At 42.5% G+C, this 109,428-nt stretch overlaps 1 protein-coding gene and 2 long non-coding RNA genes across 4 annotated transcripts; 2 read left to right on the forward strand and 1 right to left on the reverse strand.

Annotated features, from left to right (window-relative positions):
• Positions 1-41,260: 41,260 nt before the first annotated feature.
• Positions 41,261-85,304, reverse strand: LOC143782485 (uncharacterized). The gene is made up of 2 exons (XR_013216960.1): positions 82,538-85,304; positions 41,261-41,559 (listed from the first exon to the last, which is right to left on the reverse strand). It is a non-coding gene; the product is annotated as an uncharacterized LOC143782485 (long non-coding RNA).
• LOC143782114 (uncharacterized) lies at positions 67,181-68,687 on the forward strand. The gene is made up of 2 exons (XM_077269233.1): positions 67,181-67,837; positions 68,097-68,687. The coding sequence occupies exons 1-2, from the start codon at positions 67,397-67,399 to the stop codon at positions 68,685-68,687; spliced, it is 1,032 nt and encodes a 343-aa protein (XP_077125348.1). The 5' UTR covers positions 67,181-67,396.
• On the forward strand, positions 78,164-101,839 carry LOC143782486 (uncharacterized). 2 transcript variants are annotated; one of them, XR_013216962.1, is made up of 5 exons: positions 78,164-82,252; positions 87,596-87,692; positions 89,931-90,033; positions 97,904-98,054; positions 101,637-101,839. It is a non-coding gene; the product is annotated as an uncharacterized LOC143782486 (long non-coding RNA). The 2 variants fall into 2 exon arrangements; XR_013216961.1 differs by lacking the exon at positions 101,637-101,839 and adding an exon at positions 98,137-98,483.
• The last annotated feature ends 7,589 nt before the right edge of the window (positions 101,840-109,428 follow it).

Here is a 109,428-nt window from a genome sequence, read left to right on the forward strand (position 1 = left end):
GTAAAGTACGGAGCACGGAAGTCAGACAGGGACCACGTGACAAGAAGCAATAGGAACTGAGTACTGCAGACTCAGTTCCCTTTAGAATCTCAGGTTTGAGTCATCTCCCCCGTCTTATTGTTTGTTTGGTGTTTGTTATCTTGATAGATAGATATATATACTGTATATCTATAGAAAGATGGAGAAATTAATGCAGTTCTGCCGTATAGGCACTAAGCCAAATTCAGATGGCAAGTTAGACTCATGCACATTAGTAGCGACTCGTGAAGGGAAGAGTCACATTAAGCAATGTAAAAAGCTTATGAAGTTGTGTGGAATGCCAGAAGGGGGAAGGTTGCAGCCCCTGGACTGGAAGCTTGTCTTGAAAGAAAGAAAAGGTATCCTAGAAGATAATGGATTGTTGTCTACTGCTAGGGCATGGGAAAGAGTCTCTGAAAGTCTGTATAGAGAAAATTGGGTAGAGGAGGAAAGGAAAAAAAGAGGTAAAGTTTTGACTTATGTGTATTACAAAAATATATCCTGTGAGCGGCCACCACCGTATAATGGTGGCCCAGAGCCATGTGCTAACTGTAATGGCGGCCATTTTGTTGATGGCGAATGTGTTAAATGTAATAGCAGCCAAAATGGTGGCCCAGAGCCATGTGCTAAATGTAATGGCGGCCATTTTGTTGATGGCGAATGTGTTAAATGTAATAGCAGCCAAAATGGTGGCCCAGAGCCATGTGCTAAATGTAATGGCGGGCATTTTGTTGATGGCGAATGTGTTAAATGTAATAGCAGCCAAAATGGTGGCCCAGAGCCATGTGCTAAATGTAATGGCGGCCATTTTGTTGGTGGAAAAAATAATTCTGACGGCGGCCATTTTGTTGGTGGTAAAAATAATTCTGACGGCGGCCATTTTGTTGGTGGTAAAAATAATTCTGACGGCGGCCATTTTGTTGGTGGTAAAAATAATTCTGACGGCGGCCATTTTGTTGGTGGTAAAAATAATTCTGACGGCGGCCATTTTGTTGGTGGTAAAAATAATTCTGACGGCGGCCATTTTGTTGATGGCAAAGGTGTTAATGCTGACGGCGGCCATTTCGTGGATGGCAAATGTAATTCTGACGGCAGCCATGTTGTGGATGGCGAATGTGCTGCTCCTGGTGGTGAACATCTCAGATTAAGGCTACACACCACATCACCAAATCCTTGTTACCCAGTAACGACCACTAACGGCCAATACTATATTCCTTCGGGAAGTAAACAGGCTTTACCCATGTTTCCTATCTCAGTTGTTTCCAATGGGGCACCAACCCTTTCCCCTATCACTCCTGTTGTGAATCCAGCAGTCCTCCCACCTGGATCGTCCCCAGCACCTACCCTTTCTACTGTCACTTCCACTGCCAATTTAGCCGCACACCCACATGAGATGCTCCAAGCAGCGGCCTCTCCTCCCAATGTTTCCACAACAGCACTCTCACGCAGCCTACATAACCCTATGCCCAGTACCTCACAGGCTGTCTTGCAGCCAAGCGCACACCTGTATGGGACAGTGGCGACTGTATCAAGGGGGGGCTCAATGTGGGAGGGGGATACCAATAGCACAGGAAGCACAAAGGGGAGGGAATGTTGGCAACCTATTTTTGAAAAAGAACTTCCTGAGGGACCCTTGTTAGTGGTGGGAAAGGGTGACATAACAACAATGGAGACAGACGCTATTGTTAATGCTGCCAATTCTCGATTAGAGCACAATGGAGGTGTAGCTAGAGCTATAGTGGAAGCGGGAGGGGCGACTATTCAAGCTGACAGTCGAATCATTGTTGAGTCACGTGGTCAGATAGCTGTTGGGGACATAGCGGTGACTAAAGCTGGCAATCTTTCATGTAGAATGATCATACATACTGTGACCCCTACTTATGACCCTATTCATCCAGACGTTAGTGCTCAACAACTTCGTGCAGCAATAACTCGCATTTTAGAGTATGCAAATATTAGTGAGCACATTGAGACCTTGACAATTCCCGCCATTGGTGTTGGCATTTTCGGTTTCCCTGTTCATGCATGTACAAGGGAAATCGTTGAAATTATAATAAACACGTGTAGCCCCCCAAGCATTTGCTGCCTCTCTGAAATCAGGTTAATTAGTAATGAGGACAGGACTGTTAAAGCTTTTAAGACTGCCTGCATCACCTGGACCCCACACCATGATACTGGAGCTGCCCAAATAGAGCCCCTCATTCCAGGACTGTTACCTCCTCCTGCTCCTCATAAACAAGGGATTACATCTGTACTCGCGGTGCCATCTCTACTCCCGCCTCAGGTGCCACCACCAACAGTGCCGATGCTCATGTCTGAAGAGCCCACCCTCTATGTCAAGTTTACACCCCAGCAAGCTGCTACTCTGTTGAACCAGCTTCCAGATCCAGAAAAACAGCCGATGCCTTTCTACAGGAGCATGCTTCAAATACAAAGGAATTACTCAGCCACGTGGCAAGATCTCATTTCCCTGGCAAATCTTAAAGCGGGCGATGCATATTGGCCTGTTATGGAGGCCGCATTCAATGATGCCTCACTTGTCAGTGACACCACATGGGACTCTGGTATTTTGTTCTGCCAACAACTTAAGACATGGGCCTCGGATAAGTTGGCTGATCAGTCAACATCTTTCAAGGATGTCACGCAGGAACCAGGGGAATCGGTGGAGAGATATCATGCTCGCTTAGCCCAAATGTTTAATGACCTTGGCTTCAGTAACCAGATAAAAGTTCAACGGACACTGCTCGTTTCCTCTTTTGTTGAAGGCCTTCGAGAAGCCCTGAGGAAGCAATTTCAAGCAATCAGACCTAAATATGCTACATTGGATCCTAAGGATGTTTTAACAATAGCTAAGGGATTCGAAAAAACACTCCCTGAAAAATCGATAACCTCAAACAAAAAGACCCATATTCTATGGACTGATGTGCAATATCAAAACCAGCGACTTCTATCACCTCGTAGCAAAGACGTCTGCTTCAATTGTGGCAACCCAGGTCACCAAAAACGAGATTGTAGGGTCCCTTTTCCAAGACGCAGATTCAGGAATTACAACGAGGATAATCGCAGATTCAACTATCCTCGTTACAATGACCAATACTACGAACGACCACTACAAGCTCAGATGCATCCCGATGTCAATCACACCGCAGCTCTGATGGATCTAAGCACCCAATAGGACAAGGGCAAGCCCGTGTCCACTACTTTGGCTTCCATGTCTGGTCCTATAGCCAAAGTAACGATCAACGTTCAAGGCAAACCCTTACCGTTTCTTGTGGATACAGGTGCAGCCAGAAGTGTTATCAGATTACAGGACCTGCCTTTTCCCGATCTGATATCCTCTGAAGCCGTGACATGCGTGGGAGTGGATGGCAAGCCTACTTCTAACAAGCTCACCCGTAAGATACAGGTTGAACCATACGAAGATGTGTTTATGCGTCTAGTGGTGTCCCCCACTTGTCCTACCAACCTTCTGGGAGCAGACCTTCTCCAAAAACTTAGAGCAACTATAGCCTATTCATCAGATGGTCTCACCATTACCACCACTGACCCGCTCGATCCGAGCGAAGAGTGTCAACTTCAAGCTGCACCTCTGCTTATGATGATGGATGAAGCTGCTAAAACAGTCTCGAGTGTTCCGCCAGAAGTGATGTCACAAGTTCCATCTACTCTATGGTCTACTGGCCCTGAAGATATTGGACGTTTTGCTGTGCCCCCGGTGCGGGTCATTCTTAAACCTGGAGCTCAGCTTCCAAGGGTGCCCCAATATCCACTCAAATCTGTCCAAGAAGAGTCTTTAACCACTCAAATCAAGACTCTCTTGGAGAACGGGGCACTAGTCAAATGTAACTCTCCCTGTAACACACCTTTGTTTCCAGTAAAGAAGAGGACATTAAAAGTAGAAGCTCCAAAGTATCGTATGGTTCAAGATCTCCGGGCTGTTAACGCAGCAACTGTACTAGAAAGTCCAATTGTGCCCAATCCACATACATTGCTGTCGGAAATACCATCAGATGCAGAACTCTTCACTGTCATAGACCTGGCCAATGCTTTCTTCAGCATACCACTGCATTCAGAAGATTGGTACCTGTTTGCTTTCACTTACAGAGGATCACAATATACCTGGACGGTCTTACCACAAGGAGCACAGAACTCACCAAGTCATTTCTCTCAGGCCCTTGCCACTTGTCTACAGCCATGGAGAGAGATTAACCATCAAGTTGTCCTCCTTCAATATGTGGATGATCTCCTACTATGCTGTCCTAATCAGGCGACCGCTGAAGAGTCAAGTCTCAGTCTTCTTCTTCATCTTGCACAACAAAACTGTAAGGTGTCCCTCAACAAAGTCCAGTGGTGTCAGCCTAAAGTCGTGTTTTTAGGCCACTGTCTCTCTCCGAAATTGAAACACCTAACGGATGAAAGGAAGCTTGCTATTAAGACCGTTCCTCTACCAAAAGGACCTAAGCAGTTACAAGCTTTTTTAGGACTTATCACATATTGTCGCCAATGGATTCCAGACGCCTCCAAGCTGATGCAACCGTTGTACGATGACCTTAAGACGTCAGCATTTCCACTATGTCCCAAATCTGTTGAAGCCTTCTATGCTCTTAAACAGGCCATACAGTCTGCACCAGCTCTTGGAATCCCAAATTATCAACTACCTTTTTACTTGTTTGTCAGTGAAGTAGCAGGACATGCTTCCGGAGTCCTAGCACAAAAACATGGGGGAAGAACAAGACCAATCGGCTACTACTCTGCCCGCCTGGACTCTGTGTCTCAAGCTTCCCCGACTTGCCTCATAGCTGTTCATGCTGCACATATGCTTCTGGACAAAACTTCTGATATCATCTTAGGACATCCGGTTCTCTTAATGGCTCCACACGACATAAAAGCTATTCTAGGCCAGACTCAACCTAAACACCTATCGCTACAGCATCATATGAGACTCCAATGTTCCCTCTTGATTCCGGATAATGTCACTCTTGTCCACTGCACCATCCTCAACCCGTCCACGCTGCTTCCTCTTTCCAGGGGGGATGTGGATGATGATACTGATGCTCTCGGAGAAGATGCCTCTACACACTCAGAGGATCATGACTGTCTTGAACAAATGCAGGAAGAAGCAGCCTCCAAGAAAAACGTGTCTGAAGACCCACTCCCACATGCTGACCTGACGTTCTTCACTGATGGTTCCAGATTTGCAGATGAAACAGGAAGATTCCATACGGGATATGCCGTGGTTACACATGACCAGGTCATCTCAGCTGGATCGCTACCACCGCACATGTCTGCACAAGAAGCGGAACTTAAAGCTTTGACGTTGGCTTGTCAGGAAGCGACGGAGAAGGTGGTCAACATCTACACGGATTCAAGATACGCTTTTGGAGTGGCTCATGACTTCGGCAGTATCTGGGCAGCCAGAGGATACCTAACGTCCAGTGGAACTCCTGTAAAACATGCTGCTATCATACAAGAACTTGTGGCCGCTCTAGATCTACCTTTGGAGGTTGCAGTGATCAAGATCAAAGCTCACGGGAGATTGGATTCTCCAGAAGCAAGGGGGAACTTCTTTGCTGACAAAACAGCAAAAACCTATGCTGTGGATCCATTTGGGAAAGAAAAAGCAGCGGTGTACATGTCACAAGACACTGAAGAAGGGACTAAAGGCTCTCTTATGAGGATCATCCATCTACATCAAGACAAGACATCAGATGATGAAAAGAAGTCATGGCAAGAAGGAGGAGCTAAAAAGGATGAAGATGGAGTCTGGAGGATGAACAAAAAGGTCTGTCTACCCCGTAATCTGTACCCTTCAGTGACAGAATGGGCACACGGTATCACCCACAGAGGCAAGAATCAGATGAATGACCTAATTTGGAAGACTTATATGGCACCTGGAATCTCTACTGTTACCCAAAAATATTGCAAGTCCTGCCTTGTGTGTGCAACATGCAATCCAGCACCGCCTCAGAAAGTTACTCAGAAACATTTGGCTAAACCACTTTATCCCTTTCAGAGGATTCAGATTGATCACATTCAAATGCCAAAAGTAGGGAAGTACGAGTATGTACTGGTAGTGACTGACATGTTCTCAGGATGGCCCGAAGCCTATCCAGTAACAAACATGACTGCCAGAGTGACTGTTAAGAGACTGATGACTGAAGTAGTCTGCAGATATGGGGTCCCAGAGGTAATTGAGAGTGACCAAGGACCTGCGTTCACTGCAGCACTGACTAAGGAACTATGGACATTGGTGGGAGCTGATTTGGGTTTACATACTCCATATCACCCTCAGAGCAGTGGGAAAGTAGAAAGATTGAATGGCACCTTGAAAAATAAAATACTGAAAGCCAGTCAGGAGGTCAGACTTCCTTGGACAGACATTTTGCCCATTGCCTTATACTCAGTCAGAAACACCCCAAGGGGTCCCACTAAACTCACACCATACGAGATTCTTTTTGGGGGGCCTCCAAGGTTGGGTCAATATTTTCCACAACAGCTAGCCTTAGGAAGTGATACTCTGGTAAAATATGTCATTGCCCTTACTAAAGAACTGTCAGTAACACATGCACGAGTTTTATCATCCATTCCAGATCCAGATTCCATTGAAGGTACCCATACTTTCCAACCTGGTGACTACGTGCTGGTTAAGAAGTTCGTCAGAAAGACTTCCCTGGAGTTGAGATTTGAGGGTCCCTACCAAGTGCTCCTGACTACTCCTACTTCGGTCAAACTTGAAGGAAGACCGACGTGGATACACGCCTCTCACTGCAAGAAGTTCGTGCCTCCATCAGAACCCTCTACATAATGTTGCATATCCTTTACTTTGTGTGTTGTGCCATTCTATACTCCTTTGTAGGAGCACAACAGGTCGCAATCACCCAAACTGGTGGGGTGATCACATTCTGGTACAATACTACTGCACACGTTGCTTCTTTTAAATTTGATTATTGTGATGTAGTACAGTGCGACACTAAGTGGGTTTCCTCACCTTCCACAATGAGTCTACCGGCACAGCTGAGATCAGGACAACAATATATATGTGTTACAGGTGATGGATGGGGACGAACATGTAGTTCATGGAGGGCGGTCGGGTGGAACACTGGTGAAGATTGGGGGTATAGACCAAACACAGCCTCGAGAAAACAGGACTCACAGGGCAAATCCCTACTCACTAGGATGACACTCTCCCGTACAAAAGTCCTCAAACCCTGTGATACCATTGGCCAATGCAACCCTTTAGTCCTCAACCTGGAGAACCCTCAACCTGGCGATAATGGCACCTATCTGCTGGGTACATATGTAAATGGTGTGTGTGCCAGTTGTGCCCATCTAGGTCAATTCATATTAGCAGATATAAAAGGAATGTCCCCAAAAGATAAAAATAAGCATTCAAACCCTCTTAACAAGATGACAGCCATTGCAAACCCCACATTTGAAGATATTCTTGCCATTGAAACAGGATACACTGAGACCAACTTATGGTTGAAGTGGATGAAATATACAGCCAATCAATATAGTAAATCTAATTGCTTTGTCTGTGCAGGAGCGAGACCCCACTTGGGATCTGTCCCTCTAGACTTACCCCCAGATGTGGAAAAATGTTTCCTGAGTCTGTTTACTAACAAATCCCTTGATGAAACAAATTGCGAAAATTGGAAAAAGAAGTATTCCATAGTCACAAAAACACCTAATCCAGGTGAAGGCATCACCATATACCCAGGAAAGTACACCTGTTACACGAATACTGAAGGGAGCATATTTTTGGGTAATTTCACAAAGGGATATTGCAGCAGATACAGTAATGCAAGCAGGGGGGACCTGATTAACCAAACCCAGTCTATTTCTGATGTTTTCTGGATATGTGGAGACATGAAGATCAGAACTCATTTAGAAGGAGAGTGGATAGGAGAATGTACACTAGCCAAAGCCATAATGCCTTTCTACATAGCAGCGGAAGCTGAGGAAGCCCTAACTTTAGAAAATCTCCACAGAACAAAACGGGAAACAAATTTAGAACCAAGAGGCAGTTTTGACCCCCACATTTATATCGATGCTATAGGAGTCCCAAGGGGGGTACCAGATGAGTTTAAGGCCAGGGATCAAGTCAAAGCAGGTTTTGAATCATTTATCTTACCCCTAGTGACTATAAATAAAAATGTAGACTGGATCAATTACATCTATTATAATCAACAGAGATTTGTCAATTACACTAGAGAAGCTCTTCAAGGTTTGGCAGACCAACTAGGCCCTACATCAATAATGGCTTTTCAAAACAGAATGGCCCTTGACATGATATTGGCAGAAAAAGGAGGTGTTTGCAAAATGGTGAAATCTGCATGCTGTACCTATATTCCAGATAATACAGGTCCCACAGGAAAGGTTACAGTAGCCATAAAAAGCTGAATTCCCTACAAAAAGAATTAAAGAAAAATTCAGGTGTAGAAGATCCCTGGGACCAATACTTTTCATGGATGAAGGGATGGCAGAGATGGCTAGCTCAGATAGGCGTAGTTATCCTCGTCGTCCTAATCATCGCAGCTATTATTGTTTGTTGTGTTCTTCCCTGTGTAAGGAAAATGATCGAGAGAGGAGTAAAAACATCAGTGCCCATTTTCCTAGCTCGGGAGGTGAGTTATTCTGCAGACATAGAACAGCTAGGCCCTCTACAGTCTTTTACAGTCCACAACTAGGCAGTCAGAGCAGCTGTATGCAAGTTTGTGCCTACTTCGGTCAGGGTTACTGAGCGCCTCCTGGATCCATCACACACATTGTAAACTTCTTAGACAGGTAGGGACAGAGTAGGATCTGACCTGCTTGTCAAAGTCCAGCTACAAAGGGAGGTTTTCCACAAGGGAAAACTTGTCTCAAACTGGTGAAAACTCCAATTCCCCCCCTCCCGGGCAAGACGGTCAGATCTAGGATGTGTACAACAGGGTTAGTCGCACATGTGTATTTTATGTAACCATGGAGATGGAAGACTGGAGAGTAATAGATCCAGCAGGTAGGGAAGTCCCGAGGACACTGGTAACGCGCTCTGATATACCTCTGCAGTATACCCGTAATTAGTCACACATTCTCTGGTGTCTATAGCATCCATATTGTCATGAAGCTTCTGATGTCATAATAACACTTAACATCGATGGGTTAGGGAACCACGGTGGGATCAAGATAAAAGAAAAGGTTAATAAAGTATTTAGGGGGGACTGTTGAGGAGAGCCATAAGATCAAATACTTAATTAACCTCAACACATAAGGTAATTGAGGGAAGCAACCCATAACATGTATTGTTTAACCTTACATAAGTTTTCCTCAGACAAAGTAAGACACTTAAGATGGCTGCCATCTCCTCTACCAGAGCCGTGTGCTCTGGTATCCAAGATGAACAATGAAGACACTGAAGATGGCCGCCATTTCCTGTTTCAGCATGCCGTGTGCTCTGGTATCCAAGATGATGCCCACCCTGATGACCTCATGGATCCACCCACAGTAACGCCCACCCTGATGACCTCACAGACCAACCCACCCTGATGACCTCATGGATCCGCCCATGGACTTGCTCATGCCCAACCCACTAACCAATGAAATACATCCGATCACTCCCATTTTAGAGCTAACCGAGCCCCCTTACAGGAGATATATAACATTGTGTTCTCACTAATAAAGTTCTTCTTGGAGCTGAGCCACACGTTGATCAAGGAGAGTTACAGCTGACTGTGTCTGGTGTATTTCTTTAGTGCACATGATCAATATCCATTAGGCCAGGAGTAGGCAACTAGAGGATTGAACATTATATTAATTGTTCAACCCTAATATTATTACAGCACTACTAGATTCATATCTTTTTTATGTTTGGCTGTTGTCACATACTAGAAAATGCTTTTTTTGCAGAACAAAGTTATTGCATGGCCACATTGGCCATATTTTGAGAGATACAATTTTTCTATACCGTGGCATGTAAAAGTTTGGGCACCCCTGGTCAAAATTACTGTTATTGTGAACAGTTAAGCAAGTTGAAGATGAAATCATCTCCAAAAGGCCTAAAGATAAAGAGGACACATTTCCTTTGTATTTTAGGAAAATATATATATATATTTTCTCATTTTTTACATTTTAAAAATTACCAAAAGGAAATTGGGCTTATGCAAATGTTTGGGCACCCTTGGAGATGTGTATGCTCAGAGATAACTTTGACCAATGTTTCAGACCTCACTTAGCCCGTTAGAGTTATGGCTTGTTCACTATCACCGTTAGGAAAGGCCAGGTAAAACAAATTTCCCAGCTTTATAAAAACTCAGCTTTCTCTAACCTTGTGCCAAAAAAACAGCAGCCATGGGTTCTTCTGAGCATCTGCCTAGCAGTCTGAAAATGAAAATGGTGGAGGCCAACAAAGCAGGAGAAGGCTGTAAGTAGATAGCACAGCGTTTTCAAGTTGCCCTTTCCTAAGTTCAAAATGTAATTAAGAAATGTCAGTTTACAGGAACAGTGGAGGTCAAGATAAGGTCTGGAAGATGAAGCAAAATTTCAGTGAGACCTGCTTGAAATGAAAATCATAACCACTGCTTGACTGCAAGAGACCTTCAGAAAGTTTTAGCAGGCTCTGGAGTTCTGGCACATTGTTCTACTGTTCAGAGACACCTGCACAAATACAACCTTCATGAGAGTCATCAGAAGAAAACCTCTCCTGCATTCTCACCATAAAATTTAGAGTCAAAAGTATGCAAAAAAAAATCTAAACATTCATTGTGGAAACAAGTCCTGTGGACCGATGAAGTTAAAATAGAACTCTTTGGCCACAATGATCAAAGGTATGTGTGGAGAAAAAACGACACAGTATTTCAGAAAAAGAACATCTCGCCAACCATTAAGCATGGGAGTGGATCAATCATGTTTTGGAGTTCTCTTAAAGCCAATGGGATGGGGAATATTTTACAGGTAGAGGGAACAATGGATTCAATGAAATTTCAACAAATTCTTGATGCAAATATGTAAAAAAGCTGAATTTGAAAAGAGCATGGCTTCTACAAATGGATGATAATCCTAAACACATGTCAAAATCCACAATAGACTACTTCAAAAGGCGCAAGCTGAAGGTTTTACAATGGCCCTCACAGTCCCCTGATCTGAACATCGCTGAAAATCTGTCGCTAGACCTCAAAATAGCAGTGCATGTAAGACGATCCAGGAATCACACAGACCTGCAAGAATTTTTCAAGGAAGAATGGAAAAAAATCCCTCAAACAAGAATTGAAAGACCCTTGTATGGCTACAAAAAGCGTTCGCAAGCTATAATAGTTTTAAAAGGGGGTACTAGGTACTAACCATGCCGGATACCTAAACTTTTGCATGAGCCCATTTTCCTTTTTGTAATTTTTAAAATGTAAAGATGAAAAATATATATATATTTTTAACAAAAATACAAAGAAAATGTGTCATCTTAAACTTTAGTCCTTTTAGAGATGATTTAATCTTCAACATGCTTAACTGTTCACAATAACAGTAATTTTCACCAGGGGTGCCCAAACTTTTACATGTCACTGTATTTCTGTAATGGAGCTATATGAGGGCTTGTTTTTTGCGTGACGAGTTGACATTTTTATTGGTAACATTTTAAGGCACATAACATTTTTTATTCACTTTCTATTCTGATTTTTGGGAGGCAGAATGAACAAAAAACAGCAATTCAGGAATTTGTTTTTGTTTTTTTATGCCATTCACAGTGTGATAGTCTTAGGCGAACTGAAGACCGCGCACACGAGGTGGATTTAGGGTGGTTTATTGGCTTCAATAAACCACCCTAAATCCACCTCGTGTGCGCGGTCTTCAGTTCGCCTAAGACTATTACCTCCAGCATCCTTTTGGATTCTTGTGGAGACCTGCTGCTACGATTATGCCTTCTTGGGAGTTGTGACCCAGTTTCACAACTTCAATAGGTGAGCACATTCCCTACAAAGGATTGTATGTGTGTTTTTTAAACAGTGTGACACATTGGGGGCGCCTTGTCTTTTTTCTTTTCACAGTGTGATAAAATTGATAATACAATTTTATTCTTCTGATCTGTACAATTACAGGGATACCACATTTATACTTGTATGTTTTACCACTTTTACACAATAAAAATAATTTTATAAAAAAAATAATTGTTTTTGCATCGCTATTTTCTGAGAGCAATAGCTTTTTTTCCCCATTCACGGAGCAGTATGGCAGCTTGTTTTTTTTCTGAGATAAAATTATATTTTCAGCTATACCATTTTATTCCACTCTTTTTTCGGCAGTATGATGAAAAACAAAGATTTTTGCCACCTTTTTATGTTGCTTACTGTATTTGTTGAATGAGTTAACTAGGGTGACAGTTTTATTGGTCAAGTAATTACGGACACGGCAATACCAAATATGTGTACTTTTTTGTTTCTTTTGTTTTTATATAAATGTACAGTACAGACCAAAAGTTTGGACACACCTCATTTAAAGATTTTTCTGTATTTTCATGACTATGAAAATTGTACATTCACACTGAAGGCATCAAAACTATGAATTAACACATGTGTAATTATAAACTTAACAAAAAAGTGTGAAACAACTGAAATTATGTCTTATATTCTAGGTTCTTTGAAGTAGCCACCTTTTGCTTTGATGACTGCTTTGCACACTCTTGGCATTCTCTTGATGAGCTTCAAGAGGTAGTCACCGGGAATGGTCTTCCTACAATCTTGAAGGAGCTCCCAGAGATGCTTAGCACTTGTAGGCCCTTTTGCATTCACTCTGCGGTCCAGCTCACCCCAAACCATCTCGATTGGGTTCAGGTCTGGTGACTGTGGAGGCCAGGTCATCTGGCGTAGCACCCCATCACTCTCCTTCTTGGTCAAATAGCCCTTACACAGCCTGGAGGTGTGTTTGGGGTCATTGTCCGGTTAAAAAATAAATGATGGTCCTACTAAACGCAAACCAGATGGAATAGCATGCCGCTGCAAGATGCTGTGGTAGCCATGCTGGTTCAGTATGCCTTCAATTTTGAATAAATCACTGACAGTGTCACCAGCAAAGCACCCCCACACCATCACACCTCCTCCTCCATGCTTCACGGTGGGAACCAGGCATGTAGAGTCCATCCGGTGACCTTTTCTGCGTCGCACAAAGACATGGTGGTTGGAACCAAAGATCTCACATTTGGACTCATCAGACCAAAGCACAGATTTCCACTGGTCTAATGTCCATTCCTTGTGTTCTTTAGCCCAAACAAGTCTCTTCTGCTTGTTGCCTGTCCTTAGCAGTGGTTTCCTAGCAGCTATTTTACCATGAAGGCCTGCTGCACAAAGTCTCCTCTTAACAAATGTTATAGAGATGTGTCTGCTGCTAGACCTCTGTGTGGCATTGACCTGGTCTCTAATCTGAGCTGCTGTTAACCTGCGATTTCTGAGGCTGGTGACTCGGATAAACTTATCCTCAGAAGCAGAGGTGACTCTTGGTCTTCCTTTCCTGGGGCGGTCCTCATGTGAGTCAGTTTCTTTGTAGCGCTTGATGGTTTTTGCAACTGCACTTGGGGACCCTTTCAAAGTTTTCCCAATTTTTCAGACTGACTGACCTTCATTTCTTAAAGTAATGATGGCCACTCGTTTTTCTTAGCTGCTTTTTTCTTGCCATAATACAAATTCTAACACTCTATTCAGTAGGACTATCAGCTGTGTGTCCACCAGACTTCTGCTCAACACAACTGATGGTCCCAATCCCATTTATAAGGCAAGAAATCCTACTTATTAAACCTGATAGGTCACACCTGTGAAGTGAAAACTATTCCCGGTGACTACCTATTGAAGCTCATCAAGAGAATGCCAAGAGTGTGCAAAGCAGTCATCAAAGAAAATGGTGGCTACTTTGAAGAAACTAGAATATAAAACATAATTTCGGTTGTTTCACACTTTTTTGTTAAGTATATAATTCCACATGTGTTAATTCATAGTTTTGATGCTTCAGTGTGAATGTACAATTTTCATAGTCATGAAAATACATAAAAATCTTTAAATGAGAAGGTGTGTCCAAACTTTTGGTCTCAAGTGTATGTATTTATTGGATTAATGTTTTCATTTTGTGATTTATTTTTTTTTTAAATATTTTTTACAATTTTTTTTTAAATTGTTTATACTTTGTTATCTTGTCCCAGGATGGGACATCAACTTTCCCTTCCCTGATTGCATTGCAGGTCATTAGATCATGCAATTTCACAGAGGGAGGAGGCATGTCAGCTCCTGCTCTAAGCAGGAAATTATAGACCACTGTACCTGGGTGACCTAGAGACCATCTTTCGGTCAGGAGTGACTATGGAGACTATTGGCACAACACGATCATAATTGAGGTGCCCATCAGAGCTGAGAGGGCTCGACCATAGGAGGGCTCAACAGAGAGCTCCCTTCCTCTGCAACCTGATGTCGCTGTCATTAATGTCAGCGGCAATAGCGCGATTGGTGCGAGTGAAAAGAGGTGGTGGGGACTCTGACATGCCTTCTCTCTCCTGAACACTGAAAACATGTGTCGCGTGTGGCACCCTGAAGTTTTATTAATGCTAATGTAATGTGCGGTTCATTAATGTGTGTCATGTATTCTAATGTGGTGTACTTGATATGTTTAGGATTAGGGATAGAAGTTAGCATAACTTAGAGTAGTGGCAGGGTTAGAATAGAGGGGGGCATATTAGAGAATAGATAGGAGAATTGGTTGGATACAGGCACCATCGGGGTTAAGCAAATGGGAGGGGCCACAGAGTAGAGCAGCACAAAGCAGGGAGGTATAGGACGGGCACTTCCTGATTAGAGGAGAAGCAAAGGCAGCTTTGCCCAGGGCAAGATGTAGCAGTGAGAGTGAAAAGTTGGACAGCCATGAGGATAGAGCTGCTACAGCAGGAAGGGGGCCCAGACTGGAGATTGTTCAGGCGGGCATCAGCTTAGGAAGGCCTGACCCAAAGAGGATCCTGGGTCTACGACTGGGGCAGGAGGAGCTGCTATGGCGATCCTGGCACCTTTCCAAATTGGAACCAGACAAGGGGACAGCAGAGAACTGGTGATGAAGAAACCATGGGCAGGACAGAGTTTCTCTAGAAGTACGGCAGTGAATACCAGGAAGAAGGAGAGAGAGACTACAGAAAGAATAGAGTCTGCCCGGAAGGCAGGAAAAGTGCAGAATGTGCGGTTCTGTGTGAATTGTGCTGCCCGTGTGATGAATATATTGCTGTCTAGTAAAGTTAAGCTGTTAGAAAAAGCCCCCTTTTCTGAAGTGATTTGCTTATGAGTGCAGCGTTGACATGACAGCAGCTGCATATGCAGCACAAAGGACTTTACATTTCATCTGTGGGGTGCCAGGGTGTGGGAACCATACAGTCTGTTGCCACAACAACCACCCTGGCCACCTTACACAAGCACCAATCATGGACATTGCTCCAGGGTGTTAGCGCTCATATAGAGTTGTCACTTGCTTTTGATCGCACCGGGGCTCAGATTACATATGCAGCTCTGTCAAAAATTAAGAGACCACTGCAAAATGTTCAGTTTGTCTGATTTTTCTCTTTATAGGTATATTTTTCATTTCAATAGATTTTTATTTATTTTCCCAAAAAGAAAGAAAAAACAAAACAAATTAAAAAAAAAATAACAAATCTAAGATAAAAACAGGAGTAAATGCTGTATAGTCTATTTTCTCAAAAACAAACAAACAAAAAAACAATAAAATTATTTATCTGTTTAAACAGTTATAACCATACTATTGATTATAACTGTTTATAGGTATATTTTTGAGTAAAATGTAAATTGTTCTTTTAGTCTATAAACTTCTGACAACATGTCTCCAAATTTCCCTGAGGAAGAAGTCCGTTGACTTCGAAACGCGTTGGATAGATCCTTTTTGGTACTGTGTGCAAGTTTCTAGCCGTTCACGTGGAAACACCACGTGCATGTGACGTCACACGAGGTCCTGCAGTCTTCCTGCGCCTCGTCGGCAACAAGCGTGTGGAAGCGCTGGCTCATGCTGAAGACCCAGGCGCACTATTCACGAGGTAAGGGGTGACTGTCACCGGCCGGGACAGATCTTTTTCACCCGCTCCTCATATTTTTAGTAGAAGGAAAGAAAGCTGGAAGCTTTTCTATTGTTCACCTACCTAGAAGACTCTGACTGTGTTACACGCGGCAAACTGTGGTTCCATTCCAGGAGACTTTGACTGCAACCGCCCGGTAAATATTAATATCTATCGTACACAACTCAGAATTAATTTATTAACTAATTTCAATCTGGACAACTCACGCTAGATTATATGTTGGGTGACATATGTAAAATATTATTTTTATTAACAGGTCTCCTTTGTAAACTACAGCGCAGATATATATATATATTCATATTGATTCTTGGTGTTTGTTCACTCCATATCGGACTTTTTTGGTAGTTATGTCCGTTTATCTGCAGCAGTAGGACTATCAGTGTTAATATACTGTGTGCAGCGCCCGCAGTTGCTTTTACATATGTCTCCAAATTTCCATGCAATCAGTTTTGTATTTTTTTTTTTTTTCTGAAAAGGAGAAATGGTCAAAATTAAAAAAACCCAATGCTTTCAGACCTCAAATAATGCAAAGAACACAAATTCATAATCATTTAGAAACAACAATACTAATGTTTTAACTCAGGAAGAGTTATAAGAGATTTATGTTGTGACAGTGCCAACTTAGCATCTTTCACCTACTACAATTGTACCTACTTTTGTTTTGGTGACTAATATGATACTCCTCTGGAGAAAGACACATTGTCACGCTGTGACGGTTTTCGGTAAGAAAGGAGGGACCTCAAACTGTCATTGGAACTGGGACCCTAACTCTCCCTGTCCCAGGGGTACTCTTAAAGGTAAAGAGGCCCAATTCTCTGACCTTACTATGATCATGTTCTAAGCTGTCCCCACCCCCTCCCTCATGAAGCCTGGGACAGAAATGTTAGTGTAAATCACAGATATCAATATTTTGTGGAATAACCATGATTTTTAATCATAGCTTTCATGCATCTTTGCATGCTTTCCACCAGTCTTTCACACGCTTCTGGCTCAAAAAATGTAAGCAGTTCTTCTTTGTTTGATGGCTTGTGACTATCCATCATCCTCTTGATTACATTCCAGAGGTTTTCAATGGGGTTCAGGTCTGGAGATTGTGCTGCCCATGACAGGGTTTTGATGTGGTGGTCTCTTAATTTTTGCCAGAGCTGTATGGTGGTTTGCGGGAAGGCACCTCCTGCAGCGCTGTACATGTACGGTGGATATTGTGAAGGGGTTAACAATAGTAAGGCGATACTAGGAGTTTTTAACATTCATCGTCAGACTACATGAACCAAAGCACTGATGAGACGTAATCAGTATCACAAATAAACATTTATACCCAGGTACCTTAAATTTGGCATGTTCTCTGATTGAAGTCATTCCCGTTCCTTTTGGTTCCATCTCGCACAGATGCCATGATGAAATCTCTTGCCTAGAGCTAATCTCTACAGACTTCCCTCTTCTCCGTTCTTCTGCAGCACTTCCTGACATGATGCCCTTAAAAATAAAAGTATCATTATACTGCCCTCATGCTGTGCCCCTGAATAAATAATTACCATTCACTGTGCTTCCAGCACAAAATATCCCCTGTACAGTGCCCCCTCTGCTAAATATCCCCCTCACTACCCCTCTCCAAAATATTCCCCCACACTGTTCTTCTGCAAAATATCCCCTGCACACTGCCTCTTTGCAGCACTCTGTCCCTCTGTAAAATATCCCCCGCACAGTTTATCAGCAAAATATTCCCAGCACACTGCCCCTCTCCAAATTATCCCCCTGCATTGACCCTCTGCAAAAAATCCCTTCCACACTGCCCCTCTCAAAAATATCCCCTCACACTGCTCTGCTCCACAATATACTCTGTACAATGCCACTCTGTAAAATATACCTGGTACACTCCCCCTTTGCAGAATATCCTCCCAAACTGCCCCTCTTCAAAATACCCTCCGATGCTGAACCTTTTTAAAATATCCCCACACTGCCCCTTTGCAAAACACCCCTCCACTGACCCTCTCCAAAATATCCCCTAACACTGCCCCTCTCCAAAATATCCCCACACACTGCTCTTCTGCAAAATACCCCTCCACTGACCCTCTCCAAAATATCCCCCACATACTGTCCCTCTGCAAAATATTCCCCCACACTGCTCCTCACCAAAATATCCCCCAATGCCCCTCTCCAAATTATATCCTGCAAAGTGCCCCTCTGAAAAAATCCCCTGAACACTGCACCGCTGCAAATTATCTCCATACACTTGACCTCTCCAGAATACCTACATACACTACGCCTTTGCAAAATAATCCCCCACTGAAACTCTCCAAAATATACCCCCATACACACTGACCATCTGCAAGATATCCCCCACTGTGCCTCTCTTTATAAAGTACCCCCTCACACATTGCCTCTCACAAAACTGTATCCCCTTTCACAATTGTCCAACCCATTAGGCACCATCAGTTACATTAACTCATTCCCCACATTGATAAACCATTTAATCTTCAGCTCCTTGATGGAGCAATGACTGTTGCCCACGCTGTCTCCACTCCTCTGCGGTGCTGACAACAGTGTAATGACTTCAGCAGGCAGTTGACCTCATCAACAGCTGCACATCGAAGCAGGGCTGACAGATGCTCCTCTGCTTCAGTCCCAGCACCACAGTGTTCAAATATATTTGTGTCTGAAAGATGTGATACATTTGCATATAAGTAGACGAGAGCAGCGACTCCCGGACAGCTCAGCGGACAGTACAATATCATTCAGCAGCACAGGTCCATGGGCTGTATGTTGTGCAGGCCAGGTCTAGATACTGTCTGGTCACCATGACTGACCAACAAGCTGCAACTTGATGAGGGAGATACACTAAAGGGATCTTGTTCATTAGATTTTGATGGGCATAGAATGTGTTTAGTTAATGAATACTCATTTTATTATTATTTAGGCAAATATCTTCTTCAGAGAGGAAGATGACAAGAACTCTAGTGTCAACTGATGGAGTTAGAAATCTTAAAAGTCAGTATCAAATCTATAAAGGCCCTTACCCCATGATTTAGGATAAAAAGGCAGTCCAAAAACTTTATTTGCAGACAAGTTTTTCAGGTTGCTTGCTCCTCATCAGTGCCCAGTAGGATAATTGGTTTGGCTGCATGAGAGCCTCTGACAGGAGGTCTAAGGGGTAACATTTCTAATTGTAGAGAATGGTAAGTCATATAAGGCGATGTATAGGCCATGCAATGCTCCTTTGGAATTTAAATACGCAAATAGTCTTTTTTAGAAAGGAAAAGGACAGGAACTCTATTGCCACCTATTGGAGGAAGCAGTCCTAAATTTCAATTTTGACCTTTTTTTTACCGATACTTACTTTCAAAAATGGCCAAAAAATAGGACTAACAATTAAGAGTAAGAAAAAAAATTAAAATATAAATATTAAAAAAATATAAAAATTTGATATGGCTACATGCATAAAAGTCTCATCTATCAAAATATAAAATGGATTCACATAACCAGTAAATGCCATAAAGAAAAAAAAATGAATCGTCAGAATTCCAGTTCTTCAAGCTCCACAATTCCTTAAAAAAAGTAAGAGATCAAAACATTCTATCAACCCTAAAATTGTATCAATAAAACCCTCATATCACCACGCCGAAGAAAAGCCCTCAAACAGCTCTATACATTTGGTATGGAAAGTATTTATCCCCTTGAAATTTTTCACTCTTTGTTTCATTGCAGCCATTTGGTAAATTCAAAAAAGTTCATTTTTTCTCATTAATGTACACTCTGCACCCCATCTTGACTGAAAAAAACAACAGAAATGTAGAAACTTTTGCAAATTTAATAAAAAAGAAAAACTGAAATATTACATGGTCATAAGTACTCAGACCCTTTGCTCAGTATTGAGTAGAAGTACAACCAATTCCCCTAAATGTTCAGTTAATACTAGAGATTATAAGCCTTATGGGAGGGTGGTTGTTTCCTTTATGCGTTTTGGGACCATATAAACAATGAAAAATAGAGTGATCCACATTTAAATAGTCTCTTTGTTTTTTGGTGATCACTCCCAAGGAAAAATCTTGAGAAATGAAATCATGTGTCTTTATGGTTAGAGAAGGTAAAGGATTGTGTGAGATTTTTTTATATGTTGGGTCATCCAAAAGCATGTTATATATTTGCATATTATACACTCAGTATCCATCACCACGACTAGGCCTCCTTTATCAGACATTCTGATTGTGATATTATGCATATTCTCAAGTTCTTGTGTAGAGCTTGAAATTCTTTCTTTGTTATATTACATTTTTTCTTATTGTGATTTTCAGAGTGTAATTTTTAAAGCTTCTATATGATTTCTTGAAACTTACTTATCCATTCATTCCGTTCTAACTTGAACTCGATAAAAAAACTGGTTTTTAACTTGAACATTTGAGGCAAAGTTCGTAGTAGAATTATTTTGGGTGTTGTTACACTGCAGATCCTGCAGGTTTAGTGTGGCCATCTGTTCAGGGAAGTTGAGTTGATTATACTCATGGAAGTATTCACTTTCTTGAGTAACTGGAGCCTGTTCCTTGTCCTCACAAAAAAAGGGTTTCTTGATAGTGAGATTTCTGACAAATTTGTTAATATCCAGCAGCAAGATACAGAGGTTAAATTTGTCATCCGGTACAAAGTTCAATCCATATGATAAGACTCTGGTTTGTTCGCATGGAAGTTATATTTTGGAAATGTTAAGAACGTTAAAATTTTTATGTTGTTCTATTGATGTTTCCTGCGGCAGGTGGACATGCTGGGAGTGCTTGCTGTGCTTACATCCGCCGCGTCTGTTATGTTTTTTTTGTGCATTTTTTTGTATTGTGGAAATATGAAAATTCCTGATTGGAATTTGTGGGTTCCATTCTGCTGGTGTTGCTATCCGAAATATTAGGGTCTGAAGAGCTGAAACTAAAGCGAAGATTTTGAGTTTTTTTTTAATAAGTTGTTTAATTTGAGAATTGATTTGGGGGTTATTGGTGACTTTTCCCACCTGCCACACTCATATACTTGATTAAGAGAAATAGTCATTGCTATCCCTTAGACTATGTACACGAGAAGCGTTTTTGATGCGCTTTCGTGGCGTTGTTTTACGTGCATAAATGCTCTAAAAACTAAATGGAATACTAAAGCAAGGTAATTCAATGACAATCCTAAAGTGCTGTGCACATGAACAGTAAAATTCCATCTGTATTTGCAGCTTTTATTTCTGCAGCATGTCAATTCTTTTTGCATCTCTGCAGCGTTTTTGACTCACTGACTTAGTTTAGTCAGTCAATAGCGATAGCGCAGGTGTAAAAAGGTTTGCGTATTTGCTGCAGATTTGCTGCCAAAAATGCTACATATTGTCAGAAGGAAATGACGTCAGAAGTAGGAGGAGTGTGTGGGTGGAGAATGAATGCGTGTCTGTTGGTGGGCAGAGAATGTGTGTGTGTGTCTTTGTGTGTGGGTGGAGAATGTGTGTGTGTCTGTGTGTGTGTACCCATGCGACGAACAGCCTAAAGTGATTGGACATAGGCTTTGTCTGATGGGACTACTACTACCATCTTGCTACGTCTTTTGTCTCATATAACAGAGACAGCATGAGCCGATGATGGGAGAATAGTCTCATCATCCGGCACTTGTGTTCAATTGTAAATCAAAACATTTACATAATTACAATAATATTCACATACACAACACATACTCACCAAACACCTAATCCCTGATACCCGTGTCTCCCGCAAGCAATCAAAAATAATAAAAAATCCTATACTCACCTTTCCACCGTAGTCCATTTAATACCGAGTGTCCCATGTCGATCTCACCTAGCAGCCGGCAATACACTGACAGGAGGTGATCGCTCCCGCAGTGTGTCACTGAGCCACTGTGAGAGTTCACCATTATTAATCAGATGATCAGCTCTGGTGCTCTCACTTATGGCACCGTTGCGTGGGAAAGTTCTCACACAGCAGTAGTGCCATAAGTGAGATCATCGGAACTTATGAACTCCAGTAAACTTGGCAGCTCAGTGAAACACTGTGGGAGCGATTACCTTCTGTCAGTCTATCAGCGGAGGCCAGGTAGAGTGGTCACATCTCCCTATGTTACTCTTCTACATGTGAGATTGCCATGGGACACTCGGGATTAAATGGACTACGTAGGACAGGATAGTATTATATGTTCGTTTATTATTTTTTGATTGTTTGCAGGAGACGAGGGTGTCGGGGATTAGGCGTTCAGTAAGTATGAATTTAGATTCAATAAAGGAATCTGTGTGATTATTTCAAATAAAAGACTTTGTAATGGATAGGTGTCTTATAGACGTCTCTTCATTACTAACATGTGGGCTTAATGTCACCTGACAATACAAAAGTAACATCAACCCCACAAATATGAACCCCACTTGTCACGGCTACATGACAAGTGGGAAGAGCGAGGCTAAGTGCCAGAATTGGCGCAACTATAAGATGCGCTATTTCTGGGGCAGTTGAGAGCTGATGCTTTTACCCTGGGGGTGCCAATATCCAGGCTGGTTTGATTTTATAGGGAAACTCCATGTCAATTTTTTTCTGGGACTCCCCTGTAAACTAGCCAGTAAAGGCTAAGCAAACAGCTGCCAGCTGAAATTAATAGCCTGGGAACCTTTGGCTATTGGCTCTTTCCCTGGTTATAAAAATAATGTGGGAGCCCACAGAATTTTTTTAACATTTTTTTTTTAAATAAATAGATATCAGATAGCAGATTTCTGACTGTTGTTGTTTTGTTACAGCATATGTAGGTTTATTATGTTAATGCTCCTACATAGCCTGGTGACTGTGTGTGTGTGGGTGTGTGTGTCTTTATTTAATATTAATGCAGGTATCTGGCTGAAGAGGTTGAACAAGGAAATGATATCACACTTTTTTTAATAATATATCTTTATTTAGTTCTATGGATTTACAAAAACGCATGAAAAAACGCATGCAAAAACGCATAAAAAACATGAGTATTTTAAGCTGCATTTTTCTGCCAAGAAATGCAGAAACCTTGCAGAAATTTCTGCAAGCAAATACGCAACGTGCACACATAGCCTAAAAAATGTTCCCACGGTCAGTAAATGCTGCAGGTTGGACGCTGCATACATCCGCAGTGCTCAACCCGCAGCGTCCAGATGTTACAGCATAGTGGATGGGATTTCAAGAAATCCCATGCCCACTATGTGTCCAGAAGTAACCAACTCATATATAGTCAAGTAAAAAAGGCAGCACACTGCAGCGCTAAGACATGCAAACATGAAACATGAAAACTGAACTGCAATACTGCACTAGAAATATGAAAAATGAGAGCGTTTAGCGCATAAAAATGGCCAATTTTATGTGTACCTGATAGCCCCTTTACGGCATCTCTCGTATATCAGGTCCTACGCTTGCCTACCTCGCTGAGAATAAACGTCTCCATGTGAATGGGTACCTGTGAAAACCTCTTCCTAGACTCATATTCTCTCTCTCTGTGGAGGGGTACTGGACCTGCTGCGATTAAAACACCTGGGCTAGGAGACGGAGTGCTCAGTCAGAAGGCTAAATAATATATTTGAAAAAACTGACCGTCACATCCATACATAGACTAAGTGTGAACAGGTGCTGAACCTAGAGTAACCAACTCATATATAGTCAAGTAAAAAAGGCAGCACACTGCAGCGCTAAGACATGCAAACATGAAACATGAAAACTGAACTGCAATACTGCACTAGAAATATGAAAAGAGAGAGCGTTTAGCGCATAAAAATGGCCAATTTTATGTGTACCTGATAGCCCCTTTACGGCATCTCTCGTATATCAGGTCCTACGCTTGCCTACCTCGCTGAGAATAAACGTCTCCATGTGAATGGGTACCTGTGAAAACCTCTTCCTAGACTCATATTCTCTCTCTCTGTGGAGGGGTACTGGACCTGCTGCGATTAAAACACCTGGGCTAGGAGACGGAGTGCTCAGTCAGAAGGCTAAATAATATATTTGAAAAAACTGACCGTCACATCCATACATAGACTAAGTGTGAACAGGTGCTGAACCTAGAGTAACCAACTCATATATAGTCAAGTAAAAAAGGCAGCACACTGCAGCGCTAAGACATGCAAACATGAAACATGAAAACTGAACTGCAATACTGCACTAGAAATATGAAAAATGAGAGCGTTTAGCGCATAAAAATGGCCAATTTTATGTGTACCTGATAGCCCCTTTACGGCATCTCTCGTATATCAGGTCCTACGCTTGCCTACCTCGCTGAGAATAAACGTCTCCATGTGAATGGGTACCTGTGAAAACCTCTTCCTAGACTCATATTCTCTCTCTCTGTGGAGGGGTACTGGACCTGCTGCGATTAAAACACCTGGGCTAGGAGACGGAGTGCTCAGTCAGAAGGCTAAATAATATATTTGAAAAAACTGACCGTCACATCCATACATAGACTAAGTGTGAACAGGTGCTGAACCTAGAGTAACCAACTCATATATAGTCAAGTATAAAAGGCAGCACACTGCAGCGCTAAGACATGCAAACATGAAACATGAAAACTGAACTGCAATACTGCACTAGAAATATGAAAAATGAGAGCGTTTAGCGCATAAAAATGGCCAATTTTATGTGTACCTGATAGCCCCTTTACGGCATCTCTCGTATATCAGGTCCTACGCTTGCCTACCTCGCTGAGAATAAACGTCTCCATGTGAATGGGTACCTGTGAAAACCTCTTCCTAGACTCATATTCTCTCTCTTTGTGGAGGGGTACTGGACCTGCTGCGATTAAAACACCTGGGCTAGGAGACGGAGTGCTCAGTCAGAAGGTAGGCAAGCGTAGGACCTGATATACGAGAGATGCCGTAAAGGGGCTATCAGGTACACATAAAATTGGCCATTTTTATGCGCTAAACGCTCTCATTTTTCATATTTCTAGTGCAGTATTGCAGTTCAGTTTTCATGTTTCATGTTTGCATGTCTTAGCGCTGCAGTGTGCTGCCTTTTTTACTTGACTATATATGAGTTGGTTACTCTAGGTTCAGCACCTGTTCACACTTAGTCTATGTATGGATGTGACGGTCAGTTTTTTCAAATATATTATTTAGCCTTCTGACTGAGCACTCCGTCTCCTAGCCCAGGTGTTTTAATCGCAGCAGGTCCAGTACCCCTCCACAGAGAGAGAGAATATGAGTCTAGGAAGAGGTTTTCACAGGTACCCATTCACATGGAGACGTTTATTCTCAGCGAGGTAGGCAAGCGTAGGACCTGATATACGAGAGATGCCGTAAAGGGGCTATCAGGTACACATAAAATTGGCCATTTTTATGCGCTAAACGCTCTCATTTTTCATATTTCTAGTGCAGTATTGCAGTTCAGTTTTCATGTTTCATGTTTGCATGTCTTAGCGCTGCAGTGTGCTGCCTTTTTTACTTGACTATATATGAGTTGGTTACTCTAGGTTCAGCACCTGTTCACACTTAGTCTATGTATGGATGTGACGGTCAGTTTTTTCAAATATATTATTTAGCCTTCTGACTGAGCACTCCGTCTCCTAGCCCAGGTGTTTTAATCGCAGCAGGTCCAGTACCCCTCCACAGAGAGAGAGAATATGAGTCTAGGAAGAGGTTTTCACAGGTACCCATTCACATGGAGACGTTTATTCTCAGCGAGGTAGGCAAGCGTAGGACCTAATATACGAGAGATGCCGTAAAGGGGCTATCAGGTACACATAAAATTGGCCATTTTTATGCGCTAAACGCTCTCATTTTTCATATTTCTAGTGCAGTATTGCAGTTCAGTTTTCATGTTTGCATGTCTTAGCGCTGCAGTGTGCTGCCTTTTTTACTTGACTATATATGAGTTGGTTACTCTAGGTTCAGCACCTGTTCACACTTAGTCTATGTATGGATGTGACGGTCAGTTTTTTCAAATATATTATTTAGCCTTCTGACTGAGCACTCCGTCTCCTAGCCCAGGTGTTTTAATTGCAGCAGGTCCAGTACCCCTCCACAGAGAGAGAGAATATGAGTCTAGGAAGAGGTTTTCACAGGTACCCATTCACATGGAGACGTTTATTCTCAGCGAGGTAGGCAAGCGTAGGACCTGATATACGAGAGATGCCGTAAAGGGGCTATCAGGTACACATAAAATTGGCCATTTTTATGCGCTAAACGCTCTCATTTTTCATATTTCTAGTGCAGTATTGCAGTTCAGTTTTCATGTTTGCATGTCTTAGCGCTGCAGTGTGCTGCCTTTTTTACTTGACTATATATGAGTTGGTTACTCTAGGTTCAGCACCTGTTCACACTTAGTCTATGTATGGATGTGACGGTCAGTTTTTTCAAATATATTATTTAGCCTTCTGACTGAGCACTCCGTCTCCTAGCCCAGGTGTTTTAATCGCAGCAGGTCCAGTACCCCTCCACAGAGAGAGAGAATATGAGTCTAGGAAGAGGTTTTCACAGGTACCCATTCACATGGAGACGTTTATTCTCAGCGAGGTAGGCAAGCGTAGGACCTGATATACGAGAGATGCCGTAAAGGGGCTATCAGGTACACATAAAATTGGCCATTTTTATGCGCTAAACGCTCTCATTTTTCATATTTCTAGTGCAGTATTGCAGTTCAGTTTTCATGTTTCATGTTTGCATGTCTTAGCGCTGCAGTGTGCTGCCTTTTTTACTTCACTATGTGTCCAGAGACTCCCGTGGATCACCTGCGGAGACAGACGTGCAGCACATCTTTCCAGACCGCGACATGTCAATTTATCTTGCGCAGACAAGAGTGTTGGATGCGGTGATTCTGCAGAGTTTAATGAACACATGCGGAATCATCTGCGTTCAAAAGTCGACATCGCTTTGGACACAGTGGACATGTGCTGCATCCAAAGCGCTGCCAAATACTGAACATCTGCGCATTCCCTAATAAATTTAGTCTTTTTTCTGTTGGTGATAATGTCCTCTAATTCAATTACATTATTTTTAATCTGTTACAGCGTTTTGTCATATACTACTATGCTGAATTGTTTTTTAAAAACGTTTTGACTGACTATTTCCTTTTTAAGAGAAATGAGTTTGTTTTCCTCTTCTTTGATGATTAGTTGCATTAGTTTTATGCAGGGCTGGTGTTAGGGGCAGGCAGACCAGGCAGACTCCCCCACCGCCGCCGCATTGAACTATACCGCGTCTGCTGGTACAGTTCAAAGCAATGATGGAGGAGAGCATGTCAGCTGACACTCCCTCTCCCATCATTCCCCGCTCTGCCTGTGACACTGTGGGTGCGTGATTACGTCATTGCGCACTCACTGTGTACCAGGCAGTGCAGCCGCTGAGACAGGAGCAGGGAGCAACGCGGGCATGAGGAGAGGTGAGAAGTGTGCTTTTTTTTTACTATAACAGTGAGTGCTGGACCGTAGGCCCGTTCTTGTGGGGGGGGGAGATGTGGGCTGTGCTATATACTATGCAGGCTGTTTTACATACTATGCGGGCTGTGCTATATACTATGCGGGCTGTGCTATATACTATGTGGGCTGTGCTATATACTATGCGGGCTGTGCTTTATACTATGCGGGCTGTGTTATATACTATGCGGGCTGTGCTATACACTATGCGGGCTGTGCTGTATACTATGTGGGCTGTGTTATATACTATGCGGGCTGTGCTATATACTATGCGGGCTGTGCTATATATTATGCAGGCTGCGTTATATATTATGTGGCTGTGCTATATACTAAGCGGGCTGTGTTATATACTATGCGGGCTGTGTTATATACTATGCGGGCTGTGTTATATACTATGCGGGCTGTGCTATATACTATGCGGGCAGTGCTATATGCTATGCGGGCTGTGCTATATACTATGCGGGCTCTGTTATATACTATGGGGGATACATTATACATTATATTCTAAAGGGAGGCTGTGTTATATACTTTGGGGGGTACATTATATTCTATGGGGAAGGCTGTGTTATACACTATGGGGGGCTGCATTATATTCTATGGGGGGCTGCATTATATTCTATGGGGGGCTACATTATATTCTATGAGGGGCTGTATTAGATTTTGTGAGGGAGGATTGCATCATACTCTATGAGGGGGATACATTATACTATATGATGGGGGCTGCATTATATTCTATGGGGGGTTACATTTTACTATGTGGGATGGTTGCATTATGTTCTATGGGGTGGCTGCATTATACTATATGTGGGCTGCATTATACTGTATCGAGGACTATGGGGAATATGTTATACTATATGAAGAACTATGGGGTGCATTATACTATGGTAAGTGAATTGCACTACATGGATGACTATGGAGGTGCATTATACTATATGAAGCACTGTGAGGAGTGTATTATACTATGTGGAGGTCTGAGCAGTGTATTTTAATATTTGGAGGACTATGAGGAGTGTATTATACTACATGAAGGACTATGGGGCATATTATGTTATAAGGAGGTCTATGGAGTGTGCATTTTACAATATGGAGGACTGTGGTGCACATTATAATATATGGAGGACTATGGGGTGTATTATACTAAACAAGCAAAATGCTGCATATGATGTGTAATATGTTAGCATTTGGGGCCCCATTTTAAACTTTGCCTAGGGCCCCACTTTGCCTAAAACAGGCCCTTGTTTTATGAAGCTGTTAGACAGGATTTGATTCCATTGATTAACAAATGCAGGCAAGTAAATTGTAGTTGGTATTTTTTTTCCAGGGTAAGCCCCTTGGAATATCCTTGCTGATGTAGCTTTCTAGTGTTTTGTGATCCCACCAGACTTTTGCTTCCATAATACTTAATTTTTCCAATCTATCAACGTCAGCATGGGTTTCGCTTGCAACACCATTAACTGTAGTATTTGTGGAAAATACCATGGCAGGTCTCGGAATGTGATGTTTTGAAACCAAATGATTTTTTTTTACTACTTGAATAAAAAGAAATTTGTGCAAGTTTGATGTTTTCATAGTTGTGCTGACCTGAGAATCAAGTTTCCAGGTCATTTTTTATTGTGTGATGTACACCCTAAAGACAAGAACCTCAAAACAATGGGAGAACTGCACTTTTTTTGTCATTTCATACCATTTGGATTTTTTTCCCATTTTTCAATACAATGTATGGTAATATGAAGATTGCATTTAAAACTACAACTTGTCCCGTAAAAAACATGCCCTCATATGCTTGTCGACAGAAAAATAAAACGGATACTGCTGAATGCCTGCGGCCACCTGGCCCCTTCCTCTGGCTGCAGGCATTCAGCACAGTCTCAGCCGGGGCGCAGACACACAGGGGAGCAGTGTCAGTCACTGTGACACCACTCACCCCTCTCTCTGCCTACGCCCTGGTCATGCCTTACTACTTGCACTCAATTGCATTCACGTTTATCAGACACCAATACAATTGCTGTGAGTGCAGCCTGGGACAGAACCAGAGGAGCTGTAATCAGCTCCCTGCTCCACTAGGAACTCCATTAGAACACAGGCCACTTCCAGCCTTCGCCCTGTTGGAGATGGCACAAGTAGGGGACGTCCGATGGTGCAATGCAATTGTGCTGTCCAGTGCCCACTGCTTTATAGATTTTACGTTTGCTAATAAATGGGGCTATAACCATAGGAGCTGGCTGTGGGGACATTATAAGGTACCTTTATGTGGGGACAATATGAGGTGCTGGATGTAAGGACAATTGGAGATTGGAGACAGCAAAACCATGAAGGAACACATATGGAAACAAAGAGTAAAGAAACATATGTGAAACAAACCAGTCATCTGGAATGGCTTTCCAACAGTCTTAGAGAAGTTCCCAGAGGTGCTGACCACTTGTTGGCTTCTTTGCCATCACTCTTTGATCCAAGTAATCCCAAACCATCTCAATTGGGTTTGAGGTCAGATTATTGTGGAGGTCATGTCATCTGACGAGGCACTCAATCCCTTCCCTTTTTGATCACATAGCCCTTACGTAGCCTGGAGGTGTGTTTTGAGCATTCTTCTGTTGCAACACAACTTATGGTCCATTAAGTGCAAACCAGATGGGATGGCAAGTCATTGCTCAATGAAGTGGTATCTATACCGAGTAAGTGTGCCTTGAATTTCGAATAAATCACTAACAGTGTCACCAGCAAACTACCCTCACATCATCACACCTCCCCTCTATAACAAGGCGGTTGTTAATAAAAATCTCAAATTTTGATTCTTCAGACTACAGTACACTCCAATGATCTAATGTCCATTCCTTGTGTAGATTGCCAAAACGAGTCTCTTCTTTTTTTTGCGGTCCACAGTAGCAGGTACTTTGTAACAATTTGATCATAAAGGCCTGCTGCTTCTTGCAGTCTCCACTAGACAGTTGATGTTGAGATGTGCCTATTTGTTGCATATGTTGCCGATCTCGAACAGCTGTGAGACATGCAGGTGTGGGGACTCGAACATATTATGCGAGCACAGCGAAAACACTCGGTTAGCACCCGAGCATGCTCGGATAATACCAAATCTGAGCACGTTTGCTCATCACTACCTGTTAACTGTAATAAGAACAAAGTTATGGCTCTAAGAATTCAATGATGTAAACATGAAAAAACCCACACTACATCCTCAAAGGCAAAACTGCCTGCATCTTTAAGAGATTAAATAATATTTTGAAATACGACAAATAAAATAAAAAAGGTAATTCAGGTAATCAGCAATGAATAATTGAGTCACAATGACTTGTAATTGTATCAAGGCCTTTTGTTTCATATCAATAATGTCCGAGATGAAACCTTAAGTGCTTTATGTTGTAAGCAGAGGCACAGCGTACAATTATAGAAATCTATTTACTGACAATCAGTCCATTACCAGGCTAAAACACTAAAAGCATTTACAGTCAGCTTAGTGACTGCACTGTGCTGACATGCGAGGGCCTGAGGGGCCGCAGCATTGTACTCCAGAGGGGATGATGGTTTCAAAGAAGAGGATATAACTGTATTTCAGAAATATGCTTTGACTTACGAAGTCAAGAAACAGAGGTACTTTTGTACATGAATCTTAATCTGTAGAAAATTGCTCTGATCTTAGAGACTTGTGATTATGACTAAAATCACATGCTAAGCTTTTTAAAGCGTTTTGCTTTATGAGACCTTCCATTTCATTCATTCTTTCACTGTGCACAAAAAGAACATTTCATGTGGATGTAAATATAACTACTAAAACGCATTAGTTTATTGAATTTGAGGGTTTTGTATGATATAAATATTGCATGAGTGACATTTTTACATTTGGATAATTTGGGAGAGCAGTGCTGCATGTAAATTCACTCCAGGAGGTAGTCCCACAAAGAATAGGTCTAAATATACAAAGCATGTTAAAAGTTCAATAAAACCTTTTATGTAAAAAAAGTAATAAAAACATTTGCAATCTACAAACCGAATGCAGAACAAGATCAGCACCATACAATACGGAAACCTTGTTTTGTCCATTTAGTTTTGTCCCTGTTGAATTTTAATGCTACAACTGTTGCTACAACCTGATTTAGTGGGAGGTGCCACAATAAAGCGCAAACCTGAAACTAAGCGTGAATATAACCTCAGGGATGAAGGAGTCAGTGACTCTGAAACGCGTAGGATTAGTTGGTCCTGTGTGCTATTCGTAGCTCCGCAGCTTTGCAGCTGGTCACGTGTACACATCACGTGACTGTGACGTCACACAAGGTCCTGCACCTTGTCGGCTTTAGCTATACACACGCGGCCGCCACTGCCTGTTCACGGCAGTCACCAAGCTCTGGGGGAGTACGCTAGTCACCGGCCGGGACAGTGTCTCCTATACCACCATTTGATCTGCAACATATTGGATATTTTTGGAACAGAGATTCAGAGAAGGCTTCAGATACCAACCTTTAAGTGCATGAGTGAAGGACCTTTCCGCATGCCAGCACTGGATACAATTTTCCTTTTCCTTGATATTAAGGTAAACACATCTTGTTAATCCTAGTCTTTAACGAAGAACCTTGCTTATGACATGTCCTAGCATTTTAACTATTTATGGCTTCATATAGGTGTCCTTAGCGCAAATATTACATATAGCTTTATTCTAGAATACCCGATGCGTTAGAATTAGGCCACCATCTAGTATTTAAAAAAAACATGTAATATTTCCATTACACTTCACAAATACTGGCTACTTTGTGTTAGTTTAACCCAGAGAAGCACAATAAAAAAAAGTTTAATTCTGTGGGTGCAATGTGGAAAAATGAGTAAAAGTTTAAGGGGTATGAATACTTTTTCAAGGCACGGTATGGGGTTGTGTCCAGAAAATGTATCTGAGATATTGAGGAGTTATGGGTATGTGCGCACGATGAGTATTTGCTATCAAAATATTTAAAATTGAGAGTCCTCAGTGGTTGATACTAGGGTTGAGTGAAACGGATTGGACAAATTCAAAAATCGCAGACTTTCGGCAAAGTCGGGTTTCATGAAACCCGACCCGATCCTAGTGTGGGATCCGCCATGAGGTCGGCGTTCTCCGCGCAAAAATCGCGTTTCATATGACGCTTTCACCGCCATTTTTCAGCCAATGAAGGAGGACGCAGAGTGTGGGCAGCGTGATGACATAGGTCTCGGTCCCCACCATCTTAGAGAAGGGCATGACAGTGATTGGCTTGCTTTATGCGGCATCACAGGGGGTATAAAGGGGCATGCACGCCGACCGCCATCTTACTTCTGCCGATCTTAGCATAGGAAAAGGTTGCTGCAGCTTCATCAGAAGGGATATAGTTAGCGAGGGAAGATTAACCCCCAAACCGCTTGTGCTGTAGCGATTTCCACTGTCCAACACCACCTTTTTTTTGCAGGGACAGTGGAGGCTATATTTTTGTGCATCAGCTCTGTAGCTTATTAGGCTGCCTTATAAGGCTTCCTGATAGCTGCATTGCTGTTTGCACAGTGCTGTGCAAACCAAGTGCTTTTAAGCTAAAATCCTGTTTCTCCTTTCAGCACAGTTATCTTGTTTATTTGTCCACAGTGCACTTTTGTGTGCAGCAGTCCTTTTTATTGCTGCCATACTTGTCCTGAGATCATTGTAGGGAGATTGAAATTGTACTATAGTCCTTGTATTTTTTCATATACACTCACCGGCCACTTTATTAGGTACACCTGTCCAACTTCTTGTTAACACTTAATTTCTAATCAGCCAATCACATGGCGGCAACTCAGTGCATTTAGGCATGTAGACATAGTCAAGACAATCTCCTGCAGTTCAAACCGAGCATCAGTATGGGGAAGAAAGGTGATTTGAGTGCCTTTGAACGTGGCATGGTTGTTGGTGCCAGAAGGGCTGGTCTGAGTATTTCAGAAACTGCTGATCTACTGGGATTTTCACGCACAACCATCTCTAGGGTTTACAGAGAATGGTCCGAAAAAGAAAAAAAATCCAGTGAGCGGCAGTTCTGTGGGCGGAAATGCCTTGTTGATGCCAGAGGTCAGAGGAGAATGGGCAGACTGGTTCGAGCTGATAGAAAGGCAACAGTGACTCAAATCGCCACCCGTTACAACCAAGGTAGGCCTAAGAGCATCTCTGAACGCACAGTGCGTCGAACTTTGAGGCAGATGGGCTACAGCAGCAGAAGACCACACCGGGTACCACTCCTTTCAGCTAAGAACAGGAAACTGAGGCTACAATTTGTACAAGCTCATCGAAATTGGACAGTAGAAGATTGGAAAAATGTTGCTTGGTCTGATGAGTCTCGATTTCTGCTGCGACATTCGGATGGTAGGGTCAGAATTTGGCGTAAACAACATGAAAGCATGGATCCATCCTGCCTTGTATGGAGCATCTTTGGGATGTGCAGCCGACAAATCTGCGGCAACTGTGTGATGCCATCATGTCAATATGGACCAAAATCTCTGAGGAATGCTTCCAGCACCTTGTTGAATCTATGCCACGAAGAATTGAGGCAGTTCTGAAGGCAAAAGGGGGTCCAACCCGTTACTAGCATGGTGTACCTAATAAAGTGGCCGGTGAGTGTATATTCCAGCCACTTTCTGCCACTTACATTGTGTTGTTTTATACACTGGGCCAGAGTTTTGGTTCAGTCTCCCCCCCAAAAAAGGGAGATTCAAATTCTCACAAAGTGGATATACTACAGTCCTGTTAGTTTGTCATATATCAGCTAGCCACTTTCTGCCACTTACATTGTGTTGTTTTATGCACAGGGCCTGAGTTTTGGTTCAGTCTCCCCCCAAAAAAGGGAGATTTAAATTTTCAACAAGTTTATACAGTATACACCTTCTACCTTGTTTTACAGTATCATATAATGGTTGTTATTTTGGTTAGATTTTCCAAAAAATTAGGAAGTCTGGTGGAAGAGCCCGTGGGCGGTCATTGCCAGCTGGTACTGATGGTGGTGGTGCATCTGGTGGTAGTGGCAAAAGCACAATAGATGTTCTCCCTCACAGGTCATTCCCCTTTGATTACTGGGCATGTAAAATAGACACCTGGCCTGAATTGGCAGAATATGCATTACAGGAGCTAGCTTGCCCTGCTGCTAGTGTGCTATCAGAAAGATTCTTCAGTGCTGCTCGTTCAATACTGACCGAAAAAAGGACACGTCTGGGTACCCGAAATGTTGATGATCTAACCTTCATTAAAATGAACCAATCATGGATTTCAAATTATTTGGCCCCACCTTCCCCTGCTGACACGTAGCTTGCCTGAAAAATGTCTTGCTTTTGGCCTCCTCTTACTGACTACTCCAATTCCTCCATTTGCAGCTGCTGAATGTCCACCATAGGCCATTTTTATACCTCCCTAAATGGGCTGACTCCCCCACAGGGCCGTGGTCACCACCTGGCGCAAGCACCCATGCGAATGCCGTTTGCCTGGACAGGTGGGTGTGCCCACTCTTGGGCGATGGCACTGGCATAGGGTCCCTCATAGTACAATGAAGTGTCTCTGACGGTGGTGGTGCACAACCAACGTCAGACACACCGTCGTAATATGAGGGGCCCTGTGCCAGTACCGCCGCCCACGAGAGAGTGTTCCCCCCCAGCTCGAACAGTGCTCTACAACTTGCAATACTTACCTCTCCCTGCTCCACCACTGTGTAGTCTGGGCTGTTAAATCCTTCAATGGCACTGCCAATACAAATTTGTTGAAATGATAGATGATAGTTAAAATATACAGGGGCCCTGGCCTCCATTTAGACCAGTTAATACTTTGCGCCTACTACCACTGTCTGCTACTCAGCAGAGGAGCCCACCCCTGTACCTAGCTATGCCACCTGTTTATTTATGAACAATTTTTTGGCAGACATTAAGCCCACTTTATTATTTGGGCCTACTAACTGTGCCAGCCGCTCATTACAGTTGTCCTCCACTGAACAAAACAATGCAGCCTGTTTAGTCCTTTTACCAATTTTGAACTGCATTTAGCCTACTTTATTATTTGGGCCTACTAACTGTGTCTGCCGCTCATTACAGTTGTCCTCCACTGAACAAAGCAATGCCGCCTGTTTAGTCCTGTTACCAATTTTGAACTGCATTTAGCCTACTTTATTATTTGGGCCTACTAACTGTTTCTGCCACTCATTACAGTTGTCCTCCACTGTACAAAGCAATGCCGCCTGTTTAGTCCTGTTACCACATTTGAACTGCATTTAGCCCACTTTATTATTTTGGCCTACTAACTGTGTCTGCCACTCATTACAGTTGTCCTCCACTGAACAAAGCAATGCCGCCTGTTTAGTCCTGTTACCACATTTGAACTGCATTTAGCCCACTTTATTATTTGGGCCTACTAACTGTGTCTGCCGCTCATTACAGTTGTCCTCCACTGAACAAAGCATTGCCGCCTGGTTAGTCCTGTTACCAATTTTGAACTGCATTTAGCCGACTTTATTATTTGGGCCTACTGTGTCTGCCTCTCATTAGAGTTGTCCTCCACTGAACAAAGCAATGCCGCCTGTTTAGTCCTGTTACCAATTTTGAACTGCATTTAGCCCACTTTATTATTTGGGCCTACTAACTGTGTCTGCCACTCATTAAAGTTGTCCTCCACTGAACAAAGCAATGCAGCCTGTTTAGTCCTGTTACCACATTTGAACTGCATTTAGCCCACTTTATTATTTGGGCCTACTAACTGTGTCTGCCACTCATTACAGTTGTCCTCCACTGAACAAAGCAATGCCGCCTGTTTAGTCCTGTTACCACATTTGAACTGCATTTAGTCCACTTTATTGTTTGGGCCTACTAACTGTGTTTCCTCCTCATCCTGCCCATTGCCCAGCCACTGCTAGATGAGTCTGCTGGTACATTGACCCAGACCACTACATTCCCCCTGCACTCTACACAGCCAGAATCTGTCCCTGCTGAAAGTCAGGTTCCCCTTCCCGCATACTATACCACCTTACTAGAGGACAAAGAGGAAGGTGCAGATGAAAGTGCAGGTTCCTTCATCAGGTGGGGGGGCATACTCGTTGGCGACGTCACTGGCACAGAGCCCCCATAGTACGCAAAAGTGTCTCTGCCAGTGGGAGGCGCCACCCGCCGTCAAACACACCGCCGTACTATGAGGGGCCCTGTGCCAGTGACGTCGCCAACGAGTATGCCCCTCCACCTGATGAAGGAACCTGCACTTTGATCTGCACCTTCCTACAAACGAGTGGGCCCCCCCTGCTTGCTCAGGATCACAGCACTTGCAAAGTTGAAATACTTACCTCTCCCTGCTCCACCGCCGTGACGTATTCTGCGTTTCCTGGGCCCACAAAAATCTTGAGCCAGCCCTACCCCCCACAACTTTAGCCAAATGACCCCCAGTTTTCAATGCCTAACTGTTATTGTAAAGTAAATTAAGATTGACAAGCTTAAGTAATAAGAATTGATGTTTTTGGCATTAAAATGGGCACTGTAGGTGTTTTCTTGTCCTCCACTCACTGCCGACTTTGATTGCCCATTGACTTGCATTGGGTTTCGTGTTTCAGTCGGCCCCCGACTTTTCGCAATAATCGGCCAATTTCACCCGACCCAACTTTTGACAAAGTCGGGTTTCGCAAAACCCGACTCGATCCGAAAAAAGTAAAAGTCGCTCAACTCTAGTTGATACCTTTTAATGGCTAGCTGAAAAGATGGCAACAAATAGCAAGCTTTCGAGACTACTCAGGTTTCTTCATCAGGCATAGGCATGTCTAGGCCTGATGAAGGGACCTGAGTAGTTTCGAATAGTGTTGAGCGATACCGTCCGATACTTGAAAGTATCGGTATCGGAAAGTATCGGCCGATACCGGCAAAGTATCGGATCTAATCCGATACCGATACCCGATACCAATACAAGTCAATGGGACTCAAGTATCGGACGGTATCCCTGATGGTTCCCAGGGTCTGAAGGAGAGGAAACTCTCCCTCAGGCCCTGGGATCCATATTAATGTGTAAAATAAAGAATTAAAATAAAAAATATTGCTATACTCACCTCTCCGACGCAGCCTGCACCTTACCGAGGAAACCGGCAGCCTTGTTTGCTTAAAATGCGCGCGTTTACTGCCTTCCGTGACGTCACGGCTTCTGATTGGTCGTGTGCCGCCCATGTGACCGCGACGCGACCAATCACAACAAGCCGTGACGTAATTTTCAGGTCCTGAATGCCTAGAATTAGAAATTCAGGACCTGAAAATTACGTGATTGGTCGCGTCGCGGTCACATGGGCGGCACGCGACCAATCACAAGCCGTGACGTAATTTTCAGGTCCTGAATGCCTAGAATTAGGCATTCAGGACCTGAAAATTACGTCACGGCTTGTTGTGATTGGTCGCGTCGCGGTCACATGGGCGGCACGCGACCAATCAGAAGCCGTGATGTCACGGAAGGCAGTAAATGCGCGCATTTTAAGCAAACAAGGCTGCCGGTTTCCTCGGTAAGGTGTAGGCTGCGTCGGAGAGGTGAGTATAGCAATATTTTTTATTTTAATTCTTTATTTTACACATTGTATCGATCCCGATACCTATTCCCGATACAACAAAAGTATCGGATCTCGGTATCGGAATTCCGATACCGCTAAGTATCGGCCGATACTCGATACTTGCGGTATCGGAATGCTCAACACTAGTTTCGAAAGCTTGCAATTTGTTACCATCTTTTCAGTTAGCAATTAAAGGGTGTCAACCACTGAGGACTCTCAATTCTAAATATTTTTCTATCTACTGGCTAATACAGTACCAAGATATATATCTTTCCTATATTTGCTATCAGAAATTTCTGCGAGGTTTATGCATCTCTTGCCAGCAAAAATGTACATTTTTGCTGCGTTATTGTATGTGTTTTTTACATGCATTTTTGCATGAATTTTTGGACAGCAATGAAAGCTTTTTTAGCTAAAGATATTTGAGAAACAAATGTTTTGTGATGTAATTTCCTGGTAAGTAAACCGGTAAGTGAAGAGTTAAATAAATACACACACAAGTTGTTACCAGGAGCGTTAACAGAATGCAGCTACGTAGGCTGTAACCAAACATCAACTGTCAGAAATCAGCGTGCACCGCGATACCTGTTAATTTTTACAAGAAAAATTAAGAAACATTTTTCATAACCAGCAGAGGGAAAACTGATGGCTGAGGGCTTATTTGAATATTCTGGGAAGGAGCCAATGGCAATAAAAGTTCCTAGGCTATTAGTATCAGCTCACAGCTGTTTGCTTAGCCTTTACTGGCTAGTATCCTGGGGACCCTAGAAAAAAATTGACGCAGGGTTCCCCTATAAAATCTAACCAGCAAAGGCTAGGCAGACAACTGCAGGCTGATATTAATACCTTAAGAAGGGGCTATGGATATTCGCCCTCTCCCAGCTTTCAGCCACCCCACAAATGGCACATCAATAAGGTACTCCAAATCTTGCACTTAGTTTCGCTCTTCCCACTTGCACTTGTGCGATGGCAAGTGGGGTGATGGTTGGGGGGGTGATGTCACCTTTGTATTCTCAAGTGACATGAAGCCCAGAGGTTTGTAATGGATAGACGTCTATAAGACACCCTCATTACTGACCCCAGAGTGATATTATAAAAAACACACACCCCGAATAAAAAGTCCTTTATTTGAAATAATGACACAGACTCATTTATTGAATCTAAATTAAACCATACTCATATCATCACCCAATCCTCTGAAGCCAAGGTCTCCTGTATCAGAATTAAAATAATAAACAATATTCCTCACTTGTCCGCCGAGAAGATAATCCATAATGTCCCACGATGATTCTGATGACTTTGAGAGCAGTCATTGTTGTGACTGCTCTCAAGGACAGCTGGCTACACACTGACACAGGAGGTAATCACTTCCGCAGTGTATAGAACTGTGTATAGAGAGTTCACCAGCTGATGAGCCACGGTGATCTCACAGGACCACCACTATGTGAGAACTTGATCATGCAGTTCTGGTGCTATAAGTGAGATCACTGGAGCTCATCAGTTGATGAACTTGTGTGACCTCTCTCATGCAGCTCAGCACTATACACTGCGGGAGCAATGACGCTCCTGTCTGTTTCACCAGTGGTCGATTGCAGCACACATCTCCCATGGGACATTCTAGATTACAAGGACTATGGCAGCAAGGAGAGTATTTGGTTGTTTATTGTGTTTGATTGTTTATAGGAGACATGGGCATAAGGGATTGGGTGTTAAGGTGACTATACGTTGTTTTTTTATTTTAATTTTTTTATAGGAGACAAGGGCCTCAGGAATTTAGTGTTAGGTGAGTATATTATGTTTTTATGTTTATTTGAATATGTATTTAATTATTTTTATTTTTTTTTAAGTTTGAGCACAGGCGCTGGCTGAGGAGAGACTACTTCTCCCATCAGCGGCATCTGCTATCACTGTTATCAGTGACAGCAGATGTAGCCTGATGGGAGCATTTTCATTAGCCAATGTCTGTGACCTGCAGTAAGCTTTGTACCACGGGTCACAGTATCTCTGTGTGGTCAAACTGACATATGACAGTGTGACCCTGCAGAGCTTTGACTGACAGTAATGATCTTACCGATGGTAACGTTACCGCCTATCAGAACTGCCAGTGTTTCTTGCACTGTCACACAGATGACAGCGTGGGAAACATCATAGGCAGTCAGTAAAAATTCAATCAAATCTGCAAACATTTTTATACCTGTACTTTTGCTGTGGATTTGACTGACTCAATTGAAGTCAATGGGAGAAAAATGCTAAAAATTCACATAAAGAATTGACATGCTGCAGAAAAAATGCACTGCAAATACTCAAAGGAAAATTACTGATCATGTGCACAACACTTCAGGATTCTCATTGAATTACCTGGCATAAGGATTCCTTAGCATTTTTGGTTCATTTCCGAGCGGCAAAAACACAGCGAAAAGGCACTCAAAAACGGATCATGTGCACACAGCCTTAAAGGTGAGCTTGATATTTGGGTGGAACTGTTGAAGTTTTTGTGGACAGTCAGTAGATAATTTTTTGGAGCCTGTCCAGATTATTAGCAAATCATCAATGTAACGGAAATATGCTAGAGGTTTAATTGCACTGATTATTTGTTATAATAATCCGGAGCAGCCCCAAGGATATGAACTCTTTCCATAAATCGTTAAAAAGTTCCACCTAACTATCAAACTAACTCTTCATTCTCAAAATCTCAATTCAATTTCATTTTCTGAGACCATATACATAAAAAAGTGTTTACAAAGTGTAAAGAAAAAAAAGATAATCTCCTATCACAGCAGCAGTGGAAGATGTTTTGGCACATTACACTTAATGGAAAGGACCACTAAGGTTAGCTACTATGAAAAGTCAAAGAAGCATGAAAAATACCAGAGCCTAATAAATGTGACCTATGCAGTAGCCAATGCAGTGAGTTGCCATTGTGGGTGTTTTTGAAGGATGTCATTTTATTTCCTTTACTTCCTCCTAGGCTAAATGTCCCTGTAATTAAACCATTTTAATTATTGTGATATTATTTAGTACAATGTAAGCCTTTATAGCTAAATATTTTACCATGGTCTAAGAGTATATCACTTTCTTTTTTCTTGCAGAACCAAAGTATATGAGACTTTTATAATTTCCATTGAAAAGCCATTGCCATGCCACTGTTGTATTGCAAGAAGGCAAGGACCCAGGTGGAGATCTGGCGCACAGTAGATACTGTGTGCAAAATATCACAGATGCATGCCTGTTGGCTGCATCCCTGTGATGGGAACATAGACTCAGCATAAGATCGATTTTGACCCTTTGGAATGCAGCATCACCTTTTTTTGTGATTTGGGTCATGTTTTTAATGCTACATTTTCCTGTTACAAAAACTCTGCAAGCTTCAATATTACCGTGCTTACTGAAAATCGTAAATCAGCCAACAAAAGCCTAGGGGCAAAGGATTGCAGCTAGACTAAATAAGAGGAGATTATCCAGAGATCGATGAGTTTGTTTAAGTTCCTTTCCATTCTTCTACTTTGTTTAGGAGTCAGTTTTCTGCTCATTCTTGCAGCTATGTTCTCTGAAATCTTCTGAGAGCTGAGCCTGGAAAAAAACACAATGAAGCTGTATTATAGCACACCAAGTATACTCTTATCTCTTGTTAGATCTCCTAGGATATCATTATTTATTAACACTACTAAATTGAAAAAACTACATATTTTAGAAACAAATTCAGATATTTTAAAGCTACAATGTAGCATAGTAATTTAAAATGTATCTCATATTCCACATAGCTTAAATAAGTAGTGGGATTATACTTTATATTTTGTAATATGCTTAATTATACCTTGGTTGTTAGCTTCTTGAGTAAGCCTCACTTTAACGCTGGGGTCACACGAGTGTTGATTCTCTTATGTGAGAGAATAGGCTCAATTATGGTAATGACACTCCATTGAAACTGTGATCAGGGTTGGATCAGAGTGTCAGCTTACTGTGATCTGATTCTTTCGATTGATAGAATCGTAGCACAGGAAATGAGAAGATGAAGAACTCAATTTCTCCATCTTCTCCATTGCCTGAGTCCACAGATACAGGACTGCAGTCAGATGACATCTCAGTGCAGACCAATGTTTTAACACAGCCTTAAACTTGATTGGAAGCATGTCATTCAATTTATAACACTCTTCCGAGTGCTATCCAATAAAACATTGGATAGCACTTGTCTGAGTTATACGCTCTTATGGGCAAGCCGTTAAGGCACTTTATGACATGGGTGTATTATGACCCCATTTTTACGGAAGCATAATAGGATTTCCATAAACGTGCATGAGCCTTCTACTGTACTTCTGTATGCCTCTGATTTCAGACGGCACATTCCATACAATTCCAGCAGAAATGTATTATGTGTATGAATGTTTTCATCTAGGTAAGACTATTGCCATTAACAAAAAGTCCGATACAAGCTACACAGAAGTCCTCAAACATATCTTTAGGTCCTAAAATTAGAAATCATCTTATTGTTCATAAAAAAAGAATTAAACAAAAAAAAGACCTGTTCATCGTTTTATGAAAGTAAACAAAAATGATCACAATGTTATATTTATTGAGTTAAAATAAATGTAGTCCAACCCTGGAACCACATGTACCGCTGTAAGTTTGTTTTTTCTTTTCACCAGTATCTTAGAGTTTGGCTTCATCAATGGTTTTATGTCTAGACTGTCAATAACTGCCACGTCCAGTATGAAATCCTAGTCCAGTATTAAGCCCCTACAAGCTAACTTCTGCAATGTAAAAGTAATGCAGGAAATTCCTGAGAATGCAGATACTTGTTGTTCACAGTGATTCATGAAGAGCAGAGATCCTGCATCACTTTGTAAGTTTCTACATAGCTTTGGTCTTGTTCACAGTATGTTACACCTAGTAGAGGTAGGTAAATTTCTTTGACTGGAATTTAATTTTTCACGAATTTTACAAAAAACAGCATTCTTGAGAATTAGAATTTTTTGGAATTCAGCAAAATGACAGCCAGCTGCAGCCGCTATCTTGTTGAACAGTAATGTGACAGAAAAATGTAAAAAAAAAATAAAAAAAGCACCATACTGGCCATCCAATCCTCTATGCCTCTCTTAGGCCCCTTTATCACATCAGTTTTTTGCCGTCAGTTACAATCCGTTGGCTCGATGGATCCGTCGCAGATTGTGAAAAACTGATGCGATGGATTAGTTTTTTCGACGACTAGCGGATCTGGCTAAATAAATCAGAGCATGCTCAGTTAAAAAAAAACAGAATCTGTTGCTGGATTCCATCAGTTGATGGTTCCGTCACCCATAGGCTTCCAAACGAGCAAACGACGGACGGCGACGAATCCGTTGCTGTCCGTTTTTTCGACGGACACAAAAAACGTTACTTTGTCCGTTGTCTCCGCCCACCAGACAAACAATTTTCGACGGATCCGGTGAACAACGGATGAAACGTGAGGCCATCCATCACAATCCGTCGCTAATACAAGTCTATGAGAAAAAACAGATCCGGCGGCATCAGTCGCTGGATTCGTTTTTTTCAAAATTCGACGGATTGCGACTGATAGCAAAAAACTGATGTGTGAAAGGGTCCTTACATATCTGGCAGAGTAGACACTCTAAGCCTGGGCTTCTGGCCAAGAGCAGGCTCTGGAGTTTATAGAATATGATCCGGGGCCTACTTGTGGACAAGAGTCCCTGGCCTAGACTGAACACTGGACTGCACAACTGGACTGCACAACTGATGTCGGCAGAGCTAGGAGGTCACCGAGATCTGCTTGCATCAGGAAGCACCAGGCTGTAGTCGACAGCGGGCCGAAGATGCGTTACCATGGAGGTCCAGACAGTTGGTAGGGGAGCAGTGGGAGTTGCCAGAGAAGTAAGCGATAAGGTAAACATAAGGATTTTATCATTTTTACACCTGACTTTTTTTTTCCTCTGAGGTCTGCAGAGACCCACAGCATAATGAGGGACATTAACCCCCCCTCCCGACATTTGCAGTAGATATGTCAAGGTCGGGAAGGACTTCGAGTGCAATATATATACGTCATGGCGATCGCCCACGCACAGGGGGCTGTGTGCTGGCGATCACCGCCGGGAGTCAGCTGATTCTGACAGCTGAGACCCGGCACTCAGAGCCAGGAGCAGTGCCCGCACCCCTCCTGCCACTTTAACCCTCTAAATGCTGCGATAGCTGCGGTCGCCGCATTTAGAGAGCAGGCAGAGGGAAGAAAGTCCCTCTACTCTTGGATCAAAACATCATGACTTAATCGTGGGGTCCCAATTGCTGCTTAAGGGGACCCAATGTCATCATGACATCATGGCACTAGCAAGTTAGATCGTGCGCAGTGCATGATCTAACTAACTTGTGTCTGCAGCACTGACAGCTCATGCATTGCTATACCTTATAACAGTGATCAGACTGCAGAAAGTGATAGTCCCATAGTGGGAATAAGTATAAAAGTGAAAAAAAAGTTGTAAAAATATTACATCACAAAATCATGATAATAAAAAATACATATATATAGGACAAATAAATATTTAAAAAAAACAAATAAAAAAAAACAATAAAAGTACACCTATTTGGTATCGCCACGTCCAGAACGACCTGACCTATAAAACTGCCCCACTAGTTAACCCCTTTAGTGATCACCCTAAAAGAAAAAAAAACTATGCTTTATCATCATATTGTCAAAGAAAAAGTGGAATAAAATGCGATAAAAAAAATGTAAATAAAAATGGTATGTCGGAAAACGTCATCTTCTTCCGCAAAAATAGCTCCATCAGCCAAAAGATAAAAAAGTTATACCTCTCAGAATAAAGTGATGCAAAAATAATTATTTTTTCTATAGAATAGTTTTATTTGTGTAAAAGCGCTAAAACATTTAAAAAAAAACTGTAAAAAGGAGTATAGCTGCAATCATACTGACCTGAAGAATAAAAATGCCTTATCGATTTTACCATACACGGAAGGGCATAAAAAAACCCAGCAAATCCTGCATTGTTGGTTTCTGTTTATTCTGCCTCCCAAAAATTGGAATAGAACGCGATCAAAAATTGTTATGTGCCCAAAAATGGTAACAATAAAAACATCAACTCATCCCGTCACCTGTCTTTTAGTGTGTGACAGCTGCCAAACATAAACACTCGATATAAATCTGGTGTCGCTATAATCGCACCCCCGAAGAATAAAGTCGTCTAATCACTTATACAGCAAGAGGAACAATGTAAAAATTCATAAAATCAATTATGCAGCTGCTGTTCATTTTTTTCATTCTGCCATCCAAACATTGCGGCGCACATTTATCCTGCACTTTGTGCAGAATATCGAGTCTCGGCGGTATGGCTAAGAAGTACTGTACAGCCACATATGGGGTATTTCTACATTCAGCAGAAATTGTGTGACAACTTTGGATGCCATTTTGACCCATTTCACGGTGTGAAAATGTAAAATCTGGGTCTAAAACAAAATTTTGGTGGTAAAATGGACTTTTTCTTCATTGCCCAATGGTATAAAATTCTGTGACCCACCTGTGGTGTCAATATGATCACTGTACCCCTAGATGAATTCATTGAGAGGTGTAGTTTGTAAAATGGGGTCTCTTATGGAGGTTTCTGCTATTTTCGCACCTTAGGGGCTCTGCCAGAGTGACATGAAAACGTCAACCACACATGGGTTATTGGCGTACTCAGGAGAAATTGCACAACAAGTTTTTGGGTCTATTTTCTCCTGCTATCGTTGTGAAAAGAAAAAAAAATGGGGCTAAATAATATTTTTGTGGGGAAAATTTGATTTTTTTTATTTTTACGGCTCAACACTATAAGCTTCTGTGAAGCACCTGGGGTTCAAGGTGCTCACCACACATCAAGATAAGTTTCCCAAGGGGTCTAGTTTCCAAAATGGTGAAACCTATGGGCAGTTTCCACTATTTAGGCACATCAAGGCTCTCCAAAGGCATTATGGCATCTGCTAATTATTCCAGCAAATCTTATATCCAAAAAATCAAATGGTGCTCAGTCCCTCCCGAGACCTGCTGCATGCCCAAACAGTGATTTTCCCCCACATATGGGTTATTAGCATGCTCCGGTGAAATTGCACAACAACTTTTGGGGTCCATTTTTTCCTGTTGCCTTTGCAAAAATAAATAATTGAGGTCTAAAGTAAAATTTTTGTGACAAAAAGTTAAATATTCATTTTTCCTTCCAAATTCCAAAAATTCCAATAAAGCACGTGAAGGCTTAATAAACTTCCCGAATGTGGTTTTGAGCACCTGGAGGGGTGCAGTTTTTAGAATAGTGTCACTTTGGGGTATTTTCTATCATATAGGCCCCTCTAAAAAATTTCAAATATCATATGGTCCCCCTAAAAAATGGTTTTGTAAATTTTGTTGGAAAAATGAGAAATCGCTGGTCAACTTTTAACCCTTATAACTTCTCCACAAAAAAAATTGTTTTCAAAATTGTGCTTATGCAAAGTTAACACGTGGGAAATGTTATTTATTAACTATTTTATTTGATATACAATGGGAACAGAAAGTATTCAGACCCCTTTATATTTTTCACTCTTTCTTTCATTGCAGCCATTTGGTAAATTCAAAAAAGTTCATTTTTTTCTCATTAATGCACACTCTGCACCCCATCTTGACTGAAAAAAACAGAAATGTAGACATTTTTGAAAATTTAATTAAAAAAACCCTGAAATATTACATGGTCATAAGTATTCAGACCCTTTGCTCAGACACTCATATTTAAGTCACATGCTGTCCATTTCCTTGTGATTCTCCTTGAGATAGTTCTACTCCTTCGTAGGAGTACAGTTGTGTTTAATTAAACTGATAGGACTTGATTTGGAAAGGCACACACTTGTCTATATAAGACCTCACAGCTCACAGTACATGTCAGACCAAATGAGAATCATGAGGTCAAAGGAACTGGCGAAGGAGCTCAGAGACAGAATTGTGGCAAGTCACAGATCTGGCCAAAGTCACAAAAGAATTTCTGCAGTACTCAAGGTTCCTAAGAGCCCAGTGGCCTCCATAATCCTCAAATGGAAGAAGTTTGGGACACCAGAAGTCTTCCTAGACCTGGCCATCCAGCTAAACTGAGCAACTGTGGGAGAAGAGCCTTGGTGAGAGAGGTAAAGAATAACCCCAAGATCACTGTGGTTGAGCTCCAGAGATGCAGTAGGGAGATGGGAGAAAGTTCCACAAAGTCAACTATCACTCCAGCCCTCCACCAGTTGGGCCTTTATGGCAGAGTTGCCCGACGGAAGCCTCTCCTCAGTGCAAGACATATGAAAACCCGCATAGAGTTTGCTAAAAAGCACATGAGCACTATGAGAAATAAGATTCCCTGGTCTGATGAGACGAAGATAGACCTTTTTGGTCATAATTCTAAGTGGTATGTGTGGAGAAAACCAGGCACTGCTCATCACCTGCCCAATACAATCCCAACAGTGAAACATGCTGGTGGCAGCATCATGCTATGGGGGTGTTTTTCAGGTGCAGGGACAGAATGACTGGTTGTCACTGAAGGAAACATGAATGCGGCCAAGTACAGAGATATCCTGGATGAAAAGTTCTTCCAGAGTGCTCTGGACCTCAGACTTGGCCAAAGGATCACTTTCCAACAAGACAATGTGTAAGAACACAGCAAAAATAACAAAGGAGTGGCTTCAGAACAACTCTGTGACCATTGTTGACTGGCCCAGCCAGATCTCTGACCGAAACCCAATTAAGCATCTCTGGAGAGACCTGAAAATGGCTGTCCACCAACATTCACCATCCAACCTGACGGACCTGGAGAGGATCTGCAATGAAGAATGGCAGAGGATCCCCAAATCCAGGTGTGAAAAACTTGTTGCATCTTTTCCAAGAGGACTCATGGCTGTACTAGCTCAAAAGGGTGCTTCTACTCAATACTGAGCAAAGGGTCTGAATACTTATGACCATGTGATATTTCAGTTTTTCTTTTTTAATAAATTTGCAAAAATTACTACTTTTCAGTTTTTTTTCAGTCAAGATGGGGTGCAGAGTGTACATTAATGAGAAAAAAATTAACTTTTTTGAATTTACCAAATGGCTGCAATGAAACAAAGAGTAAAAAATGTAAAGGGGTATGAATACTTTCCATACTCACTGTAAGTCTCTGATTTAAAGGAATAAAAATAAATAGTTTGAAAATTTAAAAATTTTAACCAAATTTCCATTTTTTTCACAAATAGACCCAAATCATATTGAAGAAATGTTACCAATATCATGAAGTACAATATGTCACAAAAAACAATATCAGAATCAATGGGTCCGTTGAACCATTCCAGAGTTATTACCACATAAATTTACACTGGTCAGAATTGTAAAATTTGGCCCGGTCATGAAGGTGAAATCAGGCTAGGGGTTACGTTAAAGCAAATTGAATTTCCTGGGAAAATGTGTGCAAACAGGCAAATTTGAATTTTGCCTGATTCGCTCATCTTGAATACCTACACAAGTGGTCAAAATTGTTGGTACCCCTCGTTTAATGACAGAAAAAACCACAATGGTCACAAAAATAACAAATAACTTGAATCTGACAAAGGTGATAATAAATAAAAAAATCTATGAAAATTAACAAATGAAAGTCAGACATTGATTTTCAACCATGCTTCCACAGAATTAAAAAAGGGACATGTTAAATCAAGGAGTGTCCACTAACTAGCATCTAAGGTGTCTACAATCTTGGAATCAGTGAGTGAGCCTGTATATAGGGCTACAGATACTCACTGTGCTGTTTGGTGACATGGTGTGTATCACAATCAACATGGACCAGAGGAAGCGAAGGAAAGATCAGGAGATTAGAAAGAAAATTATAGACAAACAGGTAAAGGTAAAAGTTATATGACCATCTCCAAGCAGCTTGATGTTCCTGTGACTACAGTTGCACATATTATTCAGAAATGTAAGATCCATGGGGCTGTAGCCAACCTCCCTGAACGTGGCCTCAGGAGGAAAATTGATAACAAATCAAAGAGGCGGATAACACGAATGGTAATAAAAGAGCCCAGAAACACTTCTAAACAGATTAAAGGTGAACTTCAATCTCAAGGAAGATAAGTGTCAGATCGCACCAGCCGTCATTCTATGAGCCAAAGTGGACTTCATTGGAGAAGCCCAAGGAGGACACCATTGTTGAAAAAAATCATAAAAAAGTTACACTGGAATTTGCCAAACTACATGTTGACAAGCCACAACGCTTCTGGGAGAATGTCCTATGGACATGGAGCGCCCACAGACGCAGGGCCGCGGGGCACTCGGTACCGGGCCTCTCGGTCTCAGTTCTGGGATTGTCACGGTGGCTAGACCCGGTCCGTGACCCTGCTAAGGGGCGTCCAATGAAAGTTGTAAGTGGTGGTGCGTGGTGCAGGTCACGATGAATAATGAGGACACAGGGTTGCAGTCTCTTTACCTCTTTACTGAAGGCTTCAAGGTCCTCAATCCAGAGTACGGTTAACAGGGCTGTAAGAGACCGGCCGGTCCGATGGCACCTCCAGAGTTCCCTTTGCAGGTGGAAATCTGTGCCTACCTTCTAGCGCCTGTGTGTTGTAGTACTTCCCTGCTAAGCACCACGGGATAGTCCTCACAACTGTTGTGTCTGCTTCTGATGTTATTTCCCACAACTTATATCTGTTCTGATCTTCTCCGTCCCCCAGATGATATGGATAGGACGCACCCGTATGACGGGAAGGCCTGGAGTTCTTCCGGGACCCTAGCGTCGCCCCTCTCCCACAGTTGCCCCCTATGTCTTCTTAGGTGATTTTGGTGAGACAGCCAACCTAAAATCAACTGTCCTGCCTCTGTTTGAAGTATTGCTTGGAGTCTAATACTTCCTCGGCGTTCTGGCCACCGGCTACGCGCCTCAATAGGATGTTGCCTCGATCTTACAGCACGACTCCTATTGGTGTTATCTCCTTTTTGCTTTGATCTCGTTTCTCACTCTCCACAATAAACCTCGCTTCTTGTCCTTTCTTGAGATACCGCCGCGATGTAGTGCAGGCGCGGTTCCTTAACATTCTTTTCTGTTCGCTAGGCCTCTGTCAGAATCCCACGCCTGACAGGGACCCCCCTGAATCTTCCCCTGCAACACCCTCTGCCACAGGATGTTGCTTGGTTCCAACCCAGTCAGCTTTCTGTCTAACTTCCTATCTAACCCCCAGTTTTACCAGATTGTGAGGAGTGGCCTAATACATAGTGCCCTTAGCTCCCCCTGGAGGCCAGACTATGAAGTGTATTGGTGTCTGTGATACCTGGTCAGGTGAACTCCTTCTGTGCCATCAGACGTACCATCACTCCCCTTAGCGGCTGAGCGGTGTTACTGCAACGACCAGGTCTCTGGGGCGCTGCAGACAGATGAGACAAAAATTGAACTTTTGGGGAAGGCACATCAGTTCTGTGTTCACAGACGGAAAAATGAAGCATATCAAGAAAAGAACACTGTCCCTACTGTGAAACATGGAGGAGGCTCTGTTATGTTCTGGGGCTGCTTTGCTGCATGTGGCACAGGGTATCTAGAATCTGTGCAGGGTACAATGAAATCTCAAGACTATCAAGGGATTCTAGAGAGAAATGTGCTGCCCAGGGTCAGAAAGCTTGGTCTCAGTCACAGGTCATGGGTCTTGCAACAGGAGAATGACCCAGAACACACAGCTAAAAACTCACAAGAATGGCTAAGAGGAAAACATTGGACTATTCTGAAGTAGCCTTCTGTGATCCCTGACCCAAATCCTATTGAGCATCTTTGGAAAGAGCTGAAACATGCCGTCTGGAAAAAGCAAACTTCAAACATGAGACAACTGGAGCAGTTTTCTCTTGAGGAGTGGGCCAAAATACCTTTCGAGAGGTGCAGACGTCTCATTGACAGTTACCGGAATTGTTTGATTGCAGTGATTGCCTCAAAAGGTTGTGCAACAAAATATTAAGTTAAGGTACCATCATTTCTGTCCAGGCCTATTTCATGAGTTTTATTTTGTTTTTTTAATTCTGTGGAAGCATGGTTGAACAGCAATGTCTGACTTTCATTTGTTCATTTTCATAGATTTTTTTATTTATTATTACTTTTGTCAGATTCAAGTTATTTCTGTGACCATTGTGGTTTTTTTTCTGTCATTAAATTAGGGGTACCTAGCCTGTTTTGTCATGTAGAACTGACTATGAGTTAGCATCCAGTATTCAAGAGAATATTTCAGTACATATAAGAGATCAGTTAACATGACACCGTTTGTTTGCATTTCTTACATTTTTAGGTCATAAATATTATTAATGAACATTTGTTTCAAAGTCTTGATTCACTCAAAGTGTGTTAATTACATGTAGTTGTGATGCTATGTATGATCCTATTTTACAACCCCAAATTCTGGATTTTTTAATGATTACTCAGGTTTCTTATTGGAGAGCAATGAAAATAATAGTTATTGTATAATTAATAGCATTGCCAAAATCAGATTGTTATTAATGGGAGGCATGCTACAGCTCATGCAATAAAGTTTGCTTTACCTGTGCAATCTCTATTGTGGCATTTTTCCCTTATGAATTATCAGGGGGAACTGTGATTTAGGCAGAGTGCAGCAGCATGACTGATGCTGCGGTCGATGTTATACCATTTATGTTGGTATACCTTTAGTACAGTCCACTGAGTGATTCCAAACAGATGCATGTAAGTCCAGAGGAAACCAAGAGGAAATGTTTTGGACATCCACTAAGTGAATAGGCCTACATTTGGGAATGCCTCACATGCGTGCTGGGAGCTTCACTGCTGTGTAGAGGAAGCTGACACAGCAAATGTCGTGTGAATGCAGACTTATTATATTAAAAGTGGACAGTACGTAAGAACTGCTAACTGACTTATCTTTCTGCAAAGCAATACCATATCAGTTTCCTCTTTAACCCCTTAATCCCATATGACGTACTATCCCGTCGAGGTGGGGTGGGCCTTAATTCCCACCGACGGGATAGTACGTCATAGCGATCGGCCGCGCTCACGGGGGGAGCGCGGCCAATCGCGGCCGGGTGTCAGCTGCCTATCGCAGCTGACATCCGGCACTATGTGCCAGGAGCGGTCACGGACCGCCCCCGGGACATTAACCCCCGGCACACCGCGATCAAACATGATCGCGGTGTACCGGAGGTACAAGGAAGCATCGCGCAGGGAGGGGGCTCCCTGCGTGCTTCCCGGAGACCCCCGGAGCAACGCGATGTGATCGCGTTGCTGCGAGGGTCTCCTACCTCCTATCCCTGCAGGCCCCGGATCCAAAATGGCCACGGGGCTGCATCCGGGTCCTGCAGGGAGTACTTCCGGGTCCGGAGCAGGCTGCAGATGAAAGCTGCAGCCTGCAGCGATGTGAGTGAGAGCGCCGATCTGATAGAGTGCTGTGCACACTATCAGATCGGCGATCTGTGATGTCCCCCCTGGGACAAAGTAAAAAAGTTAAAAAAAAAATTTCCACTTGTGTAAAAAAAAATTAAAAAAAAAAATTCCTAAATAAAGAAGAAAAAAAAATATTATTCCCATAAATACATTTCTTTATCTAAAAAAAACAAAAAAAACAATAAAAGTACACATATTTAGTATCGCCACGTCCGTAACGACCCAACCTATAAAACTGTCCCCCTAGTTAACCCCTTTAGTGAACACCGTAAGAAAAAAAAAAAAACGAGCCAAAAAACAACGCTTTATTATCATACAGCCGAACAAAAAGTGAAATAACACGCGATCAAAAAGATGGATATAAATAACCATGGTACCGCTGAAAACATCATCTTGTCCCGCAAAAAACGAGCCACCATAAAGAATCATAACCAAAAAAATAAAAAAGTTATAGTCCTCAGAATAAAGCGATGCCAAAATAATTATTTTTTCTATAAAATAGTTTTTATCGTATAAAAGCGCCAAAACATAAAAAAATGATATAAATGAGGTATCGCTGTAATCGTACTGACCCGACGAATAAAACTGCTTTATCAAGTTTACCAAACGTGGAACGGTATAAACGCCTCCCCCAAAAGAAATTCATGAATAGCTGGTTTTTGGTCATTCTGCCTCACAAAAATCGAAATAAAAAGGGATCAAAAACTGTCACATGTCCGAAAATGTTACCAATAAAAACGTCAACTCGTCCCGCAAAAAACAAGACCTCACATGACTCTGTGGACCAAAATACGGAAAAATTATAGGTCTCAAAATATGGAGACGCAAAAACTTTTTTGCTATAAAAAGCGTCTTTTAGTGTGTGACAGCTGCCAATCATAAAAATCCGATATAAAAAACGCTATAAAAGTAAATCAAACCCCCCTTCATCACCCCCTTAGGATGAAGGATTTTTTATTTTCACAGCACTGCATTGTAAACTGTAGTGAAACACTTGGGGGTTCTAAGTTCTCATAACACATCTAGATAAGTTCCTTGGGAGGTCTAGTTTCCAATATGGGGTCACTTATGGGGGGTTTATACTGTTTGGGTACATCAGGGGCTCTGCAAATGCAACATGATGCCTGCAGACCAATCCATCTAAGTCTGCATTCCAAATGGCGCTCCTTCCCTTCCGAGCTCTGCCATGCGCCCAAACAGTGGTTCCCCCCCACATATGGGGTATCAGCGTACTCAGGACAAATTGGACAACAACTTTTGGGGTCCAATTTATCTTGTTACCCTTGTGAAAATATAAAACTGGGGGCTAAAAAATCATTTTTCTGAAAAAAAAAAGCATTTTTAGTTTCACGGCTCTGCGTTATAAACTGTAGTGAAACACTTGGGGTTCAAAGCTCTCAAAACACATCTAGATATGTTCCTCAGGAGGTCTAGTTTCCAATTTGGGGTCACTTGTGGGGGGTTGTACTGTTTGGGTACATCGGGGCTCTGCAAATGCAACGTGACGCCTGCAGACCAATCCATCTAAGTCTGCATTCCAAATGGCGCTCCTTCCCTTCCGAGCTCTGCTATGTGCCCAATCAGTGGTTCCCCCCCACATATGGGGTATCAGCGTACTCAGGACAAATTGGACAACAACTTTTGGGGTCCAATTTATCCTGTTACCCTTGTGAAAATATAAAACTGGGGGCTAAAAAATCATTTTTCTGAAAAAAAAAAAAGCATTTTTAGTTTCACAGCTCTGCGTTATAAACTGTAGTGAAACACTTGGGGGTTCAAAGCTCTCAAAACACATCTAGATATGTTCCTCAGGAGGTCTAGTTTCCAATATGGGGTCACTTGTGGGGGGGTTGTACTGTTTGGGTACATCGGGGCTCTGCAAATGCAACGTGACGCCTGCAGACCAATCCATCTAAGTCTGCATTCCAAATGGCGCTCCTTCCCTTCCGAGCTCTGCCATGCGCCCAAACAGTGGTTCCCCCCCACATATGGGGTATCAGCGTACTCAGGACAAATTGGACAACAACTTTTGGAGTCCAATTTATCCTGTAACCCTTGTGAAAATAAAAAACTGGGGGCTAAAAAATCATTTTTCTGAAAACATTTTTTTTTATTTTCACGGCTCTGCGTTATAAACTGTAGTGAAACACTTGGGGGTTCAATGCTCTCAAAACACATCAAGATAAGTTCCTTAGGGGGTCTACTTTCCAAAATGGTGTCACTTGTGGGGTTTTTTAATGTTTAGGCACATCAGGGGCTCTCCAAACGCGACATGGTGTCCCATCTCAATTCCAGTCAATTTTGCATTGAAAAGTCAAATGGCGTTCCTTCCCTTCCGAGCTCTGCTATGCGCCCAAACAGTGGTTTACCCCCACATTTGGGGTATAGTTGTACTCAGGACAAATTGAACAACAACTTTTGTGGTCTAATTTCTTCTCTTACCCTTGGGAAAATAAAAAATTGGGGGCGAAAAGATCATTTTTGTGAAAAAATATGATTTTTTATTTTTACGGCTCTGCATTATAAACTTGTGTGAAGCACTTGTTGGGTCAAAGTGCTCACCACACATCTAGATAAGTTCCTTAAGGGGTCTACTTTCCAAAATGGTGTCACTTGTGGGGGGTTTCAATGTTTAGGCACATCAGGGGATCTCCAAACGCAACATGGCGTCCCATCTCAATTCCAGTCAATTTTGCATTGAAAAGTCAAATGGCGCTCCTTCCCTTCCGAGCTCTGCCATGCACCCAAACAATGGTTTACACCCACATATGGGGTATCAGCGTACTCAGAACAAATTGCACAACAATTTTTGGGGTGCAATTTCTTCTCTTACCCTTGGGAAAATAAAAAATTGGGGGCGAAAAGATCATTTTTGTGAAAAAATATGATTTTTTATTTTTACGGCTCTGCATTATAAACTTCTGTGAAGCACTTGTTGGGTCAAAGTGCTCACCACACATCTAGATAAGTTCCTTAAGGGGTCTACTTTCCAAAATGGTGTCACTTGTGGGGGGTTTCAATGTTTAGGCACATCAGGGGCTCTCCAAACGCAACATTGCGTCCCATCTCAATTCCAGTCAATTTTGCATTGAAAAGTCAAATGGCGCTCCTTCCCTTCCGAGCTCTGCCATGCACCCAAACAATGGTTTACACCCACATATAGGGTATCAGCGTACTCAGGACAAATTGCACAACAATTTTTGGGGTGCAATTTCTTCTCTTACCCTTGGGAAAGTAAAAAATTGGGGGCGAAAAGATCATTTTTGTGAAAAAATATGATTTTTTATTTTTACGGCTCTGCATTATAAACTTCTGTGAAGCACTTGGTGGGTCAAAGTGCTCACCACACATCTAGATAAGTTCCTTAAGGGGTCTACTTTCCAAAATAGTGTCACTTGTGGGGGGTTTCAATGTTTAGGCATATCAGGGGCTCTCCAAACGCAACATGGCGTCCCATCTCAATTCCAGTCAATTTTGCATTGAAAAGTCAAATGGCGCTCCTTCGCTTCCGAGCTCTGTCATGTGCCCAAAAAGTGGTGTACCCCCACATATGGGGTATCGGCGTACTCAGGACAAATTGTACAACATCTTTTGGGGTCCAATTTCTCCTGTTACCCTTGGTAAAATAAAACAAATTGGAGCTGAAGTAAATTTTGTGTGAAAAAAAGTTAAATGTTCATTTTTATTTGAACATTCCAAAAATCTCTGTGAAACACCTGAAGGGTTAATAAACTTCTTGAATATGGTTTTGAGCACCTTGAGGGGTGCAGTTTTTAGAATGGTGTCACACTTGGTTATTTTCTATCATATAGACCCCTCAAAATGACTTCAAATGAGATGTGGTCCCTAAAAAAAATGGTGTTGTAAAAATGAGAAATTGCTGGTCAACTTTTAACCCTTATAACTCCCTAACAAAAAAAAATTTTGGTTCCAAAATTGTGCTGATGTAAAGTAGACATGTGGGAAATGTTACTTATTAAGTATTTTGCGTGACATATCTCTGTGATTTAAGGGCATAAAAATTCAAAGTTGGAAAATTGTGAAATTTTCAAATTTTTTGCCAAATTTCCATTTTTTTCAAAAATAAACACAAGTTATATCGAATAAATTTTACCACTAACATGAAGTACAATATCTCACGAGAAAACAATGTCAGAATCGCCAAGATCCGTTGAAGCGTTTCAGAGTTATAACCTCATAAAGGGACAGTGGTCAGAATTGTAAAAATTGGCCTGGTCATTAACGTGCAAACCACCCTCGGGGCTTAAGGGGTTAATAGATCTTTAGAAAGGAACTGCTGCAGGGGGGTAATGGATCCTAAATAGTATCCAATGTTTAGCATCCCATCCCATCTAAACAAAGTTGAATATTACATAGTTCTGCATAAATTTGATCTAAAAAATTACACCAGATTTTCACACAAGTCCTAAAAGTAGAACAGCAGAACCAAGTTAAAAATATTAGACTTTGCCATTTTTTTTTTATTAAGGATGACTTGACATTCCAAAACTTTAACTTAATTATCTATTCTTTTATCCCCCTTCCCAACATGCGCCATATATATATTGAGCATCGATGGCACTTCCTTACAATGAGCGCCAATGTGATCAAGTGCTGGTGAGAGCTGACACATTGCAGCAACGCCCATGATCGGTGCTAGGACCGATCGCGGGCATTTAGCCCCTCTGATGCCGCTGTTAGTATTGACAGTGACATTGAGGAGCATCACGCAGAGTGGGCTCCCTGCACACTTCCATCAGGGAAACCTGATGTGATCGCATTGTCCTGATGGTCTCCATGGAGACCCCCAGCCACAAGATGGCCACGGGGTCCTTCAGGGAAGGTGGCGTGTCAGTGCCTGCCCAGAGCAGGACCTGAGATTCCTCCTTCCTTGCCTGTCAGATGCTGTTCTGATGCTCTGCAGTGCAGAAGCATTGCAGAGTATCAGATCAGCGATCCGATACTGTACAGTAATGTCCCATTCTGGGAAAATGTTAAAAATTAAAAAAAATTATTAAAAAGTGTAAAAATATATATATTTTAAATCCCCAAATAAAGAACAAAAAAAAGAGAAACAAATATTTTTCCAATAAATACATTTATTTATGTAAATTAAAAAAATAAACAATAAAAGTACATATATTTGGTATCGCCGCGTCCATAACGACCCGCTCTATAAAACTATCCAATTAAGTGAACACTGTAAAAAAACAAGATAAAAAACAATGCTTCATCATCATACCGTCGAACAAAAAGTGCGATAAAAATGTGATAAAAAAGATAAATATAAATAAAAATTGTACCACTGAAAACGTCTTGTCCCGCAAAAAAATAAGCCAACATACAGCTCCATCAGCAGAAAATGAAAAAACGTATAGCGCTCAGAATAAAGCGATGCAAAAATAATTATTTTTTCTATAAAATAGCTTTTATCGCGTAAAAATGCCAAAACATAAAAAGAAATATAAATTGGGTATCACTGTAATCATACTGCCCCCAAAAATAAAGTTGCCTTACCAATTTTACCATTCATGAATTGCTGTTTTTGTTTATTCTAGCTTCCAAAAATCAGAATAGAAAGTGATCAAAAATGTCATGTGCCCACAAATGGTACCAATAAAAATGTCAGCTTGCCCCGCAAAAAAAAAGCCATCACATGACTCTGTCGGCCAAAATATGGAAAAATTATAGCTGTCTAAAAACTAGTTTTTGCAATAAAAAGCATCTTTTAGTGTGTGACAGCAGCCAAACATAAAAATCTGATATAAATCTGGTATCACTGCAATCACACTGACATGAAGAATAAAGTCATCTAATCACTTTTATCGCACAAGGAACGATGTAAAAAATAAATAAAACCCCCAGGACAGGGGACATTATTACATGGTGCGAACACATATGTCTTTATAGGATCTAGAATGCTACATGAGCCTATACAAGTGATCAACATGCAGGTGGGGGCACATGTTCAAATTTTGCACAGGGACCCATTGAACTCTAGATATGTAAGGGGTTACCAGGACTGATGTGTGCTCCAACCCCTTTAATTCTATTATTACTGTATATGTTAATTTGTATTTATGATGTTTATCATTGCTGTCACTGTACTGCATTTATATAGGGAAACTGCAGTATTCCTTTATGGCCACTAGCTGGGGGCATTATAATGGCCTAGCTGTAAATAGGTATTCTGTGTAGCAAATAGTTAAACATAGGAGAAGCACGGTTGATAAGGCAGGGAGGACTTCCTGATAGTAGTCAGTTGGGGCCTGGGCACCCATGCAGCTCACTTAGGCTAGCCAGCCCTGGGCAACACCGTGCCACACAACATTGGAGAAGCATAAGGCCCAGCCATACAGCATCCTTGACCAGGACCCCATTAGAAGGAGCAACAGCAACAGTGCTAGCGGGGCAGTATTAGTGGGACTGCAGTTGCTAAAAGAAGGCTAAGCAGTACGGGAAGGTCACTCATCATGTGGCAGCTTATTGCTTGGGCCAACGCCCTCAGAGCCGAGGCAAAACAGCTGAGGAAGTCCCCAGACGGAGTAAGGCTGAGCAGAGAGGACGCTGAGAGACCGTCTGTCCTGGAAGCGATAGAGGGAGAAAGACAGGGACAGAAGAGAAGTTGCATGTTGTGAAACCTGATGTTGATGCTGGAAAGTATGTGAATTTGCTGCATACAGAACTAAGTAAGGGTGGTTTCACATTTGCGTTTTTTGCCGCTGCGTTTTAGCGCAAAAAAAGCATGCTTTTTTTCCCTATATTTAACATTAAAAATGCATGTGTTTTTTTTGTACGCGTTTGGCCGCGTTTGACGACGCATGCGTTTTTTCTATGCTTGCGTTTGGTTGCAGAAATGCAACATGTAGTAATTTCTAGAGGCGTTTTTTGCGGCAAAAAAATGCATTGATGTCTATGTAAACGCATGCGTTTTTTTAGCACATGCGTTTTGTTGCGTTTTTGAATGCATGCGTTTTTATTAAGATAACAATGTATAGACACTGATAAGCCACCCCCCACCATCAAGGTGATAAAAGGGAGGGTGTGGACAGTTGCAGGTCACTTGTCACCAGACTCTGAAGCCGAAGACACCCTGACAGGCCACATCTTGGAGGAAAAGACTCTGAACAATGTGAGTATATCGTAGCCAATGCCTTTATTTTTTTATTTTCTGTCTCTACATGTCCTAATTTCTGCCATTTTTTTCTTTCTACATGCATCAGAATGTCATCTTCGGATTCTTCGTCTGGTGAGGAGTTTCAGCCAGGACAGTCGGAAGTGGAGCATGTCAGTGAGGTGAGTACTTGCCTCGTCAGATTGGTAAATATTCACTGTCACATCGACACATGTGACAATTATATTTTTCCTTTTTTTAGAGCTCTTCTACTGCGGCAGAGACAGGGACGGAGCAGCAGAGTCAAGGTCCGGTGGAAAGACGGCAGCGGGTACGTATACAAGGCTGACTGTCCTCAGTGTAATATTCTTGAATCTTCCTTTCTTTCCACTTGTATTTCTAAACTTTTTCCTTCTGGAATCCTTTTGTATCTTGACTTTCCTATTCATGCCATTTCTCAGCATCTATTTTTCTTTCTTTTCCTTATGTAATTGAGCAAACTTTAATGACTTTCTTTATCTTTTAGGTTTCACAACGGGACCATAACCTGATAGACAATGACCTACTCATCACCCTGGTCCAGGAGCGAGTCCCGTTGTGGGACAGCCGGGATCCACTGCACACGAACAACACCACGATACGGCGGTTGTGGTTTGAGGTGGCCCAAGCGATGTGGGATGGCTGGGACAACGCCACGACACGGGTCCGAAATGCATTTGGTAAGTATGCAAATTGCCTCTGAAACGTTACCCCTTTGGTAAGTATTGCACTACAGTGTGAAGCAGCAGAGACCTTGGCCGTGCTCACTCAACTCTGTGTGATGAAAGAAACTCTACGGAGTTTATCTCATCACACACAGTTGGATGAGCACGGCTAAAAGTCCATTTTCTGACCATAAGGGTTTTTTTTAACAGTGGACAAAGTAAAAACACGTTGGCGTTCGATGAAGGACCGCTTCAACAAGGACCTGCGTGAATAGAGTCGTGTTGCCAGTGGTTCAGGAGCAAGGATCAGAACATACAAATACCATCGAGTATTGGCATTTCTAAGACCGGTCCTTGCCCAGAGAACGTAAGTATTTATCACGTGCATTAGGTTGTATTGTATTGCCATAATCTGTATTTTTAAATTCCACAGGATTTTGCGTCTGGTTAATTTTTGGTATTAATTTTCTTTTTCCTTTTTTCACAGCACATACAGCACGACTGTCAGCCCAGGTTCTGGAGCGGTCCTTCATCCGACAGCCACGGACCCGTCCCAGCCATCCAGCAGCGCAGCAGCAAGTGGGCCTTCCACACTAACTGGAGACCAGGGAGCTGGTCCATCAGGTCTTCCCCTTTCGCAGTCCTCTTCCACTGCCCCCTTTTTTTTGGGCACATCCCGGCAGTGCCAGAGGGCTTCGGACAGGTCACTCATGCCCGAGTTTTTGCACTTGAGCTCGGTTTTACACGAAGCAATCAAGGCTTTAGGTGACCAAATGGATGTTTCTCATAACCTCTTGAATGCCCGTATCCAGGAGGTCACCAAAAGCCTTGATCAAGTTAAAGCCGACCTCCAGAGGCCAGCTCATCATTTTTTTAACCAAATTGAGCAGGGCATGTCGGAAAACCTTACTCCTGATCTCCAGCTGAGTGTCACGCAGGCCTGCAATGCTGTGTACGTGCAGGCTATGCAGCAGAGTCGGTTATTCCAGCAGACAGTGGCGGCATATCCAACTGTGCCTTCACTGTCTCAATTAACCTCAATGCCGACCTCTGCTGCATACCACTGCAGGGCCACCTCTATTCTTTCCACAGGTGGACTCCACTACAGCGCCAGCACCATGACGAGTGCAGTTGGACATCCCACCGCCACCACTGTGACAACCGCTGCTCCTGCTTGGACCTCCTCCACTGACACCACGATGGAGCAGGACCCTGGCATGGCTTTCCGGACCTCCCCCACCATGATGCAGCAGGACCATGGCATGGCTTTCCAGACCGCCTTCACCACGATGCAGCAGGACCCTGGCATGGCTTTCAGGACCGCCCCCACCACGATGCAGCAGGACCGTGGCATGGCTTTCCAGACCGCCCCCACCACGATGCAGCAGGACCGTGGCATGGCTTTCCAGACCGCCCCCACCACGATGCAGCAGGACCCTGGCATGGCTTTCCAGACCGCCCCCACCACGATGCAGCAGGACCGTGGCATGGCTTTCAGGACCACCCCCACCACGATGCAGCAGGACCGTGGCATGGCTTTCCAGACCGGGGCCACCACGATGCAGCAGGACCCTGGCATGGCCGTCCACTCGCCAATCGCTATGGACTGTGACACAGTGCAGCCGGACCCTGACAGGTCACCCGCCACTACGCCACGGCATATGAGCCCACCAAGACGTCCCACAACCAGGTAAAGCCAAAAAAATACCCAGAATAAAAAAAACAGAGGACTCTTAGCATTCCTCCCCCTTCACCTACCAATGTGTCTGTAATGTCAGTTTTGTCTCACCCTTCCAGTGCGTCTCAAGCCTCTCATGTGTCAAGCCCCATCCCCGAACTTCCAGACCCTTCTAGTTTCATTGCCCCTTCTCCTGCCACCTCTGTGTCGTCCACGGTTAGCCAGGCCTCAGTTCTTCACACCCCCCGTTTACATCACTCTACCCCAAGCCGGCGCAGTAAAAAATATTTTTTTTCAGTTGTTAAATAAAAAAAGTTTGATTTGCCACAATTATGTTTGGTTTATTGTGTCTATGGCCGCCGGCAACACACACCGTGCATCAAGAAACGTCGCCAGTAGGGTTGAGCTAAACAGATCGGCAAATCTCCAAAGTAGCCGATTTTTGGCAAAGTCTGTTTTCGTGAAACCCGACCAGATACTGTAAACCATGTCATATTCCCCTTTTTTTTGCATATTAAACATAACTGTTAGTAGTGTGTATGTGCAAAATTTGGGCGCTGTATCTATTAAATTTAAGGGTTAAATTGTGGAAAAAATTGGCGTGGGCTCCCGCGCAATTTTCTCTGCCAGAGTAGTAAAGCCAGTGACTGAGGGCAGATATTAATAGCCAGGAGAGGGTCCATGGTTATTGGCCCCCCCCTGGCTACAAACATCTGCCCCCAGCCACCCCAGAAAAGGCACATCTGTAAGATGCGCCAATTCTGGCACTTGGCCACTCTCTTCCCATTCCCGTGTAGCGGTGGGATATGGGGTAATGAAGGGTTAATGTCACCTTGCTATTGTAAGGTGACATTAAGCCAGATTAATAATGGAGAGACGACAATTATGACACCTATCCATTATTAATCCAATTGTATGAAAGGGTTAAAAAAACACACACATTATTAAAAAGTATTTTAATGAAATAAACACACAGGTTGTTTTAATATTTTATTGCTCTCTCAATCCACCTGAAGACCCTCGCTCTGAAAAATAATAAACCAACAATATACATACCTTCCGATGATCTGTCACGTCCCACGAGGTAAATCCATCTGAAGGGGTTAAAATATATTACAGGCAGGAGCTCTGCTAATGCAGCTGTGCTCGTGCCTGTAAAAAACCCCGGGGAATGAAGGTAATGTAGGTCAATGACCTGTATTTACCTTCATTCGCGGTGATGCGCCCCCTGCTGGATGTCCCTAGAACGTGGAAAAATCTTCAGAAAAGTTACCAGGCTCGAGGTCATATGAGGACATCCAGCAGGGGGCACATCACCGCGAATGAAGGTAACTACAGGTCATTGACCTACATTACCTTCATTCGCGGTGATGCGCCCCCTGCTGGATGTCCTCATATGACCTCGAGCCTGGAAAATTTTCTGAATATTTTCCCACGTTCTAGGGACATCCAGCAGGGGGCGCATCACCACGAATGAAGGTAAATACAGGTCATTGACCTACATTACCTTCATTCCCCGGGATTTTACAGGCACGAGCACAGCTGCATTAGCAGAGCTCCTGCCTGTAAAATATTTTAACCCCTTCAGATGGATTTACCTCGTGGGACGTGACAGATCATCGGAAGGTATGTATATTGTTGGTTTATTATTTTTCAGAGCGAGGGTCTTCAGGTGGATTGAGAGAGCAATAAAATATTAAAACAACCTGTGTGTTTATTTCATTAAAATACTTATTAATAATGTGTGTGTTTTTAACCCTTTCATACAATTGGATTAATAATGGATAGGTGTCATAATTGACACCTCTCCATTGTTAATCTGGCTTAATGTCACCTTACAATAGCAAGGTGACATTAACCCTTCATTACCCCATATCCCACCGCTACATGGGAATGGGAAGAGAGTGGCCAAGTGCCAGAATTGGTGCATCTTCCAGATGTGCCTTTTCTGGGGTGGCTGGGGGCAGATGTTTGTAGCCAGGGGGGGGCCAATAACCATGGACCCTCTCCTGGCTATTAATATCTGCCCTCAGTCACTGGCTTTACCACTCTGGCGGAGAAAATTGCGCGGGAGCCCACGCCAATTTTTTCCGCAATTTAACCCTTAAATTTAATAGCTACAGCACCAAAATTTTGCACATACACAATACTAACATTAGTAGTGTGGAATATGTAAAATAAAGGGGGATATGACATGGTTTACTGTATGTAAACCATGTCTCATATCATGTCGGGTTATGATATTAACATAATAACTAGCACCTCTGCCTTTATCACCCACTCCTGGTTTTGGATTACAAAAAATGATATTAAAGACAGACCAAATACTGCCAGTTTTAGGACAACCTTGGTTTGGAGAGGAAATACACAGGAGACACGGTCAACACAACCAAAAATAAAGTTTATTAATGAGAAATATTATTATCATTTTGGAAAATTACTGGTACAGATATAATTACAACAGGACATTTACACAACATTGTCCTGCCATGACACACGTCCAATATCTGAATCAAAAAAGGCAGCAAATTGGTCCCGCATGTGACCAACGGCTGCAGTTGACCGCAGCGGGTGATGCTGGAAATCGGGCAGTGGGTGTGGAACTGGTTCATCCAGTTCAATGTTGGGTCGCTCCTTAGTCATTATGTAATTGTGGAGAACCACACAGGCTTTGACCACCTCGTCGACTGTTTCCACTTTTAGATTTATGGCTGATGCAAGAATGCGCCATTTAGCGACCAGAATGCCAAAGGTACACTCTACAGTTCTTCGGGCCCTGGTCAGTCTGTAGTTAAAGATCCTTCTAGTGTGGTTCAAGTCCCGACTGGAATAGGGCTTCAGTAGGTTTTCACACATCTGGAAGGCCTCATCCCCAACCATAACGAATGGCATCGGTGGACCTTGAGTGTTGGGGAGAGGTTGTGGCGGGGGAAAATTGAAATTTTGGCCATACACACACCGGCCCATATCTGAGTTCTTGAAAGTCTGGGAATCGTTGCCACGGCCAAAAGCTCCAATGTCCACAGCGATGAAGCGACATTCCGCATCAGCTATTGCCATGAGCACAACTGAAAAATATTTTTTATAGTTGAAGTACTCCGATCCTGTTCTGGCAGGTTTGATAATGCGGATGTGCTTTCCATCCACCGCTCCTAAACAGTTGGGGAAATCACACACACTCCAGAATTTTTCAGCTATTTCAAGCCACATGTCCGCGGTGGGTACGGGTATAAACTCATCCCGGAGTACATTCCACAAAGCCCGGCAGGTGTCCGCAACTATTCCGGAAAGGGTAGATATTCCAAGCCGGTATTGGAAGTGGAGGGATGATAAACTCTCTCTGGTTGCCAGAAATCTGTAAGAAAAACAGAAACAAAAAACGTTACAATCTATTGTATTTATGGTGTGTTTACGCTAAAGAAAGATAGGTAAATAGCCAAAACATACATGTGTGAAAAAAAAAAATTGGACTGTCATTGGGTTTAGATTTGTAACGTACCATAATGTAACCAGCAGACGTTCCTCCGGTGGAATCGCACTACGAAGCTGGGTGTCCTGTCTCTGTATGGTTCCGTGGACACGAGCAAGCAAATCCCGGAACGAGTCTTGCGACATCCTTGTATATTCGTGGAATTTCTCCAGGTTGGCATTAAGCTCGGCAAAGAGCGTGTGATAGGCTCCACTGCTCTCACGTAGTTCGATAATGGGGTGCCTCCAAAAACGCCTACGTTGTCTCCTCCATCTTTGGCGATTTCTGTCTTGCTCCCAAGTGAAAGCACAGGCAAGAAACATTTTGAAGCTGAAATCCAGGTTGAAATAAAAGCTCTCCATGCGAAGATCCAGGATACAGTAGCAAACTGTTAAAATTTCAGTAGCCCTAGGGTCTATATATAGAGATCACAACATATACGCCCTCTTTAGTCCCATTGGCGGTGTCTGGTTATCTTGATTTTCCTCTTGTGAAATTTCTCTTCATGGGAAAAAAAACGCAAACGCAGGAAAAAACGCATGTAAACGCGGCAAAACGCCGCTTTTTTTACTGCATGTGAAAATGCATCCGTCTAAAAACCACGGCATTTTGCCGCGTTTACATGCGTTTTTTCACCACCTGCGTTTGCGTTTGAAACGCTGCGTTTTTAAACGCAAATGTGAAACTAGCCTTAAGCTGTTATTGTTAAAGTTGAGCTGGACTGTGTCTCTCTTTGTGTGGTGCCGTCTACAAAGCATCACTGGCGCTCCAGGGTGGACCCTGATGTCAAAGAGACCCAGAATGCAGGTATGCCGAAGGAAAAGCACTATTGCATTGTGGGGAGAGGCCAGGGCATGATACAGGTATTACTCTCGGCCATGACTACCTCCCTGGCCCCCTCCAACAGATACACCACTGTAGATGATGTCACATCAGCCCAGCTAATGAAAAGCAGAGCTGGAGATACCGCAAAGTAAGAAATTTACTAGCCCTCTGCCGAAGTCTAAAGGCCCCGTCTCACATAGCGACGCTTCAGCGATCCCGACAACGATACGACCTGGCCGGGATCGTTGCTGCGTCGCTGTGAGATCGCTGGTGAGATGTCATACAGTGCGATCTTCACAACGACGCAGCAGCGATGCAGCGACCTGTACAACGATGTCGTTGGTCGTTGTGACCCTGTCACATGGCTGCTATTACAACGATACAGACCTCAATGAGGGACGTCTTGTGTGACGTAGTGGTCACACAGGCGTGCCTTTGCATTACCTTACCGCCCCCCATTCAATACGATTGGTGGTCGCTACTGCGTTCTGATTGGTTTGCGGCCTTGCCATATGAGGTGACACGATAGCTCTTCCATCCTTTGTTCCTGTGCGCGTGGTGGATTGCAGATTGCTGTAGAGTTCTCCGGCCTGCACTCTTCCGTCCTTTGTTCCTGAGCGCGTGGTGGATTGCAGATCGTTGTTGAGTTCTCCGGCCTGCGACTTCTATTCGTTTGGATTCTTCAACTGTTCTTCGGCTATCTTATATTCTGTGCACGGTAAGAATCATTTGGGGTCTCAAATGCGTTTTCATTCTCCAATGGCTGCTATCTGTGTAGATATACTTTTACACGGGCTGCTATTTAAGTATCGTTTGGGGTCTCAAATGCGTTTCCAATTCCCCCCCATTCCCTATCTATGGTACACTGGGTACTTATTATTAACCTGCTATCTTTGTTCTGGGAGGAGGGAGGGAGGTCTTTGTTGGTATGTGTGTACATATACTTTTCCACATGGAGCCATTTTAGTTAGTCTTGTGGGCACAGAGTGACCGCAGACAGGGTTACAGGGCCTTTTTTTTAAATAATAAATTGGGCTCTATGCCGGTTCCATTTGCGTGGCAGGGGTACACAGGCAGAATCGGTGTGGTCAGTGGAGGACTATTGGAAGGAGGGACTGCAGACTGGCAGAGATTATTAGCAGTCCAGGCACATTGTTCTGTATTTTACATTCACTGTAGTGTGCCTCATACATACATAACTCTATTAAAAATGTTGTTTAAAATTTTCCATATATGCTCACTGTATGCTATTCTTTCTTTCAGATGTCTTTCAATACTGAGGAGTTCATTCGGGAACTAATTGATATGTATCGGTCCCTGCCCTGCCTTTGGCAGATTAAATCCGCCGACTACAGTAACCGAAACAAGAAAAGGGAGGCATTCGCCAAACTTGTTGCTCTGTTTAAGCAACATAATCCCAGCGAGAAGGTTGATGAGACTGTTGTCCGTAAAAAGATCCAGGGTCTGCGAACTGTTTATAAAAAGGAGCTCAACAAGGTGGTGAAGTCTAAGAAGTCTGGTGCCGGCACAGATGAGGTTTATGTGCCATCATTATGGTACTTTGACTTGCTTGGCTTCACCCGTGACCAGGAGCTCCCACGCACAATGTCATCTACAATGCGGCAGACCCTGGATGAAGACCCTGGGATCCAGACAGACACCCCTGTTGGAGATGTAAGTACCTTCTTTGCTTGCTTCCCTGTAAAAAGCTTTAAAACTTGGTCTCTAATGCCATAGTAGAGTAGAAAATAGTAACTAAGTTTTTCCCTCTTTTTTTATGCTGCATTTTCTACCAGTTATCCCTTCCACTTCAGATAAGTACAATCCTTTCCTTTTTTTGCCCCGCTCAGTGCAGTGCTCATACCGTTGAATGAAAAATCCTATCCTGTACTACTAGTTCCTCCCCTTAATTCTTAATTTTCTGTTCCTGCAGCTAGATCGGCATGATGATCTATCCACCCCGACCAGTGACGACCTGCTGGGAGATGAACGTAGCCGGGCGGAGGCTACTGAGGGGTCTAGTGAAGACCCTGCACCCTCTACCCCCAACTCTGCTTATGTTCAACGGCGGAGTAACAGTGGTCGTCGAAGACAGGACATCGTGTCGCCATCATCTGAGTTGGTAACTTTGGCTAAAGAAATGTTAATCCAGCAGAGCAACAGGACTGTGGACACCTTTGCCAACTTTTCCGCTGATCGGCTGGGGAAGCTGGAAGCCGCACAAAGGGTCCATGCAGAGAGGGTTATATTTGAAACTTTGAGCAAAGCGGCAGCGGGACAGCTTGATGAAAGTTCACGTGTGCACAGTTTCATGGACCGTGAGCCTTGTCCATGGAAGCCAATAAATGAAACGGCTGAGGCAGTGCGTGGCGCACCAGCACACCATCAATTTAGATTGCATCCTAACATGCCGCTTGCCCCTCCACCACATTATCCACAGTTTTCCAATTCTTTCCTTGGACAATTAGCATCTCCGCACAGCCAAGGATTTTTAAATGGTGAAAACCATTATGAAGAACTTTAGTTCCATTTCATTTTTCGGGTTATGAGTTTGTTGTATAGTTAAGTTGTTTTCTATTAAAGAGTTAAATTAAAATGTTTATTTTGGTTAATAATTGTTATAAATAAAATTGTTTTGATGATTAAAACTTGCAGCCTGCTTTACTGAATTCAGCATATAGTTATTTGCAGGTCTAGTAGGCGGGGTAATGGGCTGGGTGCATGTATACAGATGCATATATATATTATGAGTGTGAGTGTTGAAACATGTTAGTTGTTTTTAAAAAATCATACACATCAGGGGATATAAACGGAATTCTTTTTTTAATAAACAATATAAAGGTAACAACAACATAATAAACATACATAGTAAAAAAAACATCAACATAAAAAAAATTAATGGCTGCCGCCCTGCTGTTGTGCAGCCACAAAACGATCCAGCATCACTCCGTGCTCTTGGACTGTCGCCATCATCCTCCTGTGTGATGCCTGGAGGTCCTCTAATGTTGGGATTTCTATGGAGGGAATGGTAAAACTTAAGGCCCCGTCTCACATAGCGAGATCGCTAGCGAGATCGCCGCTGAGTCACAAGTTTTGTGACGCAACAGCGACCTCAGTAGCGATCTCGCTATGTGTGACACGTACCAGCGATCAGGCCCCTGCTGCGAGATCGCTGGTCGTGTCGGAATGGCCTGGACCTTTTTTTGGTCGTTGAGGTCCCGCTGACATCGCTGAATCGGTGTGTGTGACACCGATCCAGCGATGTCTTCACTGGTAACCAGGGTAAACATCGGGTTACTAAGCGCAGGGCCGCGCTTAGTAACCCGATGTTTACCCTGGTTACCAGCGTAAATGTAAAAAATAACAAACAGTACATACGCACCATCTGATGTCCGTCAGGTCCCTTGCCGTCTGCTTCCTGCTCTGACTGCCGCCGTAAAGTGAGAGCACAGCAGTGCCGTCACCGCTGCGCTCTGCTCTCACTGTACGGCGGCACACAGTCAGAGCAGGAAGTAGACGGCAAGGGACCTGACGGACATCAGATGGTGCGTATGTACTGTTTGTTATTTTTTACATTTACGCTGGTAACCAGGGTAAACATCGGGTTACTAAGCGCGGCCCTGCGCTTAGTAACCCAATGTTTACCCTGGTTACCCGAGTGCTGCAGGGGGACTTCGGCATCGTTGAAGACAGTTTCAACTATGCCGAAGTCGTTTCCCTGATCATTGGTCGCTCGAGAGAGCTGTCTGTGTGACAGCTCCCCTGCGACCACACAGCGATTTACCAACGATCACGGCCAGGTCGTATCGCTGGTCGTGATCGTTAGTAAATCGCTATGTGAGACGGGGCCTTTAGGTTCTACTTGCATCTAAAGGCCCCGTCTCACATAGCGATTTACCAACGATCACGACCAGCGATACGATCTGGCCCTGATCGTTGTTAAGCCGTTGTGTGGTCGCTGGGGAGCTATCACACAGACAGCTCTCTCCAGCGACCAACGATCAGGGAAACGACTTCGGCATCGTTGAAACTGTATTCAACAATGCCGAAGTCCCCCTGCAGCACCCTGCAGCGGCCCTGCGCTTAGTAACCAGATGTATACCCGGATAACCATTAAAGACATCGCTGGATCGGTGTCACACACACCGATTTAGCGATGTCAGTGGGACCTCAACGACCAAACAGACAAGGTCCAGGCCATTCCAACACGACCAGCGATCTCACAGCAGGGGCCTGGTCGCTGCTACGTGTCACACATAGAGAGATCACTACTGAGGTCGCTGTTGCGTCACAAAACTTGTGACTCAGCAGCGTTCTCGCTAGCGACCTCGCTATGTGAGACGGGGCCTTAAGTATCATGTACGTGTTTGTTATTTAACACTTACGGTTTCTGTGTAAATCGGGTGACGAAGAACTAAGGGACCACCCGGATCCTCTGGCATCACCGCCTAGGGAAATATACAACACTTTATAGTACACGACAATCGTATCCTTTACGAGCTGTATGGACCTTTTTTTTAAGTAAAAGAATTACCGGGGGACAAGGCTTCACCAGTGATGCTGGTGACCCTCTTGTTGACGAGCCTGTCGTTGACTCCTGCTGGGGCTCTGTGTCATCTGGGGCTGGAGAAAAAAAAAATTATAACATTATTTCATACCTGAGGTGCTGCACTGTAATTACTGTTGTAACAAATGTGCCGCCATATACTGGGCCGTATTTTGGGTCATGTGATCAGGGGCCTCATTGTATGCAGGACTGTGCAGTGCCGGGTGTGCACGAGAAACACAGAGCGTAGCCAGGTGTGTCCGAGGCGTCCCGGGCCGAGCCGGGTGTGTACGTACGAGGCGTGCGGAGCCGAGCATTATGTGCTGCCAATATACAAGATGGAGCACTGTGAGGTGTATACGTATATGTGTGTATACATGCCCCTCATTTTACAGCCGGGCGTGTACAAGGAGTGCTGAGCCAAGCCGGGTGTGTACGTACGAGGCGTGCGGAGCCGAGCATTATGTGCTGCCAATATACAAGATGGAGCACTGTGAGGTGTATACGTATATGTGTGTATACATGCCCCTCATTTTACAGCCGGGCGTGTACAAGGAGTGCTGAGCCAAGCCGGGTGTGTACGTACGAGGCGTGCGGAGCCGAGCATTATGTGCTGCCAATATACAAGATGGAGCACTGTGAGGTGTATACGTATATGTGTGTATACATGCCCCTCATTTTACAGCCGGGCGTGTACAAGGCATGCCGAGCCGAGCTGGGTGTGTACGTACGGGGTGTGCGGAGCCGAGCATTATGTGCTGCCAATATACAAGATGGAGCACTGTGAGGTGTATACGTATATGTGTGTATACATGCCCCTCATTTTACAACGGTGTGTCAGACGTTGGGTGAACGCCACCCAAAAACTGGTGGATCTGCCATGAATGTGCTGACAGTCTGTGCATACTCATCAACTGGGGAGGCAGCAGGAAACACTCAAAACGGTCATGGCCATATACTATGCTAACCTATCTTAACAACACTCACCACGATGTGGAAGGCTCTGTGACCGGATGCTGGCTAGGCGTTCACTGGACCTGTACTGCAGATCCGCCAGCTTCTTCCGGATCTGTGTACTGGAGCGCTGCACTCCAAATCTCTGCGCTAGGCCCCGACTGATCCTCCGCAGCACAGCCTGCTTATGGAGGACGGGATGTTCTTGGTGATTATGACATGCATAATCACGGGCATCCACCTCAGCTATTAAATAACGCACTTCTGCGTCACCCCAAGGTGTTGCACGTCGCCTGGACGCCATTTTGCCGCCTCTAGCTAAAAGCAAGGCCACAGCACTGACCTTTAACACGCCCCCAACGCATCAGCGCCGCAAACCACGCCCACGACGCATGAACGTCACCGCGGTTATTAGAGGACGCTACTGCGGTCTGTATTGCAATCTCCTACGCTACAGCGTTCTAAATGTAACGCATTAGCAATATAGCGTCTCCGGTTGCACTGGAAGCCTGGAGTGTATGTGGTTTTATGTATGGATATGTATTAATGTTTAGATAGGTATTTATATTTAAATGTTGATGTGTATGGATGTATCTGTATACATAGGAATGCACATACCGTATATATTCTAGTTTAAGCCGACCCGAGTGTAAGCCGACCCCACAAATTTTGCCACAAAAAACTGGGAAAACTTATTGACTTGAGTATAAGCCTAGGGTGGAAAATGCAGCAGGTACCGTTGAATTTGAAAATTAAAAATAGATACTCCAAACCGTTAACTATGGCCCCATAGATGCTCCACATAAAGCTGCACAATATATACAATGCTCTGCACCGTTGCCCCATAGCTGTGCCATATATATAATGCTCTGCACCGTTGCCCCATAGCTGTGCCATATATATATAGTGCTCTGCACCGTTGGCCCATAGCTGTGCCATATAGTGCTCTGCACCATTATTGCCCCATAGCTGTGCCATATAGTGCTCTGCACCATTATTGCCCCATAGCTGTGCCATATATATAATGCTCTGCACCGTTGCCCCATAGCTGTGCCATATATATAGTGTTCTGCACCGTTGGCCCATAGCTGTGCCATATAGTGCTCTGCACCATTATTGTCCCATAGCTGTGCCATATAGTGCTCTGCAACGTTGCCCCATAGCTCTGTCATATATATGACAGTGCTCACCCGCCGACCCCACCACTGTTCATGACTCAAGTATAAGCCGAGAGGGGCACTTTCAGCCCAAAAATTTGGGCTGAAAATCTCGGCTTATACTCGAGTATATACGTTATGTATATACGGCCCTTACTGCTGAAAGAAAGAGAAACAAAGCTTTTGCAAGGTTAAACACACAGTTTATTAGACAAATCAGTAAAATAAGTAAAACAGTGTATAAATGTCAGTAGTTGCCCACTATAAAGCCCCCGTCTCACTAAGCGAGATCGCTGCTGAGTCACAAGTTCTGATGCTGCCAAGAAACAGCACCAGGACCATTAAAATATTGGCTGTAGTTGTCTCGGCAGGTCTTCGCATCGTGGGTGTTTCTGCCAGGTCCCAATGGTTGAAGGCCTGCAATTGCGGGATTGTCTGCGCGCCATTCACCTAGCTGCACTTCACCATTTACTTGGCCCACAGAGTCCACGAACCCAGGTGGGCTGTACGCCAAAGCATCGCGACGGCGAAGGAAGTTGTGAAGCACACAACAAGCCAAAACAACGGAGTCTATCGATTCAAGCTTCATGTTAATAGGTGTGTGGAAAACTCTGAAGCGATTAGCCATGATACCGAAGGCATTTTCTACAACCCGACGTGCCCTTGACAAGCGGTAATTGAAAATTCTTCTTTCCTCTGTTATACTTTTTTGGGGGAACGGTTTGATAAGATTGGGATGAAGCGGGAAGGCCTCATCACCGACAAATACAAAATTAAGGTTGCCTCTAGTCTCTGAGTTGGGAGGCAAGTGAAGGTCACAGTTGTTCAAACGCTCTCCAAAGAGTGTGTGCTCTAAAACACCACCATCGGAAACCCTTCCGTTCATGCCAACATCTACATTTATAAATTCGTAATTTGCGTTAACAAGGGCCATCAGGATGATGCTGAAATAGCCCTTATAATTATAGAAATAGGATCCGCTGTTAGGTGGTTGAGTGATACGGACATGTTTCCCGTCCAAAGCCCCACCACAGTTAGGGAACTGCCAAAGCTCCTCAAAATCGGAGGCAATCTTTTTCCATTCCTCCTCCGTGTTGGGAAACTGCATGTAGCTACGTAGACTGTGGAAAATCGCATTACATGTCTCTGGAATGAGAACGCTGAGCAGGGTCCTTGAAATGGCTGAAGAAAAATGCAAGTCTTGTAGCGAGCGCCCGGTGGCCAGGAATCGCAGCGTGACTGCCAATCTTTCATCTGCCGGGATGGCAGCACGCATCGCTGTATCCTTCCGTTGAATCAGTGGAGTAATTCTTTCCAGTAAATGTTTGAAGGATTCCTCAGACATCCGCAGATAGTTGCGGAAATCATGAGGATTCTTCTCCTGAAGCTCTCGTACAAGTTGCATGTGGGACAAATCAGACCTCTTCTGCAGCCACTCTCTGGTCCACATGCGACGCTTTCGTTTGGAACGCCTCTCTAGCATCCGTGCCTCATCTTGACGCCGAGCTTCCTCAACCAGCAATGCAGCAAACACAACAGCACACTGCGCATTGTTCATGATGCTGCAAAATGAAACACATAAAATTATAAAAGATGAGAAAGTTATATAAAAAAAAAATAAATAAATAAATAAATGAATAAACAAATAAAAAAAAAAAAAAAAAAGTGCACTCCATTCTGTTACCATGCATGGCAGAAAACATGCTGTATGGGTGTGCACGCAGAACACACCCCCAAAAATAGCAGCCCATTTAAAAGTATATATACACAGATAGCAGCCAAGCCCTCACTCCCTCCAGAGCAATAATTGCAGGTAATTAGTAGGTGCCCTTTAAAAATTTGGGAGAAATGAAAACGCATTAGAGACCCCAAACGATACTTACCGTGCACAGAATAAAATAAGAACCGTTGAAGAATCCAAACGAATAGAAGCCGCAGGCCGGAGAACTCAACAACGATCTGCACGCGCTCAGGGACAAAGGATGGAAGAGCTATCGTGTCACCTCATATGGCAAGGCCGCAAACCAATCAGAACGCAGTAGCGACCACCAATCGGAACTGAGTGGGCGCGGAAAAGGCACCGCAAATGCACGCCTATTGTCGGTGTCTGAGTCGTCAACGAGGTCGTTGGTAAGGTGTCAAACACAGCAATGTGAGCTACCCAGCGGGACCTCAACGACCAAAAAAAGGTCCAGGCCATTCCGACACGACCAGCGATCTCGCAGCAGGGGCCTGATCGCTGGTACGTGTCACACATAGCGAGATCGCTACTGAGGTCGCTGTTGCGTCACAAAACTTGTGACTCAGCAGCGATCTCGCTAGCGATCTCGCTATGTGAGACGGGGCCTTAAGGAACTGAAGGATAGATCGGAATCCCGAGAATCAATCCTACTGACTGTAAACACTGTACATACACTAAAGTGCTTGGCAACAACAATATATAAGTAAATTATTATGCACAAAAGGGCTAGCAGTGCAGGCTAAAAAAGGAAATAACATGGTACTTGATGTGATGCTAATTTTTCCTGTAGAATGTTACTATTCCAATCCTTAACTGAACAGCTGAATCTCTTGTGGATAGATGGTTTTAATGGTAAAACTACATGTAATAATCACTAGGCTTGTTGGTGCGGATTTGGCTATGCTGTGGTTGCTGTGTGTGGCCGTACTCTAAGGATACACTGTGTAAGGCTAGGATCATGCATTAGAAAACGACTGTAAATCTGCAGCCAAATCTGCATTTGGTACATGCACATTTAGTTGTGGATTTCCCTTTAATCACAGCAGTAGTCTGCTTCAGATTTCAGTGAAAGCATGTATTTTTACTTGGGGCATACAGCAACCATTATCTTCATCATCATCAACATGGAGGATACAGGGAAGTACTGGAAAAAACAAAATTGAGAGGTCATAGACTACAGTCTGAGGGAACTGCAAACTTTGACAACTAATACAGCACCTTCTGCTTCTGCTCATCACAGACCCTCCAGCATATATCTGAAGCTGTTGCTATTACAAAAAAAAACACCACTTATTAACAACTAAGGTTTGGGCTGTTAAGCCCATCGTCTTCATTAGCCCAGAACAAAAATGTCTGCAGTCAGGTCCTCAGTTGGCCAGTACTGTAAGTCCAGAAGTTCTTGAAGATCCCTCATAAAATGGAAATTAACATCTTAGGTTAAATCCTTCCATTCCTTTCAGTATCAGACATCCTTGGTTGTCACAAGTGGAGTTAATTTCATATCTGCAGCCTATATCTATTTATTGGCTTCCCCATCTGAGAGTTCAGATCTTCTTAAGATGTTGGTTTACAAACACTGATTGTACTTGCCATGTGTGAAGATCACACAAGTGGTTTCCTTTTGTTTTCTCTTGTTGAATGCCTTGGTGTTGTGTCTGGGTGTGGGTGGTTCTGCTAACTTGCAGTGTTTGAGCTTGATCTGACTTCAGCTATTTGTTCAGAAGTAATTAGCTCTCTGTCATTTTTTTCTTTTATTCTTATTTCTAGTGTAATCACATTATCTTTCAGATGTTCAGAGAAAGAAACACTGTTGCTAATATTACTTCAGTCTGATTTCAGGCTTATGATTCTGTTTATGTTCAATTGTGACTGTATCCGGCAAATAATCCTTCTACTGATTTTGTAGTTTGGTGTGTTTCTATTCTGGAATCTAGACAAATACATTGCAACCAAAAAATATTTTACACTTCGTTTCTCACCATGCCACCATTTAAAAGGAGTTTCTACACTGTCCTGCAAAGAGTCTGTTTTGTAAATAAGTTATTCTCATGGTGGCTTCACCTCAATATTTCTCTTGTAGTTTATTATTTGTTACCATACATCTGATCATTTCAGTCAGGGTTATGTACCGTACTTCCTATCAGCTACTCCATTTTGCTCTGGTAGGTATGGGACTTTCTTTTGATACTTTATCTCATGTTTAGAGAGTCTTCTATTTGGTGTCCTGTGACTCTATATTCATTAAGTTCAAAGTATGACAGGCTTGCACTGACACAGGTTTTTTCCTTGTTTCCTTAGTTCATTCAAAACTTCACTCTTGGTTTTCATTAAGTTAGTGACTGTCTGGAATAGTCTTGAATAGAGACACATATATTTAAGGCACTATATACTGTACCTATTGCTTATGGGTGTAGGTAGGTTCATGGGCACACACATCACTTTGTATTAGGTCAAGCCGCCGAGAAGCTCTAGTATAACTAGGAAATTAATCCCATGTAGCCTTCAATTTAAAACAGCGTTGATATCTTACAGTAATTGAACAAATGGACATTATAAGATCCTTTGTCAGGTTAGCTTTTTTTCAGTTTCTTATTCTTGTCTGGATGTCATTAAACCAGACATTGATGCCATGTGTAGACACAGTCATTGTGGCCATAGTTTCATAATAGTTTAAAGATGGACATAAGTCCATTGAGTTCCACCAATAATCTAACATGTTGATGTAGAGGAAGGTAAAAAAGACCCATATGACAGATGCTAATTGCCCCATATTGAGAGAAAAATTCCTTCCCGAATTCACATATGGCAATCAGACTACTTCCCTGGATCAATGCCCCATCCAACAATCTAGTATGCATAACCTGTAAGGTTATATTTTTCAAGATATGCAACCAGGCCCTCCTTGAACTTTTTTAGTAACTCAACCATTAAAACATAATATGGCAGAGGGTTCCATAATCTCATTGCTCTTACAGTAAAGAACTGCCAATTGTGATTGATTAAACTTTCTTCCTCTAGTCATAGAGGATGACCACTTGTCACCATTGCAGGCCTAGGTGTAAACAAACTGTTAGACAAATTTCAGTCCTGTCCCTTCAAATATTTGTACATTGAAATAAGACCACCCCTAAGTTTTCATTTTTCCAAACTGAATAACCCAAAGTTTGTTAACCTGTCTTAGTACTGCAGTTCACCCATTCCCTTAATAACCTTGGTCGCTCTTCTCTGCATCTGCTCTACTTCAGCTATGTCTTTCTTATACATTGGAGTATAAAATTGTACACAATATTTTAAGTGTGACCACACTTGTTACTTTAATAAAGGAAAACCTATATTCTTGTTATGAGCATCTATTCATCTTTTAATGCATCCCATGATTTTATTTGGCTTGGCAGCATCTGCCTGGCACTAATACCGACCCTGCTATTTTGTAATCCTTGAATATTAGAAATAATGGTCTGTCTATCACAGTACTTAATTCCTGCAGTACTTGGGAGTGTATACCATCTGGAACCTTGTGAAGTGTCTATTTTAGTGTTTTGAGGCGACTCCATACATCCTGCTGGGTTAAGCAGGTGACATTTGATAATTTATGGTTTCTTGGACCATGTGATATGCCATGCGATTTTCTCTTGTAAATATTGTAGAGATGAAGGCATTCAGCAGATGTGCCTTTTCCTCATCCTCTACCACCATTTCACAAGGATTATTTTATAGTGCCGAACACTATCAGTTTTTAGGTTTTTACTATTTATGTACTGGATTTTTTTTAAATCATTTTTTCTTTATTTGGCAATGAGCCTATCTGTCCCTATGTGAACAGAGACTCCGCTGTTCCTTTAAAATTATATAAATACTTATCCTTTTTGGCATTAGATAGCCTCTGTTTTCCATCCAGGACAGAATATTTGTTACCTGAGAATTTTACAATTTTACAGTAACGCCTTTTATTGTTATATGCTTTACAGAAAACAGTCTACCTTCTCGATCGGGAGCATACAACATGTCTGTTACTTTTATTGCTAAACTCAGTTTATTTTATTGGGACACATGAGGACAACATGTCCAGTTCTGTCTTATTTTATTCTGCTTCCATCAGCAAGATTGTTTCTCTGTTACTTAAGTCAGTTTTTAAAAAAAAGAAAAAAGAAAAGCTTATATCGCTTGTCCTGAGACCTTTGCTCCGAAGTAAATCCATTAATCTTGTAATGTGTACTTATTTGTCAATTTAAATGTACCATTCCAATTATGCACACATAGATCAGAGATTGTGTATTTGACCTTTTGTTTAGTCTCTTTTGGAAATTATATCAGTTTCTCTGCTTCCATATTTTACAGTCTTTAGGTGTTCCTGTTTGAGGCATCTTTGTGATCTCCTTCCTGGGTAACCTTATATCTACAGTATATCGCTTTAAGAGCAATTCTACTGCCATCTTCTGTGGAGTCTTGCACACATTCATTTCTTCTCTGGTATTCATACGCAAGCCTCTACTGCATTTATCGTCGTACAAATGTGTCAGATGACCCATACATTAAAATGGCTGCAACATGGCTATCTTTTATCTCCTCACCCACTGATCTCAGTTGTGTGATCACTTCCAATATTTGATTTATGTGCTCCAGCATATCTTTTCCTCTGCTGAGTTTCATTTTGTACTTCTTAGCATAAGTACTATGCTGTTTAAAATGATTTTCTCATGTAGTTTTTGCAGTGCATCTCACATGCCTTTAACAATGCTCTCCAGTCCTATGTGAATCAACTGAATATTCCTCTACTAATAAGCGTATAATGGCTCTTGTCTGTTTGTTTTCATTGTCCCATTCCTGATTATTATTAATCTGTGGTCTCTCTCTAGTAATAATTTCCCACAAGTCAAATATCCACTTTTAACTTCAAAATCTGGTACACTAGCGCACATAGACAAAAAGGGCCCCTGTATAAGAACAATATATCAGTCCTGTGCAGTCCAATAACTAATCAAAATGCATGATTCCACATGTTTTGGAAGTGGAAACGGACCCCCTTACCTCTTGGGCCCCTGTGCGACTGCACAGGTTGCATCAATAATATGTCTGTGGTAATTGTCATTATTCAGTTTAGCCCTTCTCTACTTGTCATATTTACTCTGAGTTTCTCACTTATATACAGGACATAAAAACCTCTGGCATATTCCTTGTATCACTCTGTTCACAAAGGTGTGCTGCGCCCTTTTTGTACTTTGTATCTGGGCCCATAACTTGTTGCAGATTTTAGCTTTCAGCAGAATCATCAACACATAGACATTGCATGAAAATAAACAGTTTTTCCTAGGATGTACAGCAACCATTATCTTTGTTATCAACAACACAGAGGATACAAGAATGAATTAACAGAAAAAAAACCTGAGAGTTCATAACGGTTGAGTCTAGAGGAACGTCACACATTACCAAACTCTAAAAATTATCATAGCACCATCTGCTGTCTGCTCAACACAGTCCTTCCAGGAAAAATCTGCAGCTGTTACTACAACAAAATCCGCAGCCACATAATTCCTCAACAGATATGGCGCTATTAGGTCTATTTCAATCAATTGTTTCTAAAACAAGAATTAGGATGAGAATTTCTTTAGTTTTGTAAGGTGTTAACCAGGTACACAATCATACAACTTGGAAAATTCCTAAGCTCCAATTTTAAGCTTCAATCTTAAATCCTAAATTTTTTAATCAAGCATCCATACCTGTATTCTTTTTCGTATGCATGTAATTAATACCTTCATACAGTTTCCTTGTCTCTTAGCACCTCTGCATGTAATATAAGTGTGTGACAATAATAAAATGATTATTATACAATCTTTTTATATCTTGTCAATCAAGCTGCATAAATACATAGAACTATATATAGCAGTTGTCCAGGGAAACCAAAATATTACGCATATATCCTTTATACCTTAATGATTGCTTATAAATAAGGTTTTTAATGATCTGTTTGACTTCCATGTGTACATATGTGAATAGATAACAGTGACTGTAAAGATGACATTTTATTGTATATAAATGAAGGCATCAATATAAAGGTTATTTTTCTTTGGGAACATAAGTAAACCCTTTGCGATATTAAGTAGTTTAACAATATAGCTATAGCATAAAGAATATTATAATACGCTTATGTAGTCAGGTGCTATGTGAATAAAGTTATTAATAAGTTAAGCTTAATCTGGAAGTACAGGAGATTGTGTCCAGAAGTATTGTGCGCTACCTAGCGGTAGCCATGGCCCGTACGCTGGCTAAAATGAGTAAACGCAGGTTTAACTGCTGCTCTATATCAAACTTCAACTGTATGGCACATATATTTCATATAGTTTAGTGTTTCATTGTGAAAAACCACATGGAAGCATTTTTAACACCAGTCATGTCCAGGTTTCACAAAGTTATAAAATTCACATCCTCACTTCAAAAGCGTTGGCATATAAGGAGTTAAAAAGGTTTAGCGACAATGTCCATTTGGTAAGTTCAATGCCCAAACTGGTTTCACTTTTTAATCTATGTAGTCGAGCTGCAATTGACCAGCTTTTCCATTTTCCCTTCTGCTCATGTATGACATTTCTGTACTCATTTCTTGTACAATAGTTGCCTTTCTCCTTAAGGAAACAGTTCTCTTACCTAGAATAACCTGGGGCTTACATGAGATTTCTATATGAAATGTGCATTTTGCTGTGAGTTTAATCCATTTTTCATGGCCAGACAGAACGTCAGAGTAAGGTTGGAAGGAGGAGTGGGGGGGTTACACAATTGCCTGACAACATACATAACAGTTATGTAGTGGCCTGGAAAAATAATCCTTTCCAGAATACAGCCGGCTACATTGTACCATTCTGATCACATACACTGAAGCACAGTTCAAGATGCCGATTACACTGTACAAATGATACATCTGTGTAGTACAAAGAGCATTTATATTCCCTATCATATAAAACCTACTGTCATAATTACTGGTAAGCTACATGGAATAATGTAAGCGGAGTAGATTCATCTTCTGAAAGAAACATGGCTGAGTCACCGTTTCTGCTATGTGAACGCGAATACACATAACATTAGGAATATAGCCCTTGGGAAGGAGAGCAGTCTGACTGTATCAAAATGAATGACTGTCTGAGTGTGACATTTTCCAGGGGGATGAAAGAAACGCAAAGCATATCTAGGTCAACATGAAAAGCTTTTCCGACATTATGTTACTATTTGTATCACAACAGCTACAGTACATTTATTTTCTGTACAATTTAAGGGACTGTAAGTGAATATTTTGACAAATTTTCTAGCTAACGAAATGATCATAAGAGCATCAAAATTTGACAATTATTATAGAAAAATGTTCCCATGCTCAGTCATCATTATCGCTCTGAATCAGCAGACTACATGTGCATGTTAACCCTTCGTCGGTCCGGTCGAAATATGGATGTTGCATTCTTGCTAGCACTTACTTTTTTACACGACTATAAAGCACTGAATTATCACAATACTATTTCCCATCAGCATTCATTTCGATACACATCCAGCATGGGAAACATATTTAGCACAGGTTTTTTGGTGCATGTCAGTACAAAGGAAATTAAGATTGTAAGCGTTCAGATAAAATGATCCCAGTCTTTATTATAGCATGGAGCTCTCCAGCTTACCTTAATGAAAAACTCGTCATTATGAAAAGGACGCCAAAGGTAAGAACATTTCATTTGTTATTTCCTAACTGCTTATGTTAAAATGTATTCTTACACACAAAGGAAACAGCATATAATGCAATAACATTTTTGCACATTATTTAAACTGTGTGAATATTAATTAATTTTTCTTTAGAGATCTACAGAATTCTAGATCATTTAAAGCATGTAACATAAATTACAAGATCTGCATGTCCTATACGCCACTAAGTCCCAAAATATGGAGCAGATATATCCCCTATATCTAACAGCGCAATCTAACAATATTAATGTTTGCATACTTACACAACTAGGATACGAGATGCTCCAAAGGCTTTGTGTTTAGCTCTTTTGTGAAAGGAATATATTGAAGATGTAGCTTTGAATGACTTGACAGGCTTCAAATGTATCTTTCCAGCAGCAGGTGCGTCAAATACAGAATGTCTATAGCCACAAACCGAAAGTTACTCCACAAAGAGACAAATGAAAGCTCACAGCTCACATTGAAAAGATAGTTTAACCATACGTACAGAGCATACAGTGGTCATTGTGTGGGCCGGCATAATAGAATCGACATTCACCTGTACAGCAGTAAGAGCGAAGTGTGAAGTGATACAACTATGGAATGATACAGATCTGATTAAGAAAATGCAGAGTGTAAACAAAGGTAGATAACGCCAGACGTATGCTATGTTGTAATCACAGCCAATATATATATATATATATTTCCTGTTTGAGCTTAGAGAAAAATACAAAAAAAAAAGAAAAGATTTCTGTTTAAATAGCGTATTGATCCAGGGTTAGCAGAATAGGTGTTGCCATAGCCATTCAAGAACGACTGTCAGTCTTCGAAAATTAGGCAAATTAGAGATCATCATTTGATGGCATTCTATTGTAGCTTTTGTAATCACAGTAATTTTCTTTGGTAAAGCAGTTTCGTGATGAAGGGGAGTTCTCACCGCATAATTGTGAAAGATATCGAAAGATTCAGGATTCAGCATCTGGTTTCAAAAGCACTTCACATTCAAATTGCCATTTTACTTTATCCTGAAAATTTATTAGAGATTCAGATCATGCCGCTTTAAATAGAAAGGTGAAAGCAGGGTAATTTCAATCTATGAATTATTCAGATTGATACTGAAGAAACTGCTACCCATGAACTGATTCCCTGACAGTGTCTTTTCCAGAGCCTCCATTACGCTTGTCATTTTTATTTCTTTATCTACGATCTCTTTTTCAGCTACTGAGCTTGTCCCTTAGGGCTCAGCTTCAGCAAACCAAGTATTTCAAATTGGCAATAACCTAAAATGTGCTGCAGTCTTCACAGGCTGTATTTTTCCAAACCATTTGAAAAAAAAAAAACCCACACATATCCATGACGATTTCTGCTAGGTTCTTCGATTAGATGAATTAGAAACAAAAGGAAATGAAGAAAAAGGATGAGGCATCATACAGAAGAGGAGTTCTTCTCCTGTAACAACCCAGAAGATAAAGTGATGCTTTGTGCTTTCTCCTTTGTTGTCAGCGAGGCATCCAAGCTGCATAGCATCACGCAAAACAACTGTTAAAGCAGGCTGACTAGTGCCCTGGTTTCCAGTAGGAGCAGATAAGGACTGCATACAGACAGACTAATCCACCCAAACATGCAGTTAGACCAGACAACTCATTGCCACAAATGAGGAACCAACAGAGAGCCGGCAGCTGCTGCAGGTAAATCCAAAAGAAAAGCAATGAAAAAAGAAGTAAAAGTAGTGTGCTTCATATCGTGATGCTCCATCCCACAGACATTGCAATCCTAGAAATTCTCCACATGATGGCTGGTTGTGTCACTGCTAGACGGCTGCTGCCCTGTATCCAGAGAAGGATTGGGATTGATTTAGGTCAGCAAGTCTGGCTACTCTTTTTAGCCAGTTTGTTCCTCCTGCGAAAGATGAATTGTCTCGCAATGTTTTGCCAGGTTTCCATGTAACCCAGGATGTATTCGAATGCTTCACCTATGCAATGGCTGCAAAGGCCCAGATATAGACATCAACAAGCATCGGATCCTTTGTCTTGAGGTTCCTCTTCCTTGCAGGTAGGCTAGCGTGGCACAAAAAAAACTATCACTCCAGGTGAGAAAGCAGATGTTTCTTCATTCTATAGAGGGATTTTGGATTCCAGCCTTTGAGCAGTGCTTGTTTAATTGAAAAACGTTGCAAGTTTCATGTACCGTCTATATCCAAGATACTTTACAGCTCCTATCCAAAGAAGAACAATCATTCTTGTATCCGAAATAGACATAAGTGTAACTCCCCAAGACAAAAAAAAATTCCGTATCCCGTCCTATGCGTCTGTATTGCCGCACTGCGACCAGAAAACTGCAGTAGAAAGAGCTTGTGCAGTTGTGGAAATGTAGAAAGCAGCAGCTCTGTGACACAGCAGTCAGCTGACTTGTAGTGTTATCATTCAATGTCCTCCATCCAAAAAAAGGGCAATTTTCGGAGAAAAAAAGCACTGCGGAAAGGAACGAGCATTCCAAAATTTAAAATAGCATTGTAACAGCTAGCCAGACGTGTCTGTCTGAACACCTGAAAGTCACTCCTAGTGCAACGCGTGCAGTTTTGCTCACAGGAACTCTGGCCACATGAAGCTAGCTGACTGTCTGAAATCTCAGACATGCTGACGTAAGATTAGGCATCTTCCTTTTTTTTTTTTTTTTTGTAACAAAAAAGCTTTTGTTGCTGTGTGATGATAACTGTGAAGTTGGTTTTTAAACCGAATATATAAGGATGTCTTCAGATTATTATTACTACTGTATGTGAATATTGCAGATCTGGAAGTAAAACACACAAGGTGTTACCGAATACCTTTTTTTCAATAAACTGAAGAACAAAATATTTTGCTCAGTATTCATTTCTCGGGCTGTTACAAATTTATAGAGTAATTACTGTATAATATTATTAGGAGAAGGAACGCTGCTTATATTATGAAACAGAACAGGAGGAAATAGATTTATACTGAGAGTTAGACAAAAGCCCTAATGTCTCATACGAGTCATATGACTGAGAACTGGCATACTAGAGCTAATGCGACATGCTGTACTTTAAATCTAGGTCTGATCCTGAAGGGGTCGCCAAGCACTGTCTGAATTTGTACTCCTTTTCTACATCAAATTTTAGCTTTGTTCTGTTAATAATGAAAGGTTTTTCTGCATTGCACATTTTATTTGTTTAAAATGTGATGTTGTTACCAACTTTGCCCCGCTAGCAAAGACACAAATATAGGTCTTCCAAAGGTGGCAGCTTGACCACACTTTCAACCATCCTGAGACATCTTAGGGTATGTGCACATGGTCAGTAATCGCTGCGGGTAGGATGCGGCATACTTGTGTAGCGTCCAACCAGCAGCAGCCAGATGTTACAGCATCAAGAAATCCTATGCCCCCTATGCATCCACAGACGTCCGTGGCTCACTCGTGGAGACGGACATGCGGCGCGTCTCTCCAGATAGCAGCATGTCAATTTCTCTTGTGGAGACCAACCATACAATGTATTGGATGCGGTGAATCCGCACAGTTCAGTGAACACATGTGGATTCACCTGCATTCCATAGACGGTAGCGCTTTGGATGCAACGAACATGCGCTGCATCCAAAGCGCTGCTACTTCCGGATCGTGTGCACCCGGCCTTAGTGTTCCCCCATCTCTTTAGTATTTTTTTTTCACTTTCTTGTCTTATAATATTGTGACACCTGTAGAGTCTACATTTTGGTAAATGTTTTCACCATCATTTAAAATGAGCAGAATACCTGCCTAAATTGAGCCATCTCTCGCCAGTGCTCCCATATCAGTCTGTATCTCTTGTATGAACAACTTTGGATAAAGCAGTAAATTAAAATTTGGGTGTTTAATACTATTAGAAAAAACTTTTTTTTTAAAAGAAATACTATCAGCATGCAAGTTCAAAATCAATTATTGATATACTCACATATTTTACAAAATTAATAGATGCAATGGCAAGTAATCAAAATACCGTATATTTCGGATTATAAAAAGCTAATTAATTTAATAAAATGGTGGTGCTTCTTATAATCCATTGCTTACTGGGGGTGGTGGATGCGGGCAAGCGGGGTCCCAGGGTCACTGCTGGAGGCGCAGGATGGGATGAGGGGTGTTCCAATGTTTGGCGTGCCGCTGCGGCTTCCCAATAACAAACACTGTTACTTTACAGCTTTTTTCAACACCTGCCTAAAACTTATTTACAGTGATACATATGCCCAGAGGCTGACCCCTGTTGTCAGCTGCATTCTGTGATGGAATCCAGGCAACTGTTTATTACTCTAAAGAGTCACCACAGTTCTCACTGAAATTGGTAACCTGTCCTTGTCAAATAGTAAAGAAAAACACATACTGGGTCCTCCAAGTAGAAAGATGCACTTTGATCCAGGTACTTGCTGTGGGATTAGCTGCGGGTGTCACCGGTGCTAGGGGGGTGTCCGGCCCTGCTGGCAGTGCCCGGCGGTGCCATGGGGTGTCCGGCGCTGGGGGGTGTCGGGCAGTGCTGCCCGGTGGTGCTCATGCTGGCGCAGATGGAGATCTCAGGAGATGAGATCTCAATGCTGAAATCTCATCTCCCGAGATCTCGGCGGCCATTTTCTCGGAGTCCACACACAGGAGGAAACCCACGGAACTGCCGGGGGCTCGAATGGAGACCAGCATGAGCACCACCGGGCAGCACCGCCCGACACCCTCACAGCGCCGGACACCACCCGCAGTGCCGGACTTCCCCGTGGCACCGCCAGCTGCGCCGGAAACTCCCTCATCCAGCCTGCGGCCTGCAGCAACGGTACTGTGAAAGGTATAACTGCATTATAAGACGCACCCCCATTTTCCCCCCAAGTTTGGGGGGAAAAAAGTGCGTCTTATAATCCGAAAAATACGGTACATTACTCTATAAATTAAGGGGTTCCTTAAATCAAACACTGGGTCTCAATGAAAATCTTTACAGTTATAAGTTGTGTAATAAGTTAAGAACAAAATTATGTATCAATGGGCAATGGAGAGCAAAATTATCAGCACATTGAGGATTGAATGTCTGTGAATTTCATCACAGCAACTCATAATGTGACTCAGTAGTTTGTATGGCCCCTACATGACTGCATGCACTTCCAGCAACAGCTAGGCAAGCTCCAAATGAGAAGTTGAATCGTGTCCTTGTTTATCTTTGCTCACACTTTATTCAGGGCATCAGTGATTTTCTGGACAGTGTCTGTTGCTACTTGGTCCCTTATGATCCGCTGACACATAATGTTTAGTAGATTCCCAATTTGATACACGCCTGTGGTATATGTGTGGCAGTCAATGGAATGAATGCCTTTGTCTTCCAGGAACTGCTTACACACTGTGACCAGATGAGTCCAGACATTGTCCTGTACCAGGAGGAACTCAGAGCCCACTACACTAGCCTAAAATTTTATAAAGGCTGTGAGTATTTTGCCCATGTTCTTAATAACAGTCATGATATCATTTGCTATCACATGGAGATTTCTGTGGCCCTCCAAGGATATGCATTCCCAGACCATCCTTGACACATCACCTAACTGGTCATGTTGGTTGATTCTGCAAATTACATAATATTCACCCATCCCCTGCAGACTGTGAGCCCTCGCGGGCAGGGTCCTCCCTCCTTCTGTACCTGTTAGTGCCTTGTTTTTTGCTCGTGTTTAATGTATTTGTCTATATTTGCCCCCTTTTCACATGTAAAGCGCCATGGAATAAATGACGCTATAAAAATGTATAATAATAATAATATTCACCATGATATCTCAAAACATTCATGTGGGTCACCAATGCCAAGTGTGAACTTGCTCTCATCTGCGAAGAGAACAAGGCACCAATGGTGGACCTGATAACAGTGGTGAGCTGCACAGTTCTGGGACTTGAGCACAGGTCTCATTACAGGACCTCATGGTAAAAAAGCCCACCAGAAGCCTGGTGAGAGGAATTTTTAAGGGTTCTGCAGTGCTTCTCCTGCTCCTTCTCATAAAAAAAAGAGCAAATATCTTCCCTGATAGTGGGATGATGCCCTTCTAAGGCCCTATCCTGCTCTCCTAATGTAATGGCTCATGTCCTAGTTTCTGATACATGCTCTAGAGACAGTGCTGGGAAAGGCACCAAACCTTCCTGCAATGGCCCATATGTAAGTGCTATACTACCTGTGAAAACTAAACAGGCTGTAGTTAATGCCTCATGCTACCCGTAGTAACAAGAACAGTAGCAATGCCCAAAACTAGAGAAGAATCAGTAAGTAAGGATAAGGAGAGAGCAATTGTCAGTGACCATCAGTGGTAGTTGTATTGATGTTGCCTCCCAATTCACCTCATCACTTTCATTTGCACCAAATTGATTCACAATCACTTGTAATTGATAACTGGATGGACGATGGACTGATATGCCTGAAATGTTATTGACTTGGGGGTTACACTGATGTGTGTAAGTTTTCCTTTATTTTTTTGGAGTGATCAAAATAAGTAGATATCAGGATACAATGGAAGCTGAACCGTAAGCAATCAAAGTAATAAAGTGTGAAACCTACAACCGGCTTCGATTCTTATACTTCAATCTTAATCATTCGTCCCTGACAGCAATTGAAGTGAAAGAATCAGAATACACTGTATGTTTCATTGATTGTTATTTGTTAATAAACCAATGATTATCTCTGGCTATCATATTATTACGAAACCTTTCTTACTCAAACCTGCATCCATTATAACAGAATATCTACTTATTTCGATTACTGGAAACACCCAAACTGATTTGAGCTGAACCAAATATGGAATCAACAGGAGCTAGGAGACCAAGGAGCGTATCCAACATTTATCTTTAATGCCTGTTGAGGTGCTGTGCCATCAGTGCAACACAGCCTAGTCAGAGAATAGACATATAGGCACAAATTCATCAGCGCGCTTATGCCAGAATTCTGATGTAAATCGCTTTGAAAAGTTGCAAAATTTTTACGCAAAGTGAAGTTGCGCATAATGTTGACTTTTGGTATTTTCATGTCTGTTCTGCGGGGAATCAGAGGTGCGCCTTGAGCATAATGCTACAGCTCTTCTAATTCATGATCAGCTGTGGAGCTCCTTTCCCCAGTCTCTGATAGGGTAAAGATTTGTGGCAAGAGGCACACCACTTGTTAGACACTCCAAATATGCCTCCTAATGTGTCAGGAATGTCTAACTCCAAAGTGCCATCTCATTAAGACCAGTGTGAACATTGCTAGTATTGATGAATCGGAGTCATAGAGTTTGTTGACAGTATGTTTCTTCCTAGAGTACTTTTGTAGTTCTTTTCAGGCTATTTTTTATTATTTATAAAATTGTTTAGAAATAGATGACAGCCCCACTACTTTATTTCTTGATTTACTGACAGAATGAAAGTCTGCAGTTCCTGCAAGAGCTACACAGATGCGTTTTTCAGGCTCAATAGTAGGTCTATGGGTCAGTACACAGCTATGTGAGAGCTACTGTAAAGACACATAGACTGACTATTGAGCCTGTAAACCAATCTGTCCACACAGCTCATGCAGGAGCTGTGGACTTCAGAGTGGTGACCAATTGATAGGGGTCTCAGGGCTTAGAGCCCTACCGATCAAAAACACTGTGAAGTGCCTAGGATATATAAAAATGTTTATTAAATTATAGTCATCATTTTATTTTGTTCCAGAATTCATTTGGATCGTGGAAAGATGCCTAGCTTTTGAGGAGCTTTTGGTCTACTTCACTTTGTCAGGAAGGATCTATTTAAGTGATTTCTTCATTGAGAACAGGTATGGCAGTAATCCGGCCTGGGTGTGGCTAGGGAGTTTGAACTCAGCTTCTCGAAGATCTGATAAATCACAATTCATTTATGTTTTAAGGAGAGAAATCACTTTTTCACACAGGGCCATGTAGATTTGGATTTCTTTTTCCCTTAATAATAAACACATTAATTTATAAACAGCATTTTTGTTTGCTTGAGTTATCTTTGTCTAATATTTAAATTTGTTTGGTGATCTGAAACATTTAAGTGTGACAAATATGCAGAAAGGGGGAAAACACTTTTTCACACCACTGCATACATATATTAGAGATCCTAGTTTTTCATTTTCACAACTTAATGGTAAAGGAATTTGAAACCCCTGTAGGGTCAAAGTGTCACTATACACCTAGAAAAATACCTTAGGGGTGTAGTTTAGAAAATTGAATCACTTTTTGGGGGTTACTACTGAATTGACTCTATAAGACATCTGCTCTTCTCAGCCTTACAGTGTACAACTCTGCTGTACTCAAGAGAGTTTGGTTAACAAATTGTGGGCTGCTTAGTTTCCTTTTACCCCTTGTGAAAATGTAACATTTCTGGACAAAATAATATTTTCATAGAAAAAAAACTTTTTTTTTCATTTCACTTTATGTTGATTCCCGTGAAGCAAGGGCTTAAAAATAGAGATGACTGAATTTTTGGAGATTCATATTAGCCAATTTTATTGACTTTTTCCCAAAAATTTGACTTGCAGTTAGTCATTTTGCCATGAGTTGCAAATATTGCAAAGCCTAATTATACGTCCAGAAAAGACGTGTTAGGGTATGTGCACACGTTGTGGATTTGGCTGCGGATCCGCAGCGAATTTGACCCTGCGGATCCGCAACAGTTTTCCATGCGTTGTACAGTACCATGTAAACCTGTGGAAAACCAAAACCGCAGTGCACATGATGCGGAAAATTCGAGCAGAAACGCAGCGGTTTATTTTTCGCAGCATGTCAATTCTTTGTGCGGATTGGAATCCGCAAGTGTAAAAACGCAGGTGAAATCCGCACAAAATCTGCAGAAAATCCACGGGGAATCCGCAGGTAAAACGCAGGGCATTTTACCTGCAGATTCTGCAGAATCTGCGTGTAAAAATCAGCAATGAAATCAGCAACTTGTGCACATACCCTAATGCTTTGAGGTCTCCTAGGACTGTAACTATCCAACCACTTTTCAAGCTTTTTAATACAAATATAGCCTTATGTCAAAGTAATTTTACCATATGAACAGGTGATACAATGCTGTCCTGAAACAAACTCAGCTTTCGATTCCTGGTTTGATTATCCTCTCCAGCTATGTGAGTTAATGATGAAAAATTTGACTTCAATAGCCTTTTATGTGAAACCTGCACAATGCTCTACCAAGGCAATTCAATTCACAAAAGTCGAAGATTTCCATTTTCTGAAAAAATTAGGATGATAGTGTGACACCCCAGGGTCCTGGTTGTCCCAGTGGCATTGCTTTCCTCACGGGGAAAGTGATGTCACACTTGGAAGCGATGGAAGATTCCTCTTAACACCTGAAGACACAGTGGCATATAGAGCCCGGGTCGTGATAAAGACCCTGTAAAAAGGCTCGAGCCACATGTTATACAGGTTAGTGTCCCACTTACATAAAAGGGCAGAAACCTCATGAGGACCTTGTTGGACAGCTATAGGCAGCAAAGAACTACACTACAGAACTAGAGGAAAGGCTTCTAATCCGACCTGGTAAGGGGAAATCTCAACTTGCTTCCAAGCCGGCCAGAACACCACCAGCACCTGTGATCCAGTACCCTGGACTGTGGCTGCCTGAATTGCTTCAGTAAAGAGGTAAAGAGACTGCAACCTTGTGTCCTCTGTTTCTTATTACACTATCTCCATCTACACATGGGAGTCCTGGGGACCTACTGCACCTGTGGGAAGTTATACCATCTAGCTGCCATAACATCACCCCAGAGGACCCCTTTAAGCAGCATCGGTCACTCCTGACCGAATACCACAGGTGGCGTCATGAACATTCCTTTATTTCAAAAACCCCTTTAACATGGGCACCCAGGGCCACGGACCGGGTCACCGCGACACATCCCTTTAAGTACCGGACCTGATACCGAGTTCCCCACGGCCCTGGCGGGCGTTACAATGGTATTGTTAGAAAAAAATTGCCTTTTGAGGTCAGCAATACATAAGGCTGCAATCCGGTGCTAGATCCTAACAAGGAAATATACCCTAGTCGATGCACAAAAAACACAGATTTTTACTAAAAATGAGGATGATGGTAATAATCTTTATTTTTAATAATAATCTTTATTTTTATATAGCGCTAACATATTCCGCAGTGCTTTACAGGTTGCACACATTATCGTCGCTGTCCCCGTTGGGGCTCACAATCTAAATTCCCTATCAGTATGTCTTTGGAATGTGGGAGGAAACCGGAGTACTCGGAGGAAACCCACACAAACACGGAGAGAACATACAAACTCTTTGCAGATGTTGTCCTTAGTGGGGCTTGAACCCAGGACTCCAGCGCTGCAAGGCTGCTGTGCTATCCACTGCGCCACCGTGCTGCCCGTGATGGTAAAAAAATTGTAGTCATGAAAGTCCATGATTTTTTTAAAATAAATGTTCACCTTTTGTATCCAGTCCTGTGTAGAGGCACAATCCGACTCAGAGTCTTACCGCAGAAATACCACCCAGTCAATTCCCAAAAGCTCATTAGTTCATATAAAAAAACATGATGATGGTAAAAATAATTGTAGTCCTAGAAGCTCAGAAATATTTCTTTGACTTATTTTTGCTCTTTTGTGTCCAACCCTGCACAAGGGCCCAATCCTTTGCAGGATTCTACCAGGAAAATTGTTGCCAGTCAAAACATGGACAATCCTTATTTCTGCAAGAAGTAGTGAGGGCAGTGGTAAAGAAAATTTTAGTCATAGAACTCTATTAATTTTTCTTTGAAAAAAATGTTTGCCTTTTTTGCCATGTCCTGAGTAGGAGTCCTATCTTGCTCTAACTGGGAAATTCATACCAGACAAATGGCTTATTTTTACAAAATGATAAGACATTTTGGGGGTGCAGCACACCAATAAAATCATTAAGAATGTAAAATTTTCTTGCCCACCACGTACCTAGGAAATCTCCAAAGAGGTATTAAGGAAGTTTAGAAAACAATGTGAAACAACACAAGTAGGCCAATACTCTACGGCCCAAGTAATAGAAGCAATGAGCTTGTTCCTAAGGAAAATGCCATGTGGCCCCAAAAGATCGAGAATGTAAGGAAAATGTTGGAAGCTGTTTTTCTTCCTCCATCCCTTTTTGCATAATTTCCAATGTAGTTAAGAGGGGAATAACATTAGTGAAGCAATCGTTGGCCCTACTATCAAATATTGTAGCCTTTTTGAAGGACCCCAGTAAACAATATACACTTTTCGTCACCTTTCAATGACAGATCTCAAGGTAACACAAGCTCTAGTTTCTCTACTGCATGACATTTTCAGTCACAGTTTATGTGAGGAAGAAGAGAGCTTTAGTTTTGTTCATATCGCTGTCCAGCTTGTTTTTCTCATATTAGCTGGTGATGCTACTCCTTGTGCTAATGGAAAACTGTAAGTCCTAGTCTATTTGAGCTGGTATATCTATAGTTTATTTTCCTCTTGTAGTTCCTTAACACTGCAAAAGATTAGTTGTCTAGAATTGTGGAAAATAATTCCCACACATACGATACTTGCACATAGGGCTCTCCACAACCACAGCTTTCAGTCAATGTTGAGCCTTCTTCACTAACAGCAACTCAGACATCATCTACTCCTGAGCTGGCCGCAGAAAAACCATCTGCCCCAGAAGATTTTTTAGCTGAAAGTCAACTCTTCTCTTTATCGCCCTTGATACCTCCTACTTTTGGTTGTGGAGGTTGGTTCTGAAGTGTCAAAAACACAGCTGGCTAACAGCAAGCACAAGTGCTAGTAATGGAGAGGTGTCTAATAGAAACTCCATTACTAACCCATTAATAAAAAGTAAAAATAAACACTTTATTGAAATAAACACTCCTCCCAATTTCTTCCTTGTTCATCAATTTATTAAAAATATTGTTCTTGATCAAAATCTTACTTTAAAAAGGTGTACTCATTTATGCTGGGCACTATGTATATATTTATTTTGTATATATATATATATGTGTATATATATATATATATATATATATATATATATATATATATATATATATATATATATATATATATACACAGTATAGACCAAAAGTTTGGACACACCTTCTCACTTAAAGATTTTTCTGTATTTGCATGACTATGAAAATTGTAAATTCACGCTGAAGGCATCAAAACTATGAATTAACACATGTGGAATTATATACTTAACAAAAAAGTGTGAAACAACTGAAAATATTTCTTATATTCTAGGTTCTTCAAAGTAGCCACCTTTTGCTTTGATGACTGCTTTGCACACTCTTGGCATTCTCTTGATGAGCTTCAAGAGGTAGTTACCGGAAATGGTCTTCCAACAATCTTGAAGGAGTTCCCAGAGATGCTTAGCACTTGTTGGCCCTTTTGCCTTCACTCTGCGGTCTGGTGACTGTGGAGGCCAGGTCATCTGGCGTAGCACCCCATAACTCTCCTTCTTGGTCAAATAGCCCTTACACAGCCTGAAGGTGTGCTTGGGGTCACTGTCCTGTTGAAAAATAAATGATGGTCCAACTAAACGCAAACCGGATGGAATAGCATGCAGCTGCAAGATGCTGTGGTAGCCATGCTGGTTCAGTATGCCTTCAATTTTGAATAAATCCCCAACAGTGTCACCAGCAAAGCACCCCAACAACATCACACCTCCTCCTCCATGCTTCAAAGTGGGAACCAGGCATGTAGAGTCCATCCGTTCACCTTTTCTGCGTCGCACAAAGACACGGTGGTTGGAACCAAAGCTCTCAAATTTGGACTCATCAGACCAAAGCACAGATTTCCACTGGTCTAATGTCCATTCCTTGTGTTCTTTAGCCCAAACAAGTCTCTTCTGCTTGTTGCCTGTCCTTAGCAGTGGTTTCCTAGCAGCTATTTTACCATGAAGGCCTGCTGCACAAAGTCTCCTCTTAACAGTTGTTGTAGAGATGTGTCTGCTGCTGGAACTCTGTGTGGCATTGACCTGGTCTCTAATCTAAGCTGCTGTTAACCTGCGATTTCTGAGGCTGGTGATTCGGATAAACTTATCCTCAGAAGCAGAGGTGACTCTTGGTCTTCCTTTCCTGGGGCGGTCCTCACGTGAGCCAGTTTCTTTGTAGCGCTTGAAGGTTTTTGCAACTGCACTTGGGGACACTTTCAAAGTTTTCCCAATTTTTCGGACTGACTGACCTTCATTTCTTAAAGTAATGATGGCCACTCTTTTTTCTTTTCTTAGCTGTTTTCTTGCCATAATACAAATTCTAACAGTCTATTCAGTAGGACTATCAGCTGTGTATCCACCAGACTTCTGCTCAACACAATTTATAGGCAAGAAATCCCACTGATTAAACCTGACAGGGCACACCTGTGAAATTAAAACCATTTCTGATGACTACCTCTTGAAGCTCATCAAGAGAATGCCAAGAGTGTGCAAAGCAGTCATCAAAGCAAATAATAATAAATAATAATTTTATTTATATAGCGCCAACATATTCCGCAGTGCTTTACAACTTATAGAGGGGACTTGTACAGACAATAGACATTACAGCATAACAGAAATCACAGTTCAAAACAGATACCAGGAGGAATGAGGGCCCTGCTCGCAAGCTTACAAACTATGAGTTAAAGGGGAGACACGAGAGGTGGATGGTAACAATTACTTTAGTTATTTGGACCAGCCATAGTGTAAGGCTCGGGTGTTCATGTAAAGCTGCATGAACCAGTTAACAGCCTAAGTATGTAGCAGTACAGACACAGAGGCTATTAACTGCATAAAGTGTATGAGAACATGATGCAAGGAACCTGATTATGTTTTTTTTTTAATTTTTATTTTTTAATTTTTATTTTTTTTATTAGGCCACACAGGGATAGTTAGGTTAATGCGTTGAGGCGGTAGGCCAGTCTGAACAAATGCGTTTTTAGGGCACGCTTAAAACTGTGGGGATTGGGGATTAATCGTATTAACCTAGGTAGTGCATTCCAAAGAATCGGCGCAGCACGTGTAAAGTCTTGGAGACGGGAATGGGAGGTTCTGATTATTGAGGATGCTAACCTGAGGTCATTAGCGGAGCGGAGGGCACGGGTAGGGTGGTAGACTGAGACCAGAGAGGAGATGTAGGGTGGTGCTGAGCCATGGAGTGCTTTGTGGATGAGGATAGTAGTTTTGTACTGGATTCTGGAGTGGATGGGTAGCCTGTGTAATGACTGGCACAAGGTAGAGGCATCGGTGTAACGGTTGGTGAGGAATATGATCCTGGCAGCAGCATTCAGGACAGATTGGAGCGGGGAGAGTTTGGTAAGAGGGAGGCCGATTAGTAGAGACTTACAATAGTCCAGACAAGAATGAATAAGTGAGACAGTAAGAGTTTTTGCAGACTGATCCTTGAGGAACCCCAACAGTAAGGGGAGAGGAGGAGGAACCAGCAAAACATACAGTGAAGGATCGGTCAGAGAGATAGGAGGAGAACCAAGAGAGACCAGTGTCCTTGATGCCGATGGAGCGGAGCATAGTGAGGAGGAGCTGATGATCCACAGTGTTGAATGCTGCGGAAAGATTCAAGAGAATTAGCATGGAGTAGTGACCATTAGATTTAGCTGTTAGTAGGTCATTAGAGACTTTAGTGAGGGCAGTTTCAGTAGAGTGTAAAGAGCGGAAGCCAGATTGAAGAGGGTCGAGAAGAGAGTTATCTGAGAGATAGCGGGTAAGACGGGAGTGGACGAGGCGTTCCAGGAGTTTAGAGATGAAGGGAAGATTAGAGACAGGTCTATAATTAGCGGCACAGTTTTGGTCGAGGGAGGGTTTTTTAAGTAATGGATGTATGATGGCATGCTTAAATGAGGAGGGAAAAAGCAAAAGGTGGCTACTTTGAAGAACCTAGACTATAAGACATATTTTCAGTTGTTTCACACTTTTTTGTTAAGTATATAATTCCACATGTGTTAATTCATAGTTTTGATGCCTTCAGTGTGAATTTACAATTTTCATAGTCATGAAAATACAGAAAAATCTTTAAATGAGAAGGTGTGTCCAAACTTTTGGTGTCTACTGTATATACTGTACAAACACCTATACGTTCACCTATACTTAACTATATATTAACTTTTATGTCTGTCTGTGTTTGTGTATACTACATTTTATTTTTTGTACATATGATATATAATTACCTTATGTTACATATTGAAGGTGGCGGCTGGGTCATAGCTTAGGGACTCTGTGGCAGAAGGTTACAACGACCACCACAAAAGAGACAGCGGTTGGACAGCAATTTGCAGGGAGTGATACCTATGGTGGGATGAAGCAAACGCTCAACTATAGTGGGAAATCGATAGCTATAAATTGTATTTCAAGAAATACATGTTGAAGAAAAACAGACAGAAAGCACACATTGTGTATTATCCAGATAACATACATTTAAGGTGCGATATTTGCTCACCTGAGAGGGACATGAGAAGAACAACTCTTAATAGACTTAGTAGGATAACCAGGATAGATGGATGGTGCTGCGCTGCTGGTCGAAATAAGAAACCCAGAATATGTGGTATAGCAGTACATGGTTTAACCATAACAGGTTTCGAAGTTGTGCTGGTTTCTACTCCAAGAAAACCACACTATAGTGGCATTTTTAGTGACATGTAAATTGGCTTAACCTACAATTATGTTCAAAAACACGAAATATGTTTGTTTCTGTCTTTTTTTTCATTATAGATCGTGATGTCCGTAAGTGTTGGCAATCTGTCCGGGACCGCTTTAATACATTTTTAATGAATGAAGCCAGGAGTGGATCATCACCTGCAACTGAAAAATGGCAATTTTACACCAAGTTACAATTCACAATTACCAGCCGAGAATTACGGATGTAAGTTCTAACTTTGTTCATGTATATTTCTCAATATAAGTATTTATTTTCTACTAATGAATTCCTTATTGCTTTCACATAGTACAAACCATATACAAACAACACAGTATGAAGCCAACAAAGGGGAGGGTGACAATGTTGATGGTCCTGCCACAGTTTTGGAACCAGCTGTGAACCCATCATGTTCCGTGCAGCCTATCTTGAGGCAAAGAGATATTCTTGAAGCAGTAAAAGGACAAACCAAAAAAAAGAAACAAAAAAGGTCTTATAACCCACAGATGCAGTTAAATTCTGACTGTCTTTCATCTGAGGCAGCCTGATAACAAAAGCTCAGGCTGAGGATGAGTTTGACCATTTTGGGTACACATTGGCCAGCAGAATTAGAGAGATGCAACGAGATAAGCGTCTTTTATAGCGGTTTTATTTACTTTCTTGGACACTTAAGGTACCGTCACATTAAGCGACGCTGCAGCGATAGCGACAGCGATGCCGATCGCTGCAGCGTCGCTGTTTGGTCGCTGGAGAGCTGTCACACAGACCGCTCTCCAGCGACCAACGATGCCGAGGTCCCCGGGTAACCAGGGTAAGCATCGGGTTGCTAAGCGCAGGGCCGCGCTTAGTAACCCGATGTTTACCCTGGTTACCAGCGTAAAAGTTAAAAAAACAAACAGCACATACTCACCAGCGCGTCCCCCAGCCTCTGCTTCCTGACACTGACTGAGCTCCGGCCCTAACAGCACAGCTTTCACTTTCAGTTTAGGGCCGGCGCTCAGTCAGTGTCAGGAAGCAGAGGCTGGGGGACGCGCTGGTGAGTATGTGCTGTTTGTTTTTTTAACTTTTACGCTGGTAACCAGGGTAAACATCGGGTTACTAAGCGCGGCCCTGCGCTTAGTAACCCGATGTTTACCCTGGTTACCAGTGTAAAATATCGCTGGTATCCTTGCTTTTGCTGTCAAACACGGCGATACACGGCGACCTAGCGACCAAATAAAGTGCAGACCTTCTAGCAGCGACCAGCAATTTCACAGCGGGATCCAGATCGCTGCTGCGTGTCAAATACAGCGATATCGCTATCCAGGTCGCTGCAACGTCACGGATCGCTGGCGATATCGCCTAGTGTGACGGTACCTTTATGAGTTGTCACACCGAATTACCCCCATAAGTGACGTTGTTGGGATCAGAAATATATGCCAACCAACTACTAATCAAGCACCTTCGTCAACATCTGAACTTCCCCATCACCAGCGCCACAATCCTTGCAGACTGGAAAATTTCTTGTCTTAATTAGTTGAAGATGGTGGTGCTCCAAATGTTTATGGCCACAAACAAGTGCATCATGCACATATTGCACAAATACTTGTCCCGTCACCCAATTCCAGCATCAGCATCATGCGGTGTTTAAAGGGAATCAGTCACCTCCTGGAACGTATATGACCTATTAATATGGGCACACAGGTAATAGAAATGTTAAGCTAATTCTACCTCTATGCCTTATATTAATGGTCTTGTTATTGAGAAATGTTATATTCTGTTTTTATGCTAAAAATTTGTTCCAGGCTCTGGGGCGTGCAATGCCTGGAAGAAATCCCTGCCCTCTGTCCTCATTACAATACTACCCCCCTCCCATGCACATCAGTTATGGCCTCCGGAATCCTGCGTCCTGCAATCCCTCCACAATACGTCATAGTGACTCGCTGGTGCCATCGCAGGAAACCATTGCAAGGAAACATCTGAATTACAAAAACATTTAAACAAGGTAAATGGTGCAGAGATTTCGGCAGAAAATACTGAAAATGTACATTTACCCTAAGGCTACTTTCACACTAGCGTTTTTTTTAATCCATCGCAATCCGTCATTTAGGGCAAAAAACGGATCCTGCAAATGTGCTCGCAGGATGCGTTTTTGCCCATAGACTTGTATTAGCGACGTATCGCAACGGAGGGCCACACGTCGTATCCATGGTGCAACGGATCCGTCATGTTTTGACGGACCGTCAGCACGAAAAAACGTTCAAGTGAACGTTTTTTTGTCTGTCGCAACTGCCATTTTCTACCGCGCATGCGCGGCTGAAACTCCGCCCACCCTGCCCGGACTTCAGAATGGGCAGCGCATGCGTTGAAAAATGGCATCTGCTGCCCACGTCGTGCACAAATTTCACAACGTGCGTCGGTACGCTGGCCCGCTGACCCGTACCGACGCAAGTGTGAAAGTAGCCTAAGGCCTCTTTCACACTTCCGTCTTTTTGTTTCCGTCAAAATCCATCGTTTTGTGAAAAAAACGGATCCAGCAAATGTTTCTGCTGGATCTATTTTTTTCTCATAGACTTGTATTAGCGACAGATTGTGATGGATGGCCTTCTGTTTCATCCATCGTGCGCTGGATCCATGTTAAAATCACTATCCGTCGGGCAGAGACAACACACATAGAAACGTTTTTCGCGTACGTCGTAAAATCGCTCAGTGAAGGATCCTGCACTGTCCGTTGTTGGCTATAATGGAAGGAATCCAGTGACGGATGCCGTCTTTTGAAACTGAGCATGCCTGGATGAATTTGCAGTCAGGGAAATTCTCTCTCGCTCTCTCTTTTTTTTTTACTATTGATGCTGCCCATGCAGCATCAATAGTAAAAAGATATAATGTTAAAAATAATAACAAAAATAAAAAATCGTGATATTCTCACCTTCTGGCGTCCCCCGCATCCTTCCTGATGCTTGCGATGCTCCCAACAGCTCCCTTCCCAGTGATGCCTTGCGAGACAATGATCTGTGATGATGTATGTCATCGGGTTACTGTCACAAGGCATCACTGGGAACGGGAGCTGCCGGGAGCATCGCGAGCATCGGGAAGGCTGCGGGGGATGCCGGAAGGTAAGAATATCATGTTTTTTGGTTTTTTTTCTTACTTCCGGCGTCCCCCGCAGCCTTCCTGATGCTCGCGATGCTCCCGTTCCCAGTGATGCCTTGCGACAATAACCCGATGACGTAGAGGTCTCGCGAGACCGCTATGTCATCACAGGTCATTGTCTCGCAAGGCATCACTGGGAACGGGAGCTGCCGGGAGCATCGCAAGCATTGGGAAGGCTGCAGGGGACTCCGGAAGGTAATAATATCACAATTTTTTATTTTTTTAGTTATTTTTAACATGGGTTGTGTTGTGTATGCGTTTTCGCAGCGAAAAAAGGCGGCAAAGACGAATACACAACGTGTGCACATAGCCTTAATTTCTGGCAACAACTGCCTCGACGAATACATCAAAAAATGGATCCAGTGCTTCAGTTTTTTACAATATGCACAGGATCCGTCTTTTCAACATTTTGACAGATTGTGACTGATTGTAAAAAATGTAAGTGTGAAAGAGGCCTTAGACTTTTTAAGTAACATAATACTAATTTATTGCCTTCATGGCTCCTTGGTCTTTTAAAAGCATTTTGCTTTCTGATATTATAAACCATTGAAAAGTCAGAATGTAAGTATAAGCTTTCTGTAAACTATCTCTTGAAAATGTAGTGAAATTGTATGCATTTTGTAGGGGAAGAGATACTGTTACCTGATATGATTGTCAATGCTTTCTCTTATAATATAGGGTATCCAAGTAATGAAACAGTCAATTTCACAAATCTCCAATTCCACCTTCTATCTCTGGAAAGAAAGCGCTCAGCTTCTAATGACCCAAGAAACAGATCTAAGATTTCAATTAACTGTAGGTATGGCAGTAATCTGAACAGTAGGAACATTAAAAAGATCTACCTCCTCTGTCTCTAGTGATTTATAGTATGCGTATATAAAAAAAAAACACTTTAAAACAAATTATTTAGTAAAATAACAAAAACTTTAAAATGTTAACGTCACTAGCAGCCAAAAAAATTGCTAACATAATCTTACATTTTCATAATGACAATTCTATTGTGTATACTGTATTGTTATATATGAACCCAATGACTATGCTAACTTTTTACTTTTCTTGTAGGACAATGTATTTTAGTCTAGTTTCACGTTTAAAAAATAAAAAAACAGTTTCAAGTTATTGTAAGTTGATCGATATACTATATAAAATGGAGTCAAAGGCTAAAAAACTGATGCGTTTCTGGTGACTTACACATCCTTAATCATAGTGTGCTGTAGTATGCATTGTTACTGTGATTAAGGGCGTGTAAGACGCTAGAAATGAGTCCGTTTTTTATTCTTGTATGTTGTTTTTATAGCTTGAATAATAAAGATATTGCTTTCATTCACCCCCTGGAATTGCCATTTTCTTCCCTCCATTTTCTACTGCCACTGTGCTACACCAGCTAGAGACATGGCACCCTTCGGTTTTATCCTCCCGTGGACTCTTATCATACAAGCGTGGTACGTTACAAATCCTTCCTTTACAATGTACTGTATACTGTTTACACACTTCTGTTGTCCAATATTGCTTTTTGCTTGCAGATCATTATGTAGGATAGGATTCATAAAATAAAAGCAAGATTATCCTACAAGATTATCACAGATGCTATTTATTTCTACATAAATGTGTAATAATTCATACAAAATAAAGATAGAACAGTGTTTAACAGTGTTAGCATAATAGCTTTGCATAAAGATGTTTCTGCTATCTGATGATAAGAGGATTAAATACGCTGCTTAATAATAAACACTTTCTGATGCAAGTTATACACAGTCATTACCAACAGACTACAGCATGACCTCTAAATCTTCTTTTACACCACGTTCCAAATTATTATGTAAATTAGATTTAAGTGTCATAAAGATGTTACTTTTTGTTTTACAATTAAACTCATAGATGGTATTGTGTTTCAGGGTTCTTTGGATCACCAAAATCAATCTCAAATAACTGTGATCATTTGTTTGCCAGATGATGCCCAATTAAAAGGAAAACTGCTAAGAAGATGTTTCCATGTTATTAAGATGGTCCTAGGTTTCAAGCAATATGGGAAAGAAAAAGGATCTGTTTGCTGCAGAAAAGCTTTAAATAGCGCAATGCCTTGGGCAAGGTATGAATACATTAGAAAAGCGTGATCATCGTATTGTTAAAAAAATTTGTGGCTGACACAGAGCACAGACTGGTTTGTGCAGATAAAGGCATAATGAGGAAGGTTTCTGCAGACAAATTTATTGGGTTAAGAGAGCAGCTGCTAAAATACCATTACAAAGCAGCAAACCAGTATATGAAGCTGCTGGTGCATTTGAAGTCACGCAAAACACATGGTGTAGTATCCTTTAGAGGCTTGTAGTTGTGCATAAACCCACTATTCAGTCACCCCTAAATAGTGCTTACAACCAGAAATTACAGTGAGCCCAGACAAATATGAAGACTAATTTTAAAATAGTCTTGTTTACTGATGAGTGACGTGCAATCCTGAGTGGTCCAGATGGGTGGAGTAGTGGATGGTTGGTGGATGGCCACCATGTCCCAACAAGGTGGCGACATCAGCAAGGAAGTTGCAAAAAACTGATCAGTACCTCCGAACAGAACACGGATAGTGTGAACAGGTGCAAGCTGCTATGACTGCATAATATACAAACAAGAGAATACAGCAGCACTCTGAAAGCACTAAGATGTATGCAATCATTGAATATATGAGATTTTAACTGCATTACTGATATACAGAATACATCTACAAAAATGAAGGCACTTAGAGCATAAATTGGCCAATTCACATGCATGCTTCAACCACAGCAAGGTGACCTTTCTTTGATGGGACCGTAAACCTAATATTTATCACACATGCCTCTCCAGGGCTATAAGCCTACAAGCTTAATGGGCAGGCAAGATCCAGCATTAATTAAAAATAAAATAATAAAAACTAAAGAAAAATAGCATTTGAATACAAATTTGGAATGCGGTGTACTAAAGCTTCATTAGCCATAATATGGTGACGTATGGGCCTATCTATTGAATTCCATTCTACAAATGTAGTGAACAAATCCCTTTCATGTTCTGTTCATATCAGCATTATACCTTCAGTTAACAGAGCCATAACAGATATCGTGGGGGATTACCTAACAAACAGGCAATCCCCACGTGTTCAGGCTGTCTACCGCCACAAATCATGTAGCCGCAGGGCCTCGAACATAATATACGTGCACTCCCAGATGCTCGGATAACACCCGATGGTGCTCAGATGAGACGTTATCCTAGTTCGTTTGCTCATCTCTACTTTCAATATGATACAACAACAAACTGAGTAACACTCATTTTACCAATTTCATGCCATCACTTCTCATATAACCCGATGGTTTTTGTTCATCAAGGTCCAACACTGATGTGAGGACAAGTGATCCCTACATGAAGGTCACCACTTTGACCGGTGATGGTGACGGCATGGAAGAAGCAGTGGACTAATAAATTACTCAGTTTGGTATTTTGATGGTAAGCTTTTGATAAAACACTTAAAGGGACTGGACACAACCTATAAAAGGAATTTGTCACCAGGTTTTTCCTACCCCCTCTGCAGGGCCGTGCCTAGGGCAGGACGATGCAGGGGGGAGGGGCGGCACCTGAGCCAGCTTTTTGTTCTGTTGGTTTTTTTTTTAAATTTAAGTCCGGGGTCTCCTCTCTGCTTGCACCCGCCCGCCTCCCACTTCACAACCCCCCCACCTCCCTCCCGCTTGAGGACATCATACTCACCTACTCCAGCGATGCCTGGTCTCAGCGCCTGCAGCTCATCCTGTGTGAGCGGTCACGTGGTACCGCTCATTAAGGTGAAGAATATGGACGCATATTCATCACCTTAATGAGCGGTACCATGTGACCGCTCACGCAGGAAGAAGCTGCCGCGCCAGGACAGAGCTGGGTTCGGCACATTGTGGAAAGGTGAGTATGACAGCCAGGGAGGACGGAGGAGGATGAAGGAGGGTGGAGGGAAGATGGGGAGCGAGCCATGCGTGCAAGATGAGAGCAGGAGCCGGAGAAAGCTGAGCCATTCATACAAGGGGGGAGAGCTGAGCCATTCATACAAGGGGGAGGAAACTGAGCCACTCATAAAAGGGGGGGCGAAAGCTGGGCCATTCATACAAGGGGGAGGAAACTGAGCCATTCATACAAGGGGGGAAGCTGGGCCATTCATACAAGGGGGAGAAAACTGAGCCATTCATACAAGGGGGGGGAGAGCTGAGCCATTCATACAAGGGGGAGGAAACTGAGCCATTCATACAAGGGGAAAGCTGGGCCATTCATACAAGGGGGGGGAGAGCTGAGCCATTCATACAAGGGGGGCAAAGCTGGGCCATTCATACAAGGGGGGAAGCTGAGCCATTCATACAAGGGGGAGGAAAGCTGAGCCATTCATACAAGGGGGGGAAGCTGAGCCATTCATACAAGATGGGAGGGGGGAAGCTGAGCTATTCATACAAGATGGGAGGGGGGGACAATTTGAGTGGGGATGGGGGATTTATTATGTGTGTGGTGAGTTTGAGTGGGGATGAGGGGATTTATTATGTGTGCGGACAATTTGAGTGAGGATGGGGGATTTATTATGTGTGGGGAGAATTGGAGTGGGGATGGGGGATTTAATGTGTGGGGGATATTTGAGGAGACAAAATGAAGAGCAAAGGGGGAGATGGGGAAACAGTATGGGGGAATGGGGGGCATGTAGGAGGAAACAGTACTGTGGAATGAGGGGGCATGTATGAGGAAACAGTACTAGGCAATGGGGGGGATGTATGAGGAAACAGTACGGGGGAATGGGGGCATGTATGAGGAAACAGTACTAGGAAATGGGGGGCATGTATGAGGAAACAGTACGGGGGAATGGGGGCATGTATGAGGAAACAGTACTGGGGAATGGGGGGCATGTATGGGCAATGAGGGGCATGTATGAGGAAACAGTACGGGGATGGGTGCAGACAGTATGGGGAGCGAACGGGGTAATGCATGCGGGCACAGTATGAGTAGCAATGTGAAATATGTATGTGGACAGGGTACGGGGTGTGAGGGTGATGGGATGTGTGCAGACAGTATGGGGAGTCAGGTGAACAGGCAGTATAGAAAGCGAGGGGGTAATTATATGAGACAGTATGGTGAACAGGAGGGATGTGAGAGGAGACAGTATGAGGAGGGAGGGGAATTGTGTGATGAGACAGTATGGGGGAGAAAAGTGAGTGGGCACAGAATAGAAAATGAATAGTGGGTTCGTAGCATGGGGGACAGTGTAAGGGCACAGCCAGGAGCGGACAGTATACCAAGGAGAGGGAGTGTGATGAGAGAGTACAGTATAAATACTAGTTCCTATAGGGGGGACACAGTGTGAGTGGACAGTTTGAAGAGGGGGCCGGTATGGAAAGGAGAGGTCAGTGTAAAGAGCATGTACTATAAGAGGGACAGTGTGGGGGTCATGTTTTGTGCAGACAATATAGTGAGGGGCAATTTTTCATTCAGGAGCATTATAATGACACTTATATCTTTAAAGGCGTCATGTGGAGATTTTCTGCAAAAGAACGGAGAAGATGGAAGTCTGCAGAGACGGCTGTGGATGAGAAAACTCATCATGGGGTCTGGACAAGATGAAGAAGGAGAACGGCTCCAGAGGCGACGTCATCTATCAAGTACCTGGATGCCAATGTTATTTGTGATACTAACTAACTCTCATGTTTTATTTATGTTAGGAGCATTAAAGGGGATGTTCAGGTTTGTAATGAGTCTGCAGTCATTCTTTGTGACTGCAGACTTCTGACTTCTCACAGTGCGCACTGCACTGCCAGCGATTTACATACATGCGGTCACGTGCTGACTAGACATGTGTGGCCTCACTCTATGAAAATGAACTGAGCGAGGCCAGGAACGTCTAGTCGGAATGTGGTCAGAAGTATATAAATCACATGCTTGTGCTCACATGACTGTCCATCGGCAAGGGAGAATCCTAAAAGTGTGCAGTGCATGCGTTGTGAGAATTCAGAAGCCTGCAATGTCAGGATTCAGCTCTGCAGGTTCCAGTAGTCGTCACATGGACACTTTACTCACATGGACTTTCACACTTATGGTCCTGTGACAACGAGCTTCTCCTCTGCTTCTCTCTGTTTTTCACTGAACACAGAGTATTAGGAAGAGAAGCTCGTCGGTACATGACTAAGTGTGAAAATCACATGTGTGCTGGGGGGGGGGAGGTACCAAAATGAATTCTTGCCCAAGTGCCAGAAAACCAACATACACCTCTGCTGGTATGCTACTGCGAGCGGTGATTACCGGGTCCGGTGGAGGGATGTCTGTGCACAGGCCGTGAGGCAGGGACAGAGGGTGTGCACAGTGAGAGAATGGAGACCCGGAGACTGCCTGTCCCAGTCTACGCCGTAGCCGGAGCCCTCATTATCAGAGGAATATGTCAGTTAATACATTGTTTTTCTAAAGCTTTCTAGTGTAGTTTTAGGTCAGAGGGATGGTTAGGCATGAGCTAGCAAGGTGCAGGGACAGGTAGTGATGGCTACTTGTGGACATGTGCGGCACTTGCGGTTTTGCACTTGCGGTGAGACAAAAAAGCACTGCAAGCAGCATTTTTTTCCATTGCTGCAAGTACCTCATTTGCCAGATCACAGCAAAACCGCAAGTGCCGCACATGTCCGCAAGTCCCATAGGGAATGGATGAGGCCGAACGCAGTGTTGCCGTAAGTGATCCGTTACGCGGCAGATGCGGAAAAACTGCCGGATCTGCTGCAAAAGGCTACTTTCACATCAGCGATTTTTGCCAAAGTCACTGCCGATAGTGTCATACTCACCAAAGGGGAGGCAGCACTAAAAGTGCCTAAGGCAGCAGAAACTCTAAATACGGCCCTGCCCCTCTGAGAGCAGCATGATGTAAGGGCAGAGATGCCGATTTTAGCAATGTATCATTTACTGGGCTGATTGCTGGAGTTTTGATAAAATCATTGTTATACTTGGTGCAGCTCTACCAGTTCTCTGAATGCTGAGCTTTGTATTACCCCACCCACACCACTGATTGGCTGCTTTGTGCATACACTGTGCATAGGCAGAAACCTGCCAATCAATGGTGGGGTGTGATTGTATAGATTTACATGGACTACATGGCAGCAGGTTTAAAAGTCCCATAGTGATCATCTCCTGATGATAAAACAGTGATTTTATCAAGTACAGCGAGCAGCCCAGTAAGTGACATATCACTGGAATGGGTCTCTGTCGCTACAATATGCTGCTTTCAGATTATGTGGTAAAAACCTGGTGACAGATCCCCTTTAACTACTTCATTATGCTTTGCCTGCATACATATTTAGACAAATAGTATCAACAAAACAAAATAATTCCTCTGTTGATAAAAGTGGCATTCATGCAAGTATCCACACATGCAAGCTTTTAGGATCATATCTAGGGTATCCCAAAAGATGTTGGTGAAGTTATAGACCAGTAGGCTATTGTCAGTGGACATTATCAAACAAATTTTCCCAACCGGGCACAGCATAGCATTTGCACAGCATTTAACTGGGTGACAGTTTTCCTTGTAGAAAACACAATTCTGTAAAGCTTATTTGTCTCCTGTCTTAGTAACATCCACCACTCATGGGCTCCCATGTTAAGAAAATCATAAACCATGATGTATGTTTATTTTTAAAGCCATTTTATGAACTAGGGCACCTGGTGCCCTATTGTTAGAAGAAAAGCCCCAGAAACCAAAATGTATAGCAATTCAGATTGAGGTCAAGAAGACTTTGTTTCATCTGGTGAACGAGGGCCTTTTATCAGTTTAATACATTTGTTCACAGCTTTCTGCAAACAGAAAAAAAGTATTGAATACTGCTAAACAGTGTGAAAAGAGCCCCACCATATTTAGAACCATATTTAGAACATTCACCGGGCCCAGAAGACTGACTTACACTGAACAAGCCGTCAGAAGCCCGACAACACTGGTTAGAATTGGCTTTTGGAGGTTCATATAGACTACTGTATATAAAATAGTAATTACTCTATATTATTCCTTCTATATGCTTGATTTATTTTCCCCAGGGCTCAACTATTCTCTCTCCCTCAAAACAACTTTTTTTTGTCCTAATCCCTATTATTAGGGTACAGTGCCATCATAACACAAGGCAGAGTGGAATGAAAGGTTGTGGTGATAGACTATACATTGTTAGGGCTAGCGGAATGCACCAAGTATAGATAGGTAGCTACAAGGTGCGTTCACAGCCAGGGGTCCACCGTGCAGAGATATCTGCTGCAAAGTAACGGCGGATAACCTCTGAGCTCACACGTGGGTTAAGCTTCACCCCTTGTGAACTGGAAGCGATCTCTGTTGACTCACAGAGTCGCGCTGTATACAAACCTATTACCCTAAGTGCGGGTTGTGCTTGCTCTGGAACTCTTCTGTGCTAACCGCACAAATGAAGGAACCAGATGCTAAGCCAAGGCTAATTGCCCCCACTGACGCTAG

This window comes from Ranitomeya variabilis, chromosome 6 (genome assembly GCF_051348905.1).
Source record: "Ranitomeya variabilis isolate aRanVar5 chromosome 6, aRanVar5.hap1, whole genome shotgun sequence".
In the NCBI taxonomy this organism is placed as follows: domain Eukaryota; kingdom Metazoa; phylum Chordata; class Amphibia; order Anura; family Dendrobatidae; genus Ranitomeya; species Ranitomeya variabilis.

Bases quoted from the DNA above. Each gene is read 5' to 3' on its own strand.
- LOC143782114 (XM_077269233.1), top strand. From the start codon at position 67,397: ATGCTCACTGTATGCTATTCTTTCTTTCAGATGTCTTTCAATACTGAG. The intron at 67,838-68,096 runs GTAAGTACCTTC...CTGTTCCTGCAG, and splicing joins CAGACACCCCTGTTGGAGAT to CTAGATCGGCATGATGATCT.